This window comes from Equus asinus, chromosome 5 (assembly GCF_041296235.1).
Source record: "Equus asinus isolate D_3611 breed Donkey chromosome 5, EquAss-T2T_v2, whole genome shotgun sequence".
In the NCBI taxonomy this organism is placed as follows: Eukaryota; Metazoa; Chordata; class Mammalia; order Perissodactyla; family Equidae; genus Equus; species Equus asinus.
Window position 1 is genome coordinate 113,060,406 of NC_091794.1, and position 113,259 is coordinate 113,173,664.

Genomic DNA, 113,259 nt, shown 5'->3' on the forward strand with positions numbered 1-113,259 from the left:
GCACTGTCTCCTGCCCCTCCTGCCCCTCCAGCCTTGGGGAGAGCTGTCTCTGCTCTCAGGTAAGCGTCTAAGAGTCTACACACCTTCCAGGCTCCACTAGGGACGACGGACGAGGAAGTTGCCAGCCCCCAAAGACTGTCCCTGCTGGAACGAGGCGCATACGGAGCCCAGGCCACCTCCCTGCCCGTGGAGCCGGCCGCAGGTGCTGACACTCCCTTCCCAAGCCGGCTCCTCTCAGCTGCAAACCTCGATCCGCCCCTGGCCTTCCATCTGCTCGTGTCATCACCACCAGAATAGAACTCGGGTTTAAAAAGCATCGCCCTTCCCGTTGCTTCTTCCTGGCCCTGTGAGTCTGTGGGCAGAAATAGCAGCCTGCGGGCTGAGGAGGAGATGGCTGGCTATGGAATCAGCGGAGGCTTCTGCCCGGGTGAGCCTCGCTGCGTGGGTGCCCGAGGCCGTCACAAAGGCCGGCTTTAAATAGCTCCTTGTGGGTACGTGCAGCAGAAGGAGGGCAGCCTGCAAGCAGTGGTGAAGGCGGGGAGAGGCGGCATGGGGTGGGCAGGGTCCTGGCAGCAGTGGGGAGTTGGCCCCCCAGCCTCTGCATCCAGGTGAGCCTGGCAGCTCTGTGACCCTTGACCCTATCTGCGCATCCTGCTGGAGGCCTGGGCAGAGGGCCGAGCCTTGGGGCAGGACCCTAGGTGCTCCTGGGTGGAGGGTGGTGTGTGCAGTCTTGGGCCCAGACTGGCACCTTCAGTGCACCATCTGGGGCTTGGACCCCTCACCCCAGGGCAACTCTTTGGGTTCCAGGGAGGAGGAAAGCAGTGGTCCTGCGCAGGGTCACCCAGATGAGAGGGTGTCGAGGTGGGGAAGGGGAGAAAGGGGCCACCGTCCCTGGGCATCGCTGTCCGCATTCATAGAGCTGGTCAGGCTTAGTCTGCCGCCCCCACTGTCCAAAGGTGGCCTAGAGCCCAGCTGACCCACATCCAGGCTCTGCAGCTCTTTGGCCACCTGCTCGGCTCGTCCCCAGGTCCTCCCCATTTGCAGCTCCTGGTCACACTGGAGCCTGGAAGCCCTGCTCCCTGACCACCCCACCCCCTGGGATGATGCTGCCAAGTCCTGCAGCCTAGTTCTTTACAGCCGGGGCCCAAAGGGGCAGCCTGGTGCCAGAGGGATCCATAGGGGGCGAGAAGCCTTCAAGCTGGAGATGGAGGTGGAGGTGGCAAGCCCTGGGCTGTGGTTTGGGCAGAGGGGCCAACGTCCTCCTCTGCCCTCAGACACGGCCTGTCCTTTGGGAAGTAGCTGGGCCCTGCACCCCTGGGCTGGAACAGCTGGACCTCAACGGTCACTGCAAGATAAACCTTGCCCATGGCGAGCCTCCTCCAGCATTCTGCCCCCACGGCCTGGGGCCACTGCAAACCCCTCAACAGGTTCCCCCAGCTGAGGGCACAATTTTGGTTCACACAGAGTCACTGTCATGCTCCCCTCAAGGTGGCTTGGAGTGGGGCCACCCTGAGAGGTGCACCACGGGGCCAGTGGGGCCACAATCTGGCCACCGCCCTGATCACAGCAGGGCACTGGGCCTGGCTGACCCTGTCCGTGGGAGCCAGCATCCCCAAAGCTCAGCAGACAGCAGAGCCCACACAGCTGCTCCTCAGATTGCAGCCTCTGTGTCTTCCGGTGTCATGACCTGCTCTGCTTTGGTGCCATGGAAAATGTGGACCCCTTAGTCACAGCTGCCTGTCAGATCTCCGATGACCGAGGGTTGTCAAGCTGTGGCCTGTCACCCCACGTCCGTGATGGCAGCAGAAGTGGGGAGGGGCCGGGGGGTGTTTGTGGGGCCTTGGTGGCCTCTGTTCTCCCCTCACCACATCTGAGAAGGCACTGCAGTGGCAGCCTGGCTGTGGGACCAGGAAACCAAGGGGGCATTGTGACTCCTCAAGCCCCTCCAGACCCCTGCATCTCTGCCCCTCTCACTGATGCCCTGTACATGGCCACACGGCTCAGCCTCCAGGACACAGCCCCTGAGCCCCTCTCACTGATGCCCTGTACATGGCCACACGGCTCAGCCTCCAGGACACAGCCCCCTGCATCTCTGCCCCTCTCACTGATGCCCTGTACATGGCCACACGGCTCAGCCTCCAGGACACAGCCCCCTGCATCTCTGCCCCTCTCACTGATGCCCTGTACATGGCCACACGGCTCAGCCTCCAGGACACAGCCCCTGCATCTCTGCCCCTCTCACTGATGCCCTGTACATGGCCACACGGCTCAGCCTCCAGGACACAGCCCCTGCATCTCTGCCCCTCTCACTGATGCCCTGTACATGGCCACACAGCTCAGCCTCCAGGACACAGCCCCCTGCATCTCTGCCCCTCTCACTGATGCCCTGTACATGGCCACACGGCTCAGCCTCCAGGACACAGCCCCCTGCATCTCTGCCCCTCTCACTGATGCCCTGTACATGGCCACACGGCTCAGCCTCCAGGACACAGCCCCTGAGCCCCTCTGTCCTGAGTCTGCCTCCACGTCCCTCTGTCCCAAGCCCCTCGAGGCCGCGGCTGGAGGAGAGCGCTCCAGGCACCAGGTGCGGCTCAGGCACCGGGAGAGGACACCACAGCCCAGCCGCAGCAACAGAGAAAGGAACCGGCGGCCAAAGGCTTTGTTTTATTTCATGCTGGGACTAAAGGCCCACGAACGTCCTTCTCCACCATTTCACCAGACAATGAGCACCGTCCACACCTGGGCTCCTCCTGCTCCCTGGTCCCAGTCCCACGGAGCAAAGTCCTAGAATCAGGGCTGTTTCTGAGCCAAATGCATAGCCCACTCAGGGCCCTGCGCCCACCTGGCCCAACCTCAGGGTCAGGCGGCTCTAGCGCTGGGAAGGAGGAGCTGGGCCGGGGTGTCTGCAGGGCAGGCATGTGGGAGAGCCCAGGCGGTGTCCGGGAGGGTGGGGACAGCGAGGGGCTTAGGGAGGCCGAGGCTTCCCTCTTGTTCTATGTGGTCTGTTGTCGTCCCCACTTTGAGACATGGAGCAGGCACACCCATCCAAGGGGCCTTTCTCCCCAGAGCCTCTGGGCAGCAGGACAAGTGAAGCCCCGCCCCCAGCCTCACATGGTGTAGGCTGTCCAGTAGATGACGTTGACGGCAGCGAAGGCCGCGGGGAACACAGCACGGGCGTAGATGTCAATGGTGTCCGCGTCAATGGGCTTGAAAAGTGCACGGAGGCCCCCCTGAGCCCCCGAGTGGGGCCCACCCTGCTTCTTGGTCTCCCCAGTCTCCACCTCCACCGACCTGTAGGAGCCCATGAGGTTCCCGGGCACACGGCACTGCCGGCGGGACACAGCCAGCTCCTGGGTGACACCCGCGGCCGAGAGGGAGAAGAGCACGATGGCGTTCTTCACATCCATCTGCCCAGGGAGGAGGAGGAGGAGGACGCAGGGCTGAGCGGCCAGCCCGCCTGCACAACGGGGACCCCCACCCAGGCCAGCAGCTCCATCCCTCGGCGAGCCCCGCTGTGACCCGCAGCAGGTGGGGGCTGAGGACCTGGGCCTGCTCTCCTGGAGCCCAGGCTGCAAGTGACATCCCCAGAGCAGCTGGTAGAAGCCCCCGGCTGGACCCAGGAACATGTGCCCCCACCACCCGGAGCCAGGCGTGCGCAGGGTGTGGGGCGCTGTCCTTGGTCCTGAACGTGAAAGAACCAGCCCTGCCAGCCTCACCTCGGCCCTCTGCTCTGTGACCTTGACCTTGGCCTTTTGCTTCTTCCGGTAGTCAGCATTGAAGTGGGCAAAGGCGTACTCCACCAGTGCGGCAAACACAAAGACATAGCAGATCCAGAAGTACACATCCAGCGCCTTGATGGCTGACGCCCGTGGGAGGGAGGAGCGAGCACTGACCATCAGCGTGGTCATGGTCAGCACCGTGGTGATGCCTGGCAGGAACAGGTGGCAACATTGCTGGAGCCCCTGCCATCTCACCACCCTCACCCCATCTCAGCCCAGGTGCAGGTCAGGCTCCTCTGACCAGGCCTGGCCTGGCTGGCCACAGGCCTGAGGGGCTGGAGGGCAAGGCCCGGGCTCATGACTAATGGGGTGGCGGTCCTGTTCCTGGGCTCCTGCCCTCCCACCAGCTCCCTCGGAGGACAGGCCAGGGCCCCATACCTAGAGACACCCTGGCGGGCACTGCGGCCTGGCTGATCCAGAAAGACACCCAGGACATGGCGACCAGGAGGATGGAGGGCATGTAGGACTGGATGATGTAGACGCCCCGGTTCCTCCGCAGGTGGAAGTGCAGGCTGAGCCGGGGGAACTGGCCGGCTGCAGGGGGACCGCCCCTGTCAGGACCCAGCACGTCCCTCGCCTGACCTGCCACACACCATGGCACTCGGGGGAAGAGGAGGGTTTGGCAGGCACTGAGGGCCACTGCCAGCTTCAGAAGAAGGATGACGCTAGACCCCTGCCTTCCCCACCTTTCCCACACAGCCTGACGGGTCAGGGGTCCTCGGGCCCTGGGCCTGGCCTTAGGAGAGAGGCCGGCCCTGCCACAGGGCCACCCAGAGGCAGGATTCTAACATTGCTGCACTGGCCCAGAGGGACCCTCCCACAGTGGGGTTGGCTCACCTCCTTCTCTCCCAGCCCTCCTCCATGCAGAGCCAAGCTCAAGGCAAGAGCCAGGCTGGGCTCACTGGCTCTGATGGTCAGGCAGCAGGGGTGGGGGAGGGGCAGGAGGGGCTAGGACGCACGGCAGCCCCAGGAGCCTTGTCCCCACCCCAGAGCCCCTGCAGTCCTGGGGCTCAGGGAGACCCCCACACCCTCAGGCACCCAACGTGGACTGCCGCTAGCCCCTGGGAAGCGATGAAGGACCGAGGAATAAGATGAAGAAAATCTGACCCATGTCTGCACTGTGGCATATCCTTAGTCCCTCGGTCGGGCCCAGCCTGTGCCCGTCAGTGATTTTCCAGCTGCATCCACACGGCCCTCAGAGCCTGCTAGTGGCTCTGTTAGAGCGCTAGAAAACCACAACCCGGGCTCACAGGAAGAGGCCACCAGAGGCCAAGTTACCCGACTTGAAGTTCATCAGCTCTGTGGTGAACCGGTAGCTGGTGATGGTGAACTGGGCCAGCTGCAGCTTGTCCAGACCGTGGATCTGCTCCTGGTTTTCTGACCAGTAGTAGACGATATCCTCTGACGAATAGCCATCTGCAGGAGAACCCACAGATGGGCAGCAGAGCCCGAACCCCCCAGCCCCCGGCAGCCCCTGGCAGGAGTGCCCTGCCCAAGCGGGGAGCCTAATACAGCAGAGAGAGGGGACAGTGCAGGAAGACCCAGCCAGGAGCAAGGAGGCCTGGGGCCACGGCCACACTTCAGGCAGGTGGTCAGGGACAGAAGTGCCGGGAAAAGTGCAGGTCACCATCACCAAGTGACCTGCAGGGGCTGCCATGCTGGCCCAGTGATGCAGATATATGTCTTGTCTGGACTGCAAGGGCCGGCCGGCCGACCCAGGCACGGCACCGCCCAGTGGGAGGAGGGCTATGCTGCTTAGACCTTCCGGTCCCTTCTCTTCCTGCCCAGGTCTCTCCCTCCATGGATGCCCCGTCCCAGGTGCCTCCCTGCCCCCAGGCCAGGCTGGCTGCACAGGCCCTGACAGTCTGAGTCCCACACCAGCCGTGGAGAAGCCAGCATGGCCGCCCAGAGCGCAGCCCCCACCCCGTCCCGGGCCCAGCCGGCACTCACAGCTCTCCAGGTGCAGCATGCACTCCTGCTCGTCCATGGGGTACTTGGCCAGGTCCATGTCACAGGCCACCGTGGAGGTGATTCTGCCCAGACAACACGCCAGTGAGATCCCCAGTGGGGAGGCCACCAGCCCTGATCCAGCAGCTCCCTTGCCCCCAACAAGTGGAGACGGCCCTGTGTCTGCCCAGAGGGGCTGCCTCGCAGGAGCGCCGGCCAAGCGGCCTCTCAAGCTTTGTGGGCAAGGTGCCCGCATCTGGGCGGAAACTGGAAACTCATCAGTGGAAACACATCTGAGGGTCTTTCTTCAGGAATCAAGAACTAGAAGGGCCGGCCCCGAGGCCAAGTGGTTAAGTTCGCGTGCTCTGCTTCGGTGGCCCAGGGTTTCACCGGTTCACATCCTGGGTGCGGACATGGCACTGCTCATCAGGCCATGCTGAGCCAGTGTCCCACACAGCACAACCAGGGGCACTCACAACGAGAACATACATCTATGTACCGGGGGGCTTTGGGGAGAAGAGGGAAAAAAAAGAAAAATTGGCAACAGATGTTAGCTCAGGGCCAATCCTTTAAAAAAAAAAAAGAATGAGAGTTCATTCACTCTCCTCACCCTTCAAAATGCCTGGCTTAGTCGGAGGTCCAGAAGGCATGCCCCCCGGGACGACCCCCAGGCGTTCCTGCTGAACATGCAGCGCAGGAAAAGGCCCCCATTGCCAAGTGTTCTGATCTTTCAAGAGAATTTAGATTCTTCTATAAATCTCCTGAGTTTTAAAATCTTGGCAATTAATTCCATTTTTAAAAGGCACTTGTCAGAAAACACGTGTTTAAGCAAATAGACGCACATGTATGCTCATAGCAGCATGACTCACAAAAGCCAAAAGGTGGAAACAGCCCAGGTGTCTGTGGATGGGCGAGTGGACACGCAAACTGGGCCATCCATGCAGCAAGGGTTCCCCAGCCACAGAAAGGAATGAAGCCCTGATGAACGTTACAGCACGGATGAAGCTCAAAAACGCTATGCCAAGTGAAAGACGGCAGACACAAAAGGTCACATAGCATAAGATTCATTTTGTACGACATGTGCAGAATAGGCAAATCCATAGAGACAGGAAGCAAGTTGGTGGTTTCAGGGGCTGGGGAAGGGGCACTGCGGAGTGACTGCTTGATGGGATGGGGTCTCCCTTTGGGGGGACGAAAATACCCTGGAACTAGATAAAGGTAATGTTTGCATAACATTGTGAATGTGCTAAATGCCACTGGATTGTTTACTTTATTTTTTATTATTATTATTTTTTTAGATTTTATTTTTTTTCCTTTCTCTCCCCAAAGCCCCCCGGTACATAGTTGTATATTCTTAGTTGTGGGTCCTTCTAGTTGTGGCATGTGGGACGCCACCTCAGCGTGATTCATTGAGTGGTGCCATGTCCGCACCCAGGATTCGAACCGACAAAACGCTGGGCCACCTTCAATGGAGCGCACGAACTTAACCTCTCGGCCACGGGGCCGGCCCCTGAATTGTTCACTTTAAAATGGTTAATTTTACAATGTGTGAATTTCACCCCAATTTAAAAAACAAAAGGCACCATGTTGGCCAAAAAACTACTTGACATTTTATAAGCAGCTGCTGTTTTCAGGAATAACTAGCCCGCCCAGCTCCCAGCAGAGCGTCCTGGGTTTTCCCTGCAGCGGGCTGGTGGGCGGGTCCCGGGTCTTACCGGATGCTGTAGAGGATCACCCCATCGGGCTGCAGCCGGATCAGCTTGTTCTCCACCGTCACGTCATGGAACCAGGCGGACTTGGCGTTCACAATGAAGGTGTCTGGGAGCCACAGTTTGTCCACGAAGCGGCTGTCCAGGCCCAGGGTCTCGTTGGTGTGGTTGTAGGACAGCCTGCTGTCCCGCCAGCTCTGGTGCAGAAACACCGTCATGGTGTACTCCTGCGGGGGAAGGTGGGAGGGGCCCTGGCCATCAGCCTGCTCCTCTCCTGGGGACACATGGCCGAGAGGTGGGGTGGAGGTGGGCCAGCACCTACCATGTTCACCTCCGAGATGTGGTCGATACTGGCCACCTCGATGGCGAGTGCCACATTCACAGGGGGGCCTATGAGGAAAGAGCAGGACACGAGTCCGGTGGGGCTGAGTGAGGCCAGGCCCCAGCACCCCTGGCCACTTGGCCAGACCAGACTCTCCACCCAGCGACAGCCCAGGCAGGCAGGAGGGGGAGGACAGCCAGGGGTTCGCAGGGAGGACCATCTTGGTGCAAGTCTGCCATGAGGCCTGAGAAGATCCACCATCATGGCCGTCTCCCTGGGGGGCTGGTACTTGAGGTCTGATGCACCCGCAGGGGAGCCCACCCAGAGTCAAGCGGGCTCACACCCACAGCTGGACCCAGCGGCCTGTCCCTACCCTTGCTGGCCACTCTCACCTCCAATGCCGGGCCGGAAGTTCCGGGCATAGCCCTCCATCAGGCCGTCCAGGTTAGGGAGCCAGGATATCTCCAGGTTGGAGCCAACATAGTCCCCAATGTCATTCATTGCTCTGGAAATGCAGGCCCACTGGTCACAGGCAGGGCTCCAGGCACAGAGCCTGGGGTGGACAGGGAGGACCATGCGAGGGCCCCTCCAGGCTGGACCTGGTCAGTCCCAGGAACTCACCCTCGAAACAGGGAGCCCCAGAGGGTGCAGGGCCCAGGATTCCTCGGTCTTTTCCATCCGCATCTCTGCTCAGCTTCCGCCCCACCCACCCGGCCTCAAGGGAGGCTGTCTGGGTCAGGCAGAGTCCCCAGCCCGAGCCAAGCCCCCAGGCTTCCTCCACAGCCAGCCCATAGAGGGTGGCCTGCGCCAGAGTCCCCATCCCTGGGGTCCTGCATCCAATAGGCCTAGGAGGACCTCGACAAGGGCATATGGTCACCCTTTCAGCCTCTGAGGGCAAAGTGTCCTACAAGAGGTAACTCAGGAGAAAAGACGTGTGACCAGGAGGTTGAGGGCCGTGGTGGGTGAAGGGGGCAGATAAGGTCCCAAACCCAGGACCCAGGGCCAGGACGAGGGGCCATGGGGAGGCTGCAGGTTGGCCTCCTGCTCTCTGTCCTTTCCCAGGCAGGCCCCAGAGATCCCCAAATTGCCATGTGCTTCTGGGGCTTAGCCTGACCCCAGAGCAGTGGGGCCATGCCCACTGGCAATGGGCCAATCTCACTGACAGCCTGTGCTGGTCACATTTGTCCCTGGCAGGGCCACAAAGGATGTCCCACAGGTGGCAGGCGTCTTGTGGCCCTCAGACCCCAGACTGCCAGAAGCACTGAGCTCCCCAGCAGCTTCACCTGCCCACCCCTTCTTCTGCTCACCTGTCCTGGGATGAACAGTGTCCCCCAAAATTCATGTCTACTCAGAACCTCAGAATGGGACGTTATTTGGAAATAGGGTCCTTGCAGATGTAATTAGTTAACATGAGGTCATTCTGGATTAGGGTTGGCCCTAAATCCAATGACTGATGTCCTTATAAGAAGAAAAAACAGAGACACGCAGGGAGAAGGCCATGTGACAGCAGAGGCAGCAACTGGAGTAATGTGTCTACAAGCTAAGGACTCCGGCCGCACCAGGAGCTGAGAGGCCTGGAGCCGACTCTCCCTCAGAGCCTCAGAGGGATCTGGCCCTGCCCACACCTTTGTCTCAGAGTTCCGGCCACCAGAATTATAAGAAAATAAATCTCCCTAGTTTTAAGACCCCCGGTTTGTGGTCACTTGTTGCAGGAGCCCCAGGAAACTCAGAACCCTCCCTCCTGCAGCTCCCGGTGGGGAGGGGCATTTCCCCTCAATCTGAGCACAGGGAACGAGGAAGGCACTCAAAGATAACCCTCCTGTTACTCTCTGAATCACACCTATTCCCTGGGGAGCAACTTGGGCCAAGGCCTCCAAGTCACCCTGGGCCCCAAGCCTGGCCAGAGCCTGCGGGGGAGACACCGGGGCTAGGACCTGGATGAAGGGGCTGCTGGGACCCTGAGGCCATGGCTCACTCTCCCTGGAGACAGATCCCCAAAGCCAGCCATGGCCACGTGCCCAGGTGCCCCACTCTGGGTCCTCGTGGCCACCTTGAGGAGACCACCGTCCCTTTGAGGCTCCCACCACACAGCTGGCCACTGTCCGCTCCCAGCGGTGGGAGCCACACCCCAGGCTCCCCTTGGCCTCCTGCACCCTCAGGGACTGTCTCCCATCCAGCTGCAGTCTGGCACATGGCTCCCGCTCCCATTGCGCCTGTCAGTACAGCCAAGTGGAGGCCCCGTCCAGCCCCTTCACCAGCACCCCATGGGCCCACTGCAGCCCATGACCCCGTCTCTCCAGCTCTGGCCTCCTCTGGATCCCTGCTCCTCCAGAGCCAAGCGAGGCTTCCTCTGAGCCTCTATCTCCAGGCTTCCCCCTCCAGACCCCCCCTCTGCTTCAGCAAGCCCCTCACCTGTCCCCAGGCCTGTGGCAATTGTTCCCTGACTCCCGCCCTCTCCAGTGTCCCCTCTTCTAGATACCCCCTCCAGTCCCTCCACCGTCTGACCCCCATTTCCTCATGCTGAGTCCCCCCACCCCCACTGAACCCTCCATCCCCTCTCCTAGTCCTGCCTTGAGATACAGCCCCATGCCCCCTCTGGGGTCAGGACACCATGACCAGGACAGTCATGGCCCAGGCCCACGTGGAGGTCAGAGTCTGTGAGGGGGACAAAGCAAGTGGCTTTAAGTGTGATGAGAGTTACAGAAAGGGGAGGTCAGGACCCCCTCTGGTTGAGGGGGGAGGGTGGGGGACAGCCTCCCTGAGAAAGTGACATTGGAGCCCAAAGGCAGAGAACTGTGGACCATGGCAGAGAAGAGAGGGGAGGCGAGCGAGGGTTCCGTGCCATGGGGCGTGGAGGGGGAGCGGGAGGCGTCGTGGCGAAGAGCAGAGAGGGATGGACCTCAGAACTCCTCCAGGGTCAAGGAGTGGACGTGGGGCCCTGGACAAGGGGCTGCATTAGATTCTCAGAACAGGATTCTGGTGAAGGAACGGGACGTGTCACGGGGGAATCAAGCAAATGAATCTGGGCTGTCACAGGGGTTGGGGTGATGCTGGGCTGGACCAGACGGAACGGTGCGGGGAGGGAGGCAAACACACCTGAGGTAGGAAGGGGCCTGGCCCACTGGGGTGACGCCCCGGGACCTGGGGTTTCTGGCTGGAGCAGCGGGGGGTGGGAGGGGGCAGAATGAGCTCTGCTGCTCAGTCTGCCGGCCTGAACGCCTGCCTCACGCGCTGGACAGTCCAGTGGGTTCCAGAAGCCCTCGAGGGCTGCTGGGTTGGGGCAGCACCAGCAAGGGAGGGTCCAGACCCGTCGAATGTCTCCCACACTCTTGAAGATGGTTGAATTTGAACCAGGAGTTCTGTAGCTAAGGAAACCTGCAAACCCAGATCTGTGCCCAGGGCCACCTCGGCCAGGGCGGGGAGAGGGCAGGCACCTTGGTAACAAAGTGTAAGAAGGAATTAAACTGAGTCCTGGCCCCAAGTGAAGCACGATTAAAAATGCAAATGGAGGTCACCCTGAAGGTCAGGTGTAAAGGGATTCAAACGAGGCTTTATTTTTGGACGCACCCAGCTGCCATTTGCTGCAGCAGCAGGCCTGCCTGGAACGAGGTCGTTAGGAGACACTGCCCTTCCCTGGCCTCAGGGTGGTGGCACAGGCGGTCACACCTTCCCTCCGCCCTGGTCCCAAGCGCACTCGGGGGCACGAGGGCAGGGCCTGCGTTAAGCCTCTCACCATGAAGCTTGCCTGGAAGCGGCAGGATACCAGCAGAATCTTAGCCTGTGTCATGGCTAACAGACACCCCCCCCCCGTGTCACCTCTCACCTGGGACAGGGGTCAGTTGTTTTTCCAGCTGCAAAGAGACGGGGAGGGCCAGAGGGCCAGGGAGGATGCACTACATGCCCGTCTGGGTTTGGGAGGGCTCTGCTCTCCTCCTTCGGTTCAGGCAGAGTTAACAGGGTGGGTAGGGTACACTCTCCACGTGGGGGGAGCTCAGCTTGGGGTAAGAATGTAGTGACTGACCAGCATCTTGGGAGAGAACTTCAGACTCATCTGTCAGCCTTGGAACCCAGCGATGGCCTAGGCGTGGGGTTCCTTTGGGTAGACGAACAGAAGTTCTGACTCCCAAGGCAAAGCAGCCACCCTGAAAACACTGGCAGCTTCCACCTGGGACTGCTCTTGGGTCATCAAGCCTCCCTCCCTCTCTTGGCCCCATTGAGAAACAAGCCCACCCTTGTCACTTATCTGTGCCCCTGGGCACAGAAAGGGAAGGTGGGCGTAGCTGAGCGAGGCAGTGGGGCCCTCCCCCCTCCGAGCATCCTTCCACAGTGCCCACGGATCCCTGGCAGCTCTGCTTTTAGAGCAACACCAGCCACGCTGGCACCTCAGTTACCAAGGCGAAGAGGAACACCACGACGATCGCGCCGTGAGCTGGCGAGGCAGGAGCTGCGGGCACAGCTTCTCCAGGGAGATGGAGGTGCCAGCAGCCCGGGGAGGGCCACCCACTTGGGTGTGCAGCTGGCAAGCTTGGGTTCCTGCTGTGTGAGCAGATCTTCAGACTCAGAGAATGCATGGCTTTGACCCAACCCACAAATGCTGCACAGCGCAGTCCCTTCTTACCCCACTGAGCCATTCCCACCAGGAACCCCTGGGCTCCAGACTGAGCAGAGGCAGCCAGAACAGGCACTCCTCTTAGTCCCACTGTCCTCCCATACCGCTACAAGGATGAGAGCGAGGGAAGGGAGGATGCTGTCCTCCTGGTTTCCAGAGTGAAGGGACACTGAAGCTAATGGGAGAAGAGGCCCCGAATGGACAGCACTGTGATGTCTGTAGGCCGCCCACCAAGGCTTGCAAAGCCCAGAGGCTCTCTTCTCAGCCAGGGCTCTCAGCCTTCCTGCACAGGCAAACAGGCCCATCCCTCACCCAACACCCCAAGCCAGATGGGGGTCTGAGTCCAGAATGTTTCAGATTCTAGGAAGGTGATATGGTGCACACGGACTTAGAGGGGGGTCTGGAGAATTTCCCAGCAGGAAATAGATAAATACGCCCCAAAAGTAGGATGAATAAATACAAAACGAGCCTCATGTCAGAGCAGAACAGGCTTCGCTACCAAACGAGTCTTGGTGTCAAACTTGGGCTAAGACTTTGGGGTTCAGAGCGGCATGGATTTCAGAATCTCAGCTATGCGGCTGTCGGCCTGGGCCAGAAACTGATCCCGGGCGTCCAGCATGTGCGTCTACAGCCTCACCTCAGTGCTTTGGCCTCCCTGGTACCATGAAGTAGGAAAAGGAGAAAGGACAGAGGCCATGGGGCTTGCAAAGAGAGCTAAGCTCTCCCGAGGACAGGGGCCGCCTCCACACTGCCTGTGATCTTGGGCGCGACGGCCATGTCTGCGGCTGGACCCAGGCCTTCCTGGCTCTGCCCCCCTCCACTCTGACAAGGAAACCCTGACCCCCGCCCCCCCCCACACACCCCTGAGTGTTGCATGCTGCCTGAGTGCCTACAGCTGAAACACAGGCTGATGTTCCGCCCCTTCCAGTTTCCAAAGTCTGCACATCAGTTGGTGCACCATGAAGTCCACAACGCTGGGGGGCCTTTTTTTTTTTTTTTTGAGGAAGATTAGCCCTGAGCTAACTGCTGCCAATCCACCTCTTTTCACTGAGGAAGACTGGCCCTGAGCTAACATCCGTGCCCATCTTCCTCTACTTTATATGTGGGATGCCTACCATAGCATGGTGTGCCAAGCGGTGCCATGTCCACACCCAGGATCCAAACCAGCGAACCCCGGGCCGCCAAAGCGGAATGTGCGCACTTAACTGCTGTGCCACCGGGCCGGTGGGGGGCCGTTTTTGCTCTTGTTTTTCTGCAGCCCTTGCCCTGAGTTGATTTTCAAAAAGGCCCCTCACTACTCCACGGAACGTGGCCAGAGACCCAGAGCCCACTTCAAGTCCCCTTGAGAAAACGAGCTGGGACCATGTTGGTCCCTGGAAGCCAAAGGGAAGGAGGCTCAGCCCAAGGAGCCCTTTCTTCTTTGCCTCTTCCTTTACTGGGGAGACAGCCTCCCCGCACACACAGGTAGGAAGAAATCACCAGTCTTTCCTCTGCCCTGGTCACCTGGCTCCCTTCTACCTGCACACTTGAGTTCAGTCGAGAGCATTTGAAATGGCCCCTAAAAGGAGAGCCCAGAGCATCCTGGGTGCGCGCTCTTCCATAACCATACTCAGCCCTTACGACGTGCCTTCTTGTCCACCAAGACCTGCTAAGGGCCGCAGAAGCCGGTGTAGCCCTGCTCCCCTACGAAGGGGACAGCCACCTGCCTGTGTTCTCAGGACCCATCCCTCCTGCCTGTTTGCAGCTTGTGCCACGCTGAGCGTCCAGCCCCCACCTGGAAGGGCACCAGCCAGCCAGGGACCGGCCAAGTGCTGGCTGGGGCCGAGGAACCGGAGCTCACCACGCGAGCCCGGGTACCGGGGAGAATGGGGGGGCGGCCCCGACGACCTCGTCCACCCGGGTGGCGCCGGTTCAGCACCGAGACGGCGGACAGCACCCAGGCGACGGCGCGGCGGGAGAGGACGGCCCGCGGGGGAGACGCAGTCGGGGGCGCCCCGGGAGAGCTGGGGCGACCGGGGGTCCGCGCCGCGCTCCATCCCGGCAGCCGGGTCTCTGCCGGCGCGGGGCTCCCCACCCAGGGCGACCCCCGGCGCAGCGCGGACGCGGCCTCGCTCACCTGGCGCCGCGGTGCTGGCGCGCGCAGAGCAGCAGGAGCGGGGGCAGCAGCCAGGCCAGCGCGTCCATGGCCTCGGCGGGCTCTGCGCTGGGCCGGGGGAGGCGTCGGGGTCCGGCCGGCCGGGGCGCTCGTGAAGTTGCTTCGCCCGCGGCCGCGGCGGCGGCACAGGCGGGGCGGGAGCGAGAGGCGCGCGGCGCGGACGCGGGGGCGGACAGAGCGCGGAGCCGGGAGCCCGCCCCGCCCCGATCCCGCCCGCTCCCCCACCCCCGGCCGCCCCGCCCGCCCCACTCCTGAGCCGGGCCGACTTCTCCTGCCCCGAGCCACGCAGCAACCCCACCCCCCACCCCCCGCCACGGCTCCCCGTGCCCCTCTCCCCGCGCTCCCGGGCCGGACCGAGTCTGGCCCTCCCCACGCCACCACTGCTGCCCTCGCCGGCCGCAAGCAAGTCCCTCCGCGCGTCTTCCCGGGAGGCGACCCAGGCGCACGACCCGCGTGGACGAGGCCTCCCGCTGCCCCGCCGGGCCCCTGCGGACCGACGGACGCAGCAGAACCTGGTCCCTGGCGGAGTTTGCCCGGGGCTGTTCGTGGGGGTCACAAGTCCCGGGGAGCTGGTTCGGGCTTTGCGGGCAGGGTGGCTGAGGGCAGCGTCCTTGCAGGCTTCACCTTCTACGGGGAGAACCCCCCAACCCCCCAAGCCCCGGCTCGCCCAACACCGGCAGCTCCTTGCAAAACTCTGGCGCTTGCGGTGGAGCCAAGCAATGCGCCCGCAGAGCGTCCTGCCCACCCCCGCTGGGCGCCCCTGAGACAAGGGGCCGAGAGCGCGCTGCGGCCCCGCTGCCGGCCGCTCTGGTCACGGGATGCAGCGGCTTCTCTGCCGCCGGCCAGGCTCCATCACACCTGTCCACACCGGCTCTGAGGGCCCTGCAGACGGCTGGGCTCCAACCACGGAGCCATCCACGCCACACCCCCTACAGAGCTGAGAAGGTCAAGGCCTCACACGTTTTCTAGTTTAACTCTTTTGAACATAATGTTCTGCGGCAGTTTCCCCCCAAAACTGATCACAAACTTTAAACATTGTTTGGTCTCATTTACTCACTTCTGGGCTCAATATCAGCTGACAACAGAGAGGGAACTTCTCATGAAAACACTTAGAATGGACAAAACGGTCCTGGAGCAAGTTGAGTCCCCTGGGTTGACCGTGGGCACTGGCCAGAGCAGGTGCAGGGGGAGGAAAGTGTAGAAAGGGCTGCTGGGAATTTCCAGTTGGGTCCTGGGCACCGAGGATGGAAAGATGGGGCTGGCTCCCTGCTTTCTTCCTAAGGCAGGTAGCAGGCTCTAAGGAAGCCAGTCAGGTCTCAGCTGTTGGTGCCTCCCGTGGAGGGTCCCTCGCCCCTGCTAAGGTGGGTCCTTTGGGCAGGGAGGCAGTGGCCTCGGTGTTCACTCACTGCAGTTCCCAATTCGCTCTGGACAAGTCTCTGGGCCTTGTGGCCTCATTCCCATTTGTCCTTCCACACAGGCTTGTTTGGAGAGTGGAGGAGCTAATCCATGACAAAGTGCCAGAGCCTGGCCTGGCTCCGAGTAAGGGCTGCGAGTATCCCCTGCTAGAGCAGGGATCATGTCCGTCTGCTTCTTCACAGGTCCCTCATGTCTAACAGCCTCTGGCATACAATAGGTGCTTGACAAATGTAGGAAGATACACAGGCTCAGGGTCCCCAAAAGCCAGCACAGCAGGCACGGCCAGCATCCCTTTACTGCTTGGGACCGTGCACAGCTCTCCTCTCCTGTCTTTCAGCCTCTGTGCTGGCCCAGGCGTCCGTCCCAGCGCTGTAGCTGGGCTCACGGCCACACTCCTTTCAATATCTGGGAAGAGTCAGGTGCTAACAGCCTCTGAGAGAACTTTGACCTTGAGTCACTCGACTCGGTCCAGGACAAACCGGATTGTTGCTACTTTCTTCACTCTCCCTGTCGTCTGAGGCATCCAATTGGCCTTGAACTTGCACTGCAGAGCTGTACTGTGCGTCCTGGCACAGCTCTGGTTGTTTGGTGGCATTAAATTGTTTCCTCTTCCTCAAGTCCTGGAGGCAAGCACGTTCAAAACACAAATGGAGAACAAGGTGAAGACGTCACCCTCAGACCCGCAGACTCAGGACACGGCCCCGCCCTCCCAGGCTCTTCTCTCGCAGCTCTCCCCAGAATGCCCGGAATATTTACTAACTTAGACAGCTAATTTCTCCCCCTGAGTCTGCCTGCTTCATCTCAGCTCTGTATCATCCCTGACTGGTTTGTGGGAGAACGGGAGTTTTCAATATTTCTCCTTCAAGTTTTTTGAGAATTAGTTTGCTGCACTTCCGAACCTTGGTTGCCTCGCGCTGACATGTGGAACCAGGGGGTCTCCCCATCTTCATCTTCATCTCCACTCAAACACGCTCCAGCTCCCCCAGAGCGGGGAAAGCCAACCTGGGGCACCCCCACCAAAGTTCCGGAAAGAAGGGCCTGGGTCCTGTGTGGTCGGCCACCGGCTGAGGCCAGCCCCATGACACAGCAGTGTCCACACCTGTGAAATGGAAACAGCCCACTTCTCTCCTCCCTTGGAGAATTTGGGAAAAGCTCCTGGAGTCAGAGGTCTGGGTGCTAGCCCCAGCTCTGCTCCTAAATGGCCTGTGGCCTCAGGGAAGTAATTTTTCCTGGCTTGTTTTATTCATTTGCAAAAGGAGGGTGTGAGAGTACAAATCGGTTTGGTTTCCTCGTTTCCTGGGTATCAGAAGTCCACACCCACTGAACTCTATTAAAAAGAGTCTCATTTCCTTATAAATGACAGATGACAGGTTGTCTTCATTGAAAACAACGGTCTAACTTGCAGGTGCTCAGGCTACCGCCCGTCTCTGGAAAATACTGTAGGCTATTCCCCGTGTTTATTCCACTCCTGTTGTTGTTTTTTGTGGGGGAGAACCCCATCCTCCAAGTGTGACTTCGGTGAAACTTTCGGAATCAACAAGAAGGGTCTCTGTGCAGCATGCCATTTCAGGTGAGGTCTGTGCTCCTCACCCGCACGTGGGCCCCCGCCCCCTTGTCTTGGCACCACTGAGAGCACAGGACAGGGGACCTGGTACCAGACCCTGGGACAGTGATGAAAAAGAAGCTCGAACTTCAAACCTGAGCTGTTGGTCCCTGCGAGTGTAGTTAACTGCTTGGCGGTCCCTGTGTGTCTAGTTAACTGGTCAATGGTTCCTGCACGTCTAGTTAACTGCTCGGTGGTCCCCTTTGCTGATCTAACATGCAACGCGGTGGCTTCTCGGTCAGGTGGGACCCATGCAGAGCCCTGCGGTGCCGAGACCAGGGCAGTGACTGCTGCCTCTTTCTCAGTTCAGTGCAGGGAGGCCGTATGCTCTCCCATATGGCGCTGAGAAGGACAATCACGTATCTGACCCTGGAGGGTATGGAGACTCTGCGTCCTTGGTTAGCCCCCGGCAGTCACCACAAAAGCACGGTCTGCTGGTCCACTAGATTCTTGAGCTCATCTGCCTGCGGCCATTTTTGCATTATTTCTTTTGGGGAGTCGATTTGCCAGGCGCTTGCAGCCTATGGGGGGATGGCACGGAGTCCAGGGTTTGGGAGGAGAGATGGCCTGAATCCACGGCAGCAGCAGGACAGGCCCCGGGCGGTAAAGGTGAGTCACAGGGATCTGGGAGGGGAGACTGCCCTAGCTAAATTTAAAACCCTGCCTGATGGATTTGTGAGGTTGCTTTATTATTTTCCTAGGAAAATGCACCAAGTCGAGAAAATGGCAGTGACACAGAGAAGAATTTTCTTGAGCTGAGAGTGTAATTATTAATCCTGTGATTTTCAGATGGAATCCATTCATTTGGAGAAGCAGAGGGAACTTGGCAGAAAGGATCAAATGGAAAATACTCCCGGCAGCCTGAGGTCAGCCGTCTACCCAAACAGAGGGGGCCCTGCCCCAGGAGACGGGCTTAGAGTTGCTGCTGTTTTTAGTAATCGAGGCCCTGAGAATGATTAAACCATCAAACTCGGCCACTCAGAGAGTATTTTCACACGAGCCAAATGGACCTCCATGTACAATCGCTCTTCTTTACTGTGGAGAAGGCAGAATTCTATTCTCGTATTTTATGTTTTTTAAGAGGCAATTTCAATTCTTTCATGTGATAGAAAATGTTCGACACAAATTAACATTCCTGACAAAAGGGCTGTCTATCAAGTGAGAAAAGCATTCAGCTTGTGATGCGAGCAGGACTGGATCGGCAGCACGAGAACTGCTGAGAAGAGAGGCTGGGGAGACGAGACTCCACCCTGCACCCACCGGCAGGCCGCTCCGGATCCTGAGAGGAAGGCACCGGGCCCTCGGCCTCTCTGGTCCGCACGCTGACCCTCTGCACAGGACGCTGGAGGAACACAGCGGGAGATTTGCTGGAATCTTTTTCCAGCTTGAGATTTGAATACGTTCCTTAACTTCCTCAAGAAAGGCCCCTGCACAGATCAATATTCACTTAACAAATATTTATGGGCTATTCATCCTACTATGTGCCAAGTATTGGTCTAGACGTTGGGTGTGAATAAGATATAAAAGGTCCCTGCCCCACTGAGCTCACCTTCTAGAAGGGAGAAGACGGACAGTCAGTGGGTAAACAAACAAAAGAGACTGTTTGAAATGTATACGCGCTGTGGAGGAATTTAAGCAGGATAAAAATAAGAAAGAATAGCTGTGTTGAGGGTGGGGGGGCACTCCAGATGGGGGTCAGGAAGAGCTGAGACCTGAATTCTGTCCTGTCCCTTCTGGAGGACCAGCCAGCCACATTAAGAGGCAGGTAAGTGTTCCCAGCAGAGAAGGGAAAGTGCGAAGGTGCGGAGGCAGGACGGACTGGCTGTTCAAACCGGAGCCAGGCCAGGTCAGCGCCGGCTGTGATCGAGCAGGGAGGAAGGGCAGCAGAGAGAGCCAGGCAGGAGCCAGATCACGCACAGCCCCTTCGGTTGTGGACTGGAGCCCATGTCTCATTTTTAATCAGCTTTATTGGGACGTAATTTACACAGAATAAAATTCACTAATTTTAAACATACAATTTGATGGGTTTTGGGATATGTGTAGGTTGTACAACCACCAACATAAGCACGACACTGCACATTTCCACCACCTCAAAAAGTTCCCTCCTGCCCCTTTGCAGGCAACCCCCAGCCCAGCCCTGGTCCCGAGTAATGAGAGGAGTCTGCTTCCTGTCACTCTGGTTCTGCCCTTTCTGAAACACCATATAAATGGAATCATGCAGTATGAAGTTGGCAGCCTTCTAAAATGGCTCCCAATGACCCCTGCCTCCCGGTCTTGTGCAAACCCCTCCCCTGGCGTAGGGTCTGGACCGCGTGACTTGTTCCAATGACGCATCCAAAAGCGATGAGACACTGCTTCCGAGGACAGCTGGTAAAGGTCTGTGACTGCTGTCTTGCCGACTCTCTCTCTCCCTGGCTCACTTCCATGAGGCCAGCTGCCGTGTCACGAGCTGATGTGGCAAGAGGCTCAAGGGACAAGGAACCGGGAGACCAGGCCTCCGTCCAACAGACAGCGAGGAGCTGACTCCCAACACGGCCGGAGTGAGCTGGGAGGTGGGTCCTGCCCCGCTGAACCTCGAGATGACGGTGCCCTGGCCACCATCTTGACTGCAGCTTTGTGAGAGACACTGAGCCACAAAAACTGGGGGAGAACCGTGCTGTTTGAAGCCACTCGTCTTGCAGGAATTTGTCAGGCAGCAGGGGACGATGGGACAGCAGGCTATGTGTCTGACTTCTCTCACTTTGCAGACCGTGTTTGAGCTTCATCCACGGTGTTGCCTGGACCAGTCGTTTATTTGTTGCTGCTGAGGAGCATTCCACTGATTAATATACCTCAATCTGTGTAGCTACTCACCTGCCCGTGCACGTCTGGGCTGTGTCTGGCTTTTGGTTATTAGGAGTAAAGCTGCTTTGAACACTCAAGTATAAGTCTTTGTGTGGACACACATTTTCACTTCTCTTGAATAAGTACCTAGATATGGGACTGTGGGGCTGTAAGTGGAATGTATGTTTAACTTTATAAGAAACCGCCACTCTGGGGGCTGGCCCCGTGGCTGAGTGGTTAAGTTCGTGCGCTCCGCTGCAGGCGGCCCAGTGTTTCGTTGGTTCGTGTCCTGGGCGCGGACGTGGCACTGCTCATCGGACCACGCTGGGGCGGTGTCCCGCGTGCCACAGCTGGAAGGACCCACAGCGAAGAATATACAACTATGTACTGGGGGGCTTTGGGGAGAAAAAGGAAAAAATAAAATCTTTAAAAAAAAAAAAAAAAAAAAAGAAACCGCCACTCTGTTTTCCAACATGGCTGCACCATTTTGTATTCCCACCAGCGATGTAGGAGATTTTAAGATGCCCTGCCTCCTCATCAACACTTGACTGTGTCTCTAATTTTGGCCGTTCCTGTCGCTATGCAGAGACATCTCACTGGGAATTGAATGTGCATTTTCTCAATGGCTAACGACACTGAGCATCTTTTTATGCGCTTATTTATTTGTTCAAATCTTTTGTCCATATTTAAAAATGAGATTGTTGGTCTTCCTATTATTGTAAGCATTCTTTATATGTTGTAGATACAAGTCCTTTGTTGGATATATGTTTTGCAAATATTTTCTCCCAGTCTGGGGTTTGCCTACTCATTTTCTCTTATTTATTTATCTATTTATTTACTTGAGTTCATAATAGTTCCATCATTGTGAAATTTCAGTTGTACATTATTTCTTGTCTGTCACCACATAGGTGCTCCCTTCATCCCCTGTGCCCACACGCCACCGCCCTTCTCCTGGTAACCACTGAATTGTTTTCTTTGTCCATGTGTTGTTTATATTCCACATATGAGTGAAATCATCTGGTGTTTGTCTTTCTCAGTCTGGCTTATTTGGCTAAGCATAGTTCCCTCCAGGTCCTTCCATGTTGCAAATGGGATGACTTTGTCTTTTTTCTGGCTGAGTAGTACTCCATTGTACACCACATGTTCTTTATCCAATCATCAGTCGATGGGCATTTGGATTGCTTCCATGTCTTGGCTATTGTGAATAGTGCTGCAATGAACATAGGGGTGCATAGGTCACTTTAGATTGTTGATTTCAAGTTATTTGGGTAGATACCCAGTAGTGGGATAGCTGGGTCATATGGTATTTCTATTTTTAGTTTTTTGAGAAATGTCTGTACTGTTTTCTATAGCAGCTGCACCAGTTTGCATTCCCACCAGCAGTGTATGAGGGTTCCCTTTTCTCCACACCCTCTCCAACATTTGTTATTTTTAGTCTTAGTGATTATAGCCATTTTAGCAGGTGTAAGGTAGTATCTTAGTGTAGTTTTGATTTGCATTTCCCTGATGATTAGTGATGTTGAACATCTTTTCATGTGTTTATTGCCATCTGTATATCTTCTTTGGAAAAATGTCTATTCATATCCCCTGCCCAGTTTTTGATCAGGCTGTTTGATTTTTTGTTGTTCAGTTGTGTGAGTTCCTTATATATTATGGAAGTTAACCCCTTATCAGATATATGATTTGCAAAAATTTTCTCCCAATTGGTGGGTTGTGTTTCGGTTTTGATCCTAGTTTCTTTAGCCTCGCAGAAGCTCTTTAGTCTAATGAATTCCCACTTGTTTATTTTTTCTTTTATTTCCCTTATCTGAGAAGACATGGTGTTCAAAAATATCTGTTTAAGTTTGATGTCAAAGAGTGTACTCCCTATATTACCTTCCAGGAGTTTTATGGTTTCAGGACTTATCTTCAGGTCTTTGATCCCTTTTAGGGCTATTTTTGTGTATGGCGTGAGATAATGGTCTACCTTCATTCTTTTGCATGTGGCTGTCCAGTTTTCCCAACACCATTCATTGAAGAGACTATCTTTTCTCCATTGTGTGTTCTTGGTACCTTTGTCGAAGATTAGCTGTCTGTAGATGTGCAGTTTTATTTCTGGGCTTTCAGTTCTGTTCCACTGATCTGTGTGCCTGTTTTTGTACCAGTACTATGCTGTTTTGATCAGTATGGCTTTGTAATACATTTTGAAGTCAGGGATTGTGATGCCTCCAGCTTTGTTCTTTTTTCTCAGGATTGCGTTAGTAATTCGGGGTCTTTGGTTGCCCCATATGAATTTTAGGATTCTTCACTCTATTTCCATGAAGAGTGTCACTGGGATTCTGATTGGGGTTGCATTGAATCTGTAGATTGCTTTTGGGTAGTATGGACATTTTAACTATATTTATTTTTCCAATCCATGTGCATGGAGTCTCTTTCCATCTCTTTATGTCATTACCTATTTCTTTCAATAACATCTTACAGTTTTCCTTGTATAAGCCCTTCACCTCCTTGGTTAAATTTATTCCTAGGTACTTTATTCTTTTTGTTGCGATTGTAAATGGAATTGTATTCTGAGTTCTCTTTCTGTAAGTTTGTTATTAGAGTACAGAAATGCAACTGATTTTTGCAGGTTGATTTTGTACCCCGCAACTTTACTGTAGTTTTTAATTATTTCTAATAGTTTTCTGATGGATTCTTTAGGGTTTTCTATATATAAGATCATGTGTCTGCAAACAGCGAGAGTTTCACTTCTTCTCTCCCTATTTGGATTCCTTTTATTTCTTTTTCTTGCCTAATTGCTCTGGACAAAACCTCCAGTACCATGTTGAATAAGAGTGGTGATAGTGGGCATCCTTGTCTTGTTCCTGTTCTCAGGGGGATGGCGTTCAGTTTTTCCCCATTGAGTATGATGCTGACTGTGGGTTTGTCATATATGGCCTTTATTATGTTGAGGTAATTTCCTTCTATCCCCATTTTGCTAAGATTTTTTTTTATCATAAATGGCTGTCAGATCTTGTCAAATGCTTTCCCTGCATCTATTGAGATGATCATGTGGTTTTTATTCCTCTTTTGTTGCTGTGGTGTATCACGTTGATTAATTTGCAGATGTCGAACCATCCCTGTGTCCCTGGTATGAATCCCACTTGATCATGATGTATGATCTTTTCGATGTGTTGCTGTACTCGGGTTGCCAATATTTTGTTGAGGATATTTGCTTCGATGTTTATTAGCGATATTGGCCTGTAGTTTTCCTTCTTTGTGTTGTCCTTGTCAGGCTTTGGGATCAGAGTGATGTCGGCCTCATAGAATGTGTTAGGAAGTCTTACATCTTGCTTAATTTTTTGGAATAGCTTGAGAATGATAGATATTAAATCCTCTCTGAAAGTTGGTAGAATTCCCCAGAGAAGCCATCTAGTCCTGGGCTTTTATTCTTTGGGATGATTTTGGTCACAGTTTCAATTTCTTTACTTGTGATTGGTCTATTCAGATTCTCTATTTCTTCTTGATTCAGCTTTGGGAGGTTGTAAGAGTCTAAGAATTTATCGATTTTCTCTAGATTGGCCATTCTGTTGGTATATAGATTTTCATAGTATTCTCTTATAATCCATTGTATTTCTGTGGTATCCATTGTTATTTCTCCTCTTTCACTTCTAATTTTATTTATCTGAGCTTTCTCTCTTTTTTTCTTTGTAAGTCTGGCTAGGGATTTGTCAATTTTATTTATCTTCTCAAAGAACCAGCTCTTTGTTTCATTGATCCTTTCTACTGCCTTTTTTGTTTCAATAGCATTTATTTCTGCTCTGATTTTTATTATTTCTCTCCTTCTGCTAGCTTTGGGCTTTGTTTGCTCTTATTTTCTAATTCAATTAGGTGTAGTTTGAGATTGCTTATTTAGGCTTTTTCTTGTTTGTTAAGGTGAACCTGTACTGCGATGAATTTCTCTCTTAATACGACTTTTCCTGCATCCCATATGAGTTGGTACGGTATGTTTTCATTTTCGTTTGTCTCCAGATATTTTTTGATTTCTCCTTTAATTTCTTCAATGATCCATTGCTTGTTCAATAGCATGTTGTTTAGTCTCCCCATCTTTGCCCCTTTCTCAGTTTTTTTCTTGTAGTTAATTTCTAGCTTTATAGCATTGTGACCAGAAAAGATGCATGTTATTATTCCAATCTTCTCAAATTTATTGAGGCTTGCCTTGTTTCTCAGTATATGGTCTATTCTTGAGAATGCTCCGTGTGCACTTGAGAAGAATGTGTACTCTGCTGTTTTTGGATGCAGTGTTCTATATATGTCTATTAAGTCTGATTGTTCTAGCTTTTCACTTAATTCCACTGTTTCCTTGTTGATTTTCTGTCTGGATGATCTGTCCAATGATGTGAGCGGGGTGTTGAGGTCCCCTAATATTGTTGTGGTATTGTTAATATCTTCTTTCAGATTTGTTAATAGTTGCTTTATGAACTTTGGTGCTCCTGTGCTGGGTGCATAGATATTTATAAGTGTTATTTCTTTTTGATGGAGGGTCCCTTTGATCATAATATATTGCCCCTCTTTGTCTCTCTTTACCTGTCTTATCTTCAGTCTAGTTTGTCTGATATAAGTATTGCAACACCCGCTTTCTTTTGTTTGCCATTAGCTTGGAGTATCATCTTCCATCCCTTCACTCTGAGCCTGTATTTGTCCTCAGAGCTGAGTTGTGTTTCCTGGAGGCAGCATGTTACTGGGTTTTATTCTTTAACCCATCTCGCCACTCTGTGTCTTTTTACAGGAGAATTCAATCCATTTACGTTTAGGGTGATTGTTGATATATGAGGACTTAATGCTGCCATTTTATCACTCGTTTTCCAGTTCTCCTGCATTTCCTTTGTTTCTCATCCTGCGTGTTTTGGTCGACCCATCGAGTTATGCAGTTTTTTATGCTGTGTTTCTTTGCTTTCTCCTTATTTATTGTTTGTGTCTGTGTTCTGCTTTTTTGTTTAGTGGTTACCCTGAGGTTTGTATTCAAGATCTTGTGGATAAGATAGTCCCTTTTCTGATGGCCTCTAATTTCCTTAGACTAAACCAATTCAGTCCCTTTCCTCTTCCCCTCCTCAGTTGTTTTCCTCACATCTTATTCCATCTTGTGCTGTGAGTTTATGGTTAAAATAACATGATTATCTTTGTTTTTGGTGTTTTCCTTCCCTTTGTCTTTAAAGCTATATTTGATTATTTGCTGTCCTTCTCTGATTCTGTCTACCTGCTTAACTCCTTACTCCATGCTTTGTAACCCCTTTCTCCCCCCCCTTTTTTTTTCAGGCATGAAGGCCTTCTTGAGGATTTCTTGTAGGGGGCAGTCTCATGGCTATGAACTCCCTTAGGTTATGTTTGTCTGGGAAAGTTTTTATTTCTCCATCATATCTGAAGGATATTTTCGCTGGATAGAGTATTCTTGGCTGAAAGGTTTTGTCCTTCAAAGATTTTAATATGTCATTCCAGTCTCTCCTGGCCTGTAAGGTTTCTGCAGAGAAATATGCTGAAAGCCTGATGGGAGTTCCTTTGCAGGTTATTTTCTTCTGCCTTGCTGCCCTTAGCATTCTTTCTTTGTCATTCAGTTTTGCCAGTTTCACTACTATGTGCCTTGCAGTAGGTCTTTTTACATTGACGTATTTAAGAGATCCGGCAGCCTCTTCCACATGGATGTCCATCTCCTTCCCCAGGTTTGGGAATTTCTCTGCTATTATTTCTTTGAACAAGTTTTCTGCTCCATTGTCTTCTCCTTCTGCTTCTTGAATACCTATCATTCTTATGCTGCATTTCCTAATCGAGTCAGATATTTCTCGGAGACTTTCTTCATTTCTTTTCAGTCTTACTTCTCTCTCCTCCTCTATCTGGAGCATTTCAACACGTCTATCTTCGATTATGCTGATATGCTCCTCTACGGTGTCCGCTCGAGTGTTCAGGGAATCCATATTTTGTTTTATCTCTTCCATTGTGTCTTTCATCTCTAATATTTCTGATTGATTCTTCTTTATAGTTTCAATCTCTTTTGTGAAGTAGATCCTGAACTCGTTGACTTCTCTACATTCTCTTTTACCTCGTTGAGTTTTTTGATGATACTTGTTTTGAATTCTTTGTCATTTGGATTACATATTTCTGCATCCTCAGGACTGAATTCTGGGCACTTGTCATTTTCTCTCTGGTCTGGAGATTTGATATAATGTTTGATAATGCTAGAGGGGGTGGTTCCACTTTTATGCATCCTGGTATTATTTGGTTGCAGTTACCTCCTATTGCCACTGGGTGGGGGTCAAAAGCTGCGTATTCTCCGCCCTCTGCTGTCAGCTGAAATCCCAGGGGCGGGAGCCACACAGAGCGGCTGGGGGTAGGGGCACTTTCTCCTGCATGTTCTTGGGGTTTTCTCACTCTGCTCTTGCTATCTGGTTTCCTGGGGTGTTGGCTCAATACAGTCACCCCCACGAAAGCTCTCGCCCTGGTGGAGGGCTTCTTTCTAGGCTGTACGGCCCCTCAGGAGTCCTTGATGTTCCCACAAATGAGCATTCCTTCCCTCCACCGTTCCTTCCCTCTCCGAGGCCGCCTGTGGCCCTGGATCACAGTCCTTGGAGGGGGGAGCAAAGTTCTCTCTTACCCCATTCCACCTCCTCTGAGGGGCCTCCAGCCTCTGTGCGCTCTGTCGTAGGGCTGCATGGATCTCTCCAACATTTTTGTGTTGTATTAGGATGTCCTCTGTTGGCATACGGATGCCCCTTTTTGTTGTACGTTGGAGGGGAGAGATTAAACTCACTCCGCCATGATGCCGATGTCACCTACCCCTACTCACTTTCTTAACAATACCTTTTGAAGAGTCAAAGTTTTCATCTTGATGAAATCCATGTGGTCCATTTTCCTTTATCATTCGTGTTCCACCTGCACCCCCGCCCTGCACGGTGGCCTGGAAGCTCTCTCCAGGAATAAGCTGGGGCCATCGAGCTCTCACCTCGTGTGCTCCTCCCTCTCTGGGATCACAGCTCTTAGTTCCCTGGTGTCCAAAAACTTGACAACTGTTGTCCCACAGTTTGTTCAGTTTGTAGGTGTTTCGGGCAGGAGGGGAACCTGTCCCTGTCACTCCATCTCAGTCAGAAGCAGAAACCTGCCTTCGCTTTTTACAAATGTTTTTAAATAACAGCTTCAGAGCGAGAGGATTCTTGTACCGTGCGATCACCCTCCTGTCTGAGAGCTGCTTTCTCTGGTGCAGACGTTTAGGTCGTGAGTGTTTCGTGCTTGTTTTTCTTTTCCTTTCTTTCAGGATTTTCACATCATTGCTCCATTGACTCCGGTTTCTCACGAGAAGTTTGCTGATGTTTCTTTGTTGCTCTGTATGAAATGTGTCTTTTCTGTGAGTGTTTTAAAGAGTTTTTCTTTATTTCTCATTTTCACCAGTTGGATTATTGAGTCTCAGTGTGATTTTCTTGTATTTATTCTGCTTGAGGCTTGTTGAGCTTCTTGGATCTGTGGGCTTGTAGTTTTCATCAAGTTGGGAAGATTTTCACCACTTTGAGTTTCACCAACCTCTGGACTCCTCGCCAGGGTGTGAAATCTCATACCCCGAGAGAATGCTGGAAGCCAATGAACCCTGCCTGTCAGAGTCTCTGTTTCACCCCCCTTGATTGGGCACCCTCGAAACCCATTACCCTGGATTCCCCCAGACAGGAACTGCTGCACCTTCTTGCAGCTCCTTTGGCTTCCGGCCCCTTCTCCCTCATCAGGCCCAGTGCATATTTGATGAGGTTATGACCGAACTTATCCCTAGCTGTCAGCCTGGCAGTCAACAGACGGGTCAGGGGCAGATCCTGAAGGAGACCCTGTTGCCTTTTTTGGGAGGTCCCTGCAGTGTCCTCCCATGTGAGGGGAGTGCTAGCCCCTCCTAGAGACGGGTGAGGCACCTTTGCAGGCTCTGGAGTTTCAAAAGAGTCTGGGGAGCCAAAACCTTCTGGGGCATCCACCTAGAAATCCCCACCCCATATGTCAAAGTCTTCCCAACCAGGCCCCTGACTTTGGTATAGCAAATCAACTGTGACCAACATACAGTCATCTTTGAAGCCCAACATCTCTAACTATTCAGTCCTTGTCCTGGGACCAGCTTTTCCTTTTCTCCCACTGAAGGAGACACGGGCCTCTTTATAAACTACCAGGAAGTTCTGGCCTTCACACTTAGTTTCAATTGTGTGTTAACTGTCTCCAACCTTTCATGATCCCTCTGTATGGTGTCAATGCAACCTAATAACAGTCAGATCACTGTACTGTTCTTGTATGCATCTTCTTTGTCCTCCCAAACACACATCCTTCTCAATCACCATACCAGCCACCATTCTCTCAATTTATTATTGGTGGAAGTTTTACCAATGGACTGCCACCTTGTTCAAGGCACCTGCATACAACCTGGGATGGGCTCCTCATTGCCAGCTGCTGGCTGCCAGCTCACTGCCGACGGCTGCTACAACAGTTATCAGAATGGTAGCTTAGTATCCCAGCATCCTTCAAAGGTGACCAATGAGGATGTTATTTAAAAAATGAACTCATGGATTTTAACATATTTGACGTGCTTCAACCCATCATAGTTACTTTTCTTTTTGATCCTCAAAATGTCCTTACTTTGGCCAGTGGGAGGCCCTCCAAATTGGCTAATGAATCCTCTGACGCATGCTAGAATCTTTGATAATTTCCTTGCTTTCTGTCGATAAGATGCTCCAGGATCATCTTGCATGTTTTCTGCCTCAGATCTGAACTCAGTCATTTTTCTAAGAAGCTATGGTTTCTTTTAGTAGGAAATGGCGCGTAGGAACAACAGTCGGTGCTAAGAGTACTCGTTGCTACTGGACTGGAGGTAGTTTTCAGACCAGTGCCGTCCACAGGAACGGTGGGCACTTCTCACATCTGCACCGTCTAACATGCAGCTACTAGCCGCGTGGGTCCCCAGAACACTTGAAATGTGGCTATTGCGCCCGAGGAATGGCACTTTAAATTTTATTTAATGAAAACGTCTTTACTGGGGTAAAATACACATAACAAAATTTACCATTTTAACCATTTTTAACGTACAGTTCAGCAACATTATGCACACGTCCATTGTTGTGCAACCATCACCACCGCCCATCTCCAGAACTTCTTCACCCTCCCAAACTGAAACTCTGTGCCCATTGAACACTAACTTCCCACCCCCTCCCCCAGCCCCCCCCACCTCCTTCTACTTTCTGTTTCTATGAATTTGACCCCTCTAGGGACCTCATAAAAGTGATTCCAACAATATTTGTTCTTTTGTGTCTGGCTTATTTCACTCAGCACAACATCCTTGAGGTTCAGCCATGTTGTAACATGTGTCAGGATTTCCTTCCTGAGGCTGAATAATTCCATTATCTGTATATATCACATTTTCTTTTTCCATTCATCCATTGATGGACATTTGGGTTGTTTCCACCTTTAGGTTATTATGAATAATGTTGTTGTGAACATTGGTGTACAAATATTTGTTCAAGTATTTAATTTTAATTAATTTAAGTATAAAAAGCCCTGTGTGTCCAGTGGCTACAATACTGGACAGTTCTAGACCTTTCAGTGGACAGAGATAAGAAATATGTTTTAAAAGAAAAAGATCATATTAATTCATACTAATATTTCCTATTGACACACAGGATTACAGATTTTTCAGTTCTTATTTTATATTTGTCTATTCTCGCCTGCTGAAAATACTGGTTCCTAATATTTTCATACAGCTTATTTGCTTTATCCCACTTTATATAACTCCAGAACAGCAATACCAACATTATTACTAAGACCAGGATTACTGCAACAATTTAAGATTCCTCCACAGCTCCTTTTGTCCTTGGGACGTAGTCTACTAGGTATGTACAGTCAAACTGTTGGGTTTAAAGTCACTTGAAATTATCCTTTTCTCTATGGTTAAGCCACCAACCTGACATACAGTTAGGTTCATTTGTTTCATTTTGTTTCCAATTTTTAGGAATTATTTTTTCCTATTTTGATTTACTTTTGGTTTTATAATTACACAGTCCCATAGCCAAATGTACAAGCACATTTAGAAAAATCTAGTTTCTACTCCTGTCCTCCTGCTTCTTGTTGGTAATCATTTTTATGTTACCTTTGTTTTCTTTTTTTTTGAGAAAGATTAGCCCTGAGCTAACTACTGCCAATCCTCCTCTATTTGCTGAGGAAGACTGGCCCTGAGCTAACATCCATGCCCATCTTCCTCTACGTTATACGTGGGACGCCTGCCACAGCACGGCTTTTGCCCAGCGGTGCCATGTCGGCACCTGGGATCCGAAGCGGCGAACCCCGTGCCCCGGAGAAGCAAAACGTGCAAACCTAACCGCTGCGCCACCGGGCTGGCCTCCATATGTTACTTTTTAATGTAAGAAAATACACATGCATGTATATTCTTATTGCCCGCCCCCGCCTTCTTAGATAAAGTACTTTACACACTGTTCTGAATGTTCTGGAGATCACTCCTGGCAGAACGTAGAAACAGTCCCCGTACCTGTCGCAGCTGTTCCATGGTGCAGCCACACCACCGCCTCCTCCATCCCCTCCTCTTGGCGACACGGGGCTGTTCTCAGTCTTTTGCTGTCCCTCCCTTCTCTAGTAGGAAGCGCTTTAACCATGAAAGTGGAAAGGCCCAGAGAAGGAAGCTAACAAGAAAGAAGCCCCACGACTTGGGTAGGGTGGGGAAGAGACGTACAATCCTCTTAGAAAAACTCTCTCGGGCTGGTATGGTGACTCAGTTCTGTTCCTCCAGTCCAGAGTCCTGAGAAGGGAAAAAACCTGGGCTCCACTCGGGGAGAGGGGGGCGGAGTGGCACGGTGAGACCTGCTAACTCCCGCGGCTCGCACAGACGCTGCGCTTTCTGTAAGGCTTAACGGCTGTGATGCAGCATCCCCGGCTCACCCGAAGGACTTCCCGGGCCTCTCCGTGGCAGAGGAGCCACTGGCTAACGCCAGCTCGCGGAGGCCGGCCGCCTTGCAGGTCACATGCAGGCGAGGTGCCGGAGGGCGCCGGGCTCCGCGAGGGCAGGGGGCCCGCCCGATGCGCTCGCCCGCCCGCGTCTCCGCTGCGCGCGCAGCCGGGCCAGGCAGGGGGCACAGACGCGGGGGCCGTGCAACGGGCGACCGGGCCTCGGACAGGGTGGCGGGGACCGGACAATGCGTCGGGGAAGCCCAGTTCGCCTCCCGCCCAGTTTGGCATAGTGTGCGGGTCTCCCATCTCCAAAAGCGAGGGGAAAAGCCCAATTTTATGTGAACTCTGCTATTTTTTAAAGTTGGGAACTAATCCGAACTTCGGCCGGCGTGGGCCAACCAGGGCAGGCGGCCTGGCGCCGGGTCCGGGCTGCGGAGCAGCCCTGGGCTCCCCCCCGCGGCGGCCTCGGCCCGACCCGGGGCGCGGGGGGCGAGCGGCGACCACGGGCGCCCCGAGCCCGCGCCTCCTGCTCCGGGCTCGCGGGGCCGCCTCCGCCTCACTGCGCCTGCGCGGGGACCGAGCCACCGCCCGGCGGGGGAGCGCGGCGCGAGCACCCCCCGCCCCCGGCAGTGGAGCTGCCCGTTGCCATGGAGACGCCCGTCCAAACCGCGCCGCCAGCCGCCGAGGAGCCGACCCCGCGCGGATCAGCCCGGAGGTGGGTCCGTTCGCCCGGAGCCCGGGGCTGGGCTCGGGGGCTTCGGCCGCCCCCCGGGTCAACGCCTTCGCCGCTGCCCGAGAAGTAACCGCTGATGGGGTCTCGCCCCTGTTAGCCGCGGGGACCCCTGGGCGCAGGTGCAGCGGGCTCCGGGTTCTGCTCCTGGCCGCGCAGCGATGTGGCCACAGCGCACTGCGAAGCGTTGAGCAGAACCCGAGGGGGAGGCTGGCGGTGAGCAGGCCGCATCCGAGGGTCCGGGCGGGGGAAAGGCCGGGTACCATTCTTGACTCCGAAGTCGCCCCAATTTGGTGTTTAAAAGGATAAGCTGTTTCTGGAAGTGGATAGGCCTCTCTACTTTTGTTTTCCATAAGCGAATACTCCTTTTCTCTGCTCACATCTGTGTATCTAGCAAACATTCCCTGAACTTCTGTGAGCCAGGCACTGAGTGAGGCAAGGCGTGAACCTGCTCGGGCATCCGCAGGTGGAAAGAATTCCCCGATAGGTCTTCTCTGCAGACGGACGGTGCACAAATTCACATGCACGGTTTGAAGACTGGCTGTAAAGCGAACATCGGTAGCTACTGCCCAAGTCAAGAAATAGAACCGTGCCAGCACCCGGGAGTCGCCCCACCACACCCCGGCCACGCGCAGCCCGTCTCCAGACCTTAGGCTGGCATCTGCGATTCTAAGTTCCTGGCTTCTCTTTAGTTCCAACACCTAGATATACACCTAAACAATATAGTCAAGTTTCACCTGTTTTTAAACTTTATATAAGTGGAATAATACTGTATGTATTCTTTTTAATTTTTGAATCAGTCCCAAATTTACATAAAAACTGCAAGTTGAGCACAAAAACCTTCTTTTCCTGAAGCATTTGAGAGTATGTTGTGTGCATGGTGCCCTGTCTCCCACAGATACTTCAGAGTGTGTTTCCTACGCGGAAGGACGTTCTCCAGCATAACCACAGCAGGACCATCAAAGTCAGGGGCTAACATGGACACGTCCTACGTCTAATTCTCAGCCCGAGACGAGCATGTTTTGCCAGTTGGTCCTATAAAGTCAGGAAATCAAAAGGATCCATCTGGGACCGTGCGTTGTACTGAGGTGTCATCCTGTTTCTTTAGTGTCCCTCAGTCCAGGACATTCCTCAGCCTTTCCTTGGCTTTGTGGCCCTGAGTCTTTGACGGTTACAGGCCACCTCCTTTGCAGAGAGCCCCTCCATTTGGGTTTGTCTGATGTCTCCTCATGGTTGGTTCCCATTATGTATCTTTGGCAGGAAAGGATGCCACGTGCTCACTTTCTGCTCATTCCGCCCTGTCGGGCGCCTCACGGTGGTCCGTCTGTCACGTTACTGATGATGTTTGCTTTGATCACCTGATTAAGGTGGTGTCTGTAGGCGTCTCCATGGGAATTTACTTTTTCTCTCTGTAAGTAACAAGTATTTTGTTGGGAGGCACTTGGAGGCCGTGTAACTCTGTCGTCCCCCCAGGCGTGATTTGGGTGGCTCTATGGTGGACACCTTCCCTGCCTGGGCTCTCATACCTACGCTGAACCGTCCCCCGTGGGGCTGGTTCCTCCCACTCAGGCTCTGACGTCCCACTCTGGGCCTCAACCCTCTTCCCCACCCCACAGCCATCCCCCTCACCAGTCAGGCTCTGACACCTGCTCGGGGCCACTGTGGATCCCGCTTCACCTGCCCCCCCCCCCCCAGGGAGCCTACTTTAAAAGTGAAAGGATGGGAGGAGGAAAAGCAGTTGATGTGCCTGGGTGCCTTCCTCCTCTCAGCTGTGTTTAAGACTCATCCACGCCACTGCACACAGCAGTAGCTCATTCAGCTTCATCACCGAATAGCCCCCCACAGGACGGAGCCTGCCGCCCTGTGGACGGCCGTGGAGTTGCTGCCATTATGAACGCTGCTGCTCCGTGAGGTCTCGCATGTCTCCTGGTATTCACGTGTTATGAGTGGAATTGTGTGTCTCCTCAAAAAAAACCCATCTGTTATTGGGGTCACCCCGTGGCATAGTGGTTAAGTTTAGCACGTTCCGCTTCGATGGCCCAGATTCGTGGGTTTGGATCCTGGGTGTGGACCTACACCACTCAACAGCCACACTGTGGCAGCAACTCACATATGAAGTGGAGGAAGACTGTCAACAGATGTTAGCTCAAGCCAATCTTCCTCAGCAAAGCAAAACAAAACAAACCCAAAACTCATATGTTGAAGTCCTAACCCCCAGTATCTCAGAGTGTGACTTCATTTGGAAATAAGGTCATTGGGGATGTAATTAAGGTGATGCCATGCTAGAGTAGTGTGACCCTTAATCCACTATGGTGGGTGTCTTTATGAAAAGGAGGAATGTGGACATAGACACGCACAGAAAGAGAACCTCATATGAAGATCACAGGTAGGCTGCCGCCGGCAGGGAACTACCAGAACCAGGAGAGAGGCCTGGGAGAGATCCTGCACTGTGCTTCGGAGGAGCCTGGCCCTGCCGGCACCTTCATTGCCAATTTCTGGCGCCCAGAACTGTGAGAGAATACATTTCTGTGGTTCTGACTCCCAGTTTGTGATACTTTGTTGTGGCAGCCCCCGGGAAACCAACACAACATCCAGGAGTTTCTGTGGGGTACGCACCTCCAAGAGGACTTGCTGAGTCAGAGGGTACGGTGGGCAGAATAATGCCCCAGAGAGGTCCGTGTCCTCATCCTTGGAACCTGTAAATAGGTCAGGTTACGTGGCAACAGGGAATTAAGGCTGCAGATGGAATTAAGGTTGTTAATCAGCTGACTTCGAGGTGGGGAGAATGTCCTGGATGCCCCAGGCATGCCCACTGCAACCACAGGGTCCTTATAAGTGGACAAAGAGTCAAGAGAGCGAGCCCGAAAGGTTGCAGCGTGAGAAAGACTCTGCGTGAGGTTGGTGGCTTTGAAGATGGTGGACTGGGACCTTGAGCCAAGGAATGTGGGTGACCTCCAGAAAGTGGAAAAGGCAAGAAAATGAATTCTCCCCTCCACCTCCAGAAAGGAATGCAGCCCTGGTGACACCTCGATCTTAGCTCAGTGGGATGCATTTCAGACTTCTAACCTCCAGAACTAGAAGATAATACACTCGTGTCAAGTCACTGAGTTTGTGGTAGTTTGTTCCAGCAGCAATGGGAAAGTAATGTAGAGTGTATATTTATATATTTTTAACTTTCCTAGATAATGCCGAACTCTTTTCAAAGTACTTGTCCCAGTTTTCACTCCCACTGTTAGCGTGCGAACGTTTCCGCTGCTTCGCGCCCTTGCCAGCACCTGGTGTTGTCAGGCTTCGAATGTCGTACCAAGTCTGATGACTGCGTAAGGATAGTTCCTGGTGATTCTAATTTGCATTTCCCTAACTACAAATGAGGTTGAGCAACTTCTAGTTTATCACCAAGAAATGGTTTATCCTTCAAACCAGGATTCTGCTAAGGGTTACAGGGGCGCTGTCGGCGATGCGGGAAGACAGGTGTGAATGAGGGCCACCCCGCTTACTGGCCATTTGAACGCCCTTTATAGTAAAGTGCCCTGTAGTGTCTTGCGTTTTGCTGTCGGGCCGTCCGTCTTCTGCACTGGTTTGTGGGTGTTCCTTGCCTGGTCCGGCGGGGAACCTGTTGGGTGAGGTGTTGCATTTGTCTTCTGCTTTGTAGTTTTGTTTAAGTTTCCTCAGGGTGTCATCTGGACAGGAGTTTTTCATTTAAATGTATGTGACTCTATCAGCTCTTCCTCTTGTGTGTAATGCTTTTCATGTCTTGTTGAAGAAACCTTGAGGGGCCAGCCCAGTGACATAGTGGTTAAGTTCCCGTGCTCCACTTTGGCGGCCCACGGTTCACGAGTTCAGATCCCGGGGCTGGTCCTACACACCACTCACCAACCCATGCTGTGGTGGCAACCCACTTTCAAAACAGAGAAAGATTGGCACAGATGTTAGCTCAAGGACAATCTTCCTCACCAAAAAAAAAAAAAAAGGAAAAAAGAAACCCTGAGATCATGAAGATGCCCGCCAAAAGTAGACTTTTGCTCTTCACATGCAAGTGTTTAATCTATGTGGGACTGCTTTCTGGGGTGGACGCCCAGTTTCTCAGCGTGTTGACTGAAATGTCCGTTCCTTGCCCACTGCCCCACTGCTTGCATGTACGCACACACACGCACTCCTGCGGGATTTTGGGGCGGTTAGTGAGTCTATGGAGCAATTTGGAGAGTTGGCGTCTTCACAACATTGTCTCCAGTCCTTGAATGTGGACCTCTCCATTCATTTATTTATATTGGCTTTAGTCTTCTTTTAGACTTTTATTACAGAGAATTTGAAACTCACAAAAGTGGGGAAAATGCTAAAATGAGCTCCCAGGTGCCCATGACCCGCTTCAGGAGTCATCGGGATCCTACCACTCCTGTTTCATCTGCTTCCCCTCACCTTTAGTTTTTGGTTGATGAATTTGATTTTATTTATTTATTTTTTGCTGGGAAAGATTTGCTCTGAGCTAACATCTGCTGCCAATCTTTCTCTTTTTTCCTCCCCAAAGCCCCAGTACACAGCTGTATCTTTTTTAGTTCTAAGTCCTTCTGGCTCTTCTACGTGAGCTGCCGCCACAGCACGGCTGCTGACAGACGAGGGCTGTGGTTCCACATCTGGGAAGCAATCCTGGGCCACCGAAGCAGAGCACACAGAACTGTAACCACTAGGCCATCGGGGCTGGCTCTGGTTGATGAATTTTAAAGAAAATCCCAGGTATAATATTTCACCTATAAATACTTCAGTATTCAACTCTAACAGATAAACACTTATTTTTAGCATAACCACAAAATCATTATCAACCCCAACAAAATTTAATTTAATTTCTTAATAAAACCTAACACCAATTTGTGTTCATTTTCCCACATTATCTCAAAAGTGTCTTTTAGGGGCCGGCCCCATGGCCAAGTGGTTAAGTTCATGTGCTCCGCTGTGGCAGCCCAGGGTTTCACTGGTTCGGATCTTGGGCACGGACATGGCACCGCTCATCAGGCCATGCTGAGGTGGCATCCCACATGCCACAACTAGAAGGACCTGCAACTAAAATATACAACTATGTACTGGGTGGATTGGGGGAGATAAAGCAGGAAAAAAAAAGTGTCTTTTACACTTGCTTGCTTGAATCAAGATCCCACATTGTGTGTGGTTGACTTGTCTCTTAAAGCCCTTTTAATTTAAAACAGTCCCCCCCTTCCTTTTTTCCCCCATGACATCCATTTGTCAAAGAAACTGGGTCATTTGTTCCCTTTATTTTTTATTTAGATCTCCTTTTTTTGTTTTTTTTTTTTGAGGAAGATTAGCCCTGAGCTAACATCTGCTGCCAATCCTCCTCTTTTTGCTGAGGAAGACTGGCCCTGAGCTAACATGCATGCCCATCTTCCTCTACTTTATATGTGGGACGCCTGCCACAGCATGGCTTGCCAAGCAGTGCCCTGTCCGCACCAGGGATCCGAACCTGTGAACCCTGCACCGCCAACCTGGAACGTGCAAACTTAACTGCTGCACCACCGGGCTGGGCCCCAAAGAAGTTAATTTCTAATGCAAGTTTGCTAAGTTTTTTAAAAAGTATAAATGGAATGTTGAATTTTAGCAATGCCTTTTTCTACGTTTATTGAGTTGATCATATAACCGCCTCCTTTGGTCTGTTCACGTGGGGAATTAAAGGGATCCCTAATGCGAAATGAACCCATCTCTGTCGTGATCTGTTGTCCTATTTGTGTGTTGCTGGATTCAGGCTGGTAATACTTCCCTTTGGACTTTTGCGTCTGTGCTCCTGGGTGAGGCTGGGCTGCCGTTTCCTTTCTCTACTTTGGTAACAAAAGTTGAGCGAGCACCATGACATAAGCGGGGGGGGGGAGGGGGGACCTCCTGGTTCCCTTCCTGGAAAAGCATGTGTGAGACTGGAACGTTTTGTACCTCAAGCGTTTCATAGGACTGAATAGCAAAGCCTCTGAACCTGGAGTTTTCTTTGTGGGAACATATTTGACTATTAATTGAATTTCTTTTATGTTTATGGGAATTTTCAAGTTTTCTATTTTTTTCTTGAAATAATTTTGGTTAGTAGTGTTTTTCCAATAATTTTTCCATTGTCTCAATTTCCAAATTTACTGCCATAAAGTTGTTCATGACATGTTTTTGTTTTTTTAATGTCTTTTGTTCTGGTATGGATTATTTGTTCCTTCTCTTTTTATTTATTGGTTTCATTAGAGATTGTTAATTTTGTAAATATTTTAAAAGTACAAACTTTTGGCTTTGAGGAGCATCTCTATCACGTTTGTTTTTGTTGCATTAATTTCTAATCTTTTTTATTTTCTTCCTTCCACCTTTTCTGGGTTTATTTTGCATTTGTTTTTGTAACTTCTTAGTTGGATGTTGAGCACATTGATTTTTAGCCTGACTTCTTTCCTAATCTCTGTTCTGTCTGCTTTACCTACATTCAGTTGGGTATATAATATCTTCATTATAAGTCAGTTCAAGATATTTTATAATTTCCATTATGATTTTTTTTCTTTGACCCATAAGTTATTTAGAAGTGTATTTCTTATTTTCCAAAAATAAGGTGGATTTATAGTCCTCTATTTGTTACTGATTTGGGCTGATTACTCTTGGTCAAAGAATGAGCTAAGTAGGGGGCCGGCCTCGTGGTGAGGTGGTTAAGCGTGCACATTCCACTTTGGGGGCCCGGGGTTTGTCAGTTCAGATCCTGGGTGCGGACGTGCCACAACTTGGCATGCCATGCTGTGGCAGGTGTCCCACATATGAAGTAGAGGAAGATGGGCACGGATGTGAGCTCAGGGCCAGTCTTCCTCAGCAAAAAGAGGAGGATTGGTGGCAGATCTTGGCTCAGGGCTAATCTTCCTCAAAAAAAAAAAAAACGAAGAAGCTTTGTATGATTTTAGTCCTTTGGCATTGATTGAGACTGCGTTGGGCCCAGCACACAGGTTCGTCAGTATTCCGTGCACGCTCTGAGGGAGCGCTTGCCGTTCTGCTGCTGCTGTTTGCGTTCTGTGTGTCCACAGGGCGCGACCTGCTGATGATGCTGTGTACATGGGTGTCATTAAGGACTTGCTTTATCTGGTTTTGCTGTCAGTTCCTGAGAGAAGTGTGTTAAAATTTCCCACTAGCATTTGTACTTCTGGCTTTCTCCTGGTTCTGTCAACTTTGCTTTTCTTATTTGGTGGCCGTGTTATTGCGCACGGCTGGGTTTAAAACTGCGCTGTCTTCCTGGTGCGCTGACCGTCTGGCCAGCCGCGACCGTCTGCACCACGCAGCCGCTGCTGCCTCGAGCGTTTTGTCTGTTTCTAGGTGACTCCGCCAGCTTCCCAGTCAGGGTTTCTGCAGCCACCTTCTCCGGACCTTTGGCGTGCAGTGCTTCTGTGAGCTTGCGCTGCGATGTCTCTCACAGGAGGGAGTCAGCTTCTTCTTGTTGCTGTTGTTGGTTTTTTAATCTAATTTGATAAGATCCTGTTCTTTAGCCTGGCCATGTAATCTGTTTATTTGCTTGCCTTCACTTAGATTTTGGCCTGATAATTTCTTATTTTCTTGTCGATTCTTCAAGGTTCATGAGACAATTAAAATACAATTTTACCCAGCTTTTTGGCTGTGCCGTGGCGGCCGGCATGCGGGGTTTCGGGGCTCGTTTTCCGCCTGAGGGTCAGTCCTCACCTCCGTCCACAGCCAGTTACCGCTCACCCTTCCACTTCCCAGCCTCTGTCTGGTTCAAACTTTCTCCTCCCGTTTGCCCTGTTTTTGCAGAGTGGTGTGTTGGAAAAGCTGAACCCTTCGCTGTCGTTTTGGTGAGAATTTAAGAGGCAGCAGCAGAGGCCCCCTGTCTGGAGCTGCCGTCTTTTTAACTGGACGTTCAAATAGCATGTGGTTTAGAGTGATCGTCTTAAAGGAGCTGTGTGTGTGACGTGCCACCTCCCATCAGACTGTCGTCTGTTGAGACCGCGAGGAGCACTGGGGCCCACAGCTCAGCGCAGACCGGGCTTGACCACCTTGTAAATGTCCCCTGAAGGCCCTGCCTTCACAGATCAGCGGGTTCGCAGATGTTTTCCGGCGGGAGGAATGTTGTCGGTACAGTATTTCAAAAGAAGCTTTAAAATTCTGCCTCTGAGGACTTGAATGCACAATTGTTTGTAGCATTTAAAAAAGTTAACCACTGGCATTGATTTATTAATGATTTACCCAGGAAATGTTAGGCTTTGAAAATATTTTTCAGTGAATTGTTCTGAAGCAATCGCTAAATTAAGCAATGAAACAAGCTCGTCTACCGTTGTAGCATCTCGTGCATAATATCAAGATTCTGCACCTAAGTTCTACACAGGCAAGCGGGAACATTCCCAAAATGATAACCACAATGTAACGAATATTTTGAAATTCCTTAAGAATTGTTTTTGAACTGTGGCTGTGTGGTGTGTTACAGAGAGAACATTAACAGGCTGGAACACGCACACGTCTTAAAGTTGCACACACCTGTGTAACCGTCACCCAAAACAAGCTACCGAGCGTCCCCCGCCCCCACCGTCCCCACAGCCCTTCCCCTCGGCTCCACTGCCTGCCTCTAACCCGGAAACCACCAGTGCGTCTGGTTTCTACCCCCGTCCATTAGTTTCGCCTGCTCTTGGTCTTGGTATGTCGTCTTCTGCGTCTGGCTTCCTTCATTTGACATAGTGTTTCTGAGATCATCCATGTTGTTGTGTGAACCAGATGTGGTTCTTTCTTACTGTTGAGTGTTACTCTATTGTATGAATGCACCGGAATTTGTTATCCAGTCTCATACCCATGGACGTTTGGGTTGTTCCCAGTTTGGGGCTGTTACGAATAAGATTGCTGTAAACATTCCTGTGCAAGTTTTTTTGTGGCTGTGTTTTTGTTTCGCTTGGGTAAATACCTAGAAACAGGATTTCTGGGTCATATGGTGAGTATATGTTTATAACATTTAGTGTTATGATTTAGTATTTAGTCTTTTTGATTTTAGGCATTCTAATAAGTGTGTGGTAGTATCTCATTGTGGCTTCACTTGCCATTTCCCTCATGACTAATGAGGTTGCACAAAGTTTCATGAGCTTACTGGCCATTTGTATATCTTCTTTTGCCGTGTCTGTTTTAAAATTCTTGCCCCTTTTCAATTAGGGTTTGGGCTTTATGTTGTTGACATTTAGGAGCTCTTTGCATATTGTGGATACAAGACCTTTGTCAGATATGTGTGTGCTGCAAATATTTTTTCCAGGTCTATGGCTTATCCATTTTCTTAATGTCTTTTTATAAGAAAAATTGTTAATTTTTGTGAAATCCAATTTTTTAGGTTTTTAAAAAAAATCTGTGATCTTGTTCATCTATGTTTTGTAATAATTTTCTTGTAGCTAATTTCTGCCCTCAAGATGGAAGAAGATGCTAGCCTATTCCCTGAAGGGGAGCTTTTGGACGGCGTCCCACTCGTGGAAGGTGGTAATAAAGGTCTTCTCATGAACAGCACACGTTTCAGCAGCGAGGACGACAGACAGCGTGCCTCCCAGGCACCCCTGACGCCCTTTTTCAGAGAGACTACATCGTTGAAACACGTATTTTCTCTCAAAGAGGGAGCTTATGATATTCTGTCTTTAACTGAAAGAATAATAAATTATGGCACAGAATTTTGAAGGTGGCAGACCAGTTTTCTAGTTTCCAATGTCTCGATTGAGAAATCTGATGCCATTTTTATCCCAATCCTTTGAATGTGACCTATTTTTGTTTTCTTTTCCTGGAAGCTCTTAGATTAAAAAAAAAAATCTCTGATGATATGAAATTTTTCTAAGCTCTGCCTTAATTTGGGCTGGTGCTGGGCGCCAGGCAGGACAATTCGATCTGCAAGCCAATTTCCTCGGCTCTCAGCCCACCACCCCGGCTGCTGTTTCAGTGCTGTCGTCTGGTAGATTAGATGCCATTTGCTCACAAACTTCCCCTCGTCTAAAATCGTGCAGCCTCCCCTCGTCCACCGCCTTCCCTCTCCTCTTCTCCTTGTGACTGTGGATTGGTGCCTTTTAGAGCCCCTTTTCAGTCATTTCTACTGAGATTTAATGAAAGAGTGGGAGAAACCCAATAGTTCAATTTGCCATGTTTTGCTGGAAGTCTGCAGGGATTCTCTAAGACAATAATTAGCAAACTTTTCTTGTCAGGGATCCCCTTTACATTCTTAAAATTTATTTAAGACCAAAAGAGCTTTTGTTTATGAAGGTTGTATCTTTCAATGTTTACTGTATTAAAAGTTAAAGCTGTGAGGTTGGCCAGGTGGCGCAGTGGTTAAGTTCTCACGTTCCACTTCGGTGGCCCGGGGTTCACTGTTTTGGATCCCTGGTGTGGACATGGCATCGCTTGGCACGCCATGCTGTGGTAGGCGACCCACATATAAAGTAGAGGAAGACAGGCATGGATATTAGCTCAGGGCCAGTCTTCCTCAGCAAAAAAGAGGAGGATTGGCAGCAGATGTTAGCTCAGGGCTAATCTTCTTCAGGAAAAAAAAAATTAAAGCTGAAAATTTATATTTATTTACTCACTTAAAATAGCAATGATGACCCTGTTATATGGAGCAGACAGAGTCTGGTTTAATGGAGACACCTGGATTCTCACATCGGCATCTAGTTAGTCTGTTGTGATATCACATGTCATGTGGCCCCTGGAAAACTCCGCTGTACACTTATGAAACAAGAGCAAAAAAGACAAATAATGTTTTAGTATTGTTACAAAAATGGTTCTGCCTTTGCAGACGCCCTGAAAGAGTTTTAGGGAACGCCCTAGGGTGCCCTGGACCACACTTTGAGAACCACTGCTCCGAGATGCCGTCACCACGGCTGCGCATCAAGTCTGAGGTGTAGAGATTTGTCCTCGAACTTTAGACTTTAACGTCTAGGTCTGCTTTCTCTGTGTTTAATTCTTGCCTCCATTTCTAGAAAAAGACAAACTAGACGATGCAGAGTTTGAGGTGGAACCTCTTCCTCTGGAGGCTGAGGGCCGAGCCAACTTGGGATGCCACAGGTAATGCACCTGGGCAGCGGCTTGCCTCCACGGAAGGTGGAGGTGGCACGGGGGTAGGTCACGGGGAGGCCATCACCGCACCACGGCAGCTGGTGTCCTTTCTTCATCAAGTCCACAGAAAGAGCAGATCGCTGATGCTGAGGGAAGGAAGAAGAAAGCCACCGTCCAAGAGAGAATGGAGGCACTGTACCTGCGGAAGAACTTGAGCCACCTGGATAAGCTGCACGAGGAAAAGGATCTTTTCATTCAGAAAACGAGGTGAGCAGTGGTCAAGGTGAGGAGGGCCCAGGTGAAGGGTGCGGAGGTGAGGGGTGCGGAGGTGAGGGGGGCCGAGGTGAGGGGTGCGCAGGTGAGGGGTGCGCAGGTGAGGGGTGCGGAGGTGAGGGGGGCCGAGGTGAGGGGTGTGGAGGTGAGGGGTGCAGAGGTGAGGGGGGCCGAGGTGAGGGGTGTGGAGGTGAGGGGTGCCGAGGTGAAGGGTGCGGAGGTGAAGGGTGCGGAGGTGAGGGGTGCGGAGGTGAAGGGTGCGGAGGTGAAGGGTACGGAGGTGAGGGGGGCCAAGGCGAGGGGTATGGAGGTGAGGGGCACCAAGTGAGGGACGCAGAGGTGAGTGGTGGTTGAGGTGAGAGGCGCAGAGGTGGGTGTGGTTGAGGTGAGGGATGGTTGAGGTCAGGGGCAGTTGAGGTGAGAGGCGCCAAGGTGAGGGGTGGTTGAGGTGAGGGGCGGTTGAGGTGAAGGATGGTTGAGGTGAGGGCTGGTTGAGGTGAAGGATGGTTGAGGTCAGGGGCAGTTGAGGTGAGAGGCACCAAAGTGAGGGGTGGTTGAGGTGAGGGGTGGTTGAGGTGAGAGGCGCAGAGGTGGGTGTGGTTGAGGTGAGGGCTGGTTGAGGTGAGGGGCGCCAAGGTGAGGGTTGGTTGAGTTGAGGGGTGTTTGAGGTGAGGGATGCAGAGGTGAGGGGTGGTTGAGGTGAGGGACCCCGAGGTGAAGGGTGGTTGAGGTGAGGGCTGGTTGAGGTGAGGGGTGGTCGAGGGGAGCAGTGGCCGAGCTGCAGAGAAGCTGGAGACACGGCCGAGCTGGCCCGTTGCCGCACCCCACTTCACTGCTGCCCGTTCCCATCACCTCTTTCTCGGCGTGAGTGTGGATGATGATTTTGCTGAGCGATTTGAAAGCCAGTTGCAGACCTTGTGCTCCTTACCCCTGAACACATCAGCGTGTCCTGAAGGAATAAAGTTTGCCCACAGCCTCAGCCCCGGGATTCCGCCTGAGAAGGCTCAGAGTGTCCCCCTCGTGTGGCCGTGGAGCAGCTCCACGCCGCAGTGTCCTGCCGAGCCTGCGTCCTGAGCCCAGTCTTGTCCAGGCCCACACGCTGAGTGTGTGGTCCTGTCTGGTCTGCGTGCTCTAGAACGCTGATGAGCGGCTGCGGCCGGGTGCCCTTTGTGCAGCCGTCCCATGCCTGCCACCCCTCTTGCGGGGCCCTGCATGTGCCTGAGCTCAGCGTTTGTGCTGGTTCCTGTTGACTCCCCTTTGCGCTGAGGGCACACAGGTGGCCCCCTGGCAGGGTTTTCAGAAGACAGATGGACAAGGCCCTGCTCCCGCGCTGATTGTGTTAGAGGAACCCCTGGAAAAGATGAGGGACCGCGACCCCTGGCCTGAGTGAGGGGGAGCTGGAGGGAGATGACCCCAGCGTCTGTGAGGGGGCCTGGGCCTCGCCCCCCGGTCCCACCCCCTTCCTGAGTCCAGGAAGAGTTGGGGCACCCTGGGAGAGAGAGGCAGAGGGACTGGATTTCAGGGGCCGTTTGTCCAGATTCTGGCCTCAACTTTCAGAGAGGAGCTGCGTGCTTGCCGCCAGAGGATGGATCTCATCACCAAACAGCAGGAGAGCATGGCGGCCAAGGTGGCTGCCGAGAGAGAGGCCAACAACACGTAGGTGGTCTGCACTGGTCACCAGGCGGGGCGGAGTCAGACTGTGCGTGAGGCAGGCGACCACGGGGCAGGCCGGTGCGCGGCAGACGGGCGTCTGTTCACCAGATCCTGCCGTGTGAGAGCACTGGCTGCATTCAGGCGGGCGAGGGAGCAGCTGCCAGGGAAGGCCTCCTCAAGGAGGTGACCTCCAGGCTGGGAACCGGGTGACAAAAACAAGCTAACATGTGGCAATGGGGAGGGAGCATTCTGGGCAGTGAGCATGTCTGTGTGAAGCCCCGGGAGCTGCCCACAGGGAAGGGCTGGTGCCAAGGGGACAGTGTGGGAGGAGGGGCGCATTGGGGTTAGGGGAGGAAGCATTGGGACTGTCTTTGCCTTGAGCAACCAGCAAGCGATGCAGGTGGCAAGACAAGGGGACAGGGCCAGGCGGGAGGAGAGCACATGCTTGCAGATCCACTTTCTCCGCACAGCCAGGTCCTCTGGTCAGTGTCCCTCTAGGCCGTTCTCACGGAGACAGCTCTGACCACTCCTGCCCTTAGAGGCAAGGTCTTGGGGGACATACACCTCTCTGTCCTGCCTGTCCCACCCCCACCACTACCATTTGTCCCAAGGTCCCCACGACAGGAGTGTGTATCGGAACCTAACGGTGTGGGGACTGGGTACGGTCCCGAGAGCCACACGTCCAGGAGCGAAGTGGGAGGTGAAGTAAGAGAATCCAGAGTGGGCTCAGAGCCCAGAGGGGCTCTCGGGGGCTTATTGGCCGCCCCACTCCTCCTAGTCATTCGAGAGTGCGCTGGGTCCTTCCTGGGCCGAAACCTGGACTGGCCTGCTGCTCCAAGGGGCTGGCAACCGGCGGAGTCTGCTCCCTGGTCCTTGAAGGAAGATGAGAGGCCAGAGCAGAGCTGGGGGCTGAGGGGCGGGCTCTCTGGTGGCAGCGGTGCGTGCACGTCCACTCCCTCTGATCAGTGAGAATGGTGCACGAGAAGCCCTTCTGGACGCACGTTCCTGCCTTCCCTGTTGGCCTCTTGAGACAGATTTCTCTCTTGAAAATGAGGAGGCAGGTGGAGGCATCACCAAGCCTCAGGGGAGACCTGGGCGGAGGCTGCACGGGGCTCTTGGTGAGGCTGAGGCCCTGACGGGTGTTGCCGCTTTTCCTCCCGTCTCTGTGGCACTGCAGTGCAGCCGTGGGCCGCCTCCAGGCAGCGTCCAGACGCCTGAGCATGGAGCTGGAGAGCGAGAGAGCCCAGCAGCAGAAAACCCAGGCCACGCTGAAGGAGAGCGAGTGAGTGGGGGCAGGCGGGGCAGCGTGGCGAGGGGGTCCCGTCCGTCAGGCGTGCTCAGCCTCAGCAGCTCGCTGGTTAATCCCGGGTCTGAAGATGAAGAATGAAACCTTGGACTTAACTCTCAAGCTGAAATTGAAAGGGAGCTCGCTAAATGAAGTCGTTGAGAGGCCGGGAGTCCACATTTTGGGGTGGCTGTCACCTTCCCCGAGTTTGTGAGCTCGGGACGCATGAGATCAGCTTCGTTTCCCATTTGCTGCCCTTCGAGTTTCCGTAGAACAACCAGAACCATTTTAAAAAAAATGCCTCACAACTTTTCTAGAAGCATCTCCCAGAAAGGAGACTCCGGCATTGTTTTAAATGTTTTACTGGTCAGAGTTTGGGTTATAAACATCAGAATTGCCTCTAGCTAGTTTAAGCAAAAAAGGGCTTTAGTAAGGGGTATAGGCAGCTCCCAGAGGGGCTGACGGAACCAGAGAAATGACTCCGGGCTGATCCCAGCAACAACTCCCAAACGCATAGCCCACCGGGACCCCTGGGGACCTGGTGCCCTGGCCAGAGGACCGGGGAGCTTGTGGCCAGGCTGCCTCATGCCCCGCTGCCCCGCACCGAGCCCTGGCCAGTCTTCCCTTACCCCCTGGCGCTGGCCGCACACGTCCAGGAAACGTGCTTCTGAGCCTTCCAGCCCGGCCGCACGGGAAGGCACGAAGGGCTGGGCACAGCAGCCGGGGTCTCCGAGGGCCCCCCCTCTGCCACGAGCACCTCTCTCACAGCGGCCAGTGACACCCTGCCCCCAGCTCGGCCAGCTGGTCAGGCTGGAATCAGCCTCAACTCATTTCTCTTGTAACTTAGGCGCAGTCCGGCCATCTCCCCGCCGTCCTTCGGGCTCAATCGTGAGGAACCCGCCATAAACCGATGGAGGGGGAGGGAGAAAGGCGCAGATGAGGACGGTGGCTCTGTCCTGAGCAAGGAGGACTGAGGGTGTTTGCGGTCCTCGTTCTGACAGCTGGCCTGGAGGCGGGACTCCCCTGCCAGCACCTGAGCTGGCACACCCCGGCTGGGCTGCTTCCTCGGGTTGCTGTGCTCATCCCCTAACTTGCTTTTTGATTGAGGTCACAATAGTTTATAATGTTGTGCAACTTCGGTTGTACATTCTTATTTGTCAGACACCATATAAATGTGGCCCTCCACCCCTGTGCCCACCTCCCAGCCCTCTTCCCCTGGTAACCACTGAACTGTTCTCTTTGTCCGTGTGTGTGTTTATCTTCCACACATGAGTGAAACCGTGCGGTGTTTGTCTTTCTCAGTCTGGCTTATTTCGCTTAACATAATACCCTCAAGGTCCATCCGTGTTGTTGCGAATGGGGCAATGTTGTCCTTTTTGTGGCTGAGTAGTATTCCATTGTGTATATATACCCCATCTTTATTCATTCATCAGTCAATGGGCACTTGGATTGTTTCCATGTCTTGGCTAATGTTAATGATACTGCGATGAACATAGGGGTGCACGTGTTACTGTGGATTGTTGATTTCAAGTTGTTTGGATAGATACCCAGTAGTGGGATAGCTGGGTCACGTGGTATTTCTATTTTTAATCTTTGGAGGACTCTCCATACTGTTTCCCATAGTGGCTGCCCCAGTTTGCACTCGCACCAGCAGTGTATAAGGGTCCCCACTTCTCTACACCCTCTCCAACATTCGTTGTTTTTTGTTTTGGTGAATGTCCACTAACTTTTTCAAAAAACTTTTTAATTTTGAAATAATCAACCTCACAGGAAATTTGCAAAAATGGCACAAAGAACCCCCATGTCCCCTTGACCCCAGTGACATCCTTTACAGATGAGTGTCCCACCTGGGGGGTTGCCTGGGGTTGTCCCAGCTCCAATCGGGGACCCCTCAGTGCTCCACGACACTCACAGCCTTGACATTTTTGAAGATTAGGGACCAGCAAAGGTCCCTGACGTCGCTTTGTGTGATGTTTCTGTGCGACTGTTGGCTCGAATGCGCCAGATGACGCAGGTCCTCCCGAGGATGCGTGACGGTGTGGGGTCCTGTTTTGGGGGGGCTCAGATTGCTTGGCTGGCATGATGTCTGCAGTTTCTTCAAGGCGGAGTTACACTTTTCCTCAGGAAATTAACATGTAGATACTTCGAGATTGGAAAATCCAAACCTCATCCCCTTCCAAGCGCTGGTTTTCCTTCGTGGATGTTTCTTGCCTGAATCAGTTGTTTGATGATGGTTGTGAAGTGCGATCTCCTGATTCATCAATTCCTTCTAGACACACGAGTTAGCTTTCTCCTGTAGAGAACAACCTGCTCCCCTCCACGTTTATTTACTGTCAGTGCAGGCTCTTCGGTTTCTCCTTTATTCAAGGGGCTATAATCCATTCCACCATTATTTATTTGGATGTTCCAGTCACCCCAGATTTGCCCAGTGGGGCCTCTTTCGGCTGCCTCCTGTGTCCTTCAGCATGTCCCTGTTGTCCTTTTAGCACTTTCTGGCACAACGACGTGCTCCCAGCCCCCTATTCATTCTGGCCCCAGCCCCGGACCCAACCAGTGTCCGAGGAGCCCTGGTTCCTTCCAGAGAAGCACGGAATTTAGGAACCTAGAGCTGGGTGCTGGCTGCGCCCATGGCTGCCAGGGCGATGCGGCAACCAGGCCCTCGCAGTCGGCAGAGCTAGGAAATACGTGCGCGCCTCTGTCTGTAGTGAAACCATGAGTTCACGTCTGGAATTCCAATTCCAACAAACCGAGCTTCATCCATCCTCTCCATCTGTGTCTGCTCCTCCCTTCTCTGACAGCAAGAAACCTGCCTCATGTTGACCTCGGCGTTCTCACTGATTTCTCCATCCCTACCTGTGGCCAGTCTGCTGACCCCATCCAGCTGCCGCCTGCTCGAACACTCGTCTCCCGCGACCCTGACCCAGCAGCCTGCCTGCCTGCCCTCCTCACACAGGCCTGGCTGCTGCCAGAGGGTCCATTCACTTACTTTATAGGCAACGTGAAAATGCATCCCGACCCTCGCTCCTAAATCTCCTCAGTCAGCAGTCTCCACCCTGAGGCAACCACAGAGGTGTTCTCTGTCCCTTTGTATTCAATGTATTGTGTGCAGAACCTCACAGTGTGGACTCTGCTGTGCCTGGGCTCTCTGCTTGGCACAACGAGTCTGGATGCTGCCATGTCCTTGTGTATCAGGAGTCTGGATGCAGCCGTGTCCTTGTGTGTCAGGAGTCTGGATGCAGCCGTGTCCTGTGTGTGTGTCAGGAGTCTGGATGCAGCCGTGTCCTGTGTTTGTGTTGGGAGTCTGGATGCAGCCGTGTCCTGTGTGTGTGTCAGGACTCTGGATGCAGCCGTGTCCTTGTGTGTGTCGGGAGTCTGGATGTAGCTGTGTCCTGTGTGTGTGTCGGGAGTCTGGATGCAGCCGTGTCCTGTGTGTCAGGAGTTGAGCCCAGAGAGCATACAGTCATGGTCGGGGTGGGCGTGGTTTTCTCTGACCTGAGACTCTGTGCAGCTTCCCAACCAGCCACGGCACCTAAGGACTTACACCCACAGCGGGGCTGCCGTGTGCAGTGGGACCAGCTCGAGACCCTTCTAAATTGCATTCGTTTTCAATCACTGCAGTAATAAATCCACAGGAGCTAGTGGCTTGACACAGCACCCCTTTGTTGTCTCACATTCTGGAGGTGGCATGCCCGACACAGGTCACAGGGCTCAAATCCAGGTGTCAGCAGGGCTGCCTTCTTTCTGGTGGCTCTAAGGAAAAATCCGCTTCCTGCCTTTTCCAGCATGTTGACGCCATCTGCATTCCTTGGTTTCTGGCCCCTTCCTCCATCTTCAAAGCCAGCAATGTCATCACTCTGACCTGCTTCCATTATCATCCTTCTGCCTGGCCACACTAGTTATTCAGAGGAAGTGGGACTTCAGTGGGATCTCCATCTTTTTCAGGACTAGGGACCTCATAATCGGCCCTGCCAGAAATCCCTGTGCCCATCCATGCCAAGAATCCCCTGCCCACTTTGGTACCAGCCCGCCTCCCATCCATCCAAGGCCGCCTCTCGGCCTCTGTCTCCCAGGGCTGCACCTTCCAGTGCAGCAGGGAGCCCTTTTCAAAGGCAGCGTCTGCACCTGTCCCTGGCATGTCTCAGAGTGCCGCGGCAGTCCCCCGGCCAGGGGAGCAGGTGCGGGTGAGTACCTGTGGACACTTGGGAGTGTAGGACAGGTTTGACCAGGCTGGGCTGGTGTGATAGGTGGCGGGGGCTGGCGGTGCTGCTAGTGGAGGGAGCCTCAATCTCCGCTGCCTGCGGGCCCGGAGGGCTCCTCAGAGGAGGAGCTGACCCACTGTGGCATTGTCAAAACTTGGTGCCCAGGCCTTCCCAAATCCCACGGAGGGCGCAGCCCAGGCCTCCAAAGTACTTCTAACTGACACACAAAGTACTTCTTGTTTGCAAGGAACACCATGTGGCACCTTGAGATCCGGGAGGGGCAGCTTGAGGACGTCCGCAGGGCTGCCCAAGAAGAGGCGGCGGCTGTCAGGAGGCACCTCCAAGTGCAGGCAGCCGAGCAGCTCCGCAAGGAGAAGGAGACCCTGAGGACAGTGGAGAGGAGCCGGCTGCTGAGGGTCAGGTGGGCTGGGCCTGCAGGCCGCTGGCCACTTCCTCTGCTCTGCCCTCCTCACTGCGCCGCGCCCCCCAGCCCGGTGGTCTCTCATCCCAGCAGAGCTTGCTCCCCACCCCGCCACCGCGCAGCGTGAGAGCCCCACCCCCTCCCCACGCCTCAGGGGAGCCTGCCCCTCCCTCTGACCTTCCACCCGCTGTTCTTCCCGGACACCCTCTGCCCAGCTTGGGCTGCTCTCTTGCAGCCCGTCCTCCGTGAGGCTCAGTACATTCCCCAGGGCAGGCCCTGTCAGGGGTCTCGGCTCAGCTAGGCTCCTGGGCAGGGCAGGGCGGGTGCCCCCAGATGTGTCACAGGCCATTGGAACCACACTCCCCCCGCTGAAGGGGCACCTCCTCTTCTGGCCGCTGCACACGTGTCCTCCCCCTGCTCCCAATCCCCATCTAGTCCAACCCCCTGCAGAATTTCCTGCTGCTTCTCTGGAATCTCAGTCCCTGGACACACGCAGGGTCCTCCTGCCATCCCTGCTCACCTGCTTGTCCTTGTCCTGCCCGAGTGCCAGCTCTGCCCAAGGTCCCCTCCCCACCCGCAGTGCCCGTGCCGGGAACGGGTGCTGAGCAGAGGAGCACGGCTCTTCGGGACGCCTGTGTGTGGGTGGGCGGGGTGCCTGAAAGCAGATGCTCCTTGTTCTGTCCCCACGGCCGCGCAGGAAGTCCGCGTACCTCCAGAAGGAGCACGGGCTTAGGCACCAGAAGCTCGTGGAGGACGCCCAGAAGAACCACAGGGTCGCTGTGAAGTTCCTCAAGGCCTCCCTGGGAAGGTAGCGTTTTCTCTGCCACAATCTTTCTTCCTGTCGAACCCTGGAGGAAAAATGGAAGAATGTGGGTCATGTGCCTGTGTTTTGAAATTCTCTAGTTTTATTATTAAATCGTCACCTTATCATCAAAAAAGAATAAATCTGCATTTTTAGTTTGGAGCTGGTTCCCTGCTCATTTTCAGAGAAGACCGGCCACGGGTGCGATGAACCTCCAGTCTAGAGAAACCTGGTTCAGACTTTCCTCGTCGTAATTTCTGTGCTGCCACAACACTTTCTCGTTTACCTTTAATATTGTCACATTTACTTATTTCACTGGTGGCCGTGACCAATGCCCAAGGCTCCTTCCACTCTATAATTGCACACCAGTGTGGCCGCAGTACCTCCCGACTGAAAAGGAACCTTCCTCCAGGATCCGCGAGCGAGAGAGGAAGGAGGAGCTGGAGTCCCGCGAGCAGATGCAGAGGCGCATGGATGCCGTGCTGGCCCTGAAGAACAGCATCACCGCGAACCGGGTAGGCGTCCCGACTCCCACCTCCACCCTCCACCCTCGACCCTCCATCCTCGACCCTCCAGCATCCACCCTCCGGCCTCCGCCCTCTGCCCTTCGCCCTCTGCCCTCAGCCCTTCGTCCTCGACCCTCCGTCCTCCGTCCTCGACCCTCCGTCCTCTGCCCTCCGTCCTCCGCCCTCCGTCCTCCACACTCCGTCCTCAACCTTCCGTCCTCCGTCCTTGACCCTCCGTCCTCGACCCTCCGTCCTCTGCGCTCCGTCCTCGGCCCTCCGTCCTCCATCCTTGACCCTCCGTCCTCGACCCTCCGTCCTCTGCGCTCCGTCCTCGGCCCTCCATCCTCCATCCTCGGCCCTGCGTCCTCCACCCTCCGTCCTCCGTCCTCGGCCCTCCGTCCTCTGCGCTCCGTCCTCGGCCCTCCGTCCTCCATCCTTGACCCTCCGTCCTCGACCCTCCGTCCTCGGCCCTCCGTCCTCTGTGCTCCGTCCTCAGCCCTCCATCCTCCATCCTCGGCCCTCCGTCCTCCACCCTCCGTCCTCCGTCCTCGACCCTCCGTCCTCTGCACTCCGTCCTCAGCCCTCCGTCCTCCGTCCTTGACCCTCCGTCCTCCACCCTCCGTCCTCCGTCCTCTGCGCTCCGTCCTCGGCCCTCCGTCCTCAGCCCTCCGTCCTCCGTCCTCTGCGCTCCATCCTCGGCCCTCCATCCTCCATCCTTGACCCTCCGTCCTCTGCGCTCCGTCCTCCGTCCTTGGCCCTCTGTCCTCCGCCCTCCATACTTGACCCTCCATCCTCATCCACATGCCTGCCCTGCCCCACCGTCCTGAGCCCCTGCTCCTTGGGAAGTGAGCCCCATATCCTCAGACTCTCCACTCAGGGGCCCCCTGGGAATTGACTGAGCTTCTACCACAGATTTCCTGCCTGTGGGTCTGTGCTGGCACCAGCCAGGCACCAGATTCTGGAAGGAAGAGAGCAGTCCAGCCCCGTCCTCATGGGGCCTAGTCTTGTGAGAAAGCTTTGATGAGGCTCCAGGGGGACCAGGGCTCGGTGAGGCCATGTGCTGGGGTCCAAGGCCTTCCTGGAGGAAGTGACATCCTGGGCCTGAGGCCTGAGAATGTGGCAGTTAGACCAGGAAAGCAAAGAGGGGAAGAGGGAACAGTGTCTGTAAAGGCTCAGAGGCTAGAGAGAGCATGCCTCTTGGAGGAAAGCCCACCATGGTCAGGAGACAGGAGGGAGCAGAAGGAAGCCGGCTAGTCCAGCTGAGCTGAGCTGCAGAGACGCCAGGAGTCTCTACGGGCGGGTTTCGAGGGGGGAGGGCAGCAGCGGGGGTCGGGGGCGGATGAGTGGCAGTGATCTCTGCAAACATCTGCTCAGGCTTCTCCACTAGGATTGAAAGATACCCATCTAACAGAGAGCTCCAGTGTGTGTGTGTGTATGCATGTGCGTGTGTGTATACACGCCTGTGCAGGTGTGCACACCCATGCTAGCACTGTAACTTCAGTGTCTCTATTCCCAAGGAGACACTCCGGAAATTTCAAGTGCGGGGCCAGGCCAGGGCAGAGCTGGCTGAGCAGAAAGCCCAGGCCGAGAAGGGGGCGATTCTGGCCCAAGGTGGGGATGCTTTTAAGCACCTTTTCCATCAACGCCGGCGCCAGGAGCTGGAGGCCCAGAAACGGTGAGGGCATGAGGGCGAGGGGGCGTCCCAGGGAGGTGCCTGCCTGGGCGGTGGGCGGTGCATCCGTCACAACTAGCAAAGCTGCTTCTCTCCCTGGGCCTCCCTCACCCAGGAGGGTCCTGCGATGTGCAGGAATGGGGGCTCCAGCCCTCCCGGCACACCCTGCTGTCTAGGCCCTGGCAGGCGAGGCCTCTCCTGGGCCTCAGAGCACAGCCCCTTCCCTGTGCCCCTGGCAAGGCCCCCAGGTTCCTGGCCTGGTCTTCACGACACTGCTCCCTGTCTCTGGGCTCTGCAGTTACCCCAGGGCCACCTCCCCCATCTGGCTCCTCCCCAACGTGGGGCTTCACTTTCTGGTCTCCCCTACACCTGCGCTCAGTGCTACCTTCTCAGTGCACCCGGCACCCCAGTCATTCACCCTGAGCCCCCCTCAGCCCTGCAAGGTCCCTGTACGCAGCTCCCCAGGCTGCACCCACCCTGAGAAATGAGGGTCCTCACTGGGCCTGCTGCCCCCGGCGCCCCGCAGGACTGGGCTCCCTGACAGCCAAACCTCAGGTTTCAGCCCCTGCCCGGCTCTCCCGCCTCACCTGTCTGCTTTTCCAGCCTTGCACGTGATGTTCTGGTCATTTCCATGTTCTCTTGGTGCCTTTTTCTGAGGCAGCCCTCATCCTGGAGGGCTCGTCCCTTCTCCACTCCCAGCCCAGATCCCCATTTGTGGTCACTGTTAGGATCTGCCCAGGTGCAGCCTCCTGGCCCTCTCGCTGGGGACAGCATCTCTCATCTGGGAGTTGCAGTGCCCTGAATGTCACCACAGGGTTTGGCATCACCCCGCCCTGATGGGGGCTCCTGGGGCAGCTCTGCCCACCTCCCAGTCCTTTAGTCTGCTCCAGTCCCTTAGCCAGCCTGCAGGTAGGAGGCACCAGTAAGGAGCAGCCTGAATGAATGAATGCATGCATGAATGGCCTCAAGCCCCGATGCTGCCCTTGGCTTGACCTCAGTTGGGGCGCCGCCAGCTGCCAGCCTGGAAACCAGAGAAGGGGGCAGCTTGAGGGTCAAGGCTCATTGTGGAGACTGCACTGGGCTGGGCCGGAGGTTCAAGTGCTGGGTCTCCACCTGGCGACCCTCCTGGCTTCCCCTGCTGGTCACACGGGAGCCTGGGGCTCACTCCAGGACCAGCTTGCTCCAGCCCCGAACCCGTCCAGCTGGAGAAGAGCCGAGGGCCAAGCTCCCGCCCAGCACGCATCTCTCCTGGGTCCCGTGGGCAGCGAGCCACTCACTCGCAGCTGGGGCGGTGTTTTCCCGTAGTGCCTTTGAGGAGGAGCAGAAGCTCAGAAAGCAGGAGATTGTGCATCGCATTTTGAAAGAAGAGGCTGAGGAGGAAGACAGGAGGAAGAAACGGCACCCCCCAACCAAGCCCGAGGGCCGGCAGACTGTGAGGGACAGGACGTGGGGCTACATCTCCGACTTCTGCGAAGGGAAGAGCACAGCTGTGACCCCCTGCCGCCCGCTGGTACACCAGACGCCCCCAGTCCACAGTCTCGCCCTCCCGAGGGGCACACAGAGGACCCCAAGGCCTGGCCAGGTCAGGGCCTTGCTGCGAATCATGCATGAACCTCTGCAACTAAAGTCAAAACCGAGGGACCGCCCACCCCGCCGCAGGCCGACCCGTCTTCCCTGCTCTCCGTGTCCCCTCCAAGAGGCCCGGTCAAGGGCACTCAGCCTCCGGGTTTGCGCGGCCTCATGCCTCATCAGGCGGCCAGTGGCGACGCCCCGAAGGTTCCCTCTAAGGGACACAGGGTAGCCTCACAGCTCCTCTCTGCAGAGGCGGGGCGCAGGTCACCCGGCATCCACCTGGGAGCCATCCTCTCCCTGGTGATGGCTCAGGTGCAAGGGGCCGAGCCGCGGGAGCCATGCCCTGGGGACACCCACAGCCTTGGGTCCCTGCAAGGTTGGCTCAGGCCACCTTACCTGTCCCCAGGAAACAGCCAGGCTGAGACCAGGGGTCACTCACGGGTGGGGGGAGTTGTGCACCATTCTCGCCCACATGTGTGTCACCCCCTTGGTGCGAATGCTCTCAAGCACCCGCCGATGCACAGCTTTCCTCTGACCCTTCATTCATGCATTCACTCAGTCATTCCTTTGTACTGAGGGTCGGCTCTGTGCCGGTCGCCCATGTGGGTAACTGTCTACCTGTCCCTGAGGGTGTGAGGTAGGGACATCAGGACCCCTCCTGAGCCCCATGTAGCTCCTCTGCTTCTGCCCTCGTGCGCCCCAAAACCTGAAGGTCAAGGTCACTGACTCCCACTAACTCAAAGCCCCTCGACTTCTTCGTGTTTGGCCCCTGTGGGGTCTTCACTCTGCTCCGCAGTTCATTTTGGGTCTTTCCTGTTTCCCAGGCCCACCGCGCCCACCCTCTGCCCCTCGTCCACCCCACCATGAGCTCTTCATACCTGCCCTTCCTCCCCTCGTCCTCTCTCTCGCGGCCTCTGATCCATGGCCCACCTGAGTTGGTCACCCCGTGTCTCTGCTTCGACACCGGCTGTTTCCCTGGGAGCCTTTCTCACAGTCGCAGCAACGTCACCCCCATCTACGTCCTTATTTCTTGTCTGGTGTCCCCTGGAAGGGAGGACCCGTCTGGCTGGCTCCCCGCGGTATCCCCACTCCTGGCACAGACCCAGTGCTCTGGCTGGAGGAGCTGACCAATGAGGCCCCGGCCCAGAAGCAGGCGTCCTCCGGGATCGACCACAGAGCGCTTTTCCAGGCAGTGGCTTATATCAGGGAAGGTTAGAAATGAGGAGCAGCTAAGGGTCAGGGAAGAGCGTTCTGGCACATCCATAAGTTAGAGCATTTTGTAGACTCTTGAGAGGACACTGGAGAAAAATATTTAATGGTGTATAAAGATACTTGTTATACTTTAAATGGAAAAAGTTACCAAACAAGTATGTGCTCTAGTCTCCAAGAAAAGAAAAAAAGAACCGAAGAACAGTGCCGGGTTGTCGACAGCCATGTGCCCGGGAGTTCCAAGGATCCTTATTTTCCTCTTGCTGGGTGTATTTTCCCTATTTTCTGGAATTAGCTGTTCTCTTCCTCTTCCTGACTGCAGGAAAATGACACTTTTGCACACCCCAAAACCCCTTGGTTAGTGGAAGCCATCTCCAGTGACTCCGTCCAGGTGGACCCTGGGAACGTCAACTGGGAGGATGAAACACTGGCTGAGCCAGAAATCTCCGGACTGTGGAATGAAGACTATAAGCCATACCAGGTAACTGCTTTGTGCCTTTGGATCCCTTGCGGTTGGCCCTGGGCTGTGTCTCCAGCTCCCGCGCATCCTCCCTGTCCTGGCGACCTGCTGACCTGCTCGGGGCCTGGCTCACGGCTGCTGCTCCGTGGCTTCACCCAGCTGTGGCTACGGCCTGCAGCCTTCTGCACCTGCCACACTCGCCACTGCCCGGCCGCCTCCCTCCTCCAAACTTCAGGCCCTTCTCCCTTCGCAGAGCCGCCGCGAGAACCAGTGTGCGAACCACGATCCCAGATCCCCCGTCATCCCTGCGCCACCACCCGGGCCTCGGTGCTCGGCCACACACAGAGGGACACAGCCGAGGGGCTCCCGGGTTGGGGGAACAACTCCTAATTGCTCTGCTTACTGTCAGGGAATCATTTCTACAAAAAGGCATGAGTCCAGACTTTCTCTGGCAGCCTTTTTCAAGAAGCATGCGTTGCCCAGAGCCTGGTCGTCCCGATTCTGGACGAGCAGACAGCTCCGTGAGTCGAGGAGTTAGTGAGCACCTCTGCGCCGGCAGGAGAGCTGCCGCGGCTGCGTCTCTGTCTGTGCACCGGCCAGCCATGGCCAGGCCGCCCCCCGGGAGGGCATCCCCCTCCCTGCCTGTGGACAGATTGGCTCCCGTTGCTATAAGGACAAAGTCGTTTGGTTCTGCTGGTTCTGAGGAAGGCTGGCTGACCAGGCCCTCAAACCAGAGCGGGGCAGGACGGAGCCCATCACTCCCGACTCAGGACCCATCGCCCTCGCTGCTCCACTTGGCCCCGGTCACTTACGCATGGGGAGGGGGGGTGGCGCCTTGACAACGGGTCATCAGGCCGGCCTCCCACCTTGGAGAACCCTCCTGGCGTAGAGCCGAGGCCCCAAATAGACTCAGAAATTTCAGGAAGGAAAACTTCAGGACTGTCTTCGGTCTTAATGTTGGTCAACGGACACCTTTATTTGTGCCACTTGAGAAATATTGCTTCCTGTACAACTTTTAGGAAACTTTTCTCTTGGCCTTATTTAAAATGTAGAAAATTCCCCGTCTACCATGATTTCCCAGAAATCTGCCAGGATCCCGGACATTTCCACTCTTCTTCTCATGTTGTCTTTCTCTGAAGTAAGGACCACCCGCCTTGCTCATGTCAGGCTTTCTAAGTGACCCGCTAGATGCCGCACATTTCCCTTGGCACTGGCCACTCTGGGCTCTGTGCTGTTAGCTTCTGTCACTCACAGACTGCCCCCGGCGACCTCAAGCAGAGAGCGTCTCACACAGCCTGGGCTTGCTCTCGAGCCAGGCCACTGTCCCTGTGAAACCCCAGGTGCCCAAAGAGGATGTGGACCGGAAGCCTGTGGGCGGGACAAAGATGGACAAGGACATCCTGGCCCGCACCATGGAGCAGCTGCGCGGTACAGTGATCCACAAGCAGGTGGTATCTGGGCGTGAGTTCAAAGGGCGGCCCTTCAACAGCAAACCCAAGCTCATCCACTTCAAGGTGAGCCCACCGCGGGTTCCCCCAGGTCACAGAGCGGGAGGGACACAGCAGCCCCAGGAGGGTGCTGTCCTGGGGCGACAACAAGCCCCGGGCCTCCTTGGAAGGGTACATGTTGGGGTACTCACTGGCCAGGCCCATCCTGATGGGCAGGTTCCAACCCACGTGTGGTGACCCCAGGGAGTCCAGCCCCAAAGGAGCCATTTCAGGGGGTGCCGAGTGGGGTCGAGTGAGTGAGGAGTGGGTGTTCATCCATCATGTTTGCCAGACTCTGCAGGAGAGAAGAGGCTGCGCCTCTGGGACACCACACCAGCCCTGATCCATCAGATGGGGGCCGGTGCCTGTGCTCTTGGAGCCTTCCCCTCCAATCCGACCGCTGGTCCCCAGGGTGGCAAGGGCTCCTACGAGGCAGGCGCCCCTGCCCTGCTCTCCATCTGCCCCATGGAGGGCAAACTTGGGAACTGTTCCCGCCCTCCTAGGATGCTCGTGAGCTCATCACTGTTAGAGACCGTCCTCTCCACGTCAACCCCGCGCCCTCTTCTGCACATGGCACCCAGCGTGCACAGCTGCAGCTTCCCTGCGTCGCACTCTGAAGCGGCCGCCAGAAAGCTTTGAGTAATAACTCTCTGATTTTTCTAGGACTTTGATATTGGCAAAGTATACAAAAAAAAGATCACACTGATCAACGCCACCTACACAATTAACTACTGCAAGCTGGTGGGCGTGTCGGAGCAGCTCAAAGACTTCATCCACGTCGAGTAAGAGGACGCTGGGCTCGCGCAGGGACGGCGCCCGTGACGGGGGGTTTCGGGTCCTGCATGCTCAGAAGTGTGGCCAGGCCTTTACGCTTGAACAACACTATCTGCATGGAACTTCCTGAGGGTTTGTCCAGGCGGCTCCTCTCTTCTGGGCCGAAGTTGTCCAGCCCAGGGCTCCCTGGTACGCAGCCTGGGGGCCCACGTGGCCCTTGTTTGTCACTGTGCTTTGATGTGGGCGCTCTGGGTGAGATTTCCCGGGCAGCTGGTGAGACTTTTCAGCATGAGGGTTAAGGCCTTCTTCTGTCTCAGGACCGCCTGTGCGAACGCCACATTTACGCTTTGCTCTGTTCCAGTTCCCGGTTTCCGTCTTCGAGTCCCCGCTGACGCACTGTCGGACCTTCCTTTCCGTCTGTGAGTTTCCTTCTGGTCCCCTTTACTGCTTTCTTCTTTTCTGTTTTATTTTTCCCTCCTTTTCTCATGGTGACCTTCATTGTGGCTTCTGCAGTCTCTCTTTTCTTCTGCTTTTTGCCATTTTGCTTGCATTTTTAAGAAAGTTTTTTCTCTTCCACCCCCTGATTTCTTCCAGCTTTTTGTTGATGGGTTTTGATGCCCAAGATGGATCTGGGGTTCCAGTTGGAGAGTGCCTGCTTCTCTTATGTCCTGAGGAGCAGGGGAGGGTCCTCAGGCCCAGCCCCCAAGGGGCCGTCCCCTCTCCCTGCCAGTGCCTTCCTGGGGCTGCCCCAGGCAGGTGCTCCCGCGGCCTCTCCCAGTGACCCCTGCTCACCGACTGAGCTCTGGTGAGTCTTGCCCGCATGGGACGTGCTGTTCTCTCCTGGGGGCTGATTGTAGGTCAGACACAGCATCTTTGCGCCCTCTTCTCTCTTCCTTCCAGCTTTCCAGACTCTTCAGCTCTCTACAGAGGCCTGCGTGGAGAGCTGTTGCTGGAAATTGGTGTTTATTACCAATTTCTTCTGTCTCCAGTCACGCTGACTGCACGGTTTACTGGTGGTCTGCTTGTTCTTGCAGCCATGGGGGTTTCTGCAGGGTGTCTGCGGGCCCAGGTTCAGCCGGTCATCGTGACCTTGGCTACCCTGACGGTTACCGTCTCTGGACTTGTTGAGGACACCCCTCTGTCTTCTGGTTTCTGCTGTTGCTGTCCGGGAGTCGGCCTTCATCCTGTTCTTTGTAGGTTTTCTTTAACGTCTATTGTCTCAAGACATCCTTGCCTTTGGGGCCCTGCGATTCCCCCATGAGTGTCTGGTGGGGACTGACATTCTTGGACCTGCTTAGAACCACCGTGCTTCCCAAATCGGAGGAGTCCGTCTTTGAGCAGCTGTGGACATTCCTCGGCCCCCTCTCCCAGTCCCGCCGCTTTGTCCTTCTGTCCTTTCTACCTGAAGCCTTTCTATTCCATGCTCCGTGTCTCTTGACGACTGTTCCATGCTTCCCGTCTCGCCGTCTCCCTGGGCAGTGCTCCAGGTGTTTCCTCGGGCCTGTCACTCAGCCCACCACCTCCTCTTTAGTTGTATCTGATCGGCTGTTGAACTTGCTTATGAGGTCTGCTATTTCAGCTTCCATATTTCTCATTTCTAAACATGCCGAGTCCTTTTTCGGATCCATGGGTGTTTCTTGACAGCATCTTGCTCTTTCTCATGTCTGTGATTCTCCGTTGATGTCATTAGTCATTTAACGTCTCTGTTCGGCGCATCTGTCTTGAGCTCATGGGGTCAGCCCTGCGCCCTGCTGCACGGTGGCCACAGCACTTTCAGATGTGGGCCTCTTGCGTTCTCACCGGTGGGACTCCACGTGCGGGCATCTGTGCGGTCTGCACCACCACGCTTCCCTCCCATCAAATGCGTTTTGGATTTGCTTCTCCCGGCACCATGGGGACACCAGGGACAAAGTTTTATCTTAAACTTTTAGCTTGTGTATTTCTCATCCGAACACATTAGGTAAAACCCAACCTTGTGAAAATAGACCTCGTGTTAGAAACTCTTTGGGGAGCTTCTTTCCCTCTGCCGGGCTCCAGACTAAGACAGACTGGCTCCCTTTGAGCCTCCCTGTATATTTGGGGCCCTTTTCCTGGCTCTTTTGCTGCAAGAGGGGCTCAGTTTTAGCTCCCTACCGGGCTCACATCCCCTCACATTGGTATTAAGACCCTAGATCCGTGGTTCCAGGCCTGACACCTGTCCCCAGGGAAACTGTGGCTGCTGCTCACCCCGTGGCATCCATTCCCTCTGGAGTTGGCCCCTGGGGCCTTGCCTCATTCCTTCCTTCCTTCATCCATTCACTCACTCGCTCAACAGAGGTTCACACGTTCCTTGAGCGTCTCCTGTGAATAGGGTACAGGAGGCAGCAGGGGCTCAGCACCCAGGATGGGTGGGGGTGGGGGTCCCAGGGCCCAGCTCACTGCCTGCCCCAGGCACAGTCAATTCCAGCCCAACCGTGTTGTTCTCGTGGAGCAGCGAGTGTCCGCCCTCTGTGTAGACCTAACACGTGTGTGCCATGGACTGTTGTGCCCACAGCTTTGACCCCCCTGGTCCCATGTCAGCTGGGATGTCCTGCGAAGTGCTTGTCACCTTCAAGCCCATGGTGAGTGTCTTGGTTCCAAAACCACACAATGTAAAAGGGGATTTTTCTCATTCCGGCATGAGAGGGGGGTGGGTGGGATCAGGGTCCTGCAGCTCCCTGGCACTGCAGAACGTTGTGGTGGAGAAAGGACTCTGGCATCTCGGCAGGGCCCCTGTTCTGCTGTTTTATTTCCGAAACATTTTCCTAAATGCCAGGCAGAATTACAAGGCGGCTCTTCTGGTTCACTAGCCAGCAGGTGTGACCTACTCGTGCTCTTGAGTCTAAATGGGGTGTGTCAGAGTGTCCTAACAGGCCCTGGCCAGTGTGCCACCCTCCGAGGCGCGTTCCATGGAGGCCTTGCTCTGGTGCCACCCGAGCTGGGCAGGCGGCAGGTAGGCCCAGACTGAGGTGACACAGAGGCAGTGTTTGCCACTTACAGATGTTCATGGTGGTCGGGGCGTTTTCTTTCTTAGACAAACAAAGATCTGGAAGGAGATGTCTCGTTTCTGGCTCAGACGGGCGAATTTTCTGTTCCACTGAAGTGTTCAACAAAGAAATGTTCCGTAAGTTCAAAGGCACCAGAGCCCACGTTTCTTGGGACTTCCTGGTTAGGAACCCCAGTGCAGGGAGTGTGCATCCCAGAGTGTGGGTGAGATGGGCTGGGCGTGGGGCTCGTGTTGGCAGTGTGCGTCCCGGAGTGTGGGTGAGATGGGCTGAGCGTAGGACCCACATCTCCACGGTGGGCCTGGTCCCAGTGGTGGCTCAGGTCGGGCTCTGAGCCAGTCCTTAGATGGGTGAGGTGTATCCATTGTTCTGAGAAGATAAGCACTCATGTCAATCTTGGAAAAATCCAGACAAGTCCTGGCCCTTGTGTCAGAGGAGCCCTTCAGATTCATCTTGGAAGACTCCAGTCCTCTCTATAGCTCTGTGGTGTCCAGCAATTTTTTTTTAAGATTTTATTTTTTCTTTTTTCTCCCCAAAGCCCCGCAGTACATAGTTGTATATTCTAGTTGTAGGTCCTTCTAGTTGTGGCATGTGGGATGCCGCCTCAGCATGGCTTGATGAGTGGTGGCATGTTTGCGCCCAGGATTCCAACTGGTAAAACCCTGGGCCACCGAAGCTGAGCGTGCGAACTTAACCACTCAGCCACGGGGCCGGCCCCGACCAGCGATTTTTTTTTAACTGTGGTCGTCACGCTGTTCATCACATCCCAGAACTTACTTACAATTGGAAGTTTGTACCTTTCATTTTTTTAGATTCCACATGTAAGTGTGATCATACAGTATTTGTCTTTCTCTATTTGTCTTATCTCACTTAGCATAATGCCCTCAAGGTCATCTTGTTGTTGCCAATGGCAGGATTTCCTTCTTTTTTTATGAATGACTAATATTTCATTGTATGTATATACCACATTTTCTTTATTCATTCATCTATCAATGGACACTTAGGATGTTTTCATATCTTGGCTGCTGTGAATAATTCTACAGTGAACATGGGAATGCAGATATCTCTTCAAGATAGTAATTTCATTTCTTTTGGCTGTATACCCAGAAGTGAGATTGTTGGATCATATGGGAGTTCTATTTTTAATTTTTTGAGGAACCTCCACACTGTTTTCCATAGTGGCTGGACCACTTCACATTCCCACTAAGCGTACGAGGACGCCTTTTTCTCCACATCCCCCCCATCACTTGTTGTCTCTTGTCCTTGGATAATAACCATTCTAACCGGTGTGAGGTGATATCTCATTGTCATTTTGCTTTGCATTTCCCTGATGTTTAGCGATGTTGAGCAACTTGTCATGTACCTGTTGGCCATTTGTACATCTTCTTTGGAAAAAATGTCTATTTAGGTCCTCTGGCCATTTTTAAATTGATTGTTTGGCTTTTTGCTATTGAGTTGTATGAGTTCTTTATCTATTTTGGATATTAACCCCTTATCAGATGTATGGTTTGCACATGTTTTCTCTCATTCAGCAGGTTGCCTTTTCATTTTGCTGATGTTTTCCTTCACTGTGCAGAATTGATCCTTTTTTTAACTAAGGAAAATTGCTAACATAATGAAAAAAAGCAGAAAGAATAGTATACTGAATATCCATGTGCCACCCCCTGGATCCAATCATTGTCGACATTTGCCGTATTGCTTCATCGATCTGCCCATCTATTTTTGCGGATCCACTTCAAAATAAATGAGCGATATCGTAACACTCAACACCCTTCCTTGTAAAACTTCAGCATGCATCTTGAATACACAAGGAAATTCTCCTACAGAAAGCACCGTATCATTGCCTGTCCTGATTGAACTGGTCAGCACTTACCACAACAATGCTGTGTAACAGACCACTCCTAAATTCAGCAGCTTATAACAGCAATAAACGTTTGTCTCATGGTCACAGCTGTGCAGGTTGACTGTGGTTTGGCTGATCCAGGCTGGGCCAGGCCAGGCAGCTCTCTCCAGGCAGCAGTGGCCTGGGGGTCTCCCGGCCCCCAGGCAGCAGCTACCCTGGCATGAGCGCCTCGTGGAGGATGACTGGGGCCCAGAACATGAGGGCCAATCACACGAGCACGTTTCAGGCCTTCCCTCATTTCACATCTCCTCCCAACAATTGGCCAAGGCAAGTCACATTGCAACGCCCTCCATCAAGGGGGCAGAGATGTTCTCCCCACTCTGGTGCCCCACAGGAGAGCAAGGCGGAAGGACGGCATGGAGAAGTGTCTGAGACTCTGCGCAAATAAGATGAACAGTATTCCTGGTCGTCGCCTGTTACCCAGTCCACATCCAGATGCACCCAGTTGTCCTCAAACCACCTTCTATAATGTGTTTTTTGAGCTAGGATACAATCAAGATCACATATTACATTTGATTACCACACTCTTAAGTCTTTCCGTCTTTTCTTTCAGATTTTTATTGTGCGAAATACACAAAGCCTAGACTTTACCATCTAAGCGTGTCTAGGTGTGCACCTCAGTGTGGCAATACATTCACGTTGTTGTGCAGCTGCCACTGCCATCCGTCGCCAGAACTCTTACCATCTCGTCAAACAGAAACCCTGTCCCAGTAAGCACTAACTCTCCATCCCCCCCAGCCCCTGGCAACCTCCGTCCTACTTTCCGTCCTATGATTTTGACAACTCTAAGTACCTTATATAAGTGGAATCATATGGTATTTCTTTTGTGACTGCCTTATTTCACCAAGGACGGTGTCCTCAAGGCCCCTCCTTGTCGGGGTGAGTGTCAGGGTTTCCTTCCGTGTCGAGGCTGACTGGTGAGGAGGGCCTGGCCCCTGTCGTGCTGCTCGCTGTGCGCTGTCCCTCGTTTCCTGCACTCCTGTCTTCTTTTGTGTTTAGTCAATTTTTTTTTAGTGAAACATTTTAGTTCCTTCCTCATCTCCTTTTGTGTATGTCCTAAAGCTATTCTCTTAGTGGTTCCCATGGGGATGACATTTCACATCCTAGAGTTATAATGCTCTCACTTGAATTCATAGCAGCCTATGTTCAACTACATACAAAAACTCTGTTTCTTTAGAGCTCCATCCCCACCCCTTTCTGTTGTTGATAGCACAGTATCACATCTTTATAACTTGTGTGTCCAATAACATAAACTAATAATTTTTAAAAATGCATTCGTCTCTTAAGTTATGTAGAAAACAAAAAGTGCGTCTACAAACTACTATTACAATAGGACCAGCTTCTGTAATTGCCCATGTATTTACCTTCATCGAGGTCTTTATTTCTCTTTTTGGCTTAAGGTACTGTCTTGTGTCCTTCCGTCTCACCCTCCAGGACGCCCTTGAGCATTTCTTGCAGGGCAGGTCCAGTGGTCACATCTCCCTCAGCTGTTGTTTATCTGGGAATGTCTTAATTTCTCCCTTAATTTTGAAGGGCAGTTTTGCCAGATACAGGATTCTGGCTGACTGTTTTTCTTTGAGCACTTTGGAAATGTTGGCCCACTGCCTCTGGCCCCCAAAATCTCTGAGGAGAAATCTTCTGAGAGTCACTGGAGGCTCCTTTGTGCACGATGAGTCTCTTCTCTCTTGCTTTCAAGGTTCTCTCTTTGTCTTGGCTTTCAAGACTTAGATTATAATGTGTCTCCATGTGGATCTCTTGGAGTCCCTCTTACTTGGAGTTTGTCAGACTTCTCAGACGTTTATATTCACGTCTCTCATCAAATGTGGGAAGTTTGGGGCCAGATTATCTTCAGATATTCTCTCTGCCCGCCTCTCTCTTTCTTCTGAGATTCCCACAATGAATGTATTCGTCCAGTTGATGGTATCCCTTAGGCTTTTTTCTCTTTTCTTCAATATTTTTTCTTTCTGTTCCTCAGACTCCGTTTCCATTGTCTTATCTTCAAGTTCACTGATTCTTTCTTCTCTCTACTCAAATCTGCCTTTGAACCCCTCTGGTAAGTTTTTCACTTTGGTTATTGTACTTTTCAGCTCCAGAATTTCTTTTTGGTTTCTTTTTAGGTTTTTTGTCTCTTTATTGATACTTCCATCCTGTTCATACATCATTTTCTTTACTTTCTCCACATCTTCTTTAGTTCTTCAGCATCTTTAACATGGTTGTCTTTAAGTCTTATCTGGTAGATTTGCCATCAGATTGTTTCAGAAACAATTTATGTTGATTTATTTTTTTCCTTTGAATGAGCTGTGCTCTCTTGATTCTTTGTACGCCTTGTGATTTTTTGTGGAAAACTGGACATTTGATCTAGTCATGTGGTAACTCTGGAAATCAGATTCTCCCCTTCCCCTGGGGTGTTTTTTTTGTTTTTGTTTATAGTTTTTTGATTGTTGGAGGCTGTCTCTGTGCCAAGGATCAGCCTGAAGTGTAAACTTAATGTCTTCCAGGTCTTTTCTGAGCCTTTCCCTGAGTACGCACAGTCACTTTCTACTTTTCCCTGTCTCTACAGTTGTTTTGAATGTCCTAGTCTTTAATATCTGGGGGAAAAGAGAAAAATGAGGGGGGGGAAGAAACAAGGACATCAACCTTTTGAATCCCCTGGATGTCTCTCCAGCTGGAGGGGGAGGGGCAGCAGCTGTGGCCACCTGCCTCGTTGTCAGCGCCTCTGTGGTCACAGCAGAGATCCCCGATGTTTGGAAGACAGGGTCTTTTTTTCCACCCTGGCTCCTGCAAGCTGTGTGCAAGTCGCTCCAGGAACACACAGCTGTCTGCCATGTGGCTGGGGTATGGGGTGGGTAGTAATACTGTGCTAAGAGCTGGGATTGACCAAAATTGGTCACAATTGGCCATCCACAACTTCCTCTGGAAGTTGCCAGACTTGATCAGACTCCTGAGTTCCCAAATAGTTCATCAGATGGATTCTGCCTGTGCAGGTGTCCCGGCCCACCATCGCCCCAGTCCCTCTTAAGTCTCTTTGGAGCGAGAATGTGCCCCATCCCACTTTTGGTCATGAAATTGACAGGCCAGTTCTCTCATAGAACGTCCTACATTCTGAATTTGTTGATTGCTTTCTATGGTTCCAGGTAACATGTCCCTCTGTCTCCTCTTTCCTTTAAACTGGACATTAACGTTGGGAACTGGATGAAAACAGTCATGTTATCTTTAAACCGTAAGGGGCTGAAACAGACCCACAACCCTCCATAGACTGGACATTCAAGTAAATTCTGTTTGACTCAGGGAGGGCCTTTTGGGCAAGACGGTTCCTCATGTTGTGTTGCATCAGGAGGCACGTAGTGGCTGCCTGCCAGCCCCCCGCCCACTGGTACTGACACCAAGATCAGTCTCTGGGTCACAGAGGACAGCCCTGTCGATTGCTGTGTTCCGCACTTCAGCACTTCACCAATAGCCAGTCCCCTGGATCAGGGTCGTCACCTCATGGTTTTAGCGACTGCTAACGATTCCCGCCTGAACAGACACGTCGCAGGAGGGGAAGTGTTTTCTGTTGCTGTCACTCGTCATGCCCCCTCTGGCCAATAGAGCCCTCTTCCCCTGTCGGCCTCCAAGCTCCCCTGAGCCTCCAGCCCCGCGGAGAAGGCCCAGTAATGCTTCTTTCTTCACTAAGTTATTTGTGCCTCTATGAATTCCTTTCTTCACTGATTTTTAGTGAAAGGAGGAGTTGGCACAATCATCACTTCCAGTGAAGGCCCGTTAGCTTCTCTTACCCCTCTCTCTGTTTCGAGATGAGGTCGTTGGTTTTCACCCATTCATGTGTTTCAATCACGTTGGTTCAATCCATTCTTCTCGGTGCTCCTGTTACCCACCCACAGCCCTGGCGGCCCTGGGCCCTGCTCTGGTTCACACACGGCCTGTGCACACAGCCCGGGTGGAGGCAGCTCTGCTGGGAGCTGCCAAGCCGCACAGAGGCTGTGGAAAGCTGCTGTCTGCCATGGCTCCCTGCCTCCGGGACAGCCACCTTACCTGGCTCGCGTGCTGCCTTCTCCACAGAGTGGCCCACAGCACAGAAAGAGTGTGTGCATGGTGGCGCCAAGATTCAACCCAGGGCTCTGCCGTGGGAGAAGGCCAGGCCCCACTGGGCAGCAAGGCCTCAGGCTCCTTCCCTGATGGGCCCGGAAAGCACACAGCTGGGTGTGTGAATGCATGTGGGGGGGTATGTGGGCAGGTGACCTGTCTCTTAGCTAGAACCAACGTGATTGAAACACATGAATGGGTGAAAACCAATGACCTCATCTCGAAACAGAGAGAGGGGTAAGAGAAGCTAACGGGCCTTCACTGGAAGTGATGATTGTGCCAACTCCTCCTTTCACTAAAAATCAGTGAAGAAAGGAATTCATAGAGGCACAAATAACTTAGTGAAGAAAGAAGCATTACTGGGCCTTCTCCGCGGGGCTGGAGGCTCAGGGGAGCTTGGAGGCCGACAGGGGAAGAGGGCTCTATTGGCCAGAGGGGGCATGACGAGTGACAGCAACAGCTGTTGCCCGGCCCATCGCCAAGTGCACGGAGGGCCACTGTTCTGCAGCCAAATGCCCGGCACACGGTCCCAGGGGTCCTCGGGCCTCTCATGCAATCTGGTCGTCACTTCATCAGGTGAAGCTGCTATGACAAAGGCACCCAGGACTGTAGCTTAGCTAAGGAAGAACTTGCTTGTCTCAGAGATAAGGGTCTGGGCTGGGGGCTGTGCTGCCTTCCTCAACAAATGGCTTCCGCAGTGTTGTCCATTCCTGGTCCAAGGGAAGGGAGAAAGGTGGGGTCCTAAGCACGAGCCAGAAGTTTCACAGTCGCCTCCAAACTCAATTGCATGTTGACACCTGGCAAGGTGGGCCAAGAAATAGAACCCCTGCAGGGTGGCTCTGTCCAGCTGGACCTCAGGGGCTCTATCATGAAAGGAAAAAGGGAGAATGGCTTGGGGGGCACATAGTGGTCCCCATCACGGTACAGCCCACCAGCCCCCCAGGCGTGCACATGTTCTCTTCTCTCATTCCCACACACAGAATACACACGGTCCCTTCCCAGGTAGACAACCCAGGCCCACCCAGGCACTGCCTCCAGCTCAGGATCTCTGAGAGGGGTGACCCTCCCCATCCTGTCTAGACGTGGCTTCTTGAAGTCTGGTGGCCTATAGCTAAGAGACAGGTCACCTGCCCACATACCCCCCCACATGCATTCACACACCCACATGCACAATGCATTCACACACACACACATATGCATTCAAACACATTCACGCATACCCACAATGCATTCACACACATGCACAATGCATTCACACACACACACATGCATTCACACACACACCCACATGCACAATGCATTCACACACACACACACATGCATTCACATGCACACGTCCCCATATGTATACACACATGCCTGTGCTCACACACTTGCACCCACATGCATTCACACACACATTCACGCATACCCACAATGCATTCACACACACATTCACGCATACCCACAATGCATTCACACACGCATTCACGCATACCCACAATGCATTCACACACGCATTCACGCATACCCACAATGCATTCACACACACATTCACGCATACCCACAATGCATTCACACACACATTCACGCATACCCACAATGCATTCACACACACATTCACGCATACCCACAATGCATTCACACACGCATTCACGCATACCCACAATGCATTCACACACGCATTCACGCATACCCACAGTGCATTCACACACGTGCACATGCATTCACACACACATTCACGCATACCCACAATGCATTCACACACGCATTCACGCATACCCACAATGCATTCACACACACATTCACGCATACCCACAATGCATTCACACACGCGCACATATGCATTCACACACACATTCACGCATACCCACAATGCATTCACACACACATTCACGCATACCCACAATGCATTCACACACACATTCACGCATACCCACAATGCATTCACACACACATTCACGCATACCCACAATGCATTCACACACACATTCACGCATACCCACAGTGCATTCACACACACATTCACGCATACCCACAATGCATTCACACACACATTCACGCATACCCACAATGCATTCACACACACATTCACGCATACCCACAATGCATTCACACACACATTCACGCATACCCACAATGCATTCACACACGCATTCACGCATACCCACAATGCATTCACACACACATTCACGCATACCCACAATGCATTCACACACGCATTCACGCATACCCACAATGCATTCACACACACATTCACGCATACCCACAATGCATTCACACACGCACACATATGCATTCACACACACATGCACCTACTCGCACACACACACATGCACATGCACACGCACATGCGTTCACCCTGCTCAGCTCTCTGAGAAACTCTCCTGCCCATTCACCTCAGCAGCCCCTGGATGTGTGTCTGAAGCAGGAGCAGAGGAGAGTGACTGCCTGGCCTCTAAACTCCGTGCCCAGAAAAGCCTCACGAGGAGGCAGCCTAGGCACAGCGTTCCTAGCCAGTGCCCGGACGGCTCTGCATCAGGTGACTGCCCCAGAGGACGACTCTCATTCTAGAAGGAAGTGTCGGTGGCACGGCTGACCTCACCTGGGTGGCAGTCACCCTGCTAGGCCCTCTGAGCCTGGCATGCGTCCTCACCTCCTCCTGACCCCTCGATGAGGGGAAGGCAGGCTTGACTCTCTTTAGAATAGTTTTAGATTTACAGAAAAAATGCAAAGATATTGCAAAGACTAGCTGTACGCACCACACACACCCAGGTTCCCCTATAATTAACACCTTACGTTAGTATGACACATTTATTAAATTATTAACCAACATCGACATATTATTATTAACTAAAGAAGGCACTTTATTCCAATTTCCTTAGTTTTCACCTAATGCCCGATTTCTATTCTGTGTCACATCCAGTGTAGCACATGGCTTATGGTGGTGGTTCCACCATAGGGTCCTTGCGGCTGTGATGGTATCTGAGATTTTCTTTTGTTCGATGACCTTGACAGTTTGGAGGAGTGCTGGTCAGTTACTTTGTGGGATGTGTGTCTCATGGATAGACTGAGGTTATTTCAGAGGAAGACCACAGGTATGTAGTGCCTTCCCGTCGCATCGTGTCAAGGGCCCATGATGTAGATGACTCGCCGTGTGACGTTGACCTCGGCCACCTGCAGAGGTGTAGCTGTCAGATTTCTTCACTGTCACGTTTCTCTTTTTCCATCATCTTGCCAAATATCTATGTAAATTATTTGGAATTATGTATTTGAGACTTATCTGTTCTTCCTCATTTGTTAATTTATAAAACCATTTATTTCATTCTTTGAATTTTATCATCAAGTACAACTTTACTTTGTTGCTCACGTTTTTCCTGTTTGCACGTTGGGAGAATGTCAGTTGGCTCCTGTGTCCTCTGACAGACTGTATCATCGTGTCTTTAGAAGTTTTTCCTTGAGCACTTCCTCTCTTTCTGAAACTAAGGAATGCTCCAGTCCTGGTGCATATTTCCTGCCCGTCCCAGAGGGAGCCCTGTTCCTATTCCTAGAGAATGGCACTGGAAGCCAGTGCCTGGACAGAGGTGTGCTCGTGGCTACCGGCATGTCGTTGCTTCTAAACCTTCTCACCTGACAGAGCAAGGAGACATGCGTGTGCACTAACCTGCGTGTGGATGCACGTCTGTATTTGTTTAATTGACCATCTGCATCTATATTAAGCTAAACATGAGTTCATACTGATGTCTCCAATTCCAACCCACGACCAACGGATCGCTCGTCTTCTTGCTTATTTGTAAACTCCCACTCCAGCAGTGAGCTCTCACTTCCCTGCCCACTCCCTTCATCGTTCTGCCTGCATGCACATGTGCAGTACGCACCTGCTAAGCCCCGCTCCGGGGAAGCAGCGTCCCACCAGAGCCCGGCACTTGCAGGCAGGTGCCTTTAGCCTACAGGTTCCGTTCTTCCGCTTACTCAGCTCAGAACCTCTCCCCACCTTCTTCAGTCAGGTTGTTTCATAAAATTGTAATAAAGTGAGGTTGTTTTGTAACATTCTACATTCCACCCTCGGATTTCCTCAAATGCCTAAATAATATTTTTTTCATAGACTACATTTTTTAGAGCAGTTTCAGGTTCACAGCAAAATTGAGCAGAAGGTTGAGAGATTTCTCATCGATCCCTGCCCCTGCAAACGTGCGCAGCCTCCACATTGCCCACGTCCCCGCCAGAGGGTGCATTTGTTACATCTGACAGACCTGCACTGATGCGTCGTTAGCACCCAGAGTCCGTAGTTTCCACTTCTGTTCACTCTTGTGTCGTCCATTCTATGGGTTTAGACAAATGTGTAATGACACGTGTCCTCCATTTGTAGCATCATACAGAGCGGTTTCCTTGCCCTCAAAGCCCTCTGGGCTCCACCTCCTCATCCGCTGTCCCCACCCCAGCAACCACTGATCGTTTTTTCTTTTTTTTTTTATTGTGGCAAAATGCGCATTAACATAAAATTTATCACCACCATCCATCCCCATGACTTTTTTCATCTCGTAAAACTGAAAATCTGTACATTGACTCTCCATTCGCCCTTCCTCCCAGTCGCTGGCAACCAGCATCCTAGTTTCTTTCTCTATGAATTTGACTACTCTAAGTGCCTCCTGAAAGTGGAATGACAGTGTTTGTCCTTTTGTGACTGGTTTATCACTCAGCAGAATGTGCTCAAGATTCATCCATACTATAGCGTGTGACAGAATTTCCTTCCTTTTTAAGCCTGAATAATATTCCATTGTATGTTTATGCTACACTTTGTTTATCTGTTTATCCATCATTGGACACTTGGGTTGCTTCCATGTTTTAGCTACCATGAATAATGGTGCTATGAACATGGATGTGCAAATATCTCGTTAAGAAAGTGCTTTTGATTTTTTTGGGTATATACACAGAAGTGGATTCGCTAGATCATATTGTAATTCTATTTTTTATTTTTGGGGGGAACCTCCATACTGTCTTCCACAGTAGCTGTACCATTTTATGTTTCCACCAACAGAGCACAAAAGTTCCAATTTCTCCACATCCTCCCCAACACTTGTTTTCTGTTCTTTTGATAGCAGGCATCCTAATGAATGTGAATTGTATCTCATTGTAGTGTTGATGTGCATTTCCCTAATGATTACTGATGCTGAGCATCTCCTCATGTGCTTCTTGGCCACGGTCTGTCTTCTTTGGAGAAATGTCTATTCAAGTCCTTTGCCCATTTTTGAGTCCAGTTGTTGTGTTTTTTGTTGTTGAATTTTAGGAGTTCTTTACACATTCTGGGTATTAATCCCTTATCAGATGTATGATTTGCAAATATTTCTCCCATTCTGTGGGTTGCCTTTTTACTCTGTAGATAGTGTCTTTGTGTGTGTATGTGTGTGTGTGTGTGTGTAAGGAAGATTGGCCAAAGCAAAGAGCACACACCTAAATGTATAAAGCAATTATTAACAGATGTAAAAGGAGAAATAGACAGTAACACAATAATAGTAGGGGACTTTGGCACTCCACTTACACCAATGGATAGATCATCCAAATAGAAGATCAATAAGGAAACATTGGCCATAAATGACATATTACACCAGATGGACTAGTAGATATGTACAGAACATTCCACCCAAAAACCAGAGAATACACGTTCTTTTCAAATGCACATGGAACATTCTCCAGGATTGGTCACTTATTAGGCCACAAAACAAGTCCCAAGTGCTCTTTGCTTTGGCTGCCCGGGGTTTGCAGGTTCGGATCCCAGGCGCAGACCTAGCACTGCTCATCAAGCCGCACTGTGGCAGCATCCCACATAAAACAGAGAAAGATTGGCACAGATGTTAGCTCAGGGCCAATCTTCAACCCACAATTTAAGAAGATTTAAATAATAATACCAAGCGTCTTTTCTAACCACAGAGGTATGAAACTAGAGATCAACTACAGGAAGAAAATCAGAAAAGCCACTAATATGTGGAGATTAAACAAAATGCTACTGAAAAACAACTGGGTCAATGAAGAAATCAAAGCAGAAATCAATAAATACCTGGAGACAAAGTGGAGCGTGCAAACTTAACCACGATGCCATGGGGATGGCCCCTAGATAATATCTTTTGATGTACAAAATTTTTCAATTTTCATCAAATCCAATTTGTCTAGTTTATCTTTTGTTGCCTGTGCCGTTGGTGTCATATCCAAGAAATCACTGCCAAAGCCAATGTTGTGAAGCTTTTGTCTTATGTTTCTCTGAGAGTTTTATTGCTTTAGGTCTCATGTTTAGATCCTTGATCCATTTTGAGTTAACTTTTGTATATTGTGTTAGTTGAGGGTTCAACTTCATTCTGTTGAACATGAATATCCAGTTTTCCCAGCGCCATTTGTTGAAAAGACTGTGCTTTCTCCTTTGAATGGTCTTGGAACCCTTGTCGAAAATCATTTGACCACATATGTGAGGGTTTATTTGTGGGCTCTCTAGTCTACTCCATTTGTCTATATGTCTGTCTTTATGCCAACACCACACTGTCTCAGTAACTGTATCTTTATAGTAAGTTGTTTTTTTTTTTTGAGGAAGCTTAGCCCTGAGCTAACATCTGCTGCCAATCTTCCTCTTTTTGCTGAGGAAGACTGGCCCTGAGCTCACATCCATGCCCACCTTCCTCTGCTTTATACATGGGACACCTACCACAGCATGGCTTGCCAAGCGGTGCCATGTCCACACCCAGGATGTGAACCGGCGAACCCGGGGCTGCCGAAGCAGAATGTGCGCACTTAGCCACTGCACCACTGGGCTGGCCCCTATAGTAAGTTTTGAAATCTGGAAGTGTGAATCTTCTAGCTTTGTTCTTCTTTTTCAAGATTTTTTTGGCTATTCTGGGTCCTTTGAGATTCCATGTGAACTTTAGGATGGGTTTTTCTATTTCCATAAAAACGTCATTGGGATTTTGATGGGGATTGCGTTGAATCTAGCCTGCTTGGGTAATATTGACCCCTTAACAATCCGTGAACATGAGGTGTGTGTCATTTATTTGTGTCTCCTTTGATTTCTCTCAGCGATGTTTTGTAGTTTTCGTTGTACAAGTCTTTCACCTCCTTGGTTAAGTTAATTCCTAAGAATTTTATTCTTTTTTGCTGTTGTCAATGGGATTGTTTTTAGAATTTCCTTTTCTGATTGTTCATTGTTCATGTATAGAAATGCAACTTATTTTTTTTTGTGTTGACTTTGTATCTTGCTACTTTGCTGAGTTTGTTTACTAGATCTAATTGCTTTTTTGTGGAGTCTTTAGGATTTTCTATATATAAGATCATGTCGTCTACAAACAGAGAGAATTTTACTTCTTCCTTTCCAATTTGGATCCTTTTTATTTATTTTTCTTGCCTAATTGCTCTGGCTAGAACTTCCAGCTCTAGGCGTAATAGAAGTGGTGAAAGCAGGCATCCTTGTCTTGTACTTGATCTTAGAGGAAAAGCCTTCAGTCTTTCACCATTAAGTATTTGATGTTTTCTGTGGGGTTTTTTTATATATGGCTTTTGTCATGTGGACGTAGTTTCCTTCCATTCCTATTTTGTTGAGTGCTTTTTCATGAAAGAGCGTTGAATTTTGTCAGATGCTTTCTCTGAGTCAATTGAGATGATTATGTGGGGTTTTTTTCCTGCATTTTGTTTATGTGACATATTACATTGATTGATTTTTATATGTTCAACCATCTTTGCATTCCAGGAAGGCATCTCTCTTGGTCATAGTGTATATTCCTTTTTTAAAATTTTATTTTGTTTTATTTTTTGAAGAAGATTAGCCCTGAGCTAACACCCGCCACCAATCCTCTTCTTTTTTGCTGAGGAAGACTGGCCCTAAGCTAAGATCTGTGCGCATCTTCCTCTGTTTTTTACATAGGATGCCTGCCACAGCATGGCTCAATAGGCAGTGTGTGTGTGTCCACACCCGGGATCCAAACCAGTGAACCCTGGCCACCAAAGTGGAACATGCGAACTTAACCACTACACCACGAGGCCGGCCCCTGTATGTTGCTTTTAATATGCTGCTGAATTTGGTTCGCTAATGTTTTGTTGAGGAGTTTACATCAATGTTCTTGAGAGATATTGCTCTGTAGTTTTCTTTTCCAGTGGTGTGTTTGTCTGGCTTTGTTATCAGAGTAATGCTGGCCTCATAGAATGAGTTGGGAAGTGTTCCCTACCTCAAACTCTGGGAAAAGTTTGAGCAGAATTGGTGTTAGTTCTTGAAATGTTTGGTAGAATTCAGTGAAGCTGTGAGGTCCAGGGCTTTTTTTAGTGGAGAGATTTTTGATTCCTGATTCCATCTCCTTACCAGTTACAGGTCTGTTCAGACTGTCTATTTCTTTGTGATTTAGTCTTGGTAGGTTTTGTGTTTCTAGGAATTTGCCCGTTTCATCTAGGTTTCCCAATTTTTTGGTGTACGATTGCTTATAGTACAGTCTTACTGTCCTTGTTTCTGTAGAATTGGTAGTAATGTCCCCACTTTAATTTCTGATTTTAGTAATCTGAGTCTTCTTTCTTTTTCGCTTAGTCCAGCTAGCTAAAGGTCTGTCACTTTTGTTGATCTTTTCAAAGAACCAACTTTTGGTTTCATTGATTTTTCTGTATTGTTTTCTATACTCTATTTTGTTTATCTCTGCTCTAATCTTTAATATTCCGTCCCTTCTGCTGCCTTTGGGTTAAGTTCGTTCTTTTTCTAGTTCCTTAAGTGACAAAGATAGTTTGATTTGAGATCTTTCTTGGTTTTTTTTTAAAGATTTTATTTTTTTCCTTTTTCTCCCCAAAGCCCCCCGGTACATAGTTGTATATTCTTCGTTGTGGGTCCTTCTAGTTGTGGCATGTGGGACGCTGCCTCAGCGTGGCTTGATGAGCAGTGCCATGTCCGCGCCCAGGATTCGAACCAACGAAACACTGGGCTGCCGGCAGCAGAGCGCACGAACTTAACCACTCGGCCACGGGGCCAGCTCCATCTTTCTTGTTTTTTAATGTCAGCATTTATAGCCATAAATTTCCCTTTCAGCACTCTTCTCTGCATCCTGTAAGTTTTGGTATGTTGTACTTTTATTTTCATTTGTCTCTAATTATTTTATAATTTCTCTTGTGATTTCTTCTTTGATTCATTTGTTGTTTAAAAGTGTGTTGTTTAATTTACACAATTTTGAGAATTTTTCAGTTTTCTTTATTTTATTGACTTCTAACTTTATCCTATTGTGGTCAGAGAAGATATTTTGTATGATATCTATCTTTTTAGATCTATTGAGATTTAATTTGTGGCCCAACATATGGCCTGGAATATGTTCCATGTGCACTTGAGAAAAACGCGTGTGCCGTGGTTGGATAGAGCATTCTGTGTGTGTCTGTTTGATCTGGTTAGTTAATTTTGTCGTCTAAGTCTTCAATTTCCTTACTAATGTTCTGTGTGCTTGTTCTGTCCATTATTGTGAGTGGGGTGTTGAAGTCTCCAACTATTATTGTAAACTGACTATTTCTCCCTTCAATTCTGTCAGTTCTTGTGTCGTATGTTTCGAAGGTCCATCATTAGGTGCATAAATGTTTGTAACTGTCATGTCTTCTTGCTGCATTAAGACTTTTGTTAATATATAACCGCTGGTGTTTTTATCATCTCCTTAGTTTTGCCTTTTCCGGGTTGTAATGGAATCACACAGTGTGGAGCCTTTGCAGACGGGCTTCTCTCGCTTGGTTAATGCATTTAAGTTTCTTCCATGCCTTTTCATGGCTTGATGGCTCATTTCTTTTTAACCGGCTTGACTTTTAAAAAAATGAGACTCTGGCGCTCCCAACTTGTCACGGTCAATACACCAATCTGTGATTTCTCGGATGTGGATCGTGTCCCTGCGGCATGCAGAAACACTGCCTCTCCCACCGGGGGCCAGATGCAGGCCTCGCCCCTGAGCAGGAGGGAGGCCAGAGCTCCTTGTGCCACGTCAGGGCTGCAGGCTGGCAGTTGGGAGAGGAGCCCTTGCTGCAAGCCCAGTGCAGCCCCCCTGGCTCATTGGGGTCTTTTGGCAGCTGTCCCTCGACAAGGAGCTCGTCGACTTCGGCAGCTACGTGGTAGGCGAGACTGCATCCCGGATCATCACACTGACCAACGCCGGGGGCTTGGGCACCAGATTCAAGTTTCTTCTGGCCTCTGAGTCCTGTGAGATGGACATCTCCCAGTCGGTCCTGAAAATAGTGAGTGTGCTGCTTGCTTCCTGTCAATAGCTGTGGATGCTCAGCCAAGGGCAGGGTGTGGTGCCTCCCTCCCCTAAGTCAGTCCCCCAAGTGTAAAATGGGCAATGACAAGAAGGAGTTTGTTGGCACGGGGCTGGAGGAGAAGGGGTGGCAGGACATCCTCATCAGTCTAAATAGAAGAGATTGGTCTCCATCCATAAGGAGGACACCAGGGGCCACCTGGCCACAGGCACAATGGCAGCAGGACGCTGTCCCCTCTCGAGCATGTAGTGACAGGGCGGTGACCAGGAGCTCCAAGGCCTGAGAGCCCCAGGAGGCCTTCCCTTCTCCTGGTGCGCCTCCAAAGTCCCAGCATGGGCTTGGGCAGCCCAGCCCAGATGACTCAGGCTGAGAACCAAGGCAGACGCTGCCCCGTACCTGCACCTTCTCCAAAGGCGCGAGGGGGGCCTTGCTGCTTTCACGGGAAGGCTGTGCACCATGCTGCTAAGTGAATGGAAACAGCCTCAGAGCATCACAGGTGGGACCCCATCCGTGGAGACAACTTCTGCCACACCCAGTGGATCCTGGGGGTCATTTGGGGGTGAAATTGGTGAGAGAAACTGCCCTTTTTAAATACACGTCTGAATTAGTTGAAACTTTCCTACAGGGAGCACTAAGCTCCTACTTTGCAGTTCTGTCTGCTGCATTGAGGGGTCTCAGCAAAGGACTGGAAGGGTCTCCCTCAGGGAATGAGGGGCCAACAGTCAGGGGTCCCCCAGGCAGCCAGCGGACCAGCAGCTGCAGCAAAGGTGGGAGGGGCCAGGATGTGAACCTGGGAGGAGGGCCAAGGTGATGGTGGGTAAGGAGGGGACATGGGGGCAGGTGCCTCCTCAGGGTGCTCCGCTGGTGCCAGCCCTGTCTCCTCCTGGTGGGCACTGTCCTGCTGGACGACAGCTGCACCTGAGCTGTGCCCAGGCTGTCCATTCACCCTGTGGCACTGAGTCACACGTGACAGGTACTCGGCCACTCTGTTATGAGCAAGGACTGGGTGGCAGTGACCTCTGGGCGAGGAGCAAAGGTGGGGCCGGGCCAGTTCTCAGGCCAGCAGGGATCTGGGCTGAAGCAAGGAGAGCACAGAGCTGGAGACTGGTCAGCCCACATGGGGAAAGGAACCCAGCATCCTGGGGGCTCAGGCGGAGAGGAAGGCTGAGGGCCAGTGCGGGAGACTGCACTCGCCCCCATGCCAGAGCCCAGCCCACGGTGGGCTCCAAGATGGGGCATCAGTGCTGTGGTGACCGAGGAGAAGCCAGCCTGGGCTACAGCAAGCAAGGCAGAGGGGTCTGCCTGAGCCCCCGGATGAGAGCTGCTGTGGTCTGGAGCCCCGGTGTGAGGCAGGGCAAGAGGCGTCAGGGGAGGTGTGCAGGAGCTGGCAGCCCCCAGCCCAGGTCATGGCCAGGCTCTCTATGCGGCCCTTGCTGTGACGGGGTTCTGGGCAGTTGGGTGAGAAAGGCAAGTGGAAATTGCCAGTAAAAGTCATATTCTCTTTTTTAGAGCAGTGTCTTTACATATGAAGATAAAAGTTTTTATGAAAAAGTCACCACCAGTTTTTCTGAGCAGCACGTGGAGGGCAATGAGTCCTCTCCCATTGAGGAGACAAGCCAGAAGGAGTCTGGAAAGCTGGACAGCAAGGAGCAGGAGGAGGGGCGCCCTGCAGGTGAGCTGGACACTGGCGGGCCCGTGCCTGGCACACAGCTCTGGGGACCTCGGCAGCAGGACCCCTGAGTCACAGCTGTTTGACAGGCAAGAAGAGGCCAGGTGGGGTGGGTTGCAGGGCCCCATTCCAGGAGCCACCTGGAGCACCTGCTGGCCTCTGACAAAGCTCTGATGTGCCAGCATGGTGCCAGAGGGCGGGATGGTGCAGAATTTTTCCAGGGCTCTGATTTTAAGTGATAGCAAATAAGAAAATATTCATGTATTCAAAAACTACTGGTTATGGAGTAGATTTTAAATTTGCATTTATATTTAACAGCAGACTTAAAAGAAATCCTGGCTTTGGACCACCAGGCTGGCCACCGGGGTTGCCCTCCTCACTGCCCTTGGGAGTCCCTGTTGGGACATTCGAGGAGCCCTTCTCCAGGGGTGCAGCTGCAGACTGGAGGGAGGGAGGGAGGGGAGGAGGGCCCTGCTGACGGGAGGCTCTGCTCACGGGTCACGGGAGGCTCTGGGTTGCCTGGGGCTGTGCTGAACTCTGTACAGAAGTGCAGATGACACATGAGGACAATTTAAAGAGGAGTCATGACATCGGCACCCCGAACCCAGCACCAACCTTGAGAAGGAAGAGAATTCCTGGAGGCTGGCCTCACTTCGACTGCCTCTTCTGCACCAGCGACTGCCATCTGGAATTATTTTCATTCCCCTACCACCCTTTATAGTTTGTCTGTCCACGTCCACATACCAGACGTGGCTGGATCTCTTCCTTTACGTAAATGGAGCCGGGGGAGCACAGTCTCCTGTGAGTTGCTCTGTTGCTCAGCGTCAAACTTTGAGGCTCCCTCACACTGATGTGTGAGCCGTTCTTCCTGCTTCCTCCGCTGTATGGCATCTCCTTTCACGACCGCGCCTCGAGTCACGGTTGAACCCACGGGGGTGAACCCTGCCGGTTCACATTTGGGGGGACTTCGAGGTGTGTGCTGTCGTCCACAGGGCCGCGTCTTTCTGTGCATGCTTTTCTCTGGGGCACTCACCCGGGTGCGTGCTTGCCACATCACAGGATACGCACAGCTTCACCTTCATTAGCTGACCAAGTTCTTTTTCAACGTGGTTGTGCCAATTCACCCCCCCCCCCACAAAAGCATCTAAGAGGATGCAACCCAACACAGCTGCTACTAGCCACACCTGGCTATTTAAAATTAATCAAAATTGAAGAAGTGTGGGGCCCAGCCCTGTGGCTGAGTGGTTAAAGTTCCGTGCGCTCTGCTTTGGCAGTCCAGGTTCACAGGTTCAGATCCTGGGCGCAGACCTACTCCACTCACCAGCCATGCTGTGGCAGCATCCCACATACAAAAAGTAGAAGAAGATTGGCACAGATGTTAGCTCAGGGCAAATCTTCCTCAGCAAAATAAAATTAAAAAGAGGAGTAAAAGTTGCACTCCTCCTTCACACAAGCACATTTCAAGTGCTCAGTAGCCACCTGGGGCTTGTGGCTGCCAGCCTTCCGTCCCCACAGAAAGCACCGTGGGCAGCACTTGGTGCTATCAGTCTGTGGACCCGTGAAGGCGTGTTGTTGAGGTTTTGATTTGTATTTCCCACATCAGCAACAAGATCGCCGGTCTGTTCATGAGCCTGTCTACTATTTGGATTCTCTTTGGTATGAAATATCTGTTAAAGCTTTTCCCCTACTTTCCTGTGGGGTTGTCTGTCTTTTCCTTATTGATTCACAGGCATTCTTTCCATTCCCTGGAGACTTGGCCCTTTGTCAAGTATTTGCTGCAAATGTTGCCTCCACATCTTTGTACTGCCTTTATGATCTCATTTCTTAAATCAAAGTCCTCAATTTTAATGTTTGCTAATCCATCCATCATTTCTTTTGAAGTTTGTTTCTTATGCCTTTTTAGGAATTTTTTCCTATCCCAAGGTCATAAAGACACAGGGGCAGCCCTGTGTTTAGGTCTGTGATCTGGAGTTGATTTTGCATGTGCTATGAGGCAGGGGCCGGGCTCTTTTCCCACATGGACGTCCAATCATTCCTGGAACTTGTGTTGGAAAGTCCTTCCTTTCCCCGTTGGGTCGATTTGCTATCTTTGGCAAAAGTCAGTTTGTTCTCTTTGTCACAGATGTTTCTGGACTCCCTTTTCTGACCAGTTGGTCCCTCCAGTGCCACACTGTCCTGATTACGGCAGCTTTAGCCTAAGTCTGGACGCCGGGTGGTGTAAGTCTTTTTTTCAAGGTCTTTGCTTTGAATATTTTAGGTACTTTGCATTTCCATATAAATTTTAGAAAGAGCTTCTTGATTTCCAAAGAAAAGTCTAGTGTGGGTGTGATTGGCATGGCAAATCTATAGATCAATTGAATCTGTAGGTCACTTTGGGGGGAATGGACAATATCGAGTCTTTCAATCCATAGACAGGGCATGTTTCCCCGTTGGGTTAGATCCGCTTTGATTTTTTTTAGCAGCGTCTTGTAGTTTACGGCACAGAAGTCCTATACGTTCTGGGTCTGTTTATCCAGTCTGACAGTCTTAGACTTTTCTCCAGTATTTCCTCTATTTATATTATTGTGATTCTTGATATATTTGGATTTCTTTCCACCGTTATATTTTGTGATAAAATATATAATATTTTATCAATATTATATATTGATCAGCTTTTTTCTTCTTTTGTTGTTAGTCTTATTTTCTGGACTTTTAGCCTCTCTGCTTCTTTCCTCCTCTACCAATTAGACAGTCCCTGGTCTTCAAAGTGGCCCTAAACCAGGGAGCCACACCTTCCACAGCCTCGGCTGGCAGCCTTGCCAGAGGTGGGGCCGTCTCACCTAAGGGACCCTCCATCGTCACAAACGTCTGGTGTGAGCACAGGGTGCAGGGGCAGATGGAGCCCCCATCTCGCTGTATTTCTAACATTCCAGGAAACCATCTTTAAAAAAAGACCATTTTTGTAATCATAGCAAAGCAGTGAAGAAGAGAGAGACTCTGGGAGCAACAGCGGTTCTGCCCCGCGTGGAGCGACAGTGAGCAGGTTCAGCTCCCACCTCCTCCGCCTCCTGCGCTGAGTCAGCAGGTCAGGCGGCTTGACCACGAACTCCCCCCAGCCCCAGCACCACGTGTCGGCAGGGGCCATCTTCTGAGTGGAGTTTGGGACACACATGCCCACTGGAGGTCGTGGGGGTCCTCGCAGCAGCCCAGGCAGAAGCCCAGATCCCAGCGTGGGCTCCCGATACCTGCTGATGCAGGACTTCCCCGTGACCACTGCAGGGGTTGTTTGGAATGAGTTGAACCCAGGGGTCCACCCAGGGTGGGTCTGGCGGGAGTGCTCACGCGAGCAGAGGACTCAGAGGGCTGCACACTTGGTGATGAGTGTGTAATAGATGAAGAAAGTGCCACCGAGCAGGACAGCGAGGGAGCAGCAGCACAGGTCCCCTCTCCCTTGGCTCCGAGGTAAGTTGGGGGACTCTCCCCTGGGGATTTAGAACCACAGCCAGGCCTCATGTGGGTTTGCAGCCTAACTCACACCCTGCACCGTCCCAACCATCTCCAGCAGAGGCTTCGGGAGACAGTTGTCCGGGTGGGAAGAGCTTCGGGTGCCTGGCTGCACAAAGGTGACCCCTCTCTGGAAAAGTGCAGGTTCAGCTCAGAGCTCAAGGAATTGCACAGATAATGTGCCAAGAAACACGAGCTCACGGTCAAAAGTTGCTTGGTATCGTCATCAAGGCAGCAACAAATGAATCCCGCAGTGTGTGAAGAGGAGCACAAATCATACGCAAGTGGGGTCTGTCCTCGGATGCAAGGCTGCGCGACATTCAAAGATCACATAACATAGTTCACCATGCTGACGGACCAAAGAAGGAAAAACATATAATTGTCTCAACTGATGCAGAAAAAGCATTTGACAAAATTCAATATCCATTCGTGATCAAAACTCTCAGCAAACTAGGAATAGAAGAGAATTTCCTCTATCTGATAATGGGCATCTTAAAAAAACAAACCTACAGTTAACATCATACTCAGTGATGAGAGATTGAATGCCGTTCCCTAAAGATCAGAAACACAGTGAAGACGTCCACTCACTCACTCCTATTCAGTGCAATAAGGCAAGAAAAGGAAATAAAAGACATAAAGTTTGAAAAGAAAGAAAGAAAATTATCTTTACTTACAGACGACATTATTATCCATCCAGAAAATCCCAAAGAATCGCAAAAAGGCTACAGAATAAGTGAGTTTAGTAAGGTCATAGGATACAATATACAGAAATGAGGCTTATTTCTAGATAGTAGAAATTGGAAGTTGAATTTTTATAAGTACCATTTATAATAGCACCAAAAACATGAACTACCGAGTTACAAAGCTAAGAAAGATGTGCAGGTCTGTGTGCTGAAAACTACAAAACTGATAAACCAAAGCCTCAATAAAAGATCCATGGAGATGGTGCACTGGACGGCTCCATATCGTTAAGACGTCAGTTCTCCTGAAACTGACTGTGGATGATGCAATTCTAATCCAAATCCTGGCAGGATTTTTCATGGAAATTAACAAGCTCGTTCTAAAATTTATATGGAAATCCAAAGGATCTCAAATAGCCAGAACAACTCTGAAAGAGAAGAACGGAGTTGGAGGACGCAGACCGCCTGCCTTCAGCCCTCTCCTGAGCTGCACTACCAGGACAGTGTGGCGCTGGCAAAGGGGGGCCTCGGACTCGGTGGGACAGAACAGAATCCAAAATGGACCCACACAAGTGTGGCCAATTGATCTTCAATAAAGTTTCCTTGGAGAAAAAACAGTCTTTCCAACAAATAAGACCTTAACAATTAGATAAACATATGCCAAAAAAATTAACCTCCATCCATTCCTCACACTGAAAGCAAAAATTATTCAAAATAAATCTTAGACCTAAATGTAAAACCTAAAACTATAAAACTTCTAGAAGGAAACATAGGAGAAAATCTATGTAACCTTGGGTTGGACAAAGATTTCTTAGATATGACATCAAAAGCATGACCCATCTTTTTAAAAATTATAAACTGAACTGCATCAAAACTAAAAATATCTGCTCTTCTAAAGATACTGTTAAGAGAATGAAAAGATAAGCCACAGACTGGCAGAAAATAGTAGCAAATCGCATATCTGATAACATATCCAAAATATATAAAAAACTTTCAAACCCCAATTAGAAAACAAATAACCCAGTTTAAAAATGGGCAAAAGGCTGGAACAGACACTTCACCAAGGAAGATATGTGGTCGGCAAATAAGCACATGGAAAGATGCTCCACATCATCAGACATGAAGGAAATGCAAATTCAACCAGAGAGGGGCACCAGTACAGACCTGTGAGAATGGCAAGATTAAAAGCAAGAAGACAAAAAAACACAATACCAACTGCTGGCGAGGAGCAGCCGTAACTCTCATCCGTTGCTATTGGGATGTGAGGCGGTGCACGTTCAGCACTTTCTCATAAAATTAGACAAACGTCGTACAACCCAGCAGCCCCACTCGCAGGTATTTACCAAAAGAAATGAAAACTTACATTTAAGTGGAAACCTGTGCGTGGATGTTTATAGAGGGTTTATTTGTAATTGCCAAAACCTAGCTACCTAACTCCTGTCAGCTGGTGCACGGATAAAGTGCAGCGCGCCTGCCGTGGGAGATGTTTCAGCCCTGAAAGGAATGAACTAGTGATACACGGATGACGTGGATGAATCTCAGATGCATCGTGCTGGGTGAAAGAAGCCACACTCCCAAAGCCGCAAACCATGTCTCCATTTGTGCGATGTTCTGGAAAAACGAACACTACAGGGACAGAAAGCGGATCGGTGGGCGGCAGGAGCCGGGGAAGGATTAACTACAAAGGGGCAGGGGGTTTGCGGTGATGGGACTGTGCTAGCTTGATTGTGGTGTGGGGTACACAACTGTATGCATTTGTCTGAACTTGCAGAAGTTTACACTAAAAAGGGTGAATTTTACTGTGTGTAAATTATTCCTTAATAAAAAGAAATGGGAAAGAAATCACTCAACACACATAAACAACAGAGAGCTCTACAATCTTGCATGTTTCAGATATTGATGTTATCACACAGCACCTAAAATGAGTTTTAAAATGCTCCATACATTGAAAACATCACGAAAGAATAAGATCAAGTAGATCTGAAAACTAACCAAAGAAAACTTCGGGAAGTAAGAATATGATCATTGAAAATGAAACCCCAGTGGCCAAGCGGTTAAGTTCACACGCTCTGCTTCAGCGGCCCAGGGTTTCGCTGGTTCAGATCCTGGGCGCAGACATGGTACTGCTCGTCAGGCCACACTGAGGCGGCGTCCCACATGCCACAACCAGAAGGACCCACAACTAAAAATACACAGCTATGTACCGGGGGGCTTTGGAGAGAAGAAGGAAAAATAAAATCTTTGAAAAAAAAAAAGAAAGAAAATGAAACCCCAGCCACTGGGTTAAACTGTATATTAGTGCTAAAGAGAGAATTGGTGAACTAGAAGATAGACCCAGAGAAATTTTCTAAATGCAGACAGAGATGGAAATGTGAAAGAAATGGTACAAGCCATGGAGGACAGAGTGAGGAGGTGTAACTTGTCTACTGGAGTCAGGAAAAGGCAATATTTAACGAGATACTTGCTGAGAATTTTCTAAAATGTTGAAACAACGCACATCCAGAAAGTGAGTAAACATCCAGTGTAACTGGTAGAATGGAACAGACCCAAGAAGCAGATAACATTGGGCACATAGTTAAAGAAAGCTTTCCTAGAAAAGGGAACTCTCATACACGTTGGTGGGAGTGTAAACTGGTGCAGCCACTATGGAGAAGAGTATGGAGATTCCTCAAAAAATTAAGAATAGATCTACCATACGATCCAGCTACCCCACTGCTGGGTATTTATCCAAAGAACATGAAAACACAAATGCGTAAACATATATGCACCCCTATGTTCATTGCAGCATTTTTCACAACAGCCAAGACTTGGAAGCAACCTATGTGCCCATCAAGAGACAAACGGACGAGGAAGTTGTGGTCTTTATACACAATGGAATGCTACTCAGCCGGAAGAAAAGATAAAATCTTGCCATTTGCGACAACATGGATGGACCTTGAGGGTATTATGCCAAGCGAAATAAGTCAGAGGGAGAAAGTCAAATACCGTATGATCTCACTCATAAATAGAAGGTAAAAGCAGCAACAAACACACAGAGAGACGTAGATTGGAGTCACGGTTACCAGAGGGGAAGGGGGAGGGAGGAGGGCAAAAGAGGTGATTTTCACATGGGTGCGGGGATAGATGGTACTTGGTCTTTGGGTGGTAAACATGATGTAATCTACAGAGAAATCAAAATGTAATGATGAAATTTATATTATGTTATGAACCAATGTTACCACAAAAAAAAGAAGAAAGCTTTCCTAATCATTAATGAGCCTGATTCTAGAATTTATGAAAGTTCACCATGTTTCCAGCAAATGATTGACATGGTTCCACACTGGGACACCAAGAGACCCCCAGTCGTATCCACGCAGAGTAGTATGCTGGAAGATCCCAGAACTGAGGGCCCTCTGCCTGTACAACCCCAGGCCCCAGAATGGTGTACACCACCCGGTAGGGTAATAATCCAGCTGCACCAGCCACACATGGTGTCCAGGGTGCAGACCTGCCGTGGACTGAGGCAGTGCTCCACAGCGACCCAGCCTGGCAGCCGGGCAGAGGCCAGAGAAGGACTCGGAAAGGACGCTGAGCTTCGCCTCTGCTACCAAATTGTGTGTGTTCCCGTCCAAGGTCAACAGAAAGGCCTTCTCAGACGAGAGGAAATAGCATCTGCTTTCAGGGGCCTTCCCGATAAATGGCCTGCTGGTTCTTGGGGTGCTGCCCCGAGCCCCAGAGGGCAGGTCAGAATCCACACCCACAGTGGGCAGTGATGACTAGAACACGCCGGCAGCGGTACTCAGACAAAGCTAAATACCTGTGAAAAATTAGGCTACGAAATTTGATTATAAAGGAAAAGTCCTTGAAAGATGATACTGTCTTAAAACTTTCCGGACTTAGCAGCCCCTCCCACTCCAGTCGGCTGCTAGAGCATGGTGGGCTTTGGGAGGGGATCCCACACCTCAGCTGCCCTCGGAGGGTGGGGAGCCGGCTGTGCCCCCCGGGCCCTGGGCTGCCTGCCCCCCGGACGCACTCCTGCAGCCTCCTATCCCAGAATCAGCATCTCTCTCTCTGTTCAGCCGTTCTCGGCAGACACAGCGTTCTGCTGTCTCTTCATCTTGATCCAAAACCCCTTTGAGCCCACTTTCCCCTCTCCTTCTGCTTTAAAGGAAACCCCCAAAGGGTTGGCTGGCTTCCTCTCTCCACTCTTCTCCACCATCCTCTTTCCAACACGCTGCTCTCAGGACACTGCACCCACCAGCTCACCCGGGGCCCGCTCCTCTTGCCAACCCGACCTGCCCTCACTGGGGCTTTGGGCAACTGCAGCCCCCTCTCCCACCCCAGCCACCCACTCCTGAGGACAAGCCCCGTATAGCAGGTGGTCCAGGAGAGGGAGGGGCCAGATCCCACTCTGGCACACCAGCTCCCTGTGGGCCCCGTGGCTCCTGGAGGATGGGTTGTGGGTGAGCGTGTCTCAGGGGAGTCTGGGCAGAGCTGCCCCGCCCCTACACGGCCAGCCCTCACGTCTGGAGCCCTTTCTCTTCCAGACTCAGAGGGAGTGACCATGACCACCATCGTGAATATACCTCCCAGTGAGGAGCAGACGGAGATCTCGCTGGGAGAGGTTAGCAAGGCCCACCTGCCCCAAGCCCACCATCCACTAGCCGTGTCCTCCTGACCCCCTCCCCCAGGGCAGCCCTTCCATTTGACCAGAGCCAGACTGGGCTTGTCTGGCCGCTGGACTCACAGCCTCTGGGAAGCCTGCAGTCTCAGCTGGCATCCAGCCCCCCTGTCGCAGGGCGCTAGGTCCAGCTCGGAGAAGATACCAGCAGCAGGGCCCCCAGGCTGGAGCATGGTGTATGTGTGTGCACACATGTGTGCAAGGGCCAGGGGTTGTCAAGGAGAGCGAGTGTGGGGAGCATTTGGGGACGGGGTTCAGCTGCCCTTCACCTCCTCCACTTGACTGGGATCCCGGGCAGCGAGTCCTCTTGGGGCAAGGCCAGGCTTGGGCGCAGGTCTGTGTGGCCACGTGGCCTCCCCAGGGACACAGGTCCTGCCACCACTCACCTCACAGTGATGTGGCCGTGGGGAGGGCAGTGGGCGGCGCCTTCAGAGAAACAGGAGCCTGACGGACCCTGTGGCGTCTTCCCACGCAGATAAGAGAGGGTGAGATTGGCCCCTTCAGCTCCATCAAAGTGCCCGTCATCTTCACCCCGGTCATCCCGGGAGCCGTCCACACCAGGTTCAAGGTCGTGTTTAAGAATCCGCAGTGCCCGACGGTGAGCATCACCATGGCTTATGCACGTTGTCACCGCACCACACTCTGGGCAGTATTATTTTGATAATAAAAAGGATTTTGGGGGGGCAGCCCTGTGGCGTAGTGGTTAAGGTTGGCGCACTCCGCTTCGGCAGCCCGGGTTCACAGGTTCAGATCCCTGGCACAGACCTAGACCACCCGTCAGCCACGCTCTGGTGGTGACCCACGTAAAACTGGAGCAAGACTGGCACAGTCGTTAGCGCAGGGCTGATCTTCCTCAGAACAAGGATTTTTTTAAGTTATATAATATGAAAAGTGTCACGGAACTCCAAAACGTGGCTAGCTTAATTATTAACCTTCCAATATCTGTAAGACTTACAAAAACTCTACCCCTGCGTTCTGTGTTAAGACTCTTTGGCATCGCCTGCTTTGCTGGTGGAAATACACGTTGTTGAATTTACACGTTCAAATTTAGTTATGTTTCAGGGTTATTGGCGTTGCCATCGACGTGCCAGTCTGGGTGCCAAAGCCCAACGTGGACCTGAAGATATGCATGTACGACCGGCTCTATCAGGATTCTGTCCTTGTCCACACACGGTGAGCCCTGAGGTCAGGGAGCATGGGACCCACAGGTGTGATTGAGTTAAGGACCTTGAGATGGGGGATCACCCTGGTCACCTGGGAGGCCCACTGGAATCCAAGGTCTTCACAGGAGGGAGGCAGGAGGGTCAGAGTCAGACCAGAGACTGGAAGATGCTGTGCTGCCCGCTGCAAAGAGGAGGAAGGGGTCACGAGCCAAGGGATGCAGTGACTCTGGAAACTAGAAAAGCCAGGAAACGGATTCTCCCTGGAGCTTCCAGAAGGATGTGGCCCTGCCCACCCCTGGACTTGCTGAGAACCTACCGTCTCTGAGATCTGACTAGGGCCGTACTTCAGTTGCAGTGTTTTCATTTGTGAGAATTCCTCATCAGATTTGCTTACAGGAGGACCAGCCCTTAACAAGCGGGGTTTTGGGGACCCTTGCTCCCTCGCTCTGGGCTCACGGCTTGGCGTGGCGCGTGTGTGCACCGAGCACCCGGGCACAGCTGGGTGGTGAGAACCAGCAAGTCGCTCAGAGGATTAAACACGCGGCATCATGTCTTGTGTCCCTAAACGCGCTGCAGGTCGAAAGCAGCCCTACGCCTGAAGTTCGAGGTGTGCAAGGAGCTGAGGGGCCACTTGGAGCTCCTGCCTGAGATGGGCTACATCCAGGCCCTGTCGTCCTACTCGGTGCAGCTCAAGTTCCTGCCGCGGTGAGCGGTGGGAGGCCCGGCAGGGGTGGGTGGTGTCATTCTGCCCAGCTGTCAGGGCTGCTGCGTTAGATGCGTGTCTCATCGCCATTATATTTCGTATATTTTGTAGTGCCTGCCTGATTTCAGAACACCACTTATCATTCAGTTTTACTAGTTTTTTTGCAAAATATGAAGAAGACAGGTCCATTCAAGAGCATCCTGTCTCTTTCAGACACTCCCTCCCGGAAGACGCAGGGAAGTATTTCGACAAGGAAAGCAGAGTGCTGGAGGCCCCGATGACGATACGGGTGGCTGACCAGGTCTGTGTGGGCCCCTTCCCAGGACTGCTGGGCGCTCTTGGGGAACAGAGGGCTGCTCTGGGAGCTGGGCTCTGTGCCCGAGTGAGGCCCCCAAAAAGACAGGGCCCTGATTCTTGAGCCATCCTTGCCTGGTCTCTTTCCTGTGGCAGGTCTCCAGTCATCTGACCAGCAGATTTGTCTCCTGCCTCAGCAGCCCCTGCACAGTGGAGACAAAGGGAGGGTGTTTGTGGGTCAGACAGAAGCCTCTGAGTGCTGTCCAGGGCCAGGTGGGGCTGTCCCCAAGGCACCCCAACCCTCAAATGCCCACATGCACACACGCAGTATGTCACACGCTCCCAGACACGTGTTTGTACACTTGTGCACACACAGTCTGCACACACTCACAGACTGAGGCACACATGTGTGAACATCCTCAGTACACATGCACATGTGTGCATACACAATACACGGCACATGGAGACACATGGGTGTACTCACACGCCCACGCCTGGCCTGCCTGTGGCTCCTCCCCTCCCCCTTGGCACCTCTTTGTGGCGGCTTCGTTCACATCCCCCAGGCCAGGGGACTGCAGTGAAGTGGATTTATCAGAAGACAGACTCGTGTGCACGAAAGGGCGTGCTGTCACCCAGCAACGCACGTGCCTCCCTCACTTTGGGAACATTTGCATGAACCTCCCACAAGTGACCAGCACGCTTGCCTTTTGTGTTTAGACCAAACCCGTGGGGTTTACCGTCCACGCCATAGTCACCACCTCAGACCTGGAGCTCAGCCCCTCGGAGGTGGACTTTGGCTACTGCACTATCTACGAGGCCATCAGGACCCAAGTCAGCCTCTGCAACCACTCCCTCCTGCCTCAGGAGTTTGGGTTCGTCGGGCTCCCCAAGGTACCTCACATGGCCGGGCAGGGCATAGGGGCCAAGTCAGGAGGCTCTGGGGACAGGCAAGGCCCAGCACCAAGCAGCCTCACCCCTCCCCATGCCCCACTCCCACCTCCAGGCACCTTGACCAGGTATCTCTCCTGGTTATCCCTCTCGTCGTCCCCGCTGCCTGCTATTGCTGCCTCGCCTGGCCTCTCCCCGTCTCCGTCCGCTGTACCCGCAGGACTCCAGATTCCTCTCCCTTCCTTTCCTTCCAAAACTCTTGCTGCCTGGCCCTGCAGGGCAGCCAAGACGAGGCCCAGGCCTGTCTGCCCCTCACCCCTCCCTGGGCTGCCCTGCCAGCAACCCCACTATCCACTCACATACACACAGACACACAGACACACGTGTGCTCACACGCATGAAGACGCCCATGTATACCAGACACACATATACACCCTCACACATGCAGACACATGTCCCCACTGCTCGCGCTCATGCACTCCACAGCCCTGCAGCACACACTCCACACCGCCCGTGACACCCCCAGCAGATCACCGTGACTGCATCGGCATCGGTGGTCTTCCTTTGCCAGTTTGTGGACATCCAGCCCAACGACGGGTTTGGGACAATCCTGCCACTGGAAACTCTGCAGCTCGATGTGGTCTTTCAGCCCACCAAGGCCAGGGACTACAACTTCGAGCTCGTCTGCAAGTCAGAGATCAACCGGTGAGCCTGGTGGGAGAGGGCGCGTGGAGGCCTGTGCAGCCAGCTTGGGGGCAAGGGGTGGAACCCCTCCCACCACCCTTGAGCCCTCAGCCGGCCAGGCTGACCGCGGGGTTGGGCTGGGCAACACTGCTGGCCGCGGGAACCTCAGTCCCGGGTACAGATGCCTGGGATTTGGGACCTTGCACTCTGGGCCAGCTCACCCTCGTGTGTGAGCATGTGTGTATGAGTGTGAGTTCATGTGAACATATGTGTGAGCATGCATGTGTGAATACTTGTGTATGAGTGTTGCATGCATATGCGCGTGCATGTGTGGATGTGTGTGGAGGGTGTGCATGCATATGACTGACTTCATGTGTGAGTCTGCGTGTGTGGACGTGCATGTGAGCATGCTTGTGTGCACACGTGGACGTGGACGTGTGTAGTATGGGGGGTGTGCGTGAGTACAAGTGTGTGTGTGTGTGTGTGAGCGTGTGTGTCGTGTGCAGAGCACCCCTCTGCCCTCAGGAGGACCTGGGCATGAGCCCTGCTTCCTGTAACATGCTGTGTGATGGGGCCACTCTCTGGACCTCCCTGAGCCTCCATTTCCGCCACTGAGAGTCGGGGCTGAGATGGTGGCAGGCAGGGAGACGTGGAGCAGGTCACGCAGGTGGTGGTCTGGGATATGGGGCCGGCTCTCGTTGCTGCCTGGGATTATCTGCCTCCAGTGAGGAATGTTCTGGAATGTCCCTTCATGGGCGTCCAGCCTGGCATCAGTTGTCCTCCCATGGAGCCAGCCCACCCTGCCTCCTCTTCTCTCATCCCGCCCCCATCCACGTTCCTGCTGGAGCTGCTGTCTGGTCCTGGCTGGTGGCCTGGGCAGGCCTGGGTGGGGCAGGCTGGCCAGAGGCCTGGAAGAGCTGCCCCCCAGCCCTCAGACCAAGCCCTCATCCAGCTCGGGTCCCCAGGCAGGCCCATCAGGCTGCCCAGGATCTGACTCCAGCATTCGTGGGGAAGAAGGAGTGAGCTGGTGGTGGCGAGATTTTAGGGAGTAAAGCTCAGGGTCAGGAGCCACGATAGGAATCAAGGGGACCCGACTCTTGCGGTCGGTCAGCCCCACCCCCAGCACTGCGCCCCTCCCACCGGGTCCCGTGGCCCACTAGGGCACTGCAACACGGCTCTCTCTGCCTCCAGAAAACAAGTCCCAGGAGAAGCAGGCTCTTACCTGCTTCCTCAGTGGGGCAAGCCCACTGATTCAGGTATATTTTTAAGGTGGAGCCAGCAGGATTTGCTGACAACTCGGATGTGAGGTGAGAGAATGAAGAGTAAGGACAAGGCCGAGGTTTCCGTCTGAGCCACAGGAAGCTGGAGCTGCAGGTGGGGCAGGTCCGGGGGGGGCGGGGAGTGGATGAGGTGTTCCGCTGTGGACACAGCAGATCAGAGACACCTTTGGGACGTCCAGTGGGCTGGCAGGTAGCTGCACCCAGGGAGCCAGACAGGGGATGTGCTGGGCCCACGAGGGTCCCGGTTGAGTGTCTGAGTTGGGTCTCGTCCAGGCTGCAGACTCCGCCTGTCTGGCTCCACCAGCACGTGCTCTGCCTCAGCAGACGCTCCACAGAGGCTGCAGGAAGCTCCAGCCTAAGGCCACAGTACTTACGGCAGAGCCTGAGCAGACAGGTGGAGTCTGCAGCCTGGACGAGACCCAACTCAGACACTCAACCGGGACCCTCGTGGGCCCAGCACATCCCCTGTCTGGCTCCCTGGGTGCAGCTACCTGCCAGCCCACTGGACGTCCCAAAGGTGTCTCTGATCTGCTGTGTCCACAGTGGAACACCTCATCCACTCCCCGCCCCCCCCGGACCTGCCCCACCTGCAGCTCCAGCTTCCTGTGGCTCAGACGGAAACCTCGGCCTTGTCCTTACTCTTCATTCTCTCACCTCACATCCGAGTTGTCAGCAAATCCTGCTGGCTCCACCTTAAAAATATACCTGAATCACCTCCACACCCCGCATGGATGGCAGGGCGCCGCTGGCCTGGTCTTCCTGCCTCCACCCTGGGGAGCACGTCCCTCCAGAGACCACCAGCCCTTGCCCCTGCCCCTGCCCTGCCCCCTTCCCCGGGACACACCTCCCGCGGGTCCGTGAGCATCAGGCTCCACCAGCCCCCGCCCACTGGGTGGACGTGCAGCCGTTCACCTGTCCAAGGACACTGAGGTCGGTTCCAGGTTGGGGCGTCCATGGACAAAGCTGCTCTAAACATTCACACGTAGGTTTCTGCGTGAGCCTGAGTTTTCATTCCCCTCAGCAAATATCTAGGAATGAGTTCACAGGTAATGTGGTAAGTTTGTTTTTAATTTTATAAGAAGCCACCCAACCGTTTTCCAAAGTGGTGGTACCATTTTACGTTCTCGCCAACGACGTGTGGGCACTGCAGGAGCTCCACGTCCCCACCAGCCCTGAGGACCATCTCATCCATGTGTTTAGGGGACCAGGAGGCACTCGAACAGCTGAACAGTAGCAAATGCAGTGTTGACAACGTGCGTTGGGGTAACAGTGAACGGTTGGCCCGGCTGACCCGCTGCCTCCAAGTCACAGGTGACAGCATCTGGCATGTCTCAGTGACGCCACCCCGGGCAGAGGCTTCCGGCTCTTTCCTTGTAAAAAAGTGAGGGCCTAAGAGAGTTGCCAGATTCAAAATAATGTTGGAAGATGTGTTGCCATGTGAATTTCTGGCATATAAAGAAAAGGAGTTCAAAGGGTCGAGTGACGTTGGGGAGCCAAGCCCCCTCCATGCCCAGGTTCCGTGTGGGTGGAAGGAAGAGGCAGGCTGCTCCGGCCACAAGTCACATCACTCTGACACTTGAACCAACTGGGAAAGAGCAGCTCCACCCACCTTCCTAGGATGATTCCGATAAAACCTTCCTTTTCACATGCAATGGTTGTCACACTTCATACATTGCTGTTTTCCATTACTTGAGTGCCAATAATAACCTCAAGGATTTCTCCACCCAGGAGGAATTTTTTTTTAACATTTAGAGCCTGTGATCAGAGGACATAAAAATATACATTGAAACATGTCACCGGATAAACAAATACACATTGAAACATTTCAACGTCCGAACCTTTTTTTTGTTGCAGACAGGACGATGGAGCAATGAACAGCATCCTTTAAAGCATTAAAACATAGGCAATTAGGATGAAATTCAGTGGGGAGAGTGCAGTGGAAATAGGAGTTCAAAGAAAATATGGAATGTAAATTTTCCATGGTTAAAATATCAAACATCTGTTCTTTTTTTCTTAGATAATGGCAGGAATCAACTCACTGTGGTATACAGATTCTCATGCTTATATTTAAGGAGCAATTTATCACTCTTATTTTTCAAACGTCAATAAATATTTAACAGAAGTCAGAAATTACCTCCTTCGCAACTATTGAAACCTATGATTAAAATTTTAACTATCCACTTCAAATGTGCACAGAGGCATGCAGTATTTTCCGTAATTCATGAAGCGGGGAGTGAACGAAACCTGTGAGAACTGCCATTGTGGTCCCAGGCCTCCCTGGGCATGAGGTGCTCTGCACACGGGGGCTGCCCACCCGACTCGGGCCACCTGGCCATGGCTGCAGAGGGACCCGCCAACCCCCCAGGTGCCCTAGGGTGAGCCCACCCACGCTGGTCGCTTCCAGGTGCTTCAAGCTGACGTGCCGGGCCATGGGTGTGCACCCGCCCCTGGAGCTGTCCCACTACCAGATCAAGTTTGCGGCCACCTCCTTGTACGACACATCCGTGGCCACCCTGTACGTCATCAACTCTCACGTGAGCGTCAATGCGCTGATCCACTCTGTGCCCCGTGTCGGCTCGGAGGAGGCCTGCCCCGTGGGGCCCACATCTTTCGAGTTCCTGCTGTCCCCGGACTTGCCCATCACCATCTCACCCTCCGTGGGAACGGTGTGTCCAGGAAAGGTGGGTGCGGGCCCCACAAGTGAGCAGGGGCCAGAGCCCCTTGGGGTGCCTGGCTCTGCTGGCCCTTGAACACAGCGGATGTGCAGGTCAACTCTGCTCCTCATCAGACCCAAGCAGGGCCAAGGAGGCCTCCGCGGCCGATGAGCAGGACCTGGTAGGGAGAGGACACGGAGACAACCTTGACCCTGCCTGGGTCTGATGAGACTCCACCCAGCCCAGCCTGAGCCCCAGAGGCAGGGGTGCCCACAGTGGCTGGCCTCCAGGCACCTGGCTGGGGCTCAAGCTGTTCAGACTGAGGGAAGGGGTGCAGCCCCTTGGATGGCACAGCAGATGGGCACAGAGGCCACACAGCACCTGGTCACCAAGAGTGCAGGGTATCTGTCCACTCCATCAGTCATGGGTTTCCCCGCCTTCTGCTTTTCCTGATAAAGCAGGAAGAACTCGGGCTGGAGGCAGAGTTTCAGGTCATCCCCTGTCCCCCGGGCCATCACAGCCTCTCTGAGCTTCATTCCTTACCTTCAAAAGTTAGGGGCCGGCCCAGTGGAGCAGCAGTTAAGTTTGCACGTTCCGCTTCTCAGCAGCCCGGAGTTCGCTGGCTCAGATCCCAGGTGCAGACATGGCACCGCTTGGCAAAAGCCATGCTGTGGCAGGTGTCCCACGTATAAAGTAGAGGAAGATGGGCATGGATGTTAGCTCAGGGCCAGTCCTCTTCAGCAAAAAGAGGAGGATGGGCAATAGTTAGCTCAGGGCTAATCTTCCTCAAAATAAGTAAATAAATAAATAAAATAAAGTTAGGGTGACAGCCATTGTGATGTCTGTTGGGAGGACTAGGTAAGAACCGGCCCAGGAAGGTGCTGGGGATGCCTGGGCCCCGGCAGGGTTTCACCAAGTATGTTATTTAAAATGCATTTCATTAAATGTAGCGAATTCTGCTTAAGTAATGGTCCTGTGTCCCGGGGGTACTCCAGCTGTGCTTGGGCCTTCTCTCTCCCTCTGTCTCCCTCCCTCTCTCTCTACCCCCCTCTCTCCCCTCCATGCTATCTTTGTTGTACTGAGCACTGGGGAGACCATGAGGAGCCAGTCCTCTGTGGGACCTTGGACTTCCCGTAGGATGAACTGCAATGAGGAGGTGCTTTGGAAAGGCTGCTGTGTGGGCCACAGGGACAGGTTAGGGTACAGGAACTCACCCCCCAAATCTGAATGGCTGAAAACGAAGGTTCGTTTCTCACTGGGCCTCATGGGCAGTGGGCCGGGTCTGGCCCATCCAGGGCCTCCATCATGGGGAGCCTTACCCTGGATGGTAAGTGTGGGCTGGTCATCATGCCCTGCAGCCCACCCCCACTTCTCAGGGGTCAGGGGGCAGGGAGGGCCTTCCCAGAAGGGGCATGCTAGGCTGAAATCCCAAAGAGGAGATGGAGGCATCACACCAGGAGTGTCAGAGAGCGTGACCTCCAGGAGTCCAGGGGAGGTGGGACACGGGGTGTTGAGGAGGGCAAGGCACCAGCGGGGGCCAGCTCTGCCCTCTGGGCTCCTCTCCCCACAGAGGTGCCTGGTCCAGGTGGCCTTCCGGCCAGTGCTGCCCAGCGAGCTGATCCAGCAGGAAGCCTTCCAGGCCCTGACCAAAGAAGCCGAGGGCAAACTGGTGCGTGGGGAGGCCCTGAGAGGAGGGCACAGAGGCATGGGGTGGGGCCTGCTCGGGGAGAAACGCTGCAGCCCCTTGAGGCTCTGGGCCCAGGCCCCTGTGCCAGGAGCGCTGGGCAGACTGTTCTGCAGCGTTGTTGTGTCAAGCTGTTTCAAGAGGTTGAAACTTTCTTGGCAAAGCCCCTCCTCCTGTCTTGAAGGCAGCACCAGGCAGGTGGACCCCAGAGGGTAGTCTCGGGAGGATGGGCCAACCACCCTGTCCCCCCCATGCCCCCGCCCCTGGCAGTGATGAGCAGATGGGGCTTCCACTAACCGAGTTTCACAACAGAGGGGAGCAGATCAAATGGCACACGGCTTGCGGCTCTGAACAAGTACAGCTGCTGACCCCACGAGGGGAGAGCAGCCTGGGAAGAAGGGAAAGTGGATCCGGGGGATAGGCCCCACCACAGGCCCAGCCCTGGTGACGTGGCCACACAAGCGCTTCTGCCGGGAAGGCGTCCACGCGGACCCACCCGAAGCTGTGCAGGCAGGGCCCAAGTGATGCCCACCCACTCTGCCCGGGGACCCGAGGGACACTGCACTTGTCCACGTCCGGATCTGTGCCTTGAGCACGCTTGCTCGAGCACGTGCTGGAGGAGGAAGCACTTAGGTTCGCCCTGTGGGCCGGGCAGCGAAGTGCGGGGAAAGGGCACCAGGCACAAGGACCCCGGTCCTGGCCGACTCTTCACCTTCTCTGTCCCTCAGTTTCCCTGTTGGTGAAGGCAGACACTAGTGTCGGTGCACAGGTCTCTGCACGGGGACCATCACTCAGCCCTTCTGCACGTGCTGCCAGTCTTTCTGAGGGAGCCTCTTGGTGTTTGGGTCCCTGTCCCCTCCAAACGCATGCGCCCGGGGACCCTGCCCTGGGTGGTCTGCCCAGGCCTGGGCTGGGCCCTAGGGGAGCTGCAAGGGGCGGCTGGGTGGCTGCCGGGCTCAGCAGAGCCCTGAGGGGCCCACAGCCTGCTCTCCCCCTCCAAGTCCCACAAGGACATGGCCCCCCAGAGGAAGGACCTGCAGAGACAGTCCGTCTCCACGCTGCGACTGCAGAACCGAGACCGGCTGTTCCGGGCCTCCAGCAACCAGCCTCCAGAGCAGCAGAAGCAGGACCTTAGGTGCAGGTGGGCCTGAGAGCCAACTGCCCCACCTCTTCCCTCCAGGCCCTACTGAGGAGACCCTGCCCTGGCCCCCATGGGGATTTTCCCCCACAGACTGCCTGGAGCAGAGCTGTTTTGACCTGGAAGTCCAGGGCTGCGCTAGCTTCAGACACAGCTGGATCCAGGCGCTGCCTTGAGGCCCCTCAGGCTCTGCCTTCCTGGGCATCTGCCTACCCCATTCCCCTGGGCCTGATGTCCCTGTGAACAGCCTCATGCCACTCCCATATCCCCAGCTCAGCCTCCCCAAGTTCAAATGAGCCCAAGAGAGCTCTGATGGGCTTGCGTCACTTGTCAGCCCTGGACTCTTGCCTGCGGCCCCAGGAATGTGGCTCTCTGGTTAAGTGCCTGACCAGGACCCTGGGTGGGGGAGGGCCCCACGGGAAGCAAGGAAGAGGCGAGGAAGCTAGCTGGCCAGACAAACCTGGGAGAGCTGCAGCCTGGCCCCAGCCTGCTGCCCCTCACCATCTGGCCCAGGGCCCTGGGGAGCAGGTGTGGCCTCATGGACCCCTCCATGGAGGTGGGGCAGGGCCTCCAGTCTGCTAGGGGGCAGCAAGGGCAGGGGCATGAGTGCACTTTTCCGGCTCCACTCCAGCTCTCACGAGGACCAGGTTGCCCGGGCCACCCTGGTCAGATCTTTCCCGGGGAAGTTCAACAAGTTTGTGATCCCTTGTGTCGTTGCCAGTGGCGACATCCAAGACCGGAAGGGGATGGAACCCCTGAGCTTCAGGTGTGGCATCTGGTCAGGGTGGGGTGTGGCCGGCTAAAAAGTTACCATCCCTCCTCTGCTGCCAACCCAGATCTGGGGCCTCGGGGTGGGGCCCGGTGGCTGGGGTGAGTGGGGGCCAGGGCTGAGGGTCAGGCCGTGGGGGTGGGTCCTGGTCCATCGGCGTGCCGGCCCTGCCTCCAGTCCCCACAACACCCTGTACCTGGAGCTGTGGTGTCCAGCGGTGGCACCGTCCATCGTAGTGACGTCCAACAAAGGCACGACCATCTCCAACTTTGGCCACATCGCTGTAGGTGAGTCTTGGTTGAGCCCAGCCCCCACCCCCACATCACCACCCACAGGGACCCAGGCCCCCAAGGCACCTCCTGGCCCGGAGGCACACCCCACCCCAGCCTGGGGCTGTGACCCGACTCTCTGGTCCGGTTTCAGGACACTGCGGTGTAAAGAAGGTCTCCATTCAGAACATCTCCCCTGAGGATCTGGCCGTATCCTTATCCACACCCAGCCCAGGCAGCTTGCAGGGAGTGGGGAGGGGTCGTGGCCCACCCTCGACACCTCTCCTTGACACCGGCCCTCAGCTGGAGTTCTCCATGCTGAACCCCAACGGCCCCTTTGTCCTGCTGAACCCTATCCGCAAGCTGCTGGCGGGTGAGACCCAGGTCCTGGCGCTGTCCTTCTCTCCCCGCGAGAGCGTCCTGGTGAGTCCCAGGCCCACCCTGAGCCATGCCGCAGCCCCAGGCTCCGTGGACCAGCTCGACACTGCACCCCCGCGTGTGCTCAGGCCCGGAGCTGTCCCAGTAGGCCCTGGGAGCAGCCAGTCCTCCTGGGCCCTCCCCTCTGACCCGCAGGCGGAGGCTGGGGAGCTCCCAGAGGACTCAGCGCCAGCGCCCCCAGCTGGGTGCCGGAGCTGCTCCCGGGGCAGAGCTCCCGCACATGCCTCTACAATGTCTGCTCCTCACTAAGGGACGTGGTCTCCGTAGGCCCAGGAAGCGCTGGACATCATCACCAAGAGAGGCACGCTCTCCTTGACCCTCGTGGGGACCGGCGTGGCATCCATGATCACGTGCTCCATTGAAGGGGATGTCCTCAACATGGGCTACGTGATTGCCAGGGAGTCTGTCTCCTCGGGATTCAAGGTGGAGCACCTCGCAGGGGCCCTTGTGCCTGCCCCAGCCTCCTAGGAGGGGGCTCCTCCTTGGGAGGGGTTGACTCTGCCTTGGTGGGGAGCCATTGGAGGTGCAGGCCATGCCCTTGCCCGCCCCACACAACTGCCACCTCCACTGGCCTCTCCAGCAGGAGAAGGCTGAGGATGCCACCTCCCTCCACCCCTTAGCTGCCCTTGCCTCCTCAGTGCTCTTTGTCCTCCTGCCTCAGGGCCTTTGTATGGGCCATCTCACCAGGATGAGTTGGAGCTCAGCTCAGGTACCTCTAGGGGAGAGGTGGCAGACTTCCCTGGTGGGTCCCACTGCCCTGTGGTCTCCCACGCCCTTGCAGGAAGGCAGGTCTGGCTCCCAGGGTCCCTCCAGCTTCTAAGACACACCAGCCTCCGGATCAAGCAGCCCTCGGGACACCTGCTTCCTCGCCTGGCTCAGATTGGGTCCTGGCAGCAGACCAGGGACTGGAATTCCCTGAAGAGTTTTATTGAGGAGGGGGCACTCTCAGGAGAAGGGTGTGAGGGCGGGGACAGAAGCTGAGTGGGGACAGTGGTTCCGCAGAAGGCTAACCTGAGCCTGACAGCAGAGGGAGCCCTGGAGGACCGAGGGCCCCACGGGTGGCTGAGGCCAGTGCGCCAGCCCGCAAGAGGGATGATGTGAGGCTGGACGAGATGAACCAACGCTCAATAACGTGTCACAGGCGCCGGCTGGGGATCGTTGAAGACGGGGGCGATGGTCCCTCGGCAGGGTGTGGCCCAGAGGACAGGCACAGACTGAGGCCTCGTTGTGGCATCCTGCCCATCGTAGCTGGATGGGCCATCCAGTGACAGGGACCCTCTCCTTGCAGCTGCAGAACAACTGCTCACTGCCCATCAGGTTCTCCCTGCAGCTGGACAGCCTCTCCAGCACGAGGGCCAAAGCCCGGCAGCAGCTGCCACAGTTCCTCACCTCACGGGCCAAGAGGGCAGAGGTCGTGGGTGAGCTGATGGGCAGGGCATGGGGGCGTGGTAGGCAGAGGGGCTGGGGGGACAGGACGATGTGGGGGGTGGGTGGGGGCAGGGATGGGGCCAGACGGGAAGGCAGGGTTTGCGGTGGGGTGGAGCACCGGAGGCCAGCAGGAGTGTGGGGCGGGGGAACGCTGGGCAGCAGGCGGTGTGAGCCAGGTACAAGGTGACCCACCCACCACCGCCCACAGGCGTGCAGAACCACAGCGGCCAGAGTGTGTTCAGCGTGGTCCCGGTCGAGGGCGTCCTGGAGGCGGGCGGGGCACAGGACTTCACCGTGACCTTCAGCCCGGATCACGAGAGCCTGTACTTCTCTGACCGACTACAGGTCGTGCTCTTGGAGAAGGTGCGCCGCCCCCACCCCAGCCCCTCTCCCACCCACCCCCCACCTGCTGGCCCTTCCCTGCTCTGCCCACTTGGACCCCCAGCCAGGCCTGAGGACTCCTGCTGGGCTGGGGGTCATCAAGTGGAGGGACCAGTGCCCCAGATCCCTTGGCCCTGCTCCTCTGGAGCCCCAGGTGCGAGGTCACAGGACGAGGCTGCTGTGCTCCTCGTCTCCAGAAAATCTCCCGCCAGATCCTCCTGAAGGGCGCAGCGCGTGAGCACATGATGTTCGTGGAGGGCGGAGACCCCCTTGATGTGCCTGTGGAGTCCCTGACTGTGATCCCTGCCTTGGACTCCGAGCACAGAGAGGGTGAGCCTTCTGAGGGGGTGGGAGCCCAGCAGTGATGGCAATAAGAGCACCCCACCCACTCCTCAGCCACATCCGTAACCCTGGGAGGCCTGCAGGGTTGGGCCAGCATTCCTGGCTTCCTGGCTTATCCCCCAAAGCAAGGGGGGCATGCTAAACGGAGATTTCATGAGGACCAGCTCCTCCACTTCTCGCCTGACCCTGGGCAGCTCCCTCGCTCCTTTGGCCACATGCCACCCAGCCAACCCAGCCAGGCCCTCCCTCTCCAGAAGCGGAGGAACTGAAGCCCATCCTGGTGACCCTGGAATACCTCCAGCTGGACGTGGACATGCCAGCCCCACCTGCCACCCGAGAGCTGCACGTGGGCTGCATCCGGACCACCCAGCTGTCCCCAAAGAAGGTGACTGCAGCACTGCCCCAGCCTGCCTGGCACCTCTGCGACCGCCCCTGCCTGGGCCTCCCAGGCCGTTCCTGGCCTCGCCCCTTGATGGGGGGGGGGGGTGGGCAGCCTGCTGGTCAGGGCTGAGAGGGTGGGTGGAGCTGGGCATCCTGGCCCCCAGCCTCGCTGCCCCCTGGGAGCTGTGCCAGGCCTACCGGCCTGCCAGCAGCTCCAATGTCCCACAGACTGTCGAGTTCAGCTTGGATAGCATCACGTCCCTGCAGCACAAGGGCTTCACCATCGAGCCCTCCAGGGGCTTCGTGGAACGCGGCCAGACCAAGACCATCAGCATCTCCTGGATGCCACCTGCCGACTTTGATGTGGGTGCCATGGACTGTGGCCAGAGACCCCTGTGAAAGCCAAAGGCTGGGCAAGATGATACCCCTTCCCCACCCCTGAGAGGGGGCTGCTGGGTGGGCCCTGGGTGGGTGAGGTGGGCAGATCTGCCTGAGGGTCTCCCTCCTTCCTCCCCACTCCCATTTCAGCCGGACCACCCACTCATGGCATCAGCCCTGCTGCAGCTCAGGGGGGACGTGAAGGAGCTCTACAAGGTCCTCTTTGTAGCCCAGGTGGTGAGCAGCCCCGGAGGCCACAGGAGTCTTTCCACGTAGCCCCCGCAGACCCTCCCGCCCATCCTTGCAGCCCTCCCCTAGTCTAAGACCAGGCCGATCCATCCGGGACCTGGGACCTGCACATCCCCTGCTGAGCAGGTTCGAATGGGCAGCCCTCTGCACGGCCCCATGGCCAGGGCACCCCAGCCCCAAGGCGTGGCCACTTCCTGCTGCCCTGGACCCGGTGAGCCAGGGGCCACGAGCACCCCCTCCCTGGCCCCCACGCTCAGAACCAGCAATTAGGCCAATCCTGCCTACAACCTACTCCTAACATGAGCCCATCAGAGCCCCCAGCCCCACCGGCACCTGCCCAGCCTTTAGAGGCCTCAGTGGGGGGAAGAGCTGCCCCACGGGTCTGCCAATAAACCCTCTGCAAGCTGCTGCATACAGGCCTGCAGTGCAGGCAACAGCGAGTCATTTGCTGGGGCGAGCACAGAATGAGAGGTGGGGACAGAACCCTGGGGAGGCAGCCCCCTGTCTCCCACCCACACACACGCGAATCAGTCCATAAAACAATGAACTCTGCCTGGGAGACTAAGGAGGGGCTTCCTGGAGCACTGGGGGAACAGCTGGCAGGCCAGGGTGCGGGGGGTGCAGGGCTGGACTTGAAACGCCCAGACCCGGAGAGGCCCAGCAAGGAGGGAGACTGGGGCAGGAGGCTCCAGAGGCCGGGGCACCCTTCAGGCCTCCTTGTTCCTCCCAAGTTTAGGATCCCTGCTGTCCCCAAGAAAGGAGCGAGCCAATGTCAGGGACACACCCTCACTCATGTCCTCCCTCAGAGCGTGGCCCGGTCCAGGGTGAGGCCCCAGTGCATGAGTCTGGTTTCCCACTTTTCTGAACTGAGTCCAGGCTCGGCCTTCTGGGCCCCAACCAGCCCTGCAAGGTAGAAGCCCCCCCAGCCTGTGAGACAGTCCTGGGAGCTCAGAATGGTGTCCGCACCCCAGCCCCTACCTTGTAGATAGTGGCTGGTTGGACACTGTCCCCACAGAGCCCACCCCCCAGGAGAACATGCGCAGCCCGCCCCGGCAGGGGTGGAGGGCACAGTGCATCCGGGGCCTTTCCTGAGCACTGGCTTCAGGACACCAACCTGGAGCCACCTGTCCTCACCCCAGCTCCTCGTTGCCCTTGGTGCCTGGAAGCTGCTATCTCCCTCACCTCGAGCTGGTGACAGCGACCCTAGAGCGGCATTTTGTAGGACTTCTGTCTGGTGGGCAGAACCAGGTCCCTTCCTACCGCTCACTGGGGCTGACCAGTCATAGGCCAAGCCTCCTCTTCACCAGGTGAGAGGGGAAGGCAGGACCCAGCAGACCAGGCTCAGCCCCCAGGAGGTGGTGCTCCCTGCAGGGCATTGTCCGTGCCGGGCAGGAGAGGCAGGCCACTCTCTTCTAAACCCTGGCCTGGCTCTCCTGCTAGTAGGCACTGGTACTCACTGGCTAAGGCCCTGCCTGGACTCCTGCACCCTGGCTGGACTTCTGCCCATCTCCTCCCTCCGGCCCTCGAGCTGGGCCCCAAGGCAGTCAAGGCAGGAGAGAGGAGGAAGGATGGCCAGGAGCCAAGTATGGCCGGCCTGGCTGGAGCAGGGTGGGCACAGCCCAGAGGTGCAGGACAGAGTCTGGCTGAAAGCAAGGAGCAAGTGCCTCGCAGATCCAGGAAGGAGAGAGCCAAGCTAAGGAGGCTCTGCCCTCAACAGGGTGGGGTCACTTCCCTTCCAGAGGGGGAGACAATGTAGGGGTCGACTGTCCTGAGTGCAAGGAAGAAAGACAGGACAGGGGCCGTCTGGTGGCATAGTGGTTAAGTTTGCGCACTCTGCTTCAGTGGCCCGGGGTTTGCCGGTGTGGATCCCAGGCACAGACCTACACATCGTTCAAGCCATGCTGTGGCTGCATCCCACATACAAAATAGAGGAAGGCTGGCACAGATGTTAGCTGAAGGACAATCTTCCTCACCAAAAAAAGAAGGAAAGAATGCAAAGACAGGACAGAGGTGGCTGATCCTCCCACCCTCCCGGGACAAAGCAGACCACTCTGCACCTTGCCGTACTGACTGCCTCCCTTAGCCTGCCCACCAGATGATGGAGCAGAGGCCAGAAGGAACCTAACAGGATGCCTAGCCTGGTGGGAGGAGGGGAGAGGGCCAGGAGGGCCTCCTGGAAGAAATGGTCCCCAGCTTCCTGGGCAGCATGGACAGCAGGCACTCCAGGCAGAGGGAATGGCGCTGAGCGATCTGTGCCCCCAGGCCAAGAGGCCACCTCCCCCAGGCTGAGCGTGGCTTTCAAGGCGAAGCCCTCCTGGAAATGGTGTGCTCCCAGGGTGCCTGGAGGGCCCAGAGCCGAGCTCGGAATCCCAAGTTCCGGTGGGCCAGGCCAACCGGGGAGCGCCTGCTGCGTGCGTGCATAATAAATGTCCTCGAACGACGCGCTTGACCCCAGCGTCCCCACTGTTACAGCCTTTTCCTTTGGGCGCCGCGGTGTGTGCGAGGTTTGGTCACATTTGTCCTGGCTGCCACCCTCCGAGGCCACAACGTTCCAGGGGGCGCCGCGATCCACCCCGAGCCCGACTGCAGACAGGCCTGGGCCGGCCGGGCTGGAGCTCCGCGCTCGGGCCGAGACCGAAACTGCCCTCCACTGGCGACCCCAGGCTCGGCGACGCGGAGGCGCGGGCCTGGCGGGCGGGGCCGTGGGGCGGAGCGTCCGGGGGCGGGGCCGTCGGGGCGGGATTTGCACTGGGCGTGGCTTCAAGGGGCGGGCCCTCAGGTGGGCGGTGCCTTCGGTCCCGGAGTCCGGGGGGGCGGGGCCTCTAAAGGGCTCGGCTATCATTGGGTGGAGATTTGGGGGCGGGGAATGTTGGGCGTGGCTACTGGGTTCCGGAGCCGCGTTTGCGCTGGGCGCGGCCTCCATAAAGCTGTGAGGGCGGGGCACCTGGGGCGCGGCTGCAGGGTGGTCCTCCAATGGGTGCGGCTCGGGGGCGGGGCTTTAGTGGGGCGGGGCCTCTGAACGGAAGGCTCACATAGGGCGGAGACTTGGGGGCGGGACACTGGAGCGGGGCTGCAGGGTGGCCCTCCAATGGGCGCTGCTCTGGGGCGGGGCTTGCGTACGGCGGGGCCTCCATAAAGCGGCTCAGCGCCGGCACCTCCTCCCCGTCCGCGCCGAATATGTTCGTGGGGCGGTCGCCCGCCCGCGGGCTCCTGCTGCTGCTGCTGTCGTTCCTGCTGCTGCCGCAGGTGGGTCGCGGGCGCTCGGCTCGGGCACCGCGGGGCGGGGCTGCACGCGGCCTGCCCCGGCCCGGGCTCACCCCTGTCCCCACAGGTGGCGCTGGGCTTCGCAGACGGCAGCTGCGACCCCTTGGACCAGTAAGTCGTGGGGAGGGAGCAGGGCTCCGCCCCGCCCTGTGGGGAGGCTCGGGAGGGCCGGGCGGCCGGCCGGTGCCCCGCCTGCTCCAGGTGCCGCCCTCCCCGCAGGTGCCCGCCCCAGGCCCGCTGGAGCAGCCTGTGGCACGTGGGGTAAGTGGAGGGCGCGGCGCGGAGGGTGCCCCACGGTTCTCTCCGGGGCCAGGCCCACCAGACCCCACCCTGCCTGGCTCCAAGGCTGGAGTCGCCTGCACTGTTCCTCACCCCTGCCGCTGGCGGGAAGGCGCTGGGGCCCTCAGCCTACTCCTGCCCCCAGGACCATGGGCAGCCTCCCATGTGGGTCTTGCCCCAGACCCGCACAGCTCGGGCCACTCGGGCCCTTGGCAGGTCCTCCCTTCATAGCCTGCTTGCCCACCTCCCACCCCCTCCCTCCTCAATCCTGCAGGAGTCGCCTGTGAACATGGTCATTGGTCTGGGCACAGGATTGTGCAGTCAGCCCAGGACAGTGTGTCCTGGGAGTGAGCCCAAGGCCACTTGTGGCCAGCCCTGGAGAGACAGCCAGGGCAGGCCCAGCAGCAGGAGGCTGCGGTGGGCCAGCTCCTTAGGCCCAGCTCTGGCCAGGAAGGAGGTCTCCGGCCTAGAGGGACATTCTCTGGTTTTCTTTTGTGCTGTCTTCAGTGGTTGGGTCATGACTGCCCCAGGGAGCAGGTGCCCGGTGGCTGGGGGTCAGTCCAGTGGTAGGGTCTTACTCCTCCCTGCCCAGGCTTATCCTGCTTGCTGTCCTCCTGCTGCTGCTGTGTGGGGTCACGGCCAGCTGTGTCCGGTCCTGCTGCCTCCGGAAGCGGGCACACACTCAGCCACACCTGCCCTCCACACCTCAGCCTTGCGACCTGACAGTCATTCCTGTGGACAGCGACAGCCCCGTGCACAGCACTGTGACTTGTGAGTGCCTGCAGACACTGCTCCTGGTGGCCTGCCTGCCTGCAAGGGGGAGTGGGGGGTGGGTGAGGGCCAAACCCATCCCCACAAACCCACTCCGGTTCCCTGCAGCCTACAGCTCCGTGCAGTACCCGCTGAGCACACAGCTGCCCCTACCCTTTGGGGAGCTGGACCTCGACTCCATGACCCCTCCCGCCTACAGCCTGTACGCCCCTGAGCTGCCACCCTCCTACGATGAGGCTGTCAAGATGGCCAAACCCAAACAGGAAGAGCCACCCCCCTCCCAGTAGCCCAGGCCCTTGGGTAGGGCCTCAGGCCTAGGGGACCCAGGAGCTGGGCCCCAATGCCCCACATCCCCGGCTGTAGCCCTGATGCCCCTCAAAGGAGGGAGAGAGCTCTCCTGAACCTCCCTGTGCTCAGGGAGCACTTGGAGCCGGGGACCCCCAGCCCACCCCTACCATCCTTCCCCCGGGAAGGCCAGCCATCCAGCACATTGCTGCAGCCCTGGCCTCGTTGCTATGTAACGCCGGGCAGCCGAGCCAGCCAGCCCTGTGTTGGCCAGACACACACACACACACACACACACAAACACACACACACACGCACACACAGCAGGCTGCTGTGTTCAGCCCCAGCCCCTACCCATCCCAGCAGGCCCTGGGCCCAGAGGAGGCCCCAAAAGCCTAAGCCTCAGGGCTCAGGGCTGGCTATGATGTCCGCAGCTCTTTGGAGAGAGAATAAAGTTTGTATCTAAGTGGTCTCTGCCTGTAGGAAAGGGCTCCGGGAGGGGCCCTCAGGCAGCCGCCCCCCAGTGCAGGTAGGCAGGGCAAGCACACGGTCCTCGACCTCCACCCAGCCTGGCCTTCAGGCTGGTGTCCAGAGCCCAGAGCTGGGCAGTGGGCGGTGTTAGATGTCGCAGCAGAAGTGACAGGCCATGTGCCATGGCTGGCCCAGGAAAACCCTCTCCCTTCTCCAGACCCACATCTTTGCTGGCCCCTCCTTTCCAGGATGGGGACAGTGAACCATACCTGCCTCTAGCTGAAGGGTTTATTGGCCACAGAGCTGGCCAGGGGGATGGGGGCATAGAATGGCCAGCAGTGGGCAGCAGTCTTCCTCGGGCAGGCCTCCCACGGCTGTGGCAGCTGCTCCTACTGAACCAGCTTGAAGGACTTTCCGGTCATCATGGCCGTGAACTCTGGGAGCAAGGGACAGGTCAGCAGCCCGGCCTTGCCTGGCCACCAAGCTCCCAGGGCCCATCCCCTGCTCACCCTCATACTTGATAGTCCCACCCCCGTCCGTGTCAGCCTCTTTCATCATCTGCTCGGCCTCCATCTTGTTGAGGGGCTCACCCGCATTCACGAGCACATACCTGTGGGACCCCCCCCCCCACTGAGTGGGAACCAAGTGGGCACCGGCCCTCACCCACTCTCCCACCAGCCCCTGGCCCTACTTGAGCATGTCCCAGTCGATGTAGCCCTTGCCCTCCTTGTCAAAGGCGCGAAAGGCTGCCCTCAGCTCGTTCTCCTGGGTCTGGGCCTTCTCTCAGTAAATCCGCGTCACAGCCGGGAAGCTGTCGCAGTTGAAGAAACCTTTGTCTGTGGGGAGCAAGCAGGGCGCTGGGGCCCACATGAGGGTGAGCCACATGCAGCCCCTCCCCACTCACACACAGGCGAGCCGCCCAAGTCTCACTGTCTCTGTCCACATCCTTGCCCACAGAGGCCAGCTCGCTCTTGGTGGGGTTGATGCCCAGCAGGCTCGTGAGCCGCCCAGGTCACCTGTCTGCATGTCCTCATTGCCCTCCTTATCGAACATCTCAAAGACACCCTTGTACTCCTTGATCTGTGTGGCCGTCAGGCGCTCTGTCTGCGGGGACGCACCAGCCCAGCTTCACCAGGGTCCCCTCTGCCCCTCAGTCAGGGGGAGGTTGGAGGCCCTGGGACACGTGGCACAAGGCACCCTGCCGCATCCATCCGCTTGGCCACCTTTTGGGCCCTGTAGCTAAAAAAGGAGGCCCCCATCCCAGAGCAGCTTCCAGACAAGGTGGCACAACTCTTGAGAGTGAGCAGGACTCCACCAAGCCGCTTAAAGGGGGAAGGCACACGGGGGCGGGGGGCGGGGGCGGCGGCGGGCAGTGGGGACAGCTAGGCGTGCAGGAGCCAGGGTGCAGGCCAGCCACATGAGGGGACAATGGAGGCTACAGGGCAGGTGGGTCAGCCCCAGTCCCTGAGCCCAATGCAGTGGACACCAGGTGAGACCAGGTGAAGGACGCCACCTACCAACATGGGGAGGAGCCTGACCCAGGCCAGGGTAAAAGTTCCAGGGCAAGCGGTTTCCAGGCCTGGGTGAAGACAGGACTTAGGGGACGGCCTGGGGGCAGGGTCCTGGGCCCTAGCCTGTTCTGGCGTCCAGGATAGTCGAGCACCTGGCCACCCCTGCCTGCCACCCACTGCCCTTTTTCAGAAGGGCTGCTCTGTCCTGACCCCCCGAGTGAGGGCGGGGTCAGTAGCCAACAGGGCTCAGCCTCAGCGCCCACTCTGTCCTACCTGTCCAGCCTCACTGAATTTCTCCCTCAGGTTCCCAGAGAGACCCTCGCACTGTCAGGCACAGCCCCAGCCCATCCCTGTGCCCAGAGGGCCTGCCCCTCTACCCATGGGCACTGTCCCCAGCTCCCACTCGACCACCCAGCCAGTCCACAGGCGGCTCTGCCGGGCGCCAGGAATGGCCTTACCATGTCTGTGGCCAGCTGAGAGGGCACTGCAGGCTGGCACTGGAGCTGCTGTGCGCAGAGCACGAGGGGCGGAGGTAGTGGCCCCGTTTTAGCTGGGCCAGGCTGCCTGGGGTCCCCAGGGTCTGGAAACCACCAGCCTTGTATGGCCAGGAGATCCTGCCGGCCCTATTTCAGGACAGGCTTGGCCCTCCCCACATGCCCCTCCTGGCCCTCCTCAGCCTGGGCACCCCCTCACCCTGAAGCTCCCCCTCGGACCTTGGGTCCTAGCAAGGCCCCCGCCCCAGCCTCAGCCCTCCTGGGGCTGCAGCAAGGATGGAGCCTGTGGGCCGAGGGCAGGAAGGTCTTCACGTGAGCTGTAGCCCCTCCGCCAGGTCAGCCTCCTCCCGTCATCCCGCCGTGGACCCTCACCCGGGCTCTCGTCACTTGTTTGTGAGGGATCTGGCAGAAGGCCTGCCCTGGCCAGGTGATGCCTTCACGTCCCCAGCCAGCACTCTGCAGACACCCTCTAAAGACACGTTGAATGAACAAATGCATTCGGGACTGCCTCTGGCCACCCTGTGCAGAAAGGGCTGGGGGTCTGCGGTCCAGGGAGGAAACAGCTAGACGTGGGCTGGAGGCGAGAGGGGGCAGGACAGACAGGACCACGGAGCTGGACTGGCCCCTGGGAAGCCAGGCCAGGTTTCCTCTCTATTCTGGGGTTTCTCAGGGAAACCTGACCTCCCTTCCACTCAGAACAGCAAAGCCAGCTCCCAAGGGAGCCGTGTGGCCAGGCTGCTTGGTAACAACATGCCCCAGCAGCACACATGCCTGCATACATGTGCTCAGCCCTTGGACACATGCACCCACACCCACCCCACCTGGGACAGCGGTGCCGGCTCCCGACCCCTTGGCCCCAGTCCTCAGGCTCCCATCCAGGCAGGGGATACAAGACGACCTGCTGGTCCAGCCGTGACACTAGGGGTCTGGTTGCAAGTCAGGGCTGAGGGGGGTCCTCCTATCCCCACTCCAGCCCCCACCCGGGGGATAGTCACAGATGGGCCCCACCTAGTTCCCTTCACCCCGTGCATGGCTCCCAGAGTCGCACACCCCTGCCCCGGCCCTGTGACCACTGGATGAGTCTGAGCAGGTGAGGCAGGCTGTGTCCTCCACCAGCCCAGCTGGCTCTCTGCCTGCCAGAATACATCTGAAGCCTCGGGGACGCCTCCTCTGGAAGGCCAGCTGCTGAGGCCGCCAGATCGGTGCTGACGGGGCAGGATGGCTCCGGTGGGCACCGGGCCAGCAGCCCGGCGGGGCTGCAGGAGCAGCCAGTTCCGGCCCCTCCCTTCGTCCTGGCTGCTCTCTGGCCTTGGCTTTGGGCTCTGTGATGGTGAGAAAAGACTTTCTAACCTCTCTCTCGAAAATCCCAAACCAGACCAGCAGGCGGAAGTCAAACAGCATTTCAGTAAAACTCGTCACAGCTCTAAGGCCAAACCACGACGCACGAGGAAAAAGCAGTGGGGGACAAGGTGGGCGGGGCCCGAGCGCCTGAGGACAGACAGGGCCGAGGGGTAATTTTATGTCACTTCAGCAGGGCTGAGACCCCAGATGTTTGTGCAGACAGGAGTCTCAGTGTTGCTGTCAAGTTTTTTTCATAAATGTACGGGTTACAGTGCTGAAATTAGCATGTAGTGTTACTCAGAGATGGGAACCAACATTTGCTGAACATCTATGACGGAGCACAGTCTGTTTGTTCTTTTTCTTTGTGTGGTAAAAAAACATAAAATTCACCATCTTAACCATTTTCAAGTGTACTGTTCGGCACTGTTAGCTATGCGCGCCTTGTTCCATAACAGGTCTCGGAAAGCTTTTCATCTTGCAAAACGGAAACCCTGTTCCTGTTAAACACCGACTCCCCCTCCCCACCCCCAGCCCCTGGCAACCTCCATTCCACTTTCTGCCTTTATGAATTTGACAACTCGAGGGACCTCATACCAGTGGAATCATACAATATTTGCCCTTTTGTGACTAGCCTCTTTCAGCCTAATATCCTCAGGGTC

General features: G+C 54.0%; 4 protein-coding genes across 19 annotated transcripts; 2 read left to right on the forward strand and 2 right to left on the reverse strand.

Annotated features, from left to right (window-relative positions):
* Positions 1–2,447: 2,447 nt before the first annotated feature.
* On the reverse strand, positions 2,448–31,009 carry GABRD (gamma-aminobutyric acid type A receptor subunit delta). Of its 6 annotated transcripts, none has more exons than XM_070511316.1 (9): positions 14,483–14,713; positions 8,150–8,310; positions 7,758–7,825; positions 7,442–7,632; positions 5,730–5,812; positions 5,058–5,195; positions 4,158–4,313; positions 3,717–3,928; positions 2,448–3,407 (listed from the first exon to the last, which is right to left on the reverse strand). In XM_070511316.1, exons 1-9 carry the CDS (start codon positions 14,548–14,550, stop codon positions 3,108–3,110), a joined length of 1,377 nt encoding a protein of 458 aa, XP_070367417.1. In that variant the 5' UTR covers positions 14,551–14,713; the 3' UTR covers positions 2,448–3,107. The 6 variants fall into 6 exon arrangements, with proteins under 6 accessions (XP_070367417.1, XP_070367416.1, XP_014718605.1 ...); XM_070511315.1 differs by having other exon boundaries at positions 2,479–3,407; positions 7,442–7,662; positions 14,483–14,712; XM_014863119.3 differs by having other exon boundaries at positions 2,481–3,407; positions 8,150–8,262; positions 14,483–14,712.
* Positions 31,010–31,257: 248 nt separating this feature from the next.
* Positions 31,258–106,658, forward strand: CFAP74 (cilia and flagella associated protein 74). Of its 11 annotated transcripts, none has more exons than XM_044769479.2 (40): positions 31,872–32,001; positions 39,787–40,107; positions 41,397–41,481; positions 42,960–43,044; positions 43,156–43,302; positions 44,866–44,964; positions 46,139–46,243; positions 50,693–50,866; positions 51,564–51,674; positions 52,081–52,183; positions 53,692–53,849; positions 55,152–55,428; positions 56,950–57,108; positions 58,428–58,601; positions 59,238–59,356; positions 61,882–61,948; positions 62,401–62,490; positions 78,384–78,548; positions 80,079–80,241; positions 88,928–89,004; positions 89,537–89,659; positions 90,113–90,234; positions 90,801–90,929; positions 91,141–91,228; positions 91,939–92,112; positions 92,681–92,814; positions 96,478–96,754; positions 98,298–98,396; positions 99,413–99,552; positions 100,181–100,315; positions 100,496–100,605; positions 100,742–100,797; positions 100,891–101,010; positions 101,293–101,448; positions 102,314–102,443; positions 102,662–102,816; positions 103,032–103,164; positions 103,431–103,561; positions 103,786–103,920; positions 104,086–106,652. In XM_044769479.2, the coding sequence occupies exons 2-40, from the start codon at positions 40,036–40,038 to the stop codon at positions 104,209–104,211; spliced, it is 5,103 nt and encodes a 1,700-aa protein (XP_044625414.1). In that variant the 5' UTR covers positions 31,872–32,001; positions 39,787–40,035; the 3' UTR covers positions 104,212–106,652. The 11 variants fall into 11 exon arrangements, with proteins under 11 accessions (XP_070367408.1, XP_070367406.1, XP_070367407.1 ...); XM_070511310.1 differs by having other exon boundaries at positions 41,397–41,478; positions 104,086–106,651; XM_070511307.1 differs by lacking the exon at positions 39,787–40,107 and having other exon boundaries at positions 31,258–32,001; positions 80,145–80,241; positions 104,086–106,658.
* A 628-nt stretch (positions 106,659–107,286) lies between these two features.
* Positions 107,287–113,003, forward strand: TMEM52 (transmembrane protein 52). The gene is made up of 5 exons (XM_014863120.3): positions 107,287–107,430; positions 107,516–107,559; positions 107,668–107,709; positions 108,320–108,498; positions 108,607–113,003. Exons 1-5 carry the CDS (start codon positions 107,362–107,364, stop codon positions 108,783–108,785), a joined length of 513 nt encoding a protein of 170 aa, XP_014718606.2. The 5' UTR covers positions 107,287–107,361; the 3' UTR covers positions 108,786–113,003.
* CALML6 (calmodulin like 6) lies at positions 109,543–110,382 on the reverse strand (the record flags this gene model as incomplete). Its single annotated transcript, XM_044771776.2, is given in 4 exon segments — positions 109,543–109,864; positions 109,946–110,090; positions 110,185–110,259; positions 110,262–110,382. Coding segments are annotated over 4 exon segments (663 nt in total), but the record flags the coding sequence as incomplete, so codon positions are not given.
* Positions 113,004–113,259: the final 256 nt, after the last annotated feature.

Excerpts from the sequence above, each read along its gene's own strand:
- GABRD (XM_070511315.1), bottom strand. The coding sequence starts at position 14,550 with ATGGACGCGCTGGCCTGGCTGCTGCCCCCGCTCCTGCTGCTCTGCGCG. Across the intron at positions 3,929-4,157 it reads GCCCGCCAGGGTGTCTCTAG|GCATCACCACGGTGCTGACC; the intron begins GTATGGGGCCCT and ends TGTTCCTGCCAG. Across the intron at positions 3,408-3,716 it reads TCACAGAGCAGAGGGCCGAG|ATGGATGTGAAGAACGCCAT; the intron begins GTGAGGCTGGCA and ends CTCCCTGGGCAG.
- CFAP74 (XM_070511305.1), top strand. The coding sequence starts at position 31,258 with ATGCAGCATCCCCGGCTCACCCGAAGGACTTCCCGGGCCTCTCCGTGG. Across the intron at positions 53,850-55,151 it reads GAGCTGGAGGCCCAGAAACG|TGCCTTTGAGGAGGAGCAGA; the intron begins GTGAGGGCATGA and ends GTTTTCCCGTAG. Across the intron at positions 92,815-96,477 it reads TGCAAGTCAGAGATCAACCG|GTGCTTCAAGCTGACGTGCC; the intron begins GTGAGCCTGGTG and ends GGTCGCTTCCAG.
- TMEM52 (XM_014863120.3), top strand. The coding sequence starts at position 107,362 with ATGTTCGTGGGGCGGTCGCCCGCCCGCGGGCTCCTGCTGCTGCTGCTG. Across the intron at positions 107,431-107,515 it reads CGTTCCTGCTGCTGCCGCAG|GTGGCGCTGGGCTTCGCAGA; the intron begins GTGGGTCGCGGG and ends CTGTCCCCACAG. Across the intron at positions 107,710-108,319 it reads AGCAGCCTGTGGCACGTGGG|GCTTATCCTGCTTGCTGTCC; the intron begins GTAAGTGGAGGG and ends CTCCCTGCCCAG.